This window comes from Phyllostomus hastatus, unplaced genomic scaffold, assembly GCF_019186645.2.
Source record: "Phyllostomus hastatus isolate PE091 unplaced genomic scaffold, TTU_PhHast_1.1 phas_scaffold_1674, whole genome shotgun sequence".
Lineage (NCBI taxonomy): Eukaryota > Metazoa > Chordata > Mammalia > Chiroptera > Phyllostomidae > Phyllostomus > Phyllostomus hastatus.
In genome coordinates, this window is record NW_025334011.1 from 9,309,679 (window position 1) to 9,453,857 (window position 144,179).

Below are 144,179 nucleotides of genomic sequence, written 5' to 3' on the forward strand. Positions count from 1 at the left end.
GAGTGGGACCAGCCAGTTCCATGTTTCTGCCTCTCCTACCAGTCTCAATGTGGTTTCTTCTTTAATTCTACAGCCATAGAACTTTCATTCAGGCCAATTTGTGATGGTTCTGAATGATGATTGTTCTATAGTTTAGTTGTGATTTCGAAGTGGTTGTGCTAGGAGGTGAGCCATGTTTACCTATGCCACCATCTTGACTGGAAGCCTTCAGAGGGCTTTTTGAAATAAATTCACAAGTGGTTCTAAATTTAGTATCCTAAATGCAAAGAAGCTAAAATAGAAAAAAAAAGTAGAAAAGAAGAAAAAGGTTAGACAACTTAACCTAATTTTGAGAACTAACATAAAGCTTCAATAATCAAGGCAAGGAGGTATTGGAATTAGTATAGACAAACAGATCAATGAACACAAATGAAATCACATATGAATTGTCAATTGATGCTTTGATAGAGCTGCCAAGTTAATTCAAATTAATTATTGAAAGGATAGTCTTTTCACTCATGATGCTGAAACAAATGGATAACTTTTATGGAATGAAATGAACCTCTATCCATACTTTCAAACAAACACAGGTCAATGGATCACAGACCTCAACATAAAGCTTAAACTATTAGATGTGAAAAGAAAACACAGATGCCTATTTTTGTAATTTTTACATTGGCAAACATTTCTTAAGAGACAACACAGAAAGCACTAACCTAAAAAGAAAAATGATAAATTAGATGTCAACACTTCAATTTATTAAATATCAACATTTAGAAAATGCATAGAAAATCCTCTGCCGGGGAGGATAAATAATACATTGCACTATCACGTAATCATATAGAAACTACAATGAAAATAATATTTCATTTATACTTTAACATGTAAAATACTTGAACTGCAAGAATAAATTTCTAAAGATGAAACAAAAGGAAAAAACTGGAAAGTTACACTTTAAACTTAATTATATAGACCATAGTAAAGATAATGATATTTTATAATTTAGTAAAGATATTTTAATCTAAGACTAAATAATTTTTCTCAGGATTATTAAAATAACATTTAAAAGGGGGATTTTGAAGTCAAAAAACATGTCTTTGTTTTCAGTTTACTTTTTTTTTACTTTTTTAAAATTACATTTTAGTTTCAATATTTTGTATTGATGTCAGGTGTACAGCATAGTCATTAGATAACCATGTACCTTATAAAATGTTCCATTTTTTTCAGTACATTTTATGTGTTGATCCATACAAAAACACTAGTGTCAAACAAATCTTTACAACTGACCTGGAGTCCTCTCTGCAGTCTGGTAATGTCTTTGACCCTCATAACAGACTGCTTCAAAAAATGTCACATTCTTCTCTTCAGATTTCACTACAGAGAGTCTTTATTGGTCTCACAGGTCACCCTGAGGAATACTGAGGAGACAAATAGAGTACAAATGATATTTTTCTGGTAGGGTTACTGTAGGAGGCAAATGCTTGGTGATCATTGTTGAAACCATTCACACATGCCAAAACCATTTGGTCTAGTTCAGCTGGATATGACTGAAAGACTATTATTGTTGTTGTTCATTTTATTCATTGTTCTTTTACTAATAAAGATGCCTGTCCCTCAGCAGGAACCCCAGCACTCCCCAGAGCTGTATGGGTACATTTTAGCAGCAAGTAATACTGAAGGTCCGCTCAGTTTCTCCGTTGCTAATTTCAAACAATTTATTGTCAAATTACTCAACGGACAAAGAACAAAATGGCATTTAATGGCCCCTGAAGAATAATTGTCTAAATTAATATGTATGCATTAATCTTATAGAATATGGCTGACAAACCTTCAGATTTTGCTGGTTCATCTTTTATAATGGTGGTTTCTGTTGCTTTTCATTTTGGTTAGCTCTTTCAATCATTAAGAAATGCAGTAGCAACCTGGTGATTTCTGGGTTAGCTGGTTTTGCAGGAGCTGTTGTTGTGGGCCTGTGCCTGCTCCTGTCTGCTTCACCCACAATACCAGGTAGAGGTCAATTGGAATTACTGGGTCAAGTACTATGGCAAAGGGAGTTTCTGTATACACTCACAAAATTATGCCAATTTCTATGGAGTATGGAGCCGGCATATTTTTTTGCCTTCCTAAAACATGGAATAAAGATGAAAAGACAGGAGTTGCTTATAGAGAAAGTAGGAGGCACAGGAAAATAAGTATTTAGATTTTAAGTTTGTAAGATCTTAAAGGATATGGAACATGCGTGGAGCACAAGAGGCTTTATAATGAGAAAGATGATAAGATTATTTACATAAAGTAAGATGATTAGTTATAATAGTAGAGAATAGATGTGGGTAGAAAAGGCAAAAAGCAGAATATTAAAAGGAAACAAAAAGATGAGATGTCCCCCTTAGCAAACAACTGAAAACAATTGGCTACTGGTATTTGAGAAAAAAAGTTACATTATATGTTCTTATTTTTTTAGCAATTATCTTACCCTCCAAGAAAACCAGCCACTGTATTGTTTACATTTTATTGTCCTTGACTCTTTTTCTAATCTTCATCATACCATTCTTTAATATTACATCTTTCTGGAGTAATCTTCGTTATCCAGTTTGCCTTTCCTAAGAACCTACGAAAAATATCAACTTCTATTATAAAATTATAGCTTAAATAAATTCTTCATTCTGTCAAATAACTATACACATATAAAAACAATAATCACTTACAAATTATAATGAAAAAATGTACTATCACAATAGAAAAATGAAAAATCCCCAGATATAAAAACATCAAAAAGTGGGAGGATTTACACAAGGAAAAGTCTGACAAAAGGTAATTAAGGACATAAAATAAGAGTTAAACAAATTGAGAGACGTGGTATGTATTTGGATTCACTGATTCAAGAGATTGCTTTTCAGCTAAAATTAATTCTCTACCTAATTAGAATAAAAATCTCACTAAGATTCATCTCAAATAATTTTGAGATAAACATTGCCAGGAGAATACTTTACAGAATAAGGAGGGGAAACTGGATTTATAATGGATATTAAAATATACCTCATAAAGAAGTTAAAATACTGGAGTACTTTTGCAAGAAGTAGACCATTCAATGGAATGGAACACAAAACCCCAAAACAGGAAAAAAAAATACAGAGAATTTAATGCAGAATAAAAGTTGTATTTTAGACTAGGTGAAAAAATTTGTTTTGCCACATGAGAATAGCCAATTTTAAAAAAGTTCTTAAATGTTACACCATGCTCCAAAACAAAGCTTAGATTAATTAAATATTTAATTGGGGCAAATAAAAGTAAAGAAAACGTAAATGTAAGGCTAGACCAAGGAGGAGAATTAAGAGGCATGTGGAAATGAGCTTTCATTTCATCTGGAGAAGGTCCATTTGTTTCTCACAAAATTGCACTTGCATACACATATTGACATAACCTCTGAAACCATGAAAACATCTTCCTGTTGTTGCATCCGCCAAATTCCTTGGAGATTGGCTGGGGCACATAGGGATGTGTAAGAGGAATAAAGTGAGGGACACAAAGACAGATTTTTTTAGAGGAGCTTTCTGGGCTGGAGGCCTTCACCACCCTCAGGTTCCACACCACTATAGCTCCATAGACGTAGGCAAAGACAGCTTTTCCACTGGCGCGAGTACAACTTTCGTATATTTACTTATTCGTGTATCAAATGTCGCTGCCAACTCCCAGCGACATGAGAACGGAACCCACACTACCCACAAACAACCGCAGAGATTTTACACCGTCTACACGTTAGACATGCGCTCTGGGTATTTTTGGCCGCAGGGATTTTTGTGCGCACGCTCAGTGACGTGAGCTCTGAGAGGCGCACGCGCAGTTGAGTTTGCCGGCGGTTTGGGGCGGGGCGGGGGGGGGGGAGTTGCTTAGTTACAGTAATTCCGGATTGCAGGATTCTAAACCGCCTGCCTGCCGCTCAGCTCGAGTGCTGGAGTAAGCGACAGTTGGCTCATCAAGAGCGATAATGGGCTCAGGAGGCGATGGAAAGCTGAGGGGAAGGTGAGGCTTCTCTGAAGCCCTTAGGCTATCTAAGATGAAGAAGATTTTTGGTTTTGGGGGTAGGAAGGGCGTGTCACCCTTGGGCTTTTCCAACAGCCCGGGGAGCAGCAGCATGAGAGATTGGCGTAAGAGTAGTAACCGAGTTTCCTCGCCGCACGGGTACCACATCCAAGACAAAGATCTGGGGAAGATCCACAAAGCTGCCACAGTGGGCAACGTAACAAAAGTGAAGCAGATTCTATTGCTCCGGATAAATAGCGTGGATGACACAGACAAGATGAACAGGTAATAGGGACTGTGAGGCCAGCGGCAAGGGCCGGGGGTCAACCTAGAGGAAGTGGGGTAGACCTGGGAGCAGCGTCTCACCTGCCTGGGCTCAGCCAGGTGGAGCTCAGACCTCCTGTCAACGAGGGCGCTGGGCAGTGGGGTCTAGCGCTCAGGCCGCCTTTAGGAGCAGCAAAAACAAAAACTTAAGGACCAACTCATAATTCCTCTTAAAAGAACACTTTCAGTATATACAGCGCTCTATATTTGATGTTCACATTTTTATACCATAGTAATGCTGTATATTATAGAAAATTGCCTAGTATATATAATTTCCATAATAGATAACTTCTGGGCTAAAAATTCTTTAGATAAAATCAATATCCATTTTATATCAGTGTTCACCGATGTTTATTGAGGAACCGCAGAAGGGAATTTTGAAGTTGAAAGATGGCTGAGGTCTTAAGTAGGGAAAATCGTTTTCTCAAAATTGTGCTTTTCTTGTAATTATCAATTTTACATAAACTAGATAAAAATATGGTCTAAAATTTTTGTGTTACACATGCTGTCTTTGGTTGTGATGAAATTTAAAAAATTATTGTGTAGTAGATGAAGATTTGCCCTTCTAGATATCAACACGTGCTATCAATTTTCACAAATTATTTTCTTACTAATAGCTGGAAAGACAGAAAGAATTGGAACAGAATAGAAATGTCCAAATAGATGTAAGACTTTAGGACTTGGTACTGGTGACATTTTACGTTCTTAGAAAAAGATGAATTATTCACAAATGGAGAAATAACTGTTAAGTATTGGAGAAAACGGGCTAGATGTTAATCTCACAAAAAATAAGTTCCAGATGGAATGTAGATTAAAAATTTCAAATTACAAAATGCAAAAATTATTAGCAGAAACACAAAAGCCTATTTATATATGTTTTAAGTTGACAAAGACTTCAAAAGCAAGATTTTTGGAGGTTGGTTGAGCAATATAAAAAATTAAAGCTCTGTCTTTCAGAAAGTAATATTAACAAAATAAAGGAAAATACTTGCAAAATATTTACAGCATGTGCATATCAGAGAAAAAATATAACTTTGTTTTACATGGAAGACTTTGAAATCAACAAGAAAAACAGCTCTAATTTGAAATTGGGTAAAATACTTTTAACATATCTACAAGTGACCAATGGACATAAGAAAAAATATTTAGTGTTGCTAGTAAGAAGAGGAATTTACATTAAAAGAGTAGGGAAATACCATTTTCCATCCACAGTTTGTGAAGATGACCATCAATGGTCCTTAATACTGCTGCTTAAAGTTTAAGTTGCTTTGGAGTTTTCAAATAGGCAATTTGTTTATAAGTACCACATTTAAATATATATTACTTTTTACCCATTAATTCTATTTATACTAAAATATCTTTAATGAGATAATTAGATAAATTACATACAATTTGTTTTTCTCAGCACTGCTTAAAATAAGAACTCATATAAATGGATTTTGTTAAAATATTGCAATGCATTGATAGGATGGAATAACATGCCACCATTGAAGGTGGTATAGGTAATAGAAGTACTTTGACCTGCAAAGATGTACTTTGGCAGATCAGAAAGGGAGACAAAAATCAGTTTGATTATACAGACACACAGACTATGCCCTTATGTTAGCAAAAATTATGTGCAAAATATAAAATTTCTGAGCACTTGTATTATAAGTGAAAATTTCTCTTTTTAAAAAATCTGACGTACAATGAATATGTATAGACATTCTAGTAAAACTTATTAGGAATGAAATAATCTCGGGGAAGAATAGGAATATGAATCTTGCACAGGTAACAAAAATTTCTCTTTCTATTTTTTTTTAATGTTTTTGAGGATTGGTATATTTTAACAACTTTTACCATCTTCCCAAATAAAGGGAATCTTTTTATCTGTCCCTGTAGAATGTATGTATGTGTTTAATTATACACATATTGTTTTTATTTAGTATAGCTCTATTATGTATAATATGTAAATGATTATAGATTAATCATTTTAGTTGTGTTCTTATAAAAATAAAAAATAGCAAATGTAAGTAATTATTACTATTGCAAAAGTTTTGCTTTACTTTATAAAAGTTTTTTTTTTAAATTTTGAACTCTCAATTATATTGACCCATTCTTTCAATGTATTTATTCATGAAATAGAACCTGAATACCTATGTGGCAGATATATTCTCCTCAGGACTCTTTCAGTCCATCCTCAGGCACTTTTTTTCTTAAGAACTTCATGTTACACTGTATTAGCAAAATGAGAACTTTAAAATTGAAGTATTAGGACTACAGTTGAAGCTTTTTCTCTGTCCTTTCAAACAAAAGTATTTCTGAAGGTAGGAAATTGTAAAAGATAACCTTTAATTCCTTCCTAAAAGATAACCTTTAGTTATCGAAATGGGTAACAGTGTTAAATACTAATGATGATCACTGGGAATATCTAATTTTCGTGCAATCTGTATTGAGTAAAATGAGCCATCTTATCCACTTGAATCCTGAGTTTCCTTTGGCTTAAAGTTTCTTGAAAATCAAAGTAAAAGTTACTTTTAAAAAAACATTATTTTCTTGTTTAGTCTTTCTCTCATGCTTTTAAGAACTAAAAGTGATTTACATGCCAACCATATGACTAGAACTGCAAAATACCTGTTGTGCTTACCATTATTTCACTTAATGTAAGGCACAATGCATGGTATGATGCCTAATATTTTATGTACCAATAGGAATTTTCTAAAATCCTACCATTATAGTTGTAAGACATCCTGATTTATAAATTATATTTATAAAATTTATAAAAAATGATTTATAAAATGTGAGAAAATAAGTGTCTTAGAATCATTGAAATATAGTGTACCTTTTAATTTTTAAAACATACCTGCAAAGTAGGTATAATGCTATCATTTTACTTAGTTGAATGTCTTTGTAAAGTTGTAGTAATAGTAATAATTTAATCTAACAATAATTGAGATTTGTTTGGTGCTAGGTACTGTAGCAAACACTGCATAGCTTTTAATTTCAGCAAACAGTGGTGTTCTGTGAGATGACTTTTTATCCCCATTTTGTTGATGAGGAAATTGAGGCACAGAAAGGTTAAGTGATAGCTAATGCATGGCAAACTTAAAATAAGAGAAGACTGAAGTTGAGCTGAGTTCCCAGGTCTCTATTCACATAGACTGCTCCTTCATTGATGCTGACAAGATTTAATAAATATTGTACTGTCTCCAGAAGAAAACTATTTGTTTTGGAGGCATAGGGATAACTTTTAATGTTTACAATTACATGAATAATTGTATGTTTTGAGGTAGTACACTCTAGGTTCCTAAAAATTTTTCTCACTTTTATAGGACTGCCCTACATTTGGCCTGTGCCAATGGTCATGCGGGAGTGGTCACTCTGCTAGCTGATAGAAAATGCCTATTGAACCTTGGTGACAGTGAAAACAGGACAGCTCTGATTAAGGTATGTAGTAGCCAACTATGTCAACATGACATGGATTTGATTTCCTTACTAGATAAAAATAAATTTATCTCATTTAACTATAAGTTTTTGGTGAAACTTGTGGAATGTTTACTTTGAATTCCCAGAATTTATAATCTCTTTCTCCGCATAATACTGACAGGCTGTACAGTGTCAGCAAGAGGAATGTGCAACAATTCTGCTAGACCATGGTGCCGACCCCAATATAATGGACATCGATGGCAACACTGCTCTCCACCATGCTGTCCTGGGTCAAAATACATCTATAGTAGCAAAGCTGCTTGCACACAAGGCAAATATTGAAGCAAGAAACAAGGTATACATTGACCAACTTTATTTACAAAGTATTTGAAATACATGTTTTTATTTTAGCCATAAGCATTTTTTTTCTCACATATGTATACTGAATACAATATAGCAGGCCCTGTTACTATGGAAACAACTCCAAAGCCAAATCAAAGAGGCCTGGAGAAATGCGGTGTCCACAGAAGGGGCAAAACTCTGTCTCCAGCTACCCTTCAGCCCAGAAGGAAAAGCTTCCTGTTGGTGCCTAGGAGTGGGTGATAGGCTCAGAGCCCACAAGGGGCTGAAAGCCTGGGGAGAGTGAAGTGAGGGTGGGGGCTGGCTACTGTGCAGGCAGGGGCTTAGGAAACTGGTGCTGCTGGGAGTGAGTGAGAGGAGGAGGCCTAGTACCCAGCAGGGGGAGCTGGGTGAGTGGGAGTGGGAAGGGAGAGCAGAAGTCCACAGGCCCAGAACACTTCAGGACCCTAAAGTGCTGACTGTGGCAAGAGAATCAGCTCGTGTCTTGACATTAGCAAAGTCATCCACTTGAGCTCATAGCCACTCTGCCAGCCACGTACCTCCTTGGGGTTTTCCACATCAGAGTGTAGCTTCTGCTCAGCCTCATGTAGCTCCTCAGAGGGGTGGTTGTTGTACATAGGACACAGGTGATGGCAAAGCAGTTCACTCGCTTTTTCTCCTGGGTGTATATCACCTCTTGCCCTGTAACCCTGATAGGAACATCCTTAGTTGACACAGGCAGGGTCTATATTACATATTGGGTTGGCCAAAAAGTTCCTTAAGTTTTTTCTGTATGATGGCTCTAGTAGTGCTTAGTTGTCTTAACTTCATGGGACACAATTTTGTTAGACTGTATTGTGAGAGCTGTCATATGAGTATGCATTTAAAAAAACTTACCAAAACTGGTGAATTTTTTTGTAGCTATTTTAATATTGAAGATAGAAGAAAATAAGTGACATTTTTGGCATATTATGCTTTATTTCAAGAAAGGTAAAAATGCAGCTGGTATGCCAAAAGGGATTTGTGCAGTATATGGAGAAGGTGCTGTGACTGATGGAAAGTGTCAAAAGTGGTTTGCAAAGTTTCTGGGTACTGTTAACATTTTGGCCAAATAATTCTTTGTTATGGGGCTGTCTTATGCACTGGAAGATGTTCAGCAGCACCCCTGGACTCTACCCACTAGAAGCCAATATCGGGAGCAACACATCCAAATCAATGAAGTTAATGGTGAAAATGAAAAATGTTTCTTTTAATTTATGGAAAAAACTACATGGACTTTTTGGTCAACTCAATATTAGGAAGCTCAAACATGCCCTAAGAGGGAAAAAGGAACTGGAAAGGGAAAGAGCAATTAGAAATGGAGGCCAACTTGAAAATGTGGCAATTGAGGGGAAATAACCAGAAGAGTTTCCTTTAGTTTTTTGTTTGTTTGTTTTTGGTTTCTGCTCTCCTTTCAGTTTATATGTTTAGGTAAGGTGCTCTTCAGGTTTTGGAGACAGTAATTTTTAGTTTGGGAGAGAGTGTCAGAGAGTTGTAAACTTGCCTCCAGATCAATCTTAGCAGGCTCTGAGGCAGCTGGACTAGCAGTGAACAGTTGTCATCAAGTGGGAAACAAGAGGAAAGGACAGGGAATTAACTGAGATATTATCCTGTTCTGGCAGCAACAGCCACTTAGATAAGAGTCTGAACTCTGCTTTCAAATCTAGAAGGTCTGGATGGGATGTAAGGTGTTTATAAGTAACAAAATCAAGTGGTGTTTGATTTTGTTACTTATAAACTCAGTAAGTTTGAAATCAGTACACTCAATATGGAGTTTATTAGTCCCTTTCCACCCCTACACAGGAAATTACATGCCATTTTGGTAAGTTACTCCTATCTCTTACACTTGGCCCAGTCCTCAAATGGCAGAAGGATTTGGCCGTGCAGGGGAGAGAGGAGACTAAAGTGAGGGTGTATTGCACTAGTTCTCAGCTTCAAGTGTGCAGGTGAACAACAGTCACCTGAGGAACTGTTAAAAAGTTCACAAGCTTGGACTCTTCTTAAAAATTTTGATTGAGTAAACCTAATAATGCCTGGACACGTGAATTTAGAAATATTTCCTTGAGATTCTGATACAACACTTGGTTAAGAACTACTGAGTGGATAAGTGTAATGTATAAATTCACAGATCGCACAAACTTCAGAAATCTCTAGAAGAGCTGAAATTTGATAGGTGACAATACTTCCTTGAACCCTTTCCATTCCAGCAGCATTGGCCTGACTCTCAACTCTTTCTACCTCTTCGTTTGGGAATTATGCAGGGAACATTATTGGCAATATCTACTGGCTCAAAAACACCTTTTTTCTTTCAATCATCAGACATTCGCTGGCACTCAGAGTCTTTAGAAACTTGCTTATGGGTCGTTTGTTATTTAGTAGAATCTGACCCTTTAGGAATTTTGCATTATTTGTTATTCTTCAGGTCCTTAGATCACTAAATGTTTGCTACAAGCAGGATTTTCCATCAAGAATATTGTCTTGAGCCTTCCTTTTAGTTGAAGCTGTGTGGTAGACTCTCTCAGTGTGTCTGTTAAATTCATGGAACCCTGGCCTAATCAGGATGGCAGTTTTAAACATCAACACATCAAAAACCATGAATTTAGCAACAATGAAGGTGAGAATTGTTTTAATAATTTAGTTTCAGCAGTCCTATGAAATAATTATCTATTTAATTAACAATCTGGGAGAAATAAATATAAATTATAGTTTTAATAAGTATTGGAAAATTTTTGTAGTGGGTATTATTAGTTTAAATAATGATTTTTATACATATTGGGGCCCAAAATATTGGTGAGACATAGGATACTAATGAAGGAATGGTTGTAAACACAAAAATGTGCTTTATACACACCCATTTAAAAACACAGCAAATATAAAACCACAAGTGTGGTCTAGCCTGAATGCAGGCCCTGGATATATTTAGTTTGCAGCCATAAATCGACTCATCCTTTAAAATTAGGAGTCTCATGTGGAAATCAGGATTTCAAGCTTCTCTTCAAGAAGCAAATCTGGCACCCCTTAAGCCCCTCCTGCTGTTTGCTCTGCTGTGCAGAGGCTGCCCCCTCATAGGACACGTGGGTTCTCCAGTTTGCTGCCATCCCCACCTAGATTCTGCACTTGCTTGGGTCACCTACTTTGTCCCCGTAAGCACTTAGGTTCACAATTTCTGTTTTATAGTATATTTTATTAAAGACTTCAAGATCTTAAAGACCACCTACACTCATTTATAATAAATATTTTATGCTAATCTTCTAAGAATGGAACTGAATTTTTCAAGTTAGAGTATATGTTGCTGTTTAAAAAAAAAAACCCTTTTCCTTTATATGTCCTATAAAAATCCTATTCTTGTTACCGGAGTGGGTCTGCCTTAGGCTGGTCTGTTCTGTGTGGTTCTTGACTTCATGTAGGAAAGATTTTACACCATGATTTTGAGAGTATGTTTATTAAAGCTTGAACAGTGAAACAAAGGAAGGATTTAGGGTAGAAGAAGCAACAAGAGAGAGCCCAGGTGGTGCTCTGCCTCTCCAGAGCCAAAGCAATTAGAGAAAAAGGGGGTCTTGAAGACGGGATCAGGGTAGTTCAGCTGCCACTGCCCACTGCTCCCCTGGCTGCAAGTCCCATTCAAACCCTTAGAGTTTAGGAGGAAGTAAAATGTTCCTGCCCAGGAAGGGGCATGGGTGTGTCCTACAGTGAGCCCCCACTGAGTCTGTCCTGAGGGCTTTTTATCTTTTTTTTATGCCAGCAAGAATCTTAGGGGAAGATTTCAGTAGGATATTCATCAGCTTTCCAGATGTATTTTTAAAATGCTGATGAAGTCAAAATGAACTTATGGAGGGGTTTGGGAATGTTCTTTAGTCTGGTACACTATTTACTTTTATCTTGAGTCTGTCTGGCTTTTAATGAGATTTTGTTATTTGTTCCCCTGACTTCATCTGTCCTTGGGTTTAGCTGGCACAAATGGCATTAACTGGGTCTCAGTTCTCTGTTTCCCAGTCCAGGGTGATTTCAGATACATATTCTCTGGTTAGGGAGGTGAGGAATAAACCGTTTGCTCTCGAATATCCTTGGTTAGGGGTGATAAGATTTTGTGATTCACCAACTTGCTGTAACCTGCTCAGACTGTTTGACCTTGTGTATTTTCTTGTCTCAGTTTCTCCATTCCACTTGCCCGGGAATTTTCCCTAGTATCTTACTTTCCTGTAACATTCTCATTGGAATGTCTAAGTCTTAGAGGTTAATCATGGTTAGAGTTGAATAAGGTGTGCCTACTCCAGATAACATTATATCCTTTTCCTCAGCATTGTTACTCAGAAATGCAAGTGATTTAGTAGCTTTCATTGTACTGAAAATAATTTGTATAGATCAGTGTTAAAATTTTTATTAAGTATCTTTTTTTACTTTTTGATGTATCTTTTGCCACAAATGGAAAATAATTTTAAGGGCAATTGAAATGGAATCAGAATAAAAACAATTTTTTTAAAAAGTACATATTTATTAGCGTTCCAGTATTGTCAACATGATCGAGAATGTATAGTTTCACATTGAGCTTTCTAACAGCTAGGATGAAAGCTTTCACCTCATACTAGAAGAAAACCCATGGACCATTTAGTAGTAAGCAATGAGAGTTCATCTGAAGCCTATCTCTTTTGATTTAGAGTCCATTGATTTCGAAACCCTGTTGAAGCAGGTATGACCGATGTTGACATCTGGGGTCCTGATAGCTTCGGTAGAGGAGAGTCAAGCAAGTGTGTATAACCTGCAGAAAATCTTCATCTCTGTTGAAAAGCTCTCAAAACTGTATCCCTGAAACTCTGTAATTTATAAATGTTAATATTTGCATGGAAAAGTATTGACAAATCAGGATTAAGCAAAGTTAAACATTTCTTTGGTACTGGGCATACAATGTACAGTTTTGTATATTTCTTAAACCACAGGTCATCTTCTTGGGTCCTTTTTCTTTCGGGGCATAAACTTCAAGTAAAGTATATATTCTTCAAAATATAATTTAAGAAATACTATAGAGTTAATCATTTAGGTTATTAATTCAATAAAAATACTAAAAGCATTTACTATTAGGTTTTATGGTTTGAAGATACAGAGATCAAAAAATTAGCTTCAGCCCTCAAAAAACTGTTGGTTTAGATGGGGAGAATTAAAATAACAAGAGTATACCACTACAGATACTGTGACAGGAACAAAGATTCTTGGAACCATTACTGTAAATGTTTGAAGTGAGTCCTGGAGAATGGTGTTACAATTAATCCACTGAAGAGGGAGAGGAGGGCATTTTAAAGAGAAGGAGCAGCCAGTGACAGCACAGGGTGTGAAAAGGAAGGAGCTGCTTTTTTTTCTTTTAAAATATTTTATTTGTTTTTAGAGAGGGGGGAAGAGAGGGAAGGAAACATTGACATGAGAAACATCAATCTGTTTCTTCTCATATGCACCCTGACTGGGGACCGAACTCACAACCCAGGCATGTGCTCTGACCAGGAATCAAACCAGCGACCTTTCTCTTTGTGGGATGACACCCAATCAACTGAGTCACACTGGTCAGGGTGGAAGGGGCTACTTCCATTTACTTTCTATATTATATGTTTAAGTTCAGAGGATCTTTTGTACATTTTAAAATTTAGTTTGGGTATATTGATACATTGTTTTATAAATGATAATTTTTTTTTGTTGCTTTACAGGATGACCTCACACCATTGTTGCTTGCTATAAGTGAAACCAAAGAGAAAATGGTGGAATTTTTAGTAAACAGAGGTGCAAAAGTCGATCAGTTGGAAAGGTACAGTTGCTTGTTTTTTAAAAATCTTAGTATTGTTTTTGAGTGGAACACTCAAGACAGAAAGATTAAATTAATAAGATGATTAACTTATATAGAAAAAATAGCAAAGCATAATCAATTAGGTAGAAAAGTAATTATTCTGACTGGGCAACTGGAAGAACAGTATACCACAGGTTTCATATTCATTTATAATATTGACTCATTTCATTTGCAATCTGCTTATTTCAGTCATATGATCTTATATTTGTAGAGGGGTTTCATATTAATTTTATTAGTTTTATATTGTATGGATTCCATTAGTTTAATTTTATGATTAATATTGGACTTAATCTCCCTTATAGTTTTTTAAAATGTATTTTATTGATTATGCTATTACAGTTATGCCATTTTTCCCCTTCATTCCCCTCTGCCCTGTACTCCGCTTCCTACCATCATTCCCCCCCTTAGTGCATGTCCATGGGTCATACATATAATTTCTTTGGCTTCTCCATTTCCCATACAATTCTTAACCTCCCCCTGTCTATTTTGTACCTACCATTTATGCTTCTTATTCCCTGCACCTTTTCCCCCATTCCTCCCCCTCCCTGCTGATAACCCTTTATGTGATCTCCATTTCTGTGATTCTGTTCCTGTTCTAGTTGTTTGCCTAGTTTGTTTTTGTCTTTTTAGGTTCGGTTGTTGATAGTTGTGAGTTTATTGTCATTTTACTGTTCATAATTTTTATCATCATCTTTTTCTTAGATAAGTCCCTTTAACATTTCATAAAATAAGAGTTTGGTGATGGTGAACTCCTTTAATTTGACCTTATCTGGGAAGTACTTTATCTGCCCCTCCATTCTAAATGATGGCTTTGCTATCACTTAGAGCAATCTTGGGTATAGGTCCTTACCTTTCATGACTTTTAGTACCTTCTTCCAGCCCCTTCTTGCCTGCAAAGTTTCCTTTAAGAAATCAGCTGATAGTCTTACGGGAATTCCTTTGTAGGTAACTGTCTCCTTTTCTCTTGCCGCTTTTAAGATTCTCTTCTTATCCTTAACCTTGGGTAATTTAATTATGATGTACCATGGTGTGTGCTTCCTTGAGTCCAACTTCTTCGGGACTCTGAGCTTCCTGGACTTCCTGGAAGTCTATTTCCTTTGCCAGATTAGGGAAGTTTTCCTTCATTATTTGTTCAAATAAATTTTCAATTTCTTGCTCTTGTTCTTCTCCTTCTGGAACCCCTGTGATTCGGATGTTGGAATGTTTAAAGTTGTCCCTGGGGTTCCTAAGGTTCTCCTCATTTTTTTTGAATTATTATTTCTTCATTCTGTTCTGGTTGAATGTTTATTTCTTCCTTCTGTTCCATATCATTGATTTGAGTCCCAGTTTCCTTCCCGACAGTGTTGGTTCTCTGTACATTTTCCTTTATTTCACTTTTCATAGCCTTCACTTCACTTTTCCCTCCATTTTGCAACCATATTCAGCCAGTTCTGTGAGGATCCTGCTTACCAGTGTTTTGAACTGTGCATCTGATAGGTTGGCTATCTCTTCATCACTTAGTTGTATTTTTTTCTGGAGCTTTGATTAGTTTTTGTGGGGGGCCATATTTGTTTGTCTTGGTGTGCCTGTTACGATGCAAAGGGCAGAGCCTTAGGTATTTGCCAGGGTGGGGCAACCCATGTCACTGCATTGTGGTGCTGTACATGGGGGAAGGGTCTGAGAGGGCAGAGTGCCACTTGCTCAGCTCTCTGCTGGCTTTCAATCACTTCTTCTGCTACCAGCAAGGAAAATTTGCCCTTTTGGTGCTGATTCCTGGGTGGGTGGTTTTGTGTACACTCTAGGACCCTGTGGGTCTCTCCAACAAGCTCTCCTGTGAAGCTGGGAGTTTCTCCTGCTGCTGCAACCCCCACAGGTTTTTTCAGTCAAGAATTTTGAGGCTTTATTTCCCCGCATTGGGACCCTGGATTGCATGGTCTGTGCTGCTCCCCAGTTGTTCCTCCCAGTTTATACACATGGAAACGTGGGACTCCCTGCTCCTCCAGCTACTGCCTTGCTGTGAGTCTTTCCCACCCAGCTGCCTGTCTCTGCCCCTCCTACTGGTCTGTATGAATGTTTCTTCTTTGATTCCTTTGTTGATAGACTTCCATGCAGTTTGATTTTTTGGCAGTTCTGGTTGTTTTTTGTTTTTAAATTTGTTGTCCTTCTTTGGTTGTGTGAGGATGCACAGTGTACCTACCTACACCTCCATCTTCAAAACCCCAAATGCCCCTTATAGTTTTTCTTGACCTTTACTTTGTATATAGCTTTTGTTAAGTTATATATTAAAAGTAAGTAGGAGTTGATTTTGCCTTTTGGATGACTCTTTGCTTAGAATTTCTTTCTTTGATGAATACTGGTATTGTTAGGTTATCCCTAAGTGACTATGAATTACTGCTGCCAGAAACTATGTATTCCTCAGGTTTTATCCTTGCTTATTTCTAGTATATCTTGATGTTTTTATTTCTAATTGGTATGGGTAGAAGAAAGAATAATAACTTTAATTGAATAAACTTCTCCTTTAATGAAGACGAGGCATAGGTCGGTGATAAAGGAAAAAAGATAAACTTTCAGGTCACAAGAAATTGGGTTTAATGCCTAACTTTCTTACATGCTAAGTGTGTGACCTTGGCAACATTACTTGTCATCCCCAAGTATGTCCCTGATATGAAAAAGATAATACTAATGTATCCTTCAAGGGTGGTTCTGTGTAAGATTATCTAGCATTTAATTTAGTGCCTAGCTCATGCTTATCAGCATCAATAGCACTGTGATTATTATTATCATAATTGTTATTCATATTATTCATATTGTTCTTAAGCCTGCCAAATAGCTTTTACTTACCTGACTTCTAGCTGACTTTAAAGTACAATATATCAGACTAAGGATGAAACAGGAAATTCTTGATTTAAATCTTCACCTACTTCAGATCAGTGACCTTGGCATAGTTTCTTATCTGTTTGAGGACTTTACATTAGCAAATTCTACTATGTAATACCCAAGTGGGACTAGAGGCTTTCTTTTTGTCCCTTCATTTTAGCCTTGGAGGTAATTTACAAAGGTGAACACTTCAGCATGTAAATGTCAATTCTACACAGATAAAACCAGGGTATTAACTTGGTAACATATGTTAATTAGCTGTTTAAAAAACTTAATTGAAGTTCCTGAGGGTAAAGTTTATCTCTATATTCTAATAGAACAGCCCTCATGTTTGCTGTAAATGACAAGTTCACAAATATAGTCAGACTTTTTCTTCAGCAAGGCATTGGTGTCTTTTCTGAAGATAACTATGGATGGACTATGGAAGAATATGCTTTTGTTAGTGGTTTTAGTTTGTGTTTACATTAAAATGATAGTTATCACTAAACTGAGGTTTAAAATAATTTAACCGTTACTTCTTATGTAACAGATGAGATTTCATAGTTTGGTTCAGGCAGTTTGGGAATGGCAGTGAATTAGTCTGTGCCAGCAGCCAGAAATTAAGCAAAAGACTAGACTAGTGAGCAGTAGCAATGGGCCAAATTCTTCACCTCAGAACTTTTAAGATCTGTATCATTGGGGAGTCCTAACATTACCCATTTATTTCTATATAGAACCCCCATGCATGGGGTACAAATAATGTCATATCTGTGATTTTTCTAAGTAGTTATATGGGGATCTCAAAATGTTCAGTTTAGCAGAAAATTGTGTATTTTCTGGGGGTATCTCTTGTACTCTTCTCCTTGAATTTTTCAAGAACCTAAAGAGTTCTTTAGTTCAAGGGATATAATTCTCTTTCACAAGTCACATGAAAAAGTAAGAAAAGAGATTAATTAGTTTGTTGTTTCCATTGATTCTATTTCTGCAAAGATGCTGTTGAAACTGGCCTTATAGTCATGGTTGATCTTTGCTCCTAGGTTGCCCTTGCTGATCTGGATTCCCAAGTCTTTATGTTGATCTGCACTGGGACTTAAAAATTACAGCTTTTTTTCTGTTTTTTTTTTGTTTAGTTTACATACATATACTTGTATGCTCATCCCTGATTCTAATTACTAGCACCTTCTTCTGACAGCTGGGCCCCCTAGCTTTAGCTACCCATAGCCTTCCCCACATACTTAAAAACCTATGTGGAACTCACGACTTAGTCCAGACCTTTGCACACTAGTTATCCTTTGAGCATTTTTTTTTCTAGCAGGTGTTATTTGGAATCATTCTAAGCTGTCAGAGGTTCAAGTAATGCTGCAGGACAAGATCGGACTTTCCTTTCTTTGTTGCCAGATTTGTACCCCAAGGCCACTTTCTATCCTCTAGAGCGTATTTGTTTAAGTTAAGGGAGGCCTACAATTTCCCAGAATAGTAGGCACCAACTTTCCTGAGATTCCGTAGTTAAGGTTGGCCCCTCAAGTGATCTGTTTTCCATAGTGATGAAAACTTTTCCAATGACTTTAGTGACTTAAAATTGAAGATTTCAAAACATTTAAAAGTATGCCTCACATGGAAGTCAGTCAACAGAAAGCTCTGAATCAAAAGTAGGTTATTGGCATTAGACTTACTAAGTCCCCATCCATGACTCATCGGTATCCATGTGTGACAAGTAGGATTATATCTTCCAAGTCAGTTGCAGGTGGACAGAGAGATTAAGCATCATTCTCATAAAGACCTGCTGGTTCAGAGTTTGAGCAGGTAGAGAGGGGGTGGTAGTAGTAGTCCAGGCCAGGTCCTGACTTCTCTTAGTTCTCTGCCCTTGGTATGATTAGCTATATTAATAGGGGGAATATTATGTTATCTAATTTAATAAGTAATATATTTCTAAATAAATTTTGTTGTAAGTTATATAATACTGAGATGCCCTGAATTACAAACCACAAAGGAGCAGCTAATAACTAAGCTAATTATATTTTCTGAAAACTGTGACATTTGGTCGTTAGAAGCAATGAAAAACCCACATTGGGGTTTATTTGGGATTCCATAATAGGTTCAACAAATAAACAGATTTTTCTTTGCTATCCTGTTTCTCTGAGCACCTCTTTTTGGTGTATTATCTCATTTAGTCAGTCATCCTTAACAACCTTGTAAAGTAAGACACTAAGATTCTTGTTTTGTAGAGGAGGACTTTGAGTCAAAGAGAAGTGCTTGTTTGAGAAAAAATAGCTCTTTGTTATAGAGCTGGGACTTCTGAGTTCAAGACATTTGCCATTTTGTCAAGCTAACTAATTAATTTACAAGACTATACTACCCTCAAATCATGACTGTTTTACATTACTTTTTTTATCTTAAAAAGTTTGTAGAGTTTACACATTTGGAGTGTATTGTATAAAGTTTTAATATTAGCTCAGATATTATCTGAAATAACTAAGAATTTAATGTATTTGAAAAATATTTTTGATATCAGTATTAAGATAGTAATATTATTTATCACCATTTTTTATACACAGCAGTCGTCAACTAACTTGTGAATACAAAGGAGAAAGAAGACCTAAAATATGTTCTGAAAGTAGCAAAAGTCTTGGTAAGACATCTAATAGTATATTACTCTTGGTAGTCCTACCGTTGATAAGTAAGAGTAAGGAAGTTTTGACAATGAAAGAGCAGTGAAGGAAAAGTGTAAATTGCATGTACAGTTTTTCTTTCTTAATTTCTTTCTTAATAGAATAGTATTCATATTATTTAAAAAGTTAACTGTAAGTAATTTAAAATCTGGGGCAATGTCGTTTGAAAAGAAGTTCATTTATTTAGTCATGACCCCTAAAATTTCATATGATATCTTTAAGGAAAAGAGAAAAAGATTTTTAAGTTACGATGTTATATGTTTCCCCTGTAATCACATAATAACAAATTAAACTTGTTATAAAAATGGTTCTTTAGTTTTTAGAACAAATGGATTACATTTAGTAAATAAATACTGGTTATTATATCCTTATTTGTCTCACTAAAAAAGGAACTAAAACTAGGAACTCAGCAATACTTTTTTAGTACCATAAACAAATGGCAAACAATAAGACCTATAAAACTTAGCCGTGTGCAACATTCCCAATGAGAATATTTTTAGAGCTATCTACTGATAGTACAGAAGTCAGAAAGGCAATGCCTTGTTGAGAAGCATAGGTTATTGTACTTACTGGTATATCAACAGGGTCTTATTGTTATCAACTTAATTTCTCATGGGTCAAAACAGAATGAGATATGTTGACTTCAATAGAAAAAGATGTTTCCTTCTGTTAGATCATTATCATGACACTATAATTTCTTTAGAGTACGATTCTCTGTTACTATTGGTCAAAAGATAATCGTAATAAATATTCAAATAGCCCAAGTAGGGACTCAACACATTATAATAAAAGTATAAAAATATTCCACAATAACAAAAATGCTGGTGTGCTGCCTGAATGTGGCACATTGTGCAGTGTGAATGGTATGAGGACACCTTTGACTTAGTAGACCTTTATCAAAGTACTTGTCTAGGTTGGTTTTGCAAATAATAAGAACATAAAGATGAAATCTTTTTGAGTTTTGATCTTTAAGGTGCTCATAATTATAGAGCTGTCCCTGGTTTATTTCTGTGGTTTTTTTAAACAGAATTTTCAAAGAAAATTTCAAAATTCATTTATTCATTTGTGTGCTAAATGGTTTGCTATTTAACTGTTAAGTGTCTTAGGTACTATTATTCAGATGTTGCAAAATACAAGTATTTTAAAAACACAGTCTCTGCCTTTCAGGAGGTTGTTGTTATTGTCATTTTTAGTACTTACTATATTTTATTCAGTGCTTACTAGGTGCCAGAGCCCACTAGGAGCTTATAATTATCATTGTTTTTTCTTCTTTTATTGGTGCATAATATGTGCTATACACTTTAAGTGTACAATGGGGAATTAGGTTTTTTTAAAAGTGGGTAGAATTTGTCTTGAACTAATATCAATTCATTATGAAGTTTTCACCTGTTTATGCTGAAATAAAAAGTGTATGGTAAGCTTAATTCATTCAATTTAAAATGTGGTCTGTTTCTAGGCCTACATGTTTTTTATCTTGCTTACAAAATCTTGTTCATTTAAGAAACAGCAATAATAGTTGGTAGTGTTTATTTTCTCTGTGAAAGCCATCTGTTAAGAGTCCATGATTGACTAGGTCAGGGGCAGTGAAAAAATAAAGCAGAGACAGAAAAGAGATCTAGTTAATATGATTTAATGATGATTGAATTTAAAAAGTTAGCAAAGAGAGAAAAATCTAAGATGATTCATAGGTTTGCAGGTTGTTCATTAGCATTAAATTGGACACGAAGAATAGGACTTTATCAGATGAACAGGAAGGGGCAAGAGGTCAACAGGGAAGACCAGGTTACTTTTCCATACATGTTGAGTTTGATGGATAATTTATGTACATTTTGTACACAATTTCTTTGACTTTTTGGCTTTTCTTATCAACGAATGCCTTTAATAGGTGAGTTATATTTTCAGTTTAATAAGAAATTAAGAAAAATATTAGGAACAAATAAAAAGAATTCTTATAATCCCTGGTACAGTATTATACTACATATAATAATTATAAGTTAGTTTTTCTGTAGTTATCACAAGTGATTGATTCACATTTATTATAAAAGGAAATTAAACACTGCTTAGTTAGAGAAAATTAACAGTAGTGTTTTTATTTTCTTTATAGGAAGTTTCATACCATAGAACATATTGTCAGTCATTAGAATTATTTTTATTTGATTAAAATAGGATTGTTGCTGGTTTCATATATTTTCTGACATTGTTTCATTTATCCCTTTTATTACTTTATTCAAGTGGATATAGATCTACAGGAGTCTCCAAAACAAGTGTCAAGAAAAACAAATTCAATGACAGGTATAGCACATCAACCCAAATAATGGCTCATTATCACCCAAAGTTCATGGTTCACATTAACCATGTTGTATATTCTTGGTGTTGTACATTCTTTGGGTTTTGACAAATGTATGATGACATGTGTCCACCATTACAGAATCATACAGAATCATTTCACTGCCTTACTCTACTTATTCATCCCTCCCTTCCCTCTAACCCTTGGAAACTACTGACCTTTTTACTGAATGTTGTATAGTTGGAATCATACAGTAGGTATTTTTTTTGAATATTTAAAAAATTAAAATTCTAAGGTAATTGAATGTAATCATCCAAGATGTTTTTTGTCCTTTATGGGTTGTTGTTGTTGTTGTTATTGTTGTTGATAAGCATAGGGTGTGATGACCTGTGCCTTACAAGCTGAAGAAAAAGCATGCTTTCTATAGACATTTGCCACATACTGGGGAGGGTTGAGAAAAATGACAGCATGTACCACTGCCCAGCACTAACTGTTGGACATCCTGCTCTGAGGTGGGTCCAGATAGGCTCTGGCAATGGAAAGAGCCTGTCTCCAGGGCCCCTACTTTGTAAAACTGGAATCACGAAGTCTGTCATTCTTACCCTGCAATTGGAAATAGGACCAGAAAGAGTCTGTTCCCTATGTTTTGCCATGCGCAAAGTGCAGTGCCTGTAGACCAAGCTCCCTTGTGATAGGGTGGGTAGTTTTCACTGAAGAGCTCAAGAAATTGTATTGTGTTCCAGCAAAATAAATATACTCTCTTCTAACTGCTCTTAATGGTAGGAGTCCAGAAAAATTATTCTATTTTGGTTTGAATGAATGATGTTGTTAGTTTATGGTACTGATTCCACTAATGATGCCCTTTTCTGTCAGTCTGGTGGGGTTTGGTTAGGATTATGATCACTGTAAATAGCAGTTCACTTGGAGATACCAAATTAAGATAGATCTCATTCTTTTTTTTCTTGCATTTATTATATATAAAGGAGGAAAAGTAAATGTTCTTAATGTATTAATTGCCTACTAATAGTGTCATCCATATTCACTGTAGGATTGTCTTCAAGTGTGGTCCCAAAGTAATATTTTCTAATGAAGCATCAGTCTGGTACTTTTAAACTTCTATATTTTTCCATTGTTGATTTACAATGTATTTTACTTTTTTTTTAAATAGTGGTTGAGAAGTCTGAAGAAGACTCTTTAAGCAGGTAGGAATTTATGGATTTCTAAAAATTGTATGTTAACTAAGGGAATGAAGAGAAAAGAAACAAATGTTTCTGAGTGTTCTGCCCTGGACTGGACACTGTGTTATGTAATTAACACATGTTGTATTGTTTCTGCAGTAGCTTTGCAAAGTAGCTGTGCTCTGATAGCCTACTTTTCATTAATTAGGCAGCTGTGGTACAGGTACACTGATTAATTGTCCCCTGATTCCATAATTAACAAGTGGCTGACCCATGGTTTGAGTGTCATCCTGCTTGGCTCCCCAATTAATTCTGTTGTCCTTCAACATACACTGGTAAGATTCTGTGTAGCACAGGCATCAAGATAAACACAGATCAGTTCACCTCAGAAAGTCAAGTCTAGTTGTTTGTTAACTCTGAATTAGAGTTTTCCTAAGAAACCCAGTTAGTCCAAGCATTACTTGACAATTGCAGTGGTATCTAGTACCTTGTTTTTCCCAAAACTATTTTAGGGCACATCTCAGTTAACTATGGCCACAGATAGGCTTTACCTAAGGACGACCTAATCAGGCAAGTGTTTTTAAGTATAATGATTTCTGTTCTTCATATGAATTACTCTTTTGTAAGTGAAGAATATCTGTGCATAGACCATGTTATGTTGATTCAATTCAGCATCTATTTAGAGGATATTCCGAACTGATTTCTTGACTCATTGACTTCCCAGTCTGGTTTTCTCTTCATGCCAGTAACTTTGCCTAGCTGTATGAGACTTTTTTTTTCTTTTTTATCTAGAGTCCTTTTTTCTTCCATGACTTTTTTTGATTTCTAACTTTCTTCTCTGCCTTTTTTGGAGTTTCTCTCATCATCTTAGTTTTTTCCACTTCTGCCAGCTACATGTTCTCCATTTTTCTATAGATAGAATCAAGAGCACATTAAGGAATCTTAGCAATTAATCAAAACACCCTCTAGAACTTCAGCTTGTGTTTAACATCCTGGCAAACTGGTTGCTAACATGTAGAATTTGCAACTCAAAGAAATTAAAGTGACTTCTTTGGATATGGTCAGTGGTGGAAGTGAGATGTAAATTCAGGTTTCTAAGCCTAGTAGGGACTAGGTGTAGTGAATGCAGTGCAAGAAGATAGAATAATTAGCAATGAAATTCAAAAGGAACAACACTGGGTTGTGATAGGAATAAGGGTTTTAGAAAAGAGATGAAAGAACAGGTAGGGAGAAGAGATCAAAATATTGGGGCTTATGACAAGTTAAAGATAAGTTAAAAGAAGGAAGGCCACAGGATGCTGGGAGTTGTCTAGAAAGGCAGATTAAAATAAAGATTTCAAGAGAGTCCTGAAGAGGTTACTCCTCTTTTGTTTGTTTGCTTAATTGGAAAAACTAGCAAAATTCAGGGTTTCTGTTGAAAGGTATTAAGATAATTTGGAAAGATTGTCCTTATTGCAAACAAGACTCTGGTATCATCTCTCTGAACTCCAACTTACAGAGTGGGCCTTAGATCCCCTTGAGTTGTAAGGAACTGGAGATTGCTGAACTGTGTAGATCTATGGCCCACTGCAGGTGTCTCCTCACCTCTGCCTCTTTCCCAATTAGCTGATGTCCTTCCCATGTAGGAATGGGGTAGGGACGGCTATCAAATTGGTAATGTAGTTGGGTAGTTGATAACATGCCTATATTAGGAGTGGATGGCAGACTCCATTTCGCTTATTTTCCAGGAGCAGAGAAATAGAGAACTCTACTCTTGGTCATTTGAGCCCATCCTTGTTCAAGAGTCTGTGTCTTCATAGGCTGAATATTTAAAGGTTGGAGATGGTCTTGGAGCATGCAGAAGCTTGATCTGGGAGTGGGAAGGCTAACGTCATAACATTTGTTATTTGACATTTGGACATTTAACATTTAAACATGTCAAGGAACTCCCTATACTGTTTTTGGGCAGAAGGAAGAAATAGAGTCACCTTAATAAGTTCCTTCCTAAAGAAACTAGACTGCTATTTTTGACAGACATAGATTAGTCTTTGAACCAAGGACAGACAATGGAGAAGAAACAGTGTGTCTTTCTACCTTGATTAAGGTCATCAGATCATCAGATCTTTTCCAGTTCAGGAATCAAAAGTCGTGTCAGCCGTTTATTGGATTTTTAATTCTGCGTTTAGGAATTTGTGTGAAAACAAATTAACTTCAGGCTTTGCTATTATATTGGCTGTCACCCTTCGTGGGAACTTAGCGTCTTCATTGAATAGTTCATAGGTTGGGGGACATGGAGGCAGCTTTTTTAAAACAGGCCAAATATTAATTATAGAAGAAACTTCATTTAATATACAGATAACTGACCTTTCACTCAACTTTTTGGTTGTTTTTTTAAAGGAATGAGCTAATTTTTATTGGCTATTTTTATTCTAAAGGCTGTCCAGCAAACCTGACATTGATGATTCATGGCCTACATCAGAAGATGAAGACTTCAATTTTGATACCAAGGTAAAGTGCTCTATCATGGAATTAATTTTCCTGCTCTGAATTTACTTTTGTGTAGCACTTACTCTTAAAATGTAGTATTGGTCTACCTATCATTATTTTATGTTTATAATGAAAAATTGGTCAGAGCAAATCATTTGGGTAGAAACATGATGTATTGCATATTTTTTTTAACTTTAAGTACTCAAGGTGGGGGCTGAAAAAGAGAAAGGCCTGGAAAATACACCCTTTAGAAAAGGGTGTAGAAAAATTACAGTGAGAAAAACTTTCTCACTAAAGACAAGATGGGAAATTTGGTCAAGGATAAGCATTTTTAATGTGACTTTTAAATCATACCAGCATGATTTTTATAATATTCATGCCTAAGTGATTCTTTAGTGGATCCAGTTACTTACTGTAATAATCAGGAAATCTTGGTATCTCTCAGTTCTAAAACTATATATCATATAATATATAGGTTTCTTTGATCTTGGGCTGCTTTTATTTTGGTATCATATAATTGTTAGGAGAGAGTTTTATTTTGTCTAACTTAGGTTCCACATTTGAACTGAAATAATATTATAAAATGTGTAAGCTTAGAAATTTAAGTTGTCTTTCTCAGAAACTGTGTTGCAAAAGGATCCCACTGTTATTTTAAGTCATTCCATTGAGAGTCAATTTAAAACTATGTATTTAAGTGAAGAATACATGTTTTGCTTAAAATAACTAGATCTAGAAGCAGAAATTCTTAATAACCAAATAGTAAAACATCAAATTTCAGAAAACTCATTGTTGCTTTTGAACTTCTTATTTCAATTACAGTTGACTTTCAATATTATATTAGTTTCAGGTGTACAGCATAGTAGTAAGAGATTCATATAAATCACAAAGTGATCTCCCCAATAAAGCCAGTATTCCCCTGATGCCATACATAGTTATTACAGTATTACTGACTGTATTCCTTATGCTGCATTTTGTATCCCCATGACTATTTTGTAACTACCAATTTGTGTTTCTTAATCCCTTCACCATTTTGCTACCTGCCCTCCATCCCCACCACCACCATTTGTTCTCTGCATCTATTCATTTCTTTTTTGTTTGTTCATTAGATTCTATATGTAGGTAAAATCATATGGTATTTGTCTTTCACTTTTTGACTTTTGTCACTTAGTATAATACTTTCTAGGTCCATCCATGCCAGTGATTTTTAACTGGTATGCAGCTAGAATTTTTAAAACATGCAATACCTGGCTATTCAGTCAGGGGCACTGACCTCTTTTCCCTTAGATTATCAAATTTTAAAAATGACAACCAACACAACAATAGCCATCTGCAGTGAAAGAAGACTTTCATCTTACATCTGAATGATTACATTTTTGTGTAATCTCACATAGGAATGGTGTGTATTATTGTTGCTTTCAAATTTGTTATTTAAAGATCTAATTTTTTTTCTAGAATGTCATGAAGCCAAGCTTGACAAAGCTAATGACCGCTATTCAACAATCCCACGAAAACAGTAAGCTACTTGAAGGCTGGCTGTACTTCTGTTATTCATTGATTTGAAGTTATAAATATTTTCATGTATTCTTTACTTTGTTTTAATGTAGCAGAAGCAAAATATGCCATTGTGGGACCAGAAAATAGGACCTTATGTGAAGACAATACTTTTCATAGTGAAAATGAAGATGTGATTGGAACTTTCCCCAAGACATCTGAAAAAGTCCAGGGCTTTTCTCAACCTACCTTTTCATCACTTGAACCTCTTCTAAAAGCTTCTCACATGTCTTTAGAACGCATTGGTTTTCCAAAGGTAAGTTTTATTATTTTAACTGTTTTTCCCCATGATTTTTCACATACCATACCCCTGATCATTCTATAGTAATGACCAGGACCCTAGAAAGAAATGGAAGTCCTTAAGATCATAATAGAAAACAAGAATAGGAAGAAGAGCAATATACGTACAAGATTTGGATTTATACAGGTTAGTGGGCATGTATAAACAGTTCTTACACATGCCCTAATGGAAGGAATACATTGGAAAGCTACTGGAAAGAACAAGTAGATGAATGTGAAGATATAAAAAGTATAAAGGGGGACAATCCATGTAAGAAGAGTAAGATGAAAATAAAGATTTAATATGAGAGTCAAGATGAAGAGATTATAAAAACACAACAGAAATAGAAGGCATAAGTGAAGGCAGGAACTCATTATATTATGAAATATGATAGAATAATTTTTAATGCAAATTAAGCAAAGAAGCCTAGGTAATGAAAAAATTGCTCAGACTCTTTTGAATTACTTACAGCTGATTTTTATGAAGGACTAAAGGAAAATTTAATTGTAACCTTTCTCTGGTTATTAAAGTTTTAATTTGAAATTGTTTTTTTAAAATCTTCACCTTTAAGTTTAATAAATTGATATTTTATATTTTATATAATAAAACCTGAGTTCATAAATAATGCAAATTGAAATATGTTTTAGGTTTATCAGATTTATTATGAATTATGAATTTTTGCCATTTTCTTGTTGCTTCTGACATCTTACTGTTTGGTATATACTCAGCTTTTTAAATTGACTCATCTTACACTTTGGTATAATCTGGGTAGTTGTTTTAGATATTTTTCTTTCTTTTTCTTTTTTTGCCTGTAAAGAGAAAATAAATAACCATGTTATATCATTTTTTTCATTAATTAAAATAAAAAATTATGATTATGAGGGACTTTTCATCTATACAGACATGACTTGCTTCCTTGCACAACCATATCAAAATTACAACTAAAATACAGAATAATCATCACTCAGAACCATCAGAAATTGAGGTGAATGGAAGTCTTGACAACTACAGAACTAAAGAAGCCACATCCATCTAGACTAATAGGAGGGAAACCAGCACAGAATGGGCTGGTCCCACACCCATGTGTGGTATATAAAAATTCGGAAGGGATATCTTAGGAGTGAGGAGTCCGAGCCTCATACCAGGCCCCCCAGCCCAAGCTCCCAAGTGCCTAGAAGATAAGTACCCATAACTTCTGGCTATAAAAATCAGTAGGATTGAGTTGGTGGAAAAACTTTCGAGTCCCAAGCAGTTTCTCTTAAAGAATCTACACACAGACTCACCTACTCAGACTCATTCCCTCTGTGTTCCAGCACTGGGGTAACAGCTTAAAAGGCACCAGTGGCATACAGGGAGAAACAGAAGTGCCTGGCATAGAGGCAAGCAGAGGCCATTGTGTCTTTTCTGAACCCTCCCCCACAGAGCCAGCAAGCTGGTGCCATATCTGAGACTCCATCAACCTGGCTAACACTGTTTGACCTGCCCTGGAGATCCCTGGAGACTCTACCCCACCCAACTTACATGTCTGCCCACACTGTTTTTCCATTTGAATGGCTGGTTTTGGCTCATGCTTCACAACTTCCTAAATCCTCTCAAACAACAGCTAACCTCAGTAAGTTCCAGGCCTAGCACTAGCAGCAGCAGCCTAGGTTCACAGTTTGGCTTCACCTGGGAATCTCCAAGCCCAGCACAAGTAGCAGCCATTTCAGATTGCTTTACAGCTCAAGCAGGGTGGCCCAGGGCAAAACACAGGTGGGGGCTGACCTTGGCCTGCACTACCTGGGAAACCCCAGGGCCTGCACATCTAGTGGGCAGCTACAGACTGCCCCTACCACCCTGCCTCTGGACAGCTGATCCTCTATGGAGGGCAGAGGTTGGTGGGCAGTGGTCACAGCCAATCCTTGCAGTTGACTGGCCTGGGTAAATTTCTCCCATTGGTCTGCCAACTGTAGAGCTTAACTGTAAGAGGGGCCTGTACTTACCCCATATGAAAGATGCACTGAGAGTACCCAGCTTGGGTGATAGGGAAGGCTGTGCCACTGGATCCTACAGGGCACCTGCTACTTTAGGCCACACTACCAAGATATGGAGTCAGAGCAGTTCTACCTGATACATAGAAACAAACACAGGGAGGCTGCCAAAATGAGGAGACAAAGAAACATGGCCCAAATGAAATAATAGATCAAAACTCCAGAAAAAGTGAAACAAAATGGAGATAAGGAATCTTTCAGATGTAGAGTTCAAAACATTGGTTCTCAGGTTGCTCAAGGAGCTTAGTGAGGACCTCAGCAGCATCAAAAAGATCCGGTCAGAAATGAAGGATACACTAATTGAAATAAAGAACAATTTACAGAGAAACAACCAGTAGAATGGATGCAGCCAAGAGTCAAATCAATGATTTGGAACATAAGGAAGCAAAAAAACAATAAATCAGGACAAGAACGAAAAAGAATCTCAAAAAGTGAGGATAGTATAAGCAACTTCTGGGACAATTTCAAGAGGTCCAATATTCACATAATAGGGTTACCAGAAGGAGAAGAGAAAGAGCAATAAATTGGAAATCTATTTGAAAAAAAATAAAAGAAAACTTCCCTAATTTGATAAAGGAAATAGACATGCAAGTCCAGGAAGCACGGAGAGTCCCAAACAAGGTGGACCCAAAGGGAACCATACCAAGACACGTCCTAATTAAAATTCCAAAGCTTAAAGATAAAGAGAGAATCTTAAAAGCAGTAAGAGCAAAGAAGTTAGTTACCTACAGGGGAGTTTGTATAAGACTGTCAACTGACTTTTCAAAAGAAACTTTTCAGGCAAGAAGGGATTGGCAAAAAATTCTCAAAGTCATAAAAACCAGAGACCTACAGTCAAGATTGCTCTACCCAGCAAAACTATCATTTAGAATCAAAGGGCAGGTAAAAAGCTTCTCAGACAAAAAAGACTAAGGGAATTCATCATCATCAAACCATTATTATATGAAATGTTAAAGTACTTATTTAAGAAATAGAAGGTCAGAAGTATGAACAATAAAATGACAATAAATACATACCTATCAACAATTGAATCTAAAAACAAACTAAGCTAACACAAAGAACAGAGACAGAGTCATGTTTACAGAGAGCATTTTGATGGTTGCCAAATGGACGGGGGGTGTACGGGAATAGGTAAAGAGGTGAAAGGGTTAAGGAGTACAAATAGGTAGTCACATAGTATCCATGGGATTTAAAGTACAGTATAGTAAATGGAGTAGCCAAAGAACCTATACACATTACCCATGGACATGAACAATATGGGGTGGATTTCCTGAGTGAGTGGGGGGTGAGGGGTGAAGGAAGGCCATGGGGGAAAATAGGGACAACTGTAATAGCATAATCAATAAAATATAATTTAAAGAAATAAAAATGAAATTTATGATTATATAAGAGGTTCTTAATCTCTGTTCATTAAATTTTAAGATGAAATGCTCCTAAGTAAAATAAAAGTTATTTTTTATGTAGAGATTCATTTTTTACATTATTTATAATTGTATGATTCGTTTTATATGAAATATCCAGAATAAGTTAATCCATACAGAAAGTAAGTTAGTCCTTGCCTGGGACTGGGGATGGGGGGAATTGGGAATATCGGTTGAATGGGAATGGAGTTTCCTTTTATGGTGAGGAAGATGTTTTGAAACTAGAAGTGATGGTTGCACAATGTTGGGAATGTACTAAATGCTACTGAATTTTTCACTTTAAAAGGGTTCGTTTTATGTTTTGTGAGCTTTACCTCACTAAATAAAGAATACTGTCATAAGTCAATTAAATTAAGATAGTTACATTGTATTTTATTTATTTTTAGTTTTAAATTACAGTTGACATACAGTGTTATTTAGTATTTATTTCAAGTGTACAGCGTGGTGGTTTGAGAATTATATAATTTATAAAGTGATCTCACTGATAATACTAGTACCTACCTGGCACCATAAATAGTTATTACAATATTATTGACTATATTCCTTATTCTGTACTTTACATCCCTGTGATAGTTTTGTAACTTTCTATTCCCTTCACCTCTTTCACTTACCCCCTGACTCCTCTCCCATCTAGTGTCCCTTCAATTTGTTCACTGTATGTATGAATGTGTTTCTTCTGTTTTCTTTGTTTCTTTATTTTGTTCTTTAGATTCCACATATTAATGAAGTCAGATGGTATTTGTCTTTCTTTGTCTGACTTATTTCACTTAGCATAATTCCCTGTAAGTCCATCCATGTTACAAATGGTAAGATTCTATTCTTTTTACGGCAGAGTAATATTCCATTGTAAATATTTACTGCGTCTGTATCCATTTATCTGTTGACGGGCACTTGGGTTGCTTTCATATCTTAGCTATTATAAATAATGCTGCAGTGAACATAGGGTTGCATATATCTCTTTGAATTAGTGTTTTGGATTTCTCACATATATTCCTAGGAGTGGAATTACTGTATCATACGGTAATTCTATTTTTAATTTTTTGAGGAAACTCCATGGTGTTTTCCATAGTGGCTGCACCAGTCCACATTCCCACCAAAACTGCACAAGGGTTCCCTGTTCTCCACATCCTCACCAACACTTGTTTGGTGATGTATTGATGATAGCCATTATGACAGGTGTGAGGTAATTTCTCTTTGTTTTTGTTGACAATGAAATACTTTTCATATATCTGTTTGCCATCTGTATGTCCCCTGTGGAGAAATGTCTATTCAGGCTTTTGCCCATTTTAGATTGGATTGTTTGTTTTTAGGAGTTGTATGCGTTATTTATAAATTTTAGATATTAACCCTTTAATAGAAGTATCATTGGTTAATATGTTCTCACTTTCAGTCAATTGTCTTTTTGTTTTGTTGATGGTTTTCTTTGCTGTGAAAAACATTTTAGTTTGTAGTGTCATTTGTTCATTTTTCTTTTGTTTCCCTTGCCCGAGGAGATAACATTAAAAAATATTACTGAGTCATTACTGTCAGAGATTACTACCCATGATTTTTTCCAAAAGTTTTCATGGTTTCAGGTCTCACATTTAAGTCTTTAATCTATTTTGAGTTTATTCTTATATATGGTATAAGAAGGTAGTTTAGTTGTTTTTTGTTTTGTTTTGTTTTGTTTTTTGCATGAATCTGTCTTTTCATATATGAATTGACATTATAGGCATGGTTTTATTTCTGGGCTCTATATTCTGTTTCATTGGGCTATGTGTATGTTTTTATGAAGGTACCATGCTGCTTTGATTACTATAGTTTGATGTCCAGTACTGTGATACTTCCAAATTCATTTTTCTTCCTTAAGAATGCTGTGGTATATAAGGTCTTTTGTTCTAGTTCATTAAAAAATGCTATTGATATTTTGATAGCTACTACATTGACTCTGTAGATTGTTTTGGGTAGTCTGGACATTTTAATGATGTTATTTCATTCTATCCATTCTACCCATGAACATGATATATGCTTGCATTTATTTGTATCTTTTTTTTTCTTCAATGTCTTATAATTTTCTAGGTACAAGTCTTTTACATCCTTGGTTAAATTTATTACTAGGTATTTTATTTCTTAAAAAATAGTTTATTTATTTATTTTAGACAGAGGGGAAGGGAAAGAGAAAGAAAGGGAGAGAAACATCAATGTGTGGTTGCCTCTCACACATTTTCTACTGGGCACCTGACCTGGCCCACAACCTAGGCATGTGCCATGACTGGGAATTGAACCACAGCCCCTTGGCTTGCAGGCTGGTGCTCAATCCACTGAGCCACACCAGCCAGGGCAGTATTTTATTTCTTTTTAATGCAATTATAAATCGAATTGTTTTCTTAATTTCTCTTTCTGGTAGATTATTATTGGCATATAAAAATGTAACCAATTTCTGACTTAATTTTGTATCCTGCTACTTTACTGAATTCATTAATAAGTTCTAGTAGGGTTTTGGTGGAATTGTTTGGGTTTATTTTATTTTACTTTAATTTTTTTAATCCTTACTTAAGGACATGCTCCTTGATCCTAGAGAGTGGGAAAAGGAGGGTGAAAGAGAGGAAGAGAAGCATCAATTTGAGAGAGAAACAACAATTGATTGAATTTTATACACACCCCAACCAGGAACCAAACCCACAAACTGGGTATGTGCCTTGACCAAGACTTGAACCTGCAACCTTTCAGTTTGTGGGATGATGCTCCAACCAACTGAGTCACGCTGGCCAGGGCTGTTGGGGTTTTTTATGTATTGTATCATGTCATCTTCAAAGAATGACAGTAATACTTCTTCCTTTCCAATTTGGATATCTTTTATTTCTTTTTCTTGTAATACTGCTATAGCTAGGACTTCCAATAGTATGTTGAATGAAAGTTGTGAAATGGACTTAAAAATACTATAATATGAGATAAAGAAGGACAGTATATTATAATAAAAGGATCACTGCCACAAGAGGATATAATCCTTCTGAATATGTGTGCATTCTACATAGGGGCACCTAAATACTTTATTTTTTCTTTTTAGTATTTTTAATTGATTATGCTGTTACAGTTTTCACAACTCTCCCCCTTTACTCCCCCCTCTACCCTGCCCTCCAACCCTCCAGCATTCTGCCCATTTAGTTCAAGTCCATGGGTTGTACATATAAGTTCTTTGAGTCCTCTGTTTCCTATACCATTTTTTATCTCTCCACATCTATTTTATGCCTACTAATTATGTTGCTTCTTCCTTGTACCTTCCCCCCCATTCCTCCCTTCCCACTGAAATCCCTCTGTGTGATGTCCATTTCTCTGATTCTGTTCCTGTTCTAGTTGTTTGCTTAGTTTTTGTTTTCATTATTTTTCTTTTCTTTTAGGTTCATTTGTTGATAGTTGTGAGTTTGTTGTCATTTTACTGTTCATATTTTTGACCTTCTTTTTCTTAAAAGAATCCCTTTAACATCTCATATAATAATGGCTTGGTGATGATCAACTCCTTTAACTTAACCTTATCTGGGAAGCACTTTATCTGCCCTTCCATTCTAAATGAAAACTTTACTGGATAGAGTAATCTTGGATGTAGGTCTTTGCTTTTCCTGACCTTGAATACTTCTTTCCAGCCCCTTCTTGCCTGCAAGGTTTCTTTCAAGAAATCAGCTGACAGTCTTATGGGCACTCCTTTGTAGGTAACTATCTCCTTTTCTCTTGCTGCTTTTAGGATTTTTCTCTGTATCTTTAATCTTGGTTAACTTAATGATGATGTGCCTTGGTGTGTTCCTCCTTGGGTCCAACTTCTTTGGGACTCTCTAGGCTTCCTGGACTTCCTGGAAGTCTATATTCTTCGCTAGATTGGGGAAGTTCTCCTTCATTATTTGTTCAAATAAGTTTTCATTTTCTTGCTCTTGTTCTTCGCCTTCTGGCACCTCTGTATTTCAGATATTGGAACGTTTCAGGTTGTCTTAGAAGTTTGTAAGACTCTTCACTTTTTGGAATTCTTGTTTCTTCATTCTGTTCTGGTTGGATGTTTATTTTTTTTGTTTTTGTTCCAAATTGTTGCTTTGAGTCTTGATTTTCCTTCCTGTCACTGTTGGTTCCCTGAATATTTTGCTTTATTTTCTTTTGGGTATCTTTCATTTCTTTTTTCATTTTTCAACCAAGCTCCATCAGATCTGTGAGCATTTTGATTACCAGGGCTTTAAATTATCCATCAGATAGTTTGGTTATCTCCTCATTGTTTACTTCTCTTTCTGCTGTTTTGCTGTGTTCTTTTGTTTGGGCCATATTTCTTTGTCTTGGCATACCTGATAAGTTGTAAGGGGGCGGGGACTTAGGTATTCACCCAGGCAGGGCAACCCTCTTTGGTACAGTGCTGCACTGCCTATGGGGGTGGGGCCAGAGAGGGAACAATGCACCTCCCCTGCTCCCCTAGCATACTTTCCAACGGACTCTCATGTGAGACTTGGAGTTTCTCCCACCACAGGAAACGCTATAGTCCACTGTCAACTTTGAGTCTCAGTTTCCCCTTAAGTCAGCCCTGCCTGCACAGCCTGCTGCCTCGCTGTAGCCAGTCCTGCCCCTGAGATCCGAAGCCTTACCTTTCTCATTGTTTTGATTGATTTTTTTTTAATTCCTCAATTGTTGGAATTCCATGCAGTTTGATTTTCTGGCACTTCTGGTTGTTTATTGATTTTAGATTGGTTGTTATCCTCCTTTTGGTTGTACAAGGAAGCAGAGGTTTTCTACCTATGCCTCTGTCTTGGTCGGAACTTTCAGGAGCACCTAAATATATAAAGCAAATCATGATAGGCATAAAGGGAGAGATCAACAGTAATACAGTCAGAGTAGGGGACTTTAATACCCCATTGACATCAATGGATAGATCTTTCAGACAGAAAATCTACTAGGTAGTAACAGCCTTAAATGACACATTACACCAGATGAATTTAATTGGTGTTTTTAGAGCATCCCCCCTGACAAAAAAGTAGAATATATATTTTTTAAAGTATACATGGAACATTTTATAAGATAGACTGTACTTTAAGCCATGAAACAAATCTTAGTAAATTTAAAAAATTAAAATTATGTCAAGCATATTTATCGACCACAAATTACAAAAAGAAAACTAAAAAATACACAAACACCTGGAGGCTAAATAATATATTATTAAACAAGGAATGAATTAACAGTGAGATCAAGAAAGAAATAAAAGTTTCCTTGAAACAAATGAAAATTAATAGCAATGCAGGCCTACCTGAAGAAATAAGAAAAATCTCAAACAATTTAACCTTACACCCAAAGGAACTAGAGAAAGAACAATTAAGCAAAGCTAAAAGTGAGTAGAAGAAATGAAAGAAATAATAAGGATCAGAGTGGAAATAAATAAAGTATGGTCTAAAAAATGCAAAATATCAATGAAACCAACGGCTGGTTCTTTGGAAGGATAACCAAGGTTGATAAACCTTTTATCAGTCTCATAGAGAAAAAGAGAGGACCCAAAGAAATGGAATCACCAATGAAAGAGAAGTGGCAACTGACACCACAGAAATACAAAGGGTTGTAAGAAAACACTAAAAATACATGTCAACAAATTGGACAATCTGGAAGAAATGGATAAATTCCTAGAAACATAGAATCTCACAAAACTGAATCAAGAAATAGAAAATCTGAACAGATAGATTACTACCAACGAAATTGAATCAGTAATAAAAAATTTCTCAACAAACAAAAGTCCTGGGCTAGATGGCCTTACTAGTTAATTTTACCAAATATTCAATAAAGAACTTACATCTAAAACTATTCCAGAAAATTCAAGAGGAGTGAAGACTTCAAGCTCTTTTTACAATGCCAGCATTATCTTGACTCCAAAACCAGACAAAGATATTCCAAATAAAGGAAATTATAGGCCAATATTCCTGATGAACATAGATGCAAAAATCCTCAATAAAATATTAGCAAATGAAATTCAGCAATACATTAAAAAGATTATACACCATGATCAAGTGGGATTTATTCCTGGGCTGCACAGTTTGTTCAATATCCACAAATCAATTAATACCAAATACTAAATAAAAGGAAGCTATACCAAATAAAATGAAGGATATAAATCATGATTATATCAATAGATAACCATGAAAGCATTTGATAAAATACAGCATCCAGTTATGATTTTAAAAACAAAACTCTCAGCAAAGTGGGAGTAGAGGAAATATACTTCAATGTAATAAAAACCATGTATAACAAACCAACAGCTAATGTCCTACTTAATAGGAAAAGCTGAAAACATTTTCCTTAAGATGAGATCATGTTTTACATTTTAAAATCATCAAATGGGCTCACTTAAAACATGTCTGTTAACATTGTTCTCTAAGCAGCTATTTTGGTGCAGTTGCTGCAAAGACTAATATGTGAAAACCACATGAGTTACTTATTCAGTTGCCTATGTATAGATAGCCAGTTAGTTGTTTTGCCACTGTAAATAATAATACATTGAACATCTCTGAGCTTTAGTCTACAGCCTGCTCCGGGGCAGGATCTGACAGAGCAGGACTGGGAGGGCGCATATGGACTCCCTCCCTTTCTGTGTTCTCTGAGTGTCTATCACAGTGCTTCACTCTAAGGGATTGTTCAGGAATGGGAGACTAAAGGAAGAAAGGAAGCATAGGAAGGCATGGAATGGGAGTGGAGATGAAGCAGGACTGCAGAGCCAAATGTGGTTTCAGCTGGAAACATATGCAAATATCAAATGAATGAAATCACAAAATTTCTGATTTTTTTTTCTGATATAAAATGCTTGCTATTGATATCAAGGAAAGAGTACCAACAATACCGAAAATTACCTCTGAAAGATGAGTTTTTACTTTTGAAAATATTTTTAAAAATGGGTACATTATATATTATTCTTAAGAAACTATTAACTCTGGCATTCATAGTTGTTAAACCTATCATGAAAATCCTTATCTAAATCTCAGACATGCTAGTGACTTGATTTTTTAGTCCCTTTTTCATTTGCTCCTCCTTGATAATCATAGATATATTTGAAGACTTTTAAATCTTCAACTTGGATAATTATAGTTTTATTAGTTTTTATACTAGATTTTTTAATACATCTTTAAATATCATCCTATATGGCAGGGGTGTCAAACTCATTTTCACTGGGGGCCACATCAGCCTTACAGTTGCCTTCAAAGGGCTGAATGTAATTTGAGGACTGTATAAATGTAACCACTCCTTAACTAGGGGCAAGGAGCTCAGTGCTGCCACCTGATAGAAACAACGTGCCAGGACGGATAAACAAGGTAGAGAGCCAGATTCTGCCCACGGGCCTTATGTTTGCCACCTGTGCTATATGGAGTAGACAGGTAATTAGAGCCATTCGTGTGCTGTTGACAGGGAAGTAAGAAAACCAGGTGAATTTTAAAACAGGGTTTTATATTCCTTTAATACATCATAGTGGTACTAAAATACCTCATAATTTTGTAATCACATAAGCATTTATCTTCAACAATTTAAACCTTGCCTTTTGAAATTAATATTTAAAAAGGAGTCTTCTAAAATTGTGAATTGATATTTTATTATTCAAATTTTTATTAAACTTAAAATGTTTATACTGAAATATTTGCATATTTCTGTAAAAGGGTATATTATATTGTTAAAACAAATTTTAAAATGTACAATTGAAAAGTTGAGTCCCATGTTGTTTTAGAACCCTCCCCTTATTTTATTTTCAAAATTTTAAAAATTCTCTGTAGGTCTCTTCAGTATATTTTACAAATATCTATCTTCTTAACATCATATACTTTTCCTGAATAAGGTCATCTATTTTTACTTCAAGTGTATTTACCTAGATCTTTCTTCTAAGTCCCCTGGGTGCCTCAAATTTGATATGTCCCAAACTGAAGACAGTGGCCCTGACCCTTTCCTCTCTCCTGACTCAGTAGTCTACTCTGTCACCTGTTTTCCCATCCTCATAAAGAGCAGCACTGGAACATGGAAGCACGAAAAATCCCGGATGCCAGTCCTCCCTGAGATCAGCACATCCAGTCACTCACCAAGTTTAATACTTTCTACCTGCTGCCATTTTTTATATCAGTACTTTAATACCTACAGTAATTTACTTTCTCACTTTCAATTTTGAAATACTCTTTTCTAGTTTTGCTCAACTTAAATTCATCTTTACTTTGCTGCCAGAGTGACTGCTTTAAAATATATCTGTGATGATGCAACTCCTCTGCTTATTTAATGGCTCTCCATTACATTTGCGCAAAATTCATATGCTAGCATGACACTTGCCTACTTTGGTTAGGCCCTGATTCTCCAGTTTTATCTCTCCATCCCGTTTTCACCATTCCATTTTTACCACATTCCTTTTGTACCCTCACTTACCTCATGCTTTTGCTCATGCTGCCCTTTCTAGGATGCCCTTCACTCTCTTCCTCTGCACTTAGTACATCTTTCATGGTGTATCATTTCCTGAGCTTCCCAGGTACAACAGACTGTTGTCTTCTTTGTGCCCTTACTGTAGTTTATTCACTTCAGTTGTAGACCTAGCAAATGATATTTTTTTATTTTCCTATATCTCTATCCCTACTAGAATATTGGGCAAAATCTTTTACTTATATTTCTAGCTTCTCCCAGGTTAGTGCCTATGATTTCATAGATACAGTAAATCTTTGTTGGCCTGCTGACTGAGTGACTGAGTGACCAAAAAAGTGCATGAACATGACTTTTTCTAAAGTTGGGTTTTTATTTTGTTTTGCTTTGTTCTTATAGGAAGAAGCAACAAAGCCAGCAATTAAAATAAAAGGAAATAGTATTGATATTACTAAAAGTGCTCCACAAAACCAAACAAATAATAACAATTTGACTTATGTTGATGGAGAATATAAAAACAGTAGTAGTGGTAAGTTAGTGACTATCTACGAATGTTTTCCTTTGTTTAAATGCTGGGATAAACAAATCTAATTTCTATAGAACCAAATATCCATTTTCAAAGGGTTTTTTTGTTTTTATTCAAAAGTATCCCAACTGCTACCATTTTTTTCTTCCTGCAAATGCTTCAAACCTCTGAAAATCTTTTCTGTTACTTTTATTTTATTGAAATATTCATAAATGGGGATAGACCTGTATATGTATTTAAAAATCATAGTAAAAATTTTCACATTAATTATCTGTGACTATATTTTATAGATAAAATGGCAACATTAGGATTAGGAGAAGATGAAGATAGAGAATCACTTTGGGACTCTGAGGTACAGTTTTTATTATTACTATTATTATTATTATTATTATTATTATTTTAGATGAAAGGTATGCTTTGACCTTATGTTCTCATCTCTGTATTTGCCCATTAAAATTATTTTTTTATATTTTAACCTATAATTCATAAAATAACTATGTGCTGAATACAGGGTGGGGTAAAAGTAGGTTCACAGTTGTTCGTATGGAAAATAATACAATAATAACTTATATTACAAGAATTAAACTCTGTTTCACCTACTCACAACTATAAACCTACTTTTACCCCACTTCTTATAATAATATTGCATAGTACAATTCCACTAATTTCAAGATTCACTTAATAAAATCAGTGTTGTGTATTATAAATAACTAAGACTTTGAAGCCATAAATAATCAGTTTGGGTTCTGAAGTTAAGTTTACCTAAAATCTAAAGAATTATTCCAGGTCAACCTATGGCCAATGTATGTTACTTTGGTTTATATGGGTGTGTAAAACTCCTAATGAAATTCAGAGAGAAACAGTTTGGATTGTAGTTTTTATAACTTGGCACTTGAAAAGATAATGCCTGGGACTTCAAAGTATTGTTCAATTTGAATTGTCAAGTAGATGTGCAAGGAACATTTCCAGAGAAAGAAAAGCATGGTGAATAGTAATAAATATGTAGGATTATAACAATTTGGCATAGTAGTGTTTTGAGAAGTAGCGACTGTTTTCAATAATTAAAACAGCATGCATTGAGGACTTTATGGAAAACATTCTTGTGATAACTTATGTACAATGACCTGATGAGCTGATCTAAAGGAACAGCTGTGGGAAGAGATACAAAGAGCCTGATCTCTTGGATATAGACAACTGCTGCCTAACAGTACAAACACAGTATTTGAAGTCTAAGATCATGTCACTTCGTAGCTATGGGATCTTGGGAAAACTTGTTTTAACATGTTGAAATATCAGTAACCTCATTCATAACAATGATACTAATACCTACATTTCACGTATGCGTGATGAACAAATGTGGTAACAAATGCAAAAAACACTTTGTAAGCTATAAAGGGTGCTATGGAAATGTAAGACTGCAGTGATCCCAGTGGTGTTCAGTGACTTACTAAATATTGAGGACACTTTATAAACCTGAAGGGCAATAAAATGGCAGTAGTGTTGAGAAAAAAATGGCAAAGTTAGAAAGGGAATGTAAATTTCTAATATGGGGGGTATTAAGTTTTGTAGACTATTAACGGAGCTATCCTATAGGTATGTAGTGCTTTAGTACTTGAGGCCTTCTTGATGAGGTCATACATATTTTGACCTTAATTAAATTTCTGTTATTAAATACCAACTATGTGCTGGACAGTCAGATGCTGAATGTGCAAGTTGAGGAGTTAGGCTGTAGTGAGTGGGAGGGGTAGAAAAACAAGTAAACAACAACCCATTATGAGTCACTATAAGTGCTTCATATAAAGAAAATGGAGAATATTAGGTTAGAGAATATTGGGGGAGTTTTACTTAGAATGGGCATGGGAATGGAATCTAGGTGGTCAGAAAAGAACTTTCTGAGTGTGACACAAACTTCCAAGTGAAGGAGCCAGTCACGTGAAGGTCTAGGAGAAGGACTTGTTGGACAGAGAGAACAATGGGTCACATCTGTTCATCATTTTACTCTAACGTCTAGGAATGACCTAGAAGCAGGAGGCAGGGTAACCATCATACCATTTTCATTATTGTGGTTGTGTGTTGAAATGAATCAAAGTGTGCCTAATAAGTACCTGGCACATTTTAGATGGTTAATAAATAAATGTTTTTACTCTTCCCTTATTAAATCTTGCTATAAGGTTTTGAAGGATTACATAAGAATATGTGCAATGTGTTGCAATTATTTAAACATAATTTAAAGAAAAAATTTTCTTATGTTTTGCCATTTTATTCAGCCATTTTCCCTATCAAAAATTTTATCAAATAATAGCTTTGTCAAAGCCTTAGAGTGCACAACTAAAAGCAGGTTTTACAGTGTTTTATTTATACTAACACAACACATTCCAAAGTTTCTTATTACGTCAAGTATCTTTTTTCACACTAAAAAAAATTCTGTCAGAAATATTTAAATTTTTAGCAAGTATACTTACTACATAATGTGTTTTAAAAGTTTTTTTTCCACTAAAATGTCCTCTTATTTTGGTGGAGAATGCAAAGTAGAAGTAGGTATTTCAAAGTCAGTTCCTTGTTGAAATGTACATATACATCAGTATTTTGACTGGGATAGTGTTTTCTCTGGCTTTTCAAGCTCAATATACAACCATTAGCCAAATTAAGATGGAAAAAAAGCTTGATCTAGAGAGCATATGTGAAGTTGTCTATTTAAATGTTTTATTCAACACTTACTTCTCTAAAAGTTTTAAGTCCAAATGCTTTTGAAGTAGGAAATTGAGATATTTTCTTAGAAAGGTGTTAGGAAATCTTTGTGTAACTCATTATTGATATAAATTTTAGGACAGTTTCTCTGCAAGTCTTCCACAGAAGTATGTCGATCATTTATCTGAAGCTGTAGGTTCAGGTAAGAGATCTGAAATTACACTAAATGGACAAGTAGAATGTAAGAGCTGTATTTTATAAAAATGTTCTTTGACAAAATGTTTGCCTGCATGTTTTTTTATTGTTGTTCAATAAAACATGAACACTAATATATTATAATAGTAAAAAAATAACCTGTTAAATGCAGAGTAAGTAAAAAGAGAAGTGAGAATAAGTTGTAAATCTTATTAGGTGTCAGCAAAGAGACTAAATTGAGAGTGCCACTGCAGGAGCTAAATTATTTGTTCCATTTCAAGCTGCTCTGAGACCTGAGGAAAGTGAGATTATAAGGTAGAGGCAAATAAAATAAGGGGTGAAGAATGAGAAAGGCAAATATATACGGGGTAAATGAAGGAAAAAGAAGCAGCTATATAGGGTGAGGCAAAAGCAGGTTTATTTACAGTTATGGGTAATGAAACAGAAAGTTTATTCTTCTATTATTATTTTTAATTATTGTATTACTTTTCATATAAATGACTGTAAACCTATTTTCGCCCCTCCCTGCACAGTGGGAGATGATAAAATAAAAAATTCTTTAAAAAAAAGGAGGGACATTACCTGGTGTGGCTCAGTGGACTGAGTGCCAGCCTGGGAGCCGAAGGGTCACCAGTTCAATTTCTAGTCATGGCACATGCCTGGCTTGCCACCCCTGTCCCCAGTGGGGGCGCTCAAGAGGCAACTGCACACTGATATTTCTCTCCTTCCCTTTCTCCCTGCCCCCCCTAAAAATAAATAAAATTATTATTTATAAATAAATAAATAGAAGAGCAGAGTGTTTGAAATATAAGAAGAATATAGAGAGAGCTTCTGGCACCAAAACTTGTTAGAGAAGTACAACAAAATTTCCCTACTCTTATTCTTTTCCTCACCATTGGAAGGCATTATGGATCATATAGAGCTGTATTTTATCTACCATAGATGAGCATAAGCATACATGGTCAGCTCTAAATGTCTATACTCTGAAGTCATATAAAATGTTGCTAATTCATTGGATAGTTGGTATTCTGTAGTCCAGAATGAGAGCACTGGAAACAAGGAGAGAGAAGGGTCAGTTATGGGGAGATCAAAGAAATTATAACCTGATGAAAAGTCCAGTAAAAAGATTATGACTTCTTTTTTTAAAGTATATTTTATTGATTATGCTATTACAGTTGTCCCATTTTTTTCTCCCCTATATCCTCCTCTACCTTCTACCCTCTTTCCCTCCAGCATTCCCACCCCTTAGTTCATGTCCATGGGTCATACATGTAAGTCCTTTGGTTTTTCCATTTCCTATACTTTCTTAATCTCCTGCTGTCTATTTTGTACCTACCAATTCTGCTTTTTATTCTCTGTACCTTTTCCCCCATTCTCCCCACTCCCCCTCCCCACTGATAATGTTCCCTATGATCTCCATTTCTGTGGTTCTGTTTTTGTTCTAATTGTTTCTTTAGTTTGTTTTTGTTTTTGTTTTAGGTTCAGTTGTTGATAGTTGTGAGTTTGTTGTCATTTTACTGTTCATAATTTTGATCACTTTTTCTTAGAAAAATCCTTTTAATATTTCACATAATAAGGGCTTGGTGATGACGAAGTCCTGTAACTTGACCTTGTCTGAGAAGCACTTTATCTGCCCTTCCATTCTAAATGATAGCTTTGCTGAATAGAGTAATCTTGGATGTAGGTCCTTGCCTTTCATGACTTGGAATACTTCTTTCCAGCCTCTTCTTGCCTGCAAAGTTTCCTTTGAGAAATCAGCTGATAGTCTTATGGGAACCGTTTTGTAGGTAACTGTCTTCTTTTCTCTTGCTGCTTTTAAGATTCTCTCCTAATCTTTAATCTTGGGTAATGTAATTATGATGTGCCGTGATGTGCACTTCCTTGGGTTCAACAACTTTGGGATTCTCTGGTCTTCCTGGATTTCCTGGAAGTCTTATTTTCTTTGCCAGATTAGGGAAATTTTCCTTCATTATTTGTTCAAATAAGTTTTCAATTTCTTGCTCTTTTTCTTTGCCTTCTGGCACCCCATGATTTGGATGTTGGAACATTTTAAGTTGTCCCAGAGGTTCCTAAGCCTCTCCTCATTTTTTTTTGAATTCTTGCTTCTTTATTCTGTTCTGGTTGAATGTTTATTTCTTTCTTCTGTTCCAAATCATTGATTTGAGTCCTGGTTTCCTTCCCTTTGTGGTAGGTTCCCTGTATATTTTTCTTTATTTCACTTTGCATAGCCTTCACTTCTTCCTTTATTTTGCATCTATACTCAGTCATTTCTGTGAGCATCCTGATTACCAGTGTTTTGAACTCTGCCTCTGATAGGTTGGCTATCTCTTCATCACTTAGTTCTTTTTCTGGAGTTTTGATCTGTTCTTTCATTTGGGCCATATTTCTTTGTCTTGTGTGTGCCTGTTATGATGTAAAGGGCAGAGCCTTAGGTATTTGCTAGGGCGGGGCAACCCATTTTGCTGAACTGTGGTGCTATATGTGAGGGAGGGGTCTGAGAGGGAACAGTGCTGCTTGCTCAGTTCTCTGCAGCTTTCAGTCACTTCCCCTGCTACCCACAAATGAATTGTGCCTTCCTGGTGCTGATTCCTGGGTGGGTGGGATCATGTACATTTTAGGATCTGTGGTCCCCTCCAACAGACTCTCCTGTGAGACTGGCAGTTTCTCCCACTGCCACAACCTCTAGGTTTTTAGAGCCAGAAGTTTTGAAGCTTTCTTTCCCAGCACTGGAACTGTGGGTTGCACGATCTGTCTCACTCCCCAGTTGTTTTTCCTGGTTTATTCACTCAGAAATGTGTGACTGCCCTGTCCGCCTGCTACCACCTTGCCTTGTGTCCTCTCTGTCCCTCCTACCAGTCTGGATGAATGTTTCTTCTTTAACTCCTTGGTTGTCAGACTACCATACAGTATGATTTTCTTGCAGTTCTGGTTGGTTTTTGTTTTTAAATTGGTTATTATCCTTTTGGTTGTGGAGGAAGCGAAGCGTATCTTTCTATGCCTCCATCTTGTCTAGAAGCTAAAAGTTTATGACTTCTAATGCAGTTTCAAGTCTAAGGAAATTACAGCATAAGGCCTGGTAGTCTGCATTCTCATGAGCTCTGAGGTGATGCCAGGGCTGCTGGTCCTCAGACCCTGCATACTCTGAGGAGAAAGGGTATAGACTTCTCTTCAGAGAAATCTGGAAGAAGAGCCATTGGGTAGTTTAAGACATGAAAAGATTAATGAAAGCATTGTTTTGTTTTTTCTTCTGAGCACATCTATGGCCAAGAGAAACAAAGAGATGAGGAAATATAAGTTACAGATGTAAGATATTACTGCTAAACATAGGAAAGAAGAAGTGGTGCAGATAATCCACAGAAAGAATGAGAAAAGGGGAAGAATTAAGACCAAAGTTATAAAAATTGCTTTTGAAGAGGAAAGGGGGAGAGTGAAAAGGAGAGAGGAAAGAAAGGCTAGGTAGTTTTTGAGTTGATGAGGAAACTGGAGAGAACTTTAGGATATTGGCAGTGAAACAGAAGATTAAATCATTGCTGCTCCTGAGAATACTGAAGCAGGAGAGAGTGCTAGTACTGGGGTAAACTCTGGCCCCTCCTTTATCCTCCTCATGATTATCAGGCATCAGAGATATATGTTTCACTGGTGTTCATTATTGCCGTGAAAGTAATTTCAATATGGAAGCACTGGCTGTGTTTTTATGGTAGCTCAGGTTTTGATAAGATAGTTGTTTTATAAAATTCCTTTAAACACTAGTATAGTATACCAAACTGATTTTGGACAGAGAAGAAATTAGAGTTTATTCTCTAAGAGCTACAACTGTTATTTCCAGTATATATTACACTGATTTAGAAGTAAAAATATTTTTAATATCTACTATTTCTGTGGCAATTAAATTCATTCTCTTCTTTAGTAATCACACTTCAATATTGAAAGCTCATTATATATTATTTCTTAGATGTGTTTTATGTACCTTCTTGCATGAGTGGATCAAGAAACTTTACGATGGCTAAAGTAGAGGATACAGGAAATGGAGGCATACCAGTAGCCCATATTGGTATGGAAAAAAAAGTTTTATTAATTATTATTCTGTAAGTGTATATCCAAGCTGACCAAGTCTTAACACTTTCTCTGTTTATAAATGCTTATGGATTAAACTGACCTGTCCTCACAATTGTGTACTTCCCAAATTACAGAACACACTGATGAACATTTAAATACTTGTTGCATAAGGTATAAATGATTCTAATGTTATCTTGAAGGAGGTGCTGTTGCATTCTGTTTCACCTTTATTCTGTTTGGGTCATGACTTGTTTCTCTGATTCAAGATCACTTTTATCTCATCAAGTATTATGTTCACTTTGGTGTATGCACACTTTTCTATTTCAGTTACAATCTTTGAAACATAATTTTACTTTTGAAATCTCAACTGCATGTTTTATTAAACTTATATTCTTTTTTATTCAATATTTATACTATATTCATATTTCTTTTTAGTTGGTGTCCTTATCCACTCAGCCCTTGAAAAGAAAAAACAAAACACTAACACCTAATGTAATAATTTCCAAAGCTAAGCATGAGGATTCAGTTGTATACTAACTTTACGTGGATATATAGTTGGCTTTCATATTTTCATATAATTGAGTATATGTCTCTTTGCTCTTTAGATTCTCCTGGAAAATATTCTCACTTAAAGGTAATAACTATTATATTTTTATATTGAGGTACTAACTACAGATTATATGAAATGTACATTTTTTATTAATCATCTTGTTCAAAACTTATTCAGCCTACTGTTGAAGTGAAAGATCCTATTCCTGAAAATGCAGCAGGAATGAATTTTGTACAAACATCCAGATCAGGTAAATTTTGTACTACAAATTTAACTCTGGAAAGGAATACATGAGAATATTTGACATGCTCATAGTCTTCTCATCCCTAATTCCTTTTTTTTCTTTTTTTGCAAGTTTAATTGTAGGTTTTGACATAAGTAATGTAGATGTCACTTTTAGAATTCATGTTTGATGTTTATAGAAAAATAAACCAAGATTTCTAAAATGTAAACTTTAAATAAGATGTTTTTACTTTTGTTTTGATAGCCTAAAGTTCCCAGTTTGGAACCACTATAGTTATTAGGGATTCCCAGAGGTTAATTTTTAGACTCTTAAGATTTTTCCACTATTGTCAAATGCTTATTTGCCCATGCTGGTGTTGCTTAGTGGATTGAGTGCCGGCTTGTGAACCGAAAGGTATCTGGTTCAATTCCTGGTCAGGGCACATGCCTGGGTTGTGAACCAGACCCCAGTTGGCAGAGTGTCAGAGGCAACTAATCATTGTTTCTCCCACACATCGATGTTTCTCTCCCTCTCTTTCTCCCTCCTGTGTCCCCTCTTTTGCAAATAAATGATGTTTTTAAAAAGAAAATAAAAAGGAAGCAATGCTTTTAAAGTAAATAAATAAAGTAAAATAAAATGCTTATTTGAATTCTTACCTTTATCTAGAGTTAAATTTCAATTGCTAACATGTCAGTAGTGGTTTAACTTAAGTATTTCATCTTATTGTTGTTACACTGATGATCTTAAGCCAACCAGATGTTCTGATTAGAAGATTCTGTGTGTGTGTGTGTGTGTGTGTGTGTGTGTGTGTGGTGTCTTTGAGTATTAAAAATGGGGGAGGAAATCAATCATAGGGAATATTTGGTAAACACAACCTCTTAAAACAGTAATTTTGAAACTTTTAGGCCTTAGGGTCCCCTTATACTGTTAAAAATTATTGAGAATTCCAAAGAATTTTTAAGTGGGTTATTCCTATTGATGTTTACAATATTAGAAAATCAAACTAAAAAATTCAAAATACAAGCACTACAATCATATATCCTATTAACTGTTAGAACTATGACCCATTAACCAGTAGAGCTATGATGTTATCACGTATCATGTCTGTGGAAAACTCTACCTGTATACTTACAAGGGAATAAGAGTGAAATGGCAAATGACATTTAGTATTACTGTGAAAATAGTCTTGACCTCTTAGACCCCCGACCCAGTGTGTCTTGGGATTCCAGGGATTCTCTGTTGATACTTGAGTACCACTATTTTAAATTGTGTATGAAGTTCATGGATGTCAAACGGTAAAGAGCCCCTTGTGATTCAACAGGCTGTAAAAGCTTCATTCATCCATTTGTTGCTTTTTGCTTTTACTCATCTTAAAAAGTTTAAATCTGACAATTTTGTTTAAATAAGAGGAAAACATTTTTGTTTTATTCATTCCCTGTGCCATATCACTTTGTACTCACTAGATTTAGTATGGACCTAGACTGATCCTGTTTTTACCTGGAAACAATAAAGTCACCTAAGGTTATCATTTCTCATATGAATTTGTATTTATCTAAGGGTTAAAGATGAATTTTGAAGATACTTGGGTGTTTTAAAAGGACCACTTTATTGTAATTATGTAATTTCTTATTTGAAGTAGTACCACTCATTAAAAGATTTTCTAACCTATGTTTTCTCATGTATATTTAAACTTAAAATAAGGGGTTAGACATAAATTTTGATAACAAAAAAGTCATACCCTGAAGAATCTTAATTATTAATAAACAAAGCTTTTATAGAAAACAGAATATGTATAGAAATTGCTAAGCAAATAAAAATAAGCAGTATGAGTAAATAAAGAAGAACAAAAGTGAGAGACAATAGTTAATTAAACTTCTCTATGTGAATGTCAAGGACAAGACACATAAAGTAATATGCATAATGAAGGAGTCATGTTTAGGAGAAGAGGAAGACGTGGGACTACTTCTCTGAAGAAAGAATTTTTATAAGTCTGTCAAATTTGTATTATCATTTACATTGTAATAAATGAAAAGTTTATTTTATGTTCTTCACATTGTGGTTCTACTACTAGTTTGACCCTCAATCATAAGAATTGTCAAAGATCTGGGATTTCATTTTTTATATATCTTTATTTAATTATGTTTTTAAATCCTCCCCTGAGGATTTGTTTATTGATTTTAGAGAGAGAGGAGCAAAGAGAGAAAGAGAGAAATATGCATGAGAGAGAGAGAAATATTCATGTGAAAGAGAAATATCAATTAGTTATCTCTTATATGTGCCCCAACCACAACCTAAGTATGTGCTCTGATCGGGAATCAAACCAGCAACCTTTTCTTATGAATGGGACAATGCTCCAAACCAACTGAGCCACCCAGCCAATGCAAAGATTTGGGAATTCTAAAGTTCATGAAAAATGTCCATTAGTATCACAATCGATTACCAAAAGTCAGTCAGCATTTGCAGACTAGACAGACTACCTTAACAGATACAGAAAAAGATTAATGTTGGAGTTATTTCTGTTATGGAATTTTAGGCTGCATGACCTGTGTGGTCACAGTTACCAGCACAGAGAGGGAGGAAGGGCAATAATAAAGAAAGAATTCATCCCTGGACCACCTCTATGGCCGCACCATAGTTTTGACCTTTCGAAAATCATTTTGTGGCAAAATCTAGTTTATATTTATTCCTTTTATGCAACCTACAGCCAAACAGAATATCTTTTAGCAAGACATTTCCATTCTTCCTGTAACCAAAGTAATGTATAGTTAAATATAAAGAGACTTAGGAGAAAGAATGAACTCCTTCACATTAGTATTTGGCATGCACTTGGGAGTGGGTAGCAGAATTATATTTAGAGCTCTGGGACTAGATGGGAAAACTAGGTAGAGATCTAAATATTGCCTACTCAAACAAAATGTGGTTTCTTAGCTTTATTTTTATAACTCTGAATTCACAAGTATTATAACTATATTCAGTGTAACTGAAAAATCACCTTACAAAACCAAGTATTAAAGTTTTTTCTTGTATTTTCTATGGCTTTATCCATTTTAGAATTGCTTTTCCAGCAGTAATGGGAATCACTGAGAATTTGCTACACAGTACCTACTTCTGAGCTGTGTCCACATAGTTGTTACCTCGCTTTATTTTTTGTAATGAATACATGATTCACAAGGAATATGGGTTTTAAGGGGTGCTGTGTAATTTAAAATTAGTATATCAAAAGCAGTTTTAATTCTAAGAGGATACTCATTCTGTTGGCTCTCCACATCTAGTGTGTGTTCCACTTTGTGTATTACCTTAATGTCTTTTATCAGTTACATGATCAGGTGTGTAGGAATGAATCGAACACATATATTTTTATTTCTATAATTTTATCTTCTTTCCTTACCTTTAGTACTAACATTGCATTTACAAAAGACTTTCATTTATCTCCTAGAGTAGTGACTTAAAGCTATAAATCCAGCAATTTACCTATCTATACAAATATCTTATTTCTTCATGAGATTGGTGGACCCAAGAAACAGGACTTTCAAAACAAGATCCCTTGTCACAGAAACATGTGAAAGAGAAAAACTACAAAATAAATTCAAGCAACTTAATACAGTTCAGGTAGTTCATTTAATGAGCAGAATCTAGCTGACCCAGGATTTGAACATTTATTCACCGAATAAAGGTTTATTCTATGCTGGGCCCTGAAAATTTTATATCTTAAATAGTTGTGGAAACATCTCCTCAGTTCAGGCCTGCATCCTCTATTTTGCATTATTGCCTTCCAATTCATCCTCCTCCATTTATTCGTATGCCACTCAAATTCCTCACTACAACAGCATTTAGAGTGATGTATCTATCTCAAATGCTAATGTGATCATGAACCATTCTTTAAAATATATTAATGTCTAAGTCTCTTAAAATTACATATAAGGCACTTGTAATTTGACTTCTGCCTAACTCTCCATCTTTAGCCCACTCTACTGTCCTTTCTTTTCTCTGGCATTACAAAACTGCTGGTGATGCCCTCCACACCAATCCCTGCATTTTAGACATAATGGCTCCCATTATATGCTTCTCTCCCTGTCTTGATATTGCCTTGCATGCTCTCTCCCTGTCCTGCCCTCTTCCCCTTTGATTCTGACTAACCTCACTGTTTAAGCCTCAGCTCAGCCATTATCTCTAGAAAAGCCATTCCTGACACCTCTTATTTATGTTCTTTAAACGACAACGCTGAGTCCTAAAAGATGCAATTTGTCAAAATCGTAGAGGAAAACATTTCCAATATAATGAAGGTAAACACTGATAAAGGCATAAAAAGTGACAGTGATTTTGGAAATCGTGAATAATGTTGCAGCTGAAGCTTAAAGAGATGTTAAAAAGGTTTCATTATGAGGTAGAAAATATGATATGAGTTTATGTGTTTGTATGCACGGTATTTCTAAATTTTGTTTCTGATTGTTTTGTTCATTGATGTTAGGTGAATGAATTTTTGAGGTTTCTGTGCCTTGAACTTTCTAATATCTAATATTTCCTAAGTGGCTTTGTTGAAGGTTTCAATAATTAGAAGTATTTCTTAAAGACGTAAATATTCAGCTAAAGATTAAGCTTAATTTAAGCTTAAACTCTCAATTGATAAAATGTATTTTCTATTTTCATAAAGATTATAGCTTTAACTGTTTTAAGTAGTTCATTTTAGCTAATTTATATATTTGTCAGCAGAATTAGACTTAAAAGTGGCATCAGAGGAAGAGCAAGAAAGGCTTAATGGAAGTGAAAATAACCACCCACAGGTATGTAAAATTTAAATTTAAATTCCTGGTATAATATTGTTATCTTTGTTTTAATAATGTAATGTACTCCAAATGAAATTACCTTTCAAGCTAGTCTCTTAGAGTCAATAGATCATAATTGAATATTTAATTTTAACTAGTTATGAGACTTATTGTTAGAATCTATAGTAATTTACAGCTAAATTTGCTTTGTAATAGAGACAAAAATTCTCAAATATTGTTCACTGCTTGCATTTTATAACTTCTTTACATGATAAACAAGCTAGCATCAAATACCAAATCATATCATTAAACAGGTGAAATAATGAACAATGTGACAATGGTGGCCACTGAGTTGAAGTCACATGAAAAGAGTAATCACGGTCATGGTTCAAAATTTGCGGTGTCGTATCAATACTCACTAATGCCAAGGTTAAAGTTTAATGCTGCCTTGTGATCTATGTAATTGAATTCAGGGTCTACAAAGAGGGAGATAATGGGGTCATAAAATCATCTCAACTGCCAGTTAAGAGTATCACATCTTCCCAAATTGAACCTTTTGCTGTTAGGGTACAAATGATAACTTTCTAATTTATTTTATTTCAGTGTAGAAAATCAGTAAGTATTATTACGTTTTTATCCACTCTCATTATTAGGTCATATTAGAATTGAATGCATAACTGTGTCAATGCATACATTATCATATTATTAGAGTTAAAATTTAGGAATTTGCTTTTATTTTTGATTGATGTCAGTGATTTCAACTCCTAATAATTTAAAGCTTGCCTCTTCTCCAGTTATTCTTTTAGAAAAATTCTTTGCTTTTTAATTTTATTTTTTAATTACAGTTTACATTCATTATTATTTTGTATTAGTTTCATGTGTACAGCATAGTGCTTAGATAATTATATACTTTACAAAGTATTTTCTCCAATATTTCCAGTACCACCTGGTACCATGCATAGTTATTGCAATGTTATTAACTATATTCTTTATGCTATACTTTACGTCCCTGTGACTATTTTGTAACAACTAATTTGTACTTCTTAATTTCTTCACCTTTTTCACCTAGTCCCTCAAATCCCTGCCCTCTGACAATCGTCAGTCTGTTCTCTGTATCTATGACTGTTTTTCTTTTGTTTGTTTGTTTGTTTATTTTGTTTTTTAAATTCCACATGTAAGTGAAGTAATATGGTATTTGTCTTTTCTCTGGCTGACTTATTTCACTTAACATAATACCCTATAGGTCTATCAGTACTATCACAAATGGTTAGATTTCACTGTTTTTTACGGCTGAATAGTATTCTGTTGTAAATACATACCACCACTTTTTTATGTACTTGTCTATTGATAGGCAATTGGGTTGCTTCCATAGCTTGGCTATTGTAACTAAGGTGGCAGTGAATAGAGGGACACATATATTCTTTTGAATTAGTGTTTTGGGTTTCTTTGGATATAAACCCATAAGTGGAATTGCTGGGTCATGAGGCAGATCCATTTTTAATTATATGAGGACACTCCATACTGTTTTTCATAGTGGCTTCACCAATTTGCATTGCCACCAACAGTGCACATGGGTTCCTTTTTATCACATTCTCGCCAACACTTGTTATTTGTGGATTTATTGATGATAGCCATTCTGACAGGTATAAGATGAAATCTGATTATGGTCTTAATTTGCATTACTCTGACAATTAGTGACATTAATTGTTTTTATATACCCATTGGCCATCTGTATGTCTTCTTTGGAGAAGTGTCTGTTCAGATCCTATGCCCCTTTTTTAATTGGATTGTTTGTTTTTTGGGTGTCGAGCAGGATGACTTATTTATAAACTTTGGATATTAACTCCTTCGCAGATGTATCATAAGCAAATATGTTCTCATTCAGTATGTTGTCCTTTCATTTTGTTGAGGGTTTTCATTGCTTTTCAAAACCCTTTTAGCTTGTTGTAGTTCTATTTGTTTATTTTTTATGTTTTTTTCCCTTGCACATGGAGATATATCAGAGGAAACATTGCTCAGAGAAATCTCAGAGATTTTGTTGCCTATGATTTCTTCTAGCAGTTTAATGGTTTCAAGTCTTACCTTTAAATCTGTAATCCATTTTGAGTTCATTCTTGTATATGGTATAAGAAGGTATCTAGTTTCTTTCTTTCTTTCTTTTTTTTTTTTGCATGTATCTGCCCAGTTTTCCCATTACCATTCATTGAATAGACTGCCTTTTAACCCACTGTAATTTGTAGCTCCCTTTGTCAGTGCTTCTCTATTCTGTACTATTGATCTCTGTGTCTGTTCTTAAGGTCAATATCATGCTGTTCTTGTCACCATGGCCTTGTATTATAGTTTGATATTAGGCAGTGTGACACCTTCAACTTCATAATTTTCAAGATTGCTGAGACTATTTGAAGGTTTTTGTGGTTCCATATGAATTTCTTGGATTATTTGTTCTAGTTCTGTGAAATACAGCTTTGGCATTTTGATAGCAGTTGTGTTGACTCTAGATTATTTTTCATAGTATGAACATTTTAATGATGTTAATTTCTTCTATCTAGTAACACAGTATATGCTCCACTTATTCGTAACTTCTTTCATTTATTTTCAGGATCTTCTGTTTTCTGAGTACAGATCTTTTACCTCCTTGGTTAAATTTTTCTTAGGTATTTTTTTATGTAATTCTAAACGAGATTGTTTTCTTAGTTTCTTTTTCTGATAGTTTATTGCTGGTGTATAAAAATGCAAATGATTTCTTAATATTAATTTTGTATCCTGCTACTTTACTGAATTCATTTATGTTTTAGTAATTTTTTGGTGGAATCTTTAGGATTCCCTATGTATAGTATCATGTTATTCACAAATAATGATAGTTTTACTTCTTCCTTTCCAATTTGGCTGCCTTTTATTTCTTTTCTTGTCTGATTGCTGTGGCTAGCACTTCTAGAACTGTGTTGAGTAAGAGTAGTGAAATTGGACATCCCTGTCTTGTTCCTGATTTTAAAGGCAATGTTTTAGTTTTTCTTTTCAGTAACTCTTCAGTTGATTATTTAGGTTGATTTTTCTGTGATTCATCTGTAATTCAAGTTTGGTCCTGGGAGGAGGGGAATGCAACCTTCACCTACTCTGTGACATTTTGGATCACCCACCCCCCCAAAAAAATTCTTAAATGCACTGTAGGGACTCATTATTTATGATATGGTGAGGTGAAATATTTTCTTGGAGATTTTATTTATTTATCTTTAGAGAGAGGGGAAGGAAGAAAGGTAGAAAGGGAGAGAAATATCAATGTGGGAGAGAAACATCGATCACTTACCTCTTGTACTCACCCAGTCTGGGGACTAAACCAGTAACCCAGGTATGTGCCCCAAATGGAAATTGCACCCATGACCTTTCAGCTTGTGGGAGAATGCCCAAACAACTGAGCTACACTGGTCAGGGCAGTGAGGTGAAATATTTTAAGTGAGGAAGCATTTGTAGCATTAAAATTCACCTATTAACTTATTTTGGGTAGATTTAACATCTAATGAATTCATTAGTTCCAATAGTGACAAAATTAAGAACTTTGGCTCATTTTTGTTTAAATTTAGACCAAGGCAAGTTATTTTTCACTTCTTAGTAACAATCCAGTGATTTGGGAGTAGGTAAATGTAGATTAAGAAGTTTAACAGTTAAATTTTAATTATAGTGATGGCAAGGATGTAGAGAAAAGGGATCCCTAATGTACTGTTAATGGGAATGCCAACTGGTGCAGCCACTGTGGAAAACAGTATGGAATTTCCTCAGAAAATTAAAAATGGAACTGCTTTTTGACCCAGCAGTCCTACTTCTGGGAATATATTTTAAGAATCCCGGAACACCAATTTGAAAGAATATATGTACCCCTATGTTCATAGCAGCATTATTTATAAGAGCCAAGATCTGGAAACAGCTCAAGTGTCCATCAGTAGATAAATGGATAAAAAAGTTGTGCTACATTTGCACAATGGAATTTTATGTGGCTATAAAAAAGAGAATGAACTCCTACCTTTTGCGACAGCATGGACAGACTTGGAGGTTATTATGCTAAGTGAGAAAAGCCAGTCGGTGAAAGACAATTACCATATGATCTCATTTATATGTGGAATCTAATAAACAAAATAAACTGCTTAATAAAATAGAAACACAGGCATATATAAATAGAACAGATTGACAGCTGTCAGAGGGGAGAGGCGAGCAAGGTACTAGATGAAAGAATGTAAAAGGAGTAGCCAAAGAATATCTATGCATAACCCATAGACACAGACAACAGTGTGGTGGTGGTCAGAGGATAGAGGGGGACAAGGGTGAAGGGAGTGGTTGCACAAAGTAGGGGAAAATTTGGGACATCTGTAATAGTGTAAGCAATAAAACAAAAATTTAATTTTAATTTTTCTTTATTCCTACTTGGTTAATTAAGAATAAAGTTATTTTATAGACATGTACCCTGACAGAAAAGACATCTGAAAATCAAACTAAGAAAATTAATCTTCCACTTTTACACCAGAAAAAAATGTCTCAAGAACCAGAAATAAATAGAGAAGGTGACAGGGGTAATATATCTGCATACTTAGGGCATCCTCTGCAAAAGTGTGAGGAATGTGTGTCAAACAAGGCAAATTAGAATGGAGGAATAATTTACAACTCAACACAAGCGAGTTAAAGCAAAAGTTTGAAGAAATTTGAGAAAAATACAAAATTACTGCTTGTCCTGAGGAAGAACCACTATATGACCATTCTAAAGAAGGATCAAGATTAAGACAAATGCCTTCTAATATGATAGATGATACACTTGATTGTGAGGACGATGATGCATTTGGAGTGTCTGTCTCTTCAGTGTTCCAAACCTTTGCTGAACAAAGAGAACCCACTCTCGAAAATGTCTTTCTACCTTATTCATACCCAGGGCCCTTGGAGTACGCTTGCAGGTAATCTTCTTCCAAGCTTTATTTAAATGAATACAAATACACTATAAAAATGATAACAAACCAGACTTTGAATTGTTTTTAACAAAAATTAGAAGTGTTTTTATAAGGTTATAAAAATAAAAAGTAAAATACCCAGTGGTTAAGTTTGAAATGGAAAAAAGACAATGAGTTTGATGTACAGATGGCAGAAATATGAACGGAAATATTACTAATTGGAAATTAGGCATCAGACATACACCTCAGTCTTTTGATCCAAAAAGCGTTGTTGATTTGTGGTTTGCCTGATGCAATGAAATGAAACACGTGCATCAAATAAGACAGGATATTTCTGCAGTTACAAATAGTTATATGGAAACAAAACCAAAATCAAGATTTGTCCCAGATGCCATTATATGAAGATATTTGCTAATAACTGTATAGAACATGAATTAGAAAATGTGAATTTTTGCCCTGGCTTGTGTGGCTTAGTGGATTGAGTGTCACCTGTGAACCAAAAGGTCATCAGCTCAATTCTGGGTCAGGACAGGTCCCCAGTTGGGGGTTTGTGAGAGGCAAACAATTGATGTGTCTCTTTGCACATTGATGTTTCTCTCTCTCTTTCTCCCTCTCTTCCCATCTCTCTAAAATAAATAAATAAAATCTTGAAAAAAAATTTTTTTAATATGAGTTTTTGTTGAGATCTGCCCTGCCTGGTTTCAGGAGCTGTAACCCCTCATGGCTAAAGCTGAGTGACCAGCCTTCGGTCTTGAAGTCTGTGCTAATTCTCTCAAGGACTGAAGTGTAACTAGACCTGTTACTGTTATCGTTTCCTTGCATTTGCAACATTTTTCATGGATTGAATTTACAAGTTTGAGTCTAGCAACCCTTGGGTGCCCCTTGTCTTAATCCTTATTTGTACTTTATGATATATATAGGCTATTTTCTTAAGATCGTGTTCAGAAGCAGCAAATAGTAGGTTTCACAGGCTTAACAACTGTGATTGAATTCAAAAACAAAAAAGGGGGAGATGTTGGGAGCCGCCCTGCCTGGTTTCAGAACCTGTAACCCCCTCATGGCTAGGGCTAATTGAGCAACCTTTGGACCATTAACCACTAAGGAGACAAAGCTTATTTCCCTGGCAGAAGCGCTGCTGCTGCTCCTTTTTTCATAACTGGCCGCCAATGCTTGATCAGTTAGCCAATGACAGGTAAAATTCCCCAAGCGTGGAACGACGTAAGCAGGCATGATCATGTGGAGGCCCCAGGGAAGAACTTGGGGGCTACAGCAAAAGGGGGTGATGGACCCTCGACTTTGACAAAGCCTGAGTCCTCATTCTGTCTGCAAGAAGTCTGCTAATCTCTGGGCTGTCTTGCCTCCTCTGCCGGACTTAATCCTGAAACAACGACAGAGGGTGGCCCTGTGCTGGAAAGGGCGGTTCCCTGGGTGATCAGGCCTAAGAAAGAACACATAAACTCCTGTGAAACCTGCTCTGTTAAGAATGCTCTTAATTAAATGATAAAGGCCCGAGCAGGAAATGAGTTTGTTTCCCAAAGTTTTGTAGCCCTTTAGCTAACAGACCCTGACTCAGAATAAGCCATCGTAGTTCTTTGTATGCTGTATATTGTTTGATCCTTACTGCCTGACAATGATTAATGAGCTTTACTTGTATTCCTCTGCAAATTAAACCCAATAAAAAAGCTTTGAAGGCAAGGATTGGGGTGCTGTCCTCTAGAGAGAGTGCCCAGGCTGCTCAGAGGCACCCACCCCTTGAGAGGGTAGCTGTGCCGTCCCTTTTCCTCCACAGGACTCAGTAGTCTGTGTGAATATCTCATTTCAACCATAACGCCGCATGTCTGCGTCAAGTTTTTCTCTACCATATAATGACAGAACATCTGAAAGTTATCTAATGAAGAATCACAGCAAGATATACAAAGTTTTAAGAATGAGGTAGAGATGTTAAAATTAAGTTTTCTGGCTTTGGAAAAAGAAAGGTAAATTTGAAAAAGAGGTAGCAGTTAACTTACTGCTACTTTTTAGTTTTTCTCTTACCAGTTATCTGACCCATTCTGTTTTTCACTTAAGACAAAAAGTTTGTGTGTAAAATGAGTTTGTGTAAATTTGTAATTGCATCTAGAAATTATTTCAGCCATCCAAATAATAGGAGTTCAGGAAAACCTTCTTAAAATTTATGTTCCTTAATCAACTTAAGTCTCTCTCTCAGTCTTCCATGTCAACTGGGACACTAATTTAGCTATGTACCACGTGACCTGAATCAGAAAAAGCATAAAGAAAATTGCTTTAAAAATGTAGTAGTAAGCAGTAGGGGTTTTTTTTGTTGTTTGTTTGTTTTAGTTTATTGGCTTCAATATAAATTGCATTCCATAAGCAATAAAATGGGAAGGAAGCCATGACTGAGGGAAGCAACATAAACAAATATTCCCAGCTGAACTCATCTATTACCATGCATCAGTGTGTGCAATCTCAAATGCTTTACTCAAAGCCCTGGAACTTAGAATTCTGAAGTGACCACTTTGAGATATTTTTAATAACAAACACATTTACTTCCGCATATATTTAGTTTATCATTACTCTCAGATGTTTTTGTACATTCAAACTTTATATAATGTTGTTTAATAAAGTATGGAAAATTTTGACATGCATGGCATGAGCATATAGGTAGCAAAACACCTGTACAAAAAAATTTAGTATTTAAAGGAGAAAACTGAGTTTTGAGGCACACTGACTTTAAAAAATAGATAAAAGTTGAGATACTCTCCTTTAAAGGCAAGAGGTGGATAAGCCCTTCCCCCAAACTAAAGCATTAAATTAATTTGCAAAAGTCACACTTTTAATTTATCTGATTAATTTGATAAATTTTTCTGTTCTTTTATCTGATTCAGCATTATCAAAGTATATCATCTCTTTTGGTGGCATAAAATGCTAGGCATTGCATCTTTAGGAGCTTTGGACAGATCATTTAACCTTGGTTTTATTCCCATTATCAGCAAATACGGGGGTAAAGTAGATAATTACTTCTATACCATATCCTCTAGCCATAAAATTTTATGGTTATTGAATGTAAAATTTGGGGAGCCTTACTCATTTTCCAGGATTGTACATTACCTAACAATTCATCACTTTTACTTTGTTCCTGTGTTGTAGTAAAATTTGGTTCGTGTATTTTATGAATGCTATCACTTTTTTGATAACTCCGTGTTCTGAAAGGAAAAATCATTGTAAAAGTCAGCAAAAAATATAGCTTATTGTAGAAAGAGGAAAGCCTCCTGTTAGTTACTGAAGCACTGTGTCACATCCTCTAAACCTGGCTGTGTAATGCAGAATCCAGATGGGAAAGAGATGGTGACAAATTTTATGTCTTCGTCTTTTTATTTCTATGTTTCTGCTGGACAAATGGAAGGGGGGTAAAAGGGAGAGTGGATGTGAATAGAGCACAAAATTAAGAAAGCTCTTTTTGAAATCTTAGAAAATTCTGCTTTTTGAAACAGAAATAAAGCATAATTTAGAATTTCAAAGACCTGTAATGATAAAATTAAAGTAAGCACAAAAATATTTTTACTGATTGAAGTCATGACAATTAAACTAAGAGCCGAAATGATAAAATTAATGAAAACACAAAAGGTCTTCCTTTTTTTTTTCTTTTTTTTTTTAAAACTAGAGTTACCTCTTTTTTTAAGATTTTATTTTATTTATTTTTAGAGAGGGGAAGGGAGGGAGGAAGAGAGAGAGAGAAACATCAATGTGTGGTTGCCTCTTGGTGTGGCCCCCACTGTGGACCTGGCCTGCAACCTAGGCATGTGACCTGACTGGGAATCGAACCTGCTACACTTTGGTTCACAGCCTGCGCTCAAATCCACTGAGCTATGCCAGCCAGGGCTACAAAAGTTCTTTTTAATAAATAAAGTAATAACAATTATCCTTAATCTCAAACTGTCATTAAAGGTTGAAGAAGAAAAAAAGATGCACAACAGTAGTGAAGTGAATGTAACAGAAAATGTGCATAATGCTGATGACAGTGATGGGTTAATTCAACAAAGGAAGAGTGAACAAACTGACAAGCAGCCATTCCCTGTTACAGGGAATGAATATTCTGATAGGTAAGCTTCCAGCAATATTTAATAGTAGGTAATTGTTATTTTCCTACAAAACAAATTCTAATTTTGAGCTAATATTCATGATAAGCCAATTTTATATTTTTATTAGTGATGTTCAGCCTTGTCTGGTAATCAGAAAAATATCAGTTAACAAGCAATGAGATACCATTTTCTGAAGTCATGATGATAAATATTTAAAAATAACCATTTTTTCTTGGCAAATGAAAGAAAAAATGGCATTTTCATACACTATTGCTAGATAAAATTGATTAATCTTTTTTGAATGGTAATTATTAATAGCATGTTTCATAATTTCAAATGTGTAATTTTTTAATCTCAACAGCTATACTTCTGGAACTAGACCCTGTAGGAAAGCATTCTAGGGACATTTATTATATATTACTATGTATATAAAACATACAATAGGTCATTATATATAATATATGTAGTAGGACATAATGTTAAGGATATATAATATATATATATGCCTCAAGGACATTTTTATAAATATGTTACATGCAGGGCAGGGCAAAAGTAGGTTTGCAGTTGTTCATATGGAAAATAATACAGTAATTAATAACTAATAATACAATAATAGATTCTTTTGTATACTCACAACTATAAACCTACCTTTTGCCCTCCCTGTAAATACATATGTATGTTAAGGATATTTTTTATAGCATTGTATATCAAAAAGTTGGAGGTAACCTAAATACCTATCTATAAGGAAATAAATTCTTAAACCCATAAAATAATATGGTATGTAACCACTGGAAAAAATGAGGTTAGGTCTATAGCATACTGATCATTTCATAACTAAAGTAGATTTAAAGCATTTTGTTTGATGTCATATCTGAAACCATTTTTTTAGAATATTTTTAATATCTGCTGTGCTTCAAAAGGAAGTTATATGCTACACTGGCACTCTGTTACCATCCAAATTGCTAGTTATTAGATTTTTCTGTTTTGTTCTTAATATGTGAGTGCTCAAATATTGGACCCCCAAGTTAATCTGAAAGCAAAGAGTTTCACATGACAGTTTGTTCCATGTTTTGTATAAAAATTTTAGTTTATCGAGTAAAACATTAAAACACACCAATGGATCAATCTGTTAAAGTGGCAGGCACAGACCTTCTCTGTAAAGAGCCAGATGGTCAATATTTTAGACTTTGTGGACTATCAGGTCTCTTTCACTGTAGTCTGAAATCTTCCATAGACAATAGGTAAATGAACATGTGTAGCCGTGTGCCAATAAAAGAGTTTACAAGCAGGCAATGGGCTGGACTTGGCCTGAAGGCAGTTATTTGCTGACCCCTGCACTATAAAGCAAGGTGCTACTAATGTAGTAAATCTTCTTTTTAAAGTTTCCCTGCATACATGCCTTTATCCTTTCTTTTTTAAAGAGAATATATTTCAGTATGCACCACACCAAATTTTTCAACAGTGACTTCATATTACACAATTTTTTAAAATTCAGTTTATAAAGAAAATTCTATGCTTCCCCCTTTATTTCTGTTACAGAATTTTAATATGACTAATTACTTCGTATGTTTTAGTAATAGAAAATATTCTAGAGTTGATTTTCATCAAGCAAAAAATCCTTGTTACCTTTTTTAACTATAAGAAAAATGATAATCAGTTTATGTAATATCATTACACAGGGTGGGGCAAAGTAGGTTTACAGTTTGTATGGAAAATAATACAATGATTAATAAATCATAGTACAAGAATGAACTCTCTTTATTGTACTGAGAACTGTAAACCTACTTTTGCCCCATCCTGTATATCTAAAAAAATTTCATGGGGTCTTTTATTTGTATAATTTTGTATATTTATTATTTAATAAGTGGTCTGGCATATTTTCAATTGAAAAACTTTTCTGTGTTGCAAAAATACCACATAATCACTATGAAAGGATTGAAAAACTATAGCTAAACAAGAAAATTAGATCATCCACGATCATGCCATCTAGGTACAAAGTTCTTAAAAGTTGTCTCCCTGATTCTCATCTCCCTTCCATGCACTCTTGAACCCACTCTAGTAAGTTTTAGTCCCTTCTCTCTTCCATAATTGTTTTTCTGAAGGTTACCACTGGTTTTTCACTCTAATACAACTAGCTATAATTTTTTAGATCTTGTTTTACATAATCTGTCAACAATATTTGACCCAATGGGAAACTCTTCAAAATACTTTCTTCATTTGGCTTTCAGGACTTAGTTTTCAGGGTGGGAAGCGCACTTTCCTGGTTCCCTGCTTCCTGTCTAGTCCATGCATCTCTGTCTGTTTTACTTGTTTCTCCCCATGCCCCACCTTTTATACTTAAAGTGTTTCAGGATTCAGTCCTTGGTTTATTTTTCCCATGACTTTTACTACCTTGTATATGCTAATCCCCAAATTTGTATTCCCAGCCCAGATATCATATCTCTCCTTAATTCCAGCCCTATATATCAGACTGTCTACTTGAGATCTCTTTTTGGAAAGCTCTTGGGTATTTTAGACTTAAGATGTTCAAAATTGAACTGCTGATACTGTTTTTTCACACCTGCCCTTCACACAGTCTTTCTGTTTGAGTTAATGACAGCTCTTCAATTGCTTTGCCAAAAACTTGATGTCAACTTCTCTTATACCTCACATCTAATCTGTCAGCAAAACTTTCAGGTTACCTTCAACATTTATCCAGAAGCATTTTCCAGACCCAAGCCACTATCATCTGCTGTTTAGATTAGTATAATAGACAACTAATTGGTTTCCTTCCTTCCTTCCTTCCTTCCTTCCTCTCTTCTCTTCTTCCCTCCCTCCCTTTCTCCCCCCCTTTTTACTCTTTTCTCAATTCTAAACACAGTGGTCCTTTTAAAAGATGAGTCAGATAATGCCATTCCTCTACTCAAAACCTTCTAATTGCCTCCCATTTCATTCAGAGTACATGCCAAAGTTCCTCATAATACCTATAAGGCCTTACATAATCTCGTCATCTTAGATCTCTGTTTCTGACTTGAACTTCTATTTTCTATCCTTTTTGTTTTGGTCCAACCAGACTGAATTTCTCACTATTCCTAAATGCTGCAGGCATATGTCTGTACTTGTTGTTGATTCAATCTGGAATGCGTTTCCGTCAGATATACAGATGGCATGCTTTTTCCATTCTTTTAGTTCTTTACTTAAGAGTCTCTTTCTTAGCAAGACCTATCTTGGCCAGCCTAATATTTTACTGACCTTCTCCCCACACAACACATTAAAATTTCATTTATCTCCTCTAACATGCTGTATATTTTTCCTATCTAGTTTATTATTGTGTGTTTACTTCACTCTCATGACTAGGGTTTTTGTGTATTTACTGCCATAGCCTCAGTGCCTAGAAAAGGGCCTAACATGCAATACTACTCAAATATTGACTGAATGAATGGAATTTCACTTATGTGTGTCGCCTTAAACATTATGCAGCGCACATGGAAATAAGAAATAAGTTTGATGTGGAACCATTCTGACAATTTTATCTGCCAGTTATGTGCATTTTAAATATTCTTTTTGGCTCTTTCTAATAAGCTCTATTTTCTCCATGAATACTTTTCCATTTAGGGAGACAAGCCCAATATTGTGCATACTCACCATTTTTATTATTCATATTCATAGTAGTATTAATTATGGTAAAGTGGATGAAAGGAATAGCAAACTTCATTTATATTTTATTATGAAGCAGAAAATATAGTGGTGGTAAGTTATTCTAGGACTTTAAAAAATTTTTGCCAAAAGTTAATGAACTCTCAATATCTGAAATAAAAAGATAAAGTTGGTATTTGTTGCTCATTATACTGAGAGAGCTATGCTGGTCAGGCAGTCTTTTCTGACATAGTGGACTGCTCCTGCTTTACATGGTTTCTGGACAAGTGGGGTATAAGGATTAGTGGACTTTCAGAGGCTTAAGTGGGTTGACATCATATGAGGCAGCATGGTTATTCTGGTGAGATGGGTGTTGATTGGTTGGCACTCTGAGGCTTGTTTATTCAAATAAGGTTGTCTCTGAATGGCTTTCCTTCAGAAGGAAGCGGTCTACGGTGATTGGTGAGTGAGGCCTGTGGTCACTGACTGATTAAACACAATAAAAACTGATTCCAGTGGCTTCTTGTTACCATGGTTATTAGTCTTTTCCTAAGTTTGAAGAACTTTAACTGAAATGTTTTCTGTGTAAAAGTTGCCTTCCATCAACCATGTACATAATGAAGATTATCTCATATTCTATAACTATAGACTTATTTTTGAAGTTTGGGCCAAGAGGAATTATTTAATAATTGCTCTCATAAAGATCCCTCCTTTTTTAGATGCTTCGTGTTAACCAGAAGAGTTATTTGCAGAACTATATTTTTTAAAAATATTATTAGTTTTGTTTTTGTATAGCTTTTTTGTTTGTTGTATAACTTGTGTACAACTTAGTTTGTATATTGTACAACTTTTGTTTTTATTTGCTTAGATTCAATTATTGATAGATATGTATTTTGCTATTTTATTGTTCATAGTTTGATCTTCTTTTTCTTAACTGAGTCCATTTAACATTTCATATAATAATGGTTTGGTTATGATGAACTTTTATAGTTTTTTCTTGTCTGGGAAGCTCTTTGCCCTTCAATTCTAAATGATAGATTTGTTGGGTAGAGCAATTTTGGATTAGGTCCCTGCTTTTCATGATTTCAAATATTTCTTGCCAGTCCCTTCTAGCCTGCAAAATTTCTTTTGAAAAATCACCTGACGGCCTTATGGGAACTCCCCTGTAGGTAACTGACTTATTTTCTGTTGATTCTTTTAAGATTCTTTCTTTATCGTTAAGCTTTGGCATTGTAATTACATGTCTTGGGGGGTGGGCCTCTTCGCATTCATCTTTTTTGAGATTCTATGCTTCCTGGACTTGCATGTCTATTTTCTTTACCAAATTAGGGAAGTTTTCTTTCATTTTTCAAATAGATTTTTAATTTCTTGCTCTTTCTCTTCTCCTTCTGCCAGCCCATGATGCAAATGTTGGACCTCTTAAGTTGTCGCAGAGGGACAGCTCTCCTCATCTTTTCTCTTGTTCTCATTGGTGGTTTTTTACTTCCTTATGTTCCAAATCATTGATTTGACTCTCAGTTTCATCCATTCTACTGTTGTTTCTCTGTAAATTGTTCTTTATTTCAATTAGTGTATCCTTCATTTCTGACTGGATCTTTTTGATGCTGCTGAGGTCCTCACTAAGTTCCTTGAGCATCCTGATAACCAATGTTTTGAACTCTGCATCTGAAAGATTTCTTATTTCCATTTTGTTTAGCTTTTTCTGGAGTTTTGATCTGTTTTTTCATTTGGACCATATTTCTTTGTCTCCTTATTTTGGCAGCCTCCTTGTATTTGTTTCTATGTATTAGGTAGAGCTGCTTTGACTCCATGTCTTGGTAGTATGGCCTAATGTAGTAGGTGTCCTGTAGGATCCAGTGGGACATCCTCACCTGTCACCCAAGCTGGGTACTCAAGATGCGTGCTTCATATGGGCTGAGTACACCCTCCTCTTGTACTTGAGTCTTAGTTGCTGTTGGCAGATCAATTGAAGGGATTTACACAGGCCAGTCAGCTGCAAGGATTGGCTATGACCACTTACCACAAATCTCCACATTTTGTGGAAGATTGGCTGTATAGGGGCAAGGTGGTTGTTCTCCCGTGTGGTCTGTAGCTGTCCAACTGGGTGTGCTGGCCCTGGAGTTCCCCAGGTGGCGCAGCACACCCAGGGACAGCCCTCACCTGTATTTTGCCCAAGGGAAGCCCTGCCTGAGCTCTAAAGCAATTTGAGATGGCTGCTACTTGTGCTAAACTTAGAGATTCCCAGGCAGAGCCAAGCTGTGAATCTAGACTGGCTACGGGTTCTTAGTGCAGGCCTTGGGGCTCACTGAGGCCATCTCATCTGTTGTTTGTTTGAGAGGATTTAGGAAGTTGTGCGTCATGAGCCAAGACCAGCCATTCATATGGAAAAGCAGCTTAGGTGGACCCATAAGTTGGATGGGGCAGAGTCTCTTGGAATCTCCAGGGTGGGTCAAACAGCAATGGGAAACATTGCTAGCCAATAATAAATGGGTTAATTTATGTAACAAGAAAAAATACAAGTTGATGGAGTCTCAGATATGGTACCAGCTTTCTGGCTCTGTGGCTCTGTGCTAGGGAGGATTAGAAAAGACACAATGGCCTCTACTCACCTTGATGCTAGACACTTCAGTTTGTCCCAATATGTCACTGGTACCTTTCAAGGTGCTACCTTGGTGCTGGAGCTTAGAAGGAGTGAGTTTGAGTAGGCAAGTCCATGTGTGAGTTCTTTAAGAAGAATTGCTTGGGACTCTAGCATTTTTCTACCATTGACTTAATCCCCACTGGTTTTTGTAGGCAGGAGTTTTGGGGACTTATCGTCCTGGCACTAGAACCCTGTGGTGGGGTGTCCTGGTGTGGGTCTGGGACTCCTCCATCCTGAGATATCCCTCCCAAATTTTTATCCACCACATGTGGGTAAAGGACCAGCCTGTTCTGCATCTGCACCCCTCCTACGAGAGTGGATGGATGCAATTTCTTTAATTCTGTGGTTGTCAGACTTCCATTCACCTTGATTTCTAGTGGTTCTGAGTGACAGTTGTTCTATAGTTTAGTTGTCATTTTGATGTGGTTGTGTGAAGAAGCAAGCCATGTCTGCCTATGCCACCATCTTCCCCATTCTCAAAACACATGTTTTGAAGTCAGATTTCCTGGGTTTGAATTCAGGGTCTGCTGTTGACCACCTGTTATAGACTCTGGCAAGTTACTTAGCTTTTCTATGCCCCATTTTCTTTCTTTGTAAAATACCTAATATATTGCCTACCTCCAAGATTTCTTTCAAGGATTAAAATGCTCCTGAGACATGTAAAATGCTTGCAATAATGCTTACTTGTTGCATAGTAAGTCCTCGAAAAGCTAGTATCATGACTATTATAAGAGGGATTCCTTCATGTAAGGGCTTAAGTAATACTTTCCAACTAGGTCTTAGTGCCTGTAGAAACTCATGTTTATTGAAAATGACAATGAAAAACCATGGTATATTATTTCTTCCTATCCATAGTGCAAGTAACAAACATTATGTTTTTCTTTTTGCTTTGGCTATCAGCTTGATCTAAATTTAATACTTCATGTTAATATGAGCAGGATATTTTCTTTATCCTTTAATGTTAGTTATTCTGTTTATTGTTTAATCCCCTCAAGGAAAATTAATTACAAATGTAGACATAAGACTATAAACCTTCATTTACATAAGAAACAATAGGTTTAGATATTCTTTGTATCTTAAGTATCTTAAATATTTACCTGAGAAAAACTGTTTTCTTTTTAGATCTACAGAGAAAACATCTTATGAAGAGAAAACATTTAGTGAAGAGAACAAGGTATTGTAAAAAATAAGCTATCAAAAATATTATTTGTGGTAAAAAATTATAATAGATATAGTGAAACAACAGAAAATCTTCCTTTATTATAGGGACATGTACTTTGTGAAGGTAATTTAGAAATATTATTGATAAAGGTATGTTTTTTATAAAAATCAATTCTTTTAAGAATACTTATGTTTTTGTTTTTATAAAAAGGTGGATATTTATCACCTCTATATACTTAATATATTTTATTAACATTTTGAAAACCAGTATTATTTATTTGTAGGTCAAAGAGAAATTTAATTCCATGGATGACCTTGATGACTTAACTCAGTCATCTGAAACATTTTCAGAACACTGCGAATGGCCTTATTCCAACTGTAAGAATTTCATGTTGCTAATTGAACAACTTAGCATGGATTGTAAAGGTAGGACCATTGCATAAATATAAAGCATTTTATGTATACTGTAGTAATATATGTACAACTTGTGTAGTACTGAACCATAGAGCACTGACGTGTTGTATCACTGTTTATCTAAGAAATATGTTTGATATTACTATAAAGTGAGAGTGATTGTATGCTCTCAGCCAAAGAGCTATGATACTTTCCACTGTACTTGTCTCAGTGTGAACGGCGATACCTAGTGTGCCTCTTTACTCTGTTTTTCTCCAATGCCTTCACCCAAGGTCAGGTTATGAAGATTCCCTCCCAGAATACTGAAATAACCTCATAACTGTTCTCCCTGCCATTTTACCTCCTGGAACTTTGGTCTACAACTGTAATTATTATATATTTTTAAAAATTGAGATCTCATTGTGTTTAATTTTTTAAGTATATTTTATTGATTATGTTATTACAGTTGTCCCATTTTTTCTCCCCTTTATTCCTTTCCACTCTGCTCCCCCTTTCCACCAACATTCTCCCACACTTAGTTCATGTCAGTGGGTCATACATGTAAGTTCTTTGGTTTTTCCATTTCCTATACTATTCTTAACCTACACCTGTCTATTTTGTACCAACCATTTATGCTTCTTATTCCCTGTACCTTTCCCCCCAGTCTCTACCCCCACACCCACTGATAACCCTCCATGTGTCCTCCATTTCTGTGATTCTGTTCCTGTTTTAGTTGTTTGCTTAGTTCACTTTTGTTTTTGTTTTTAGGTTTAGTTGTTGGTCTTTGTGACTTTGTTGTCATTTTACTGGTCATAATTTTGATCACTTTTTCTTAGAAAAATCCTTTTAATATTTCACATAATAAGGGTTTGGTGATGATAAAGTCCTTTAACTTGACCTTATCTGGGAAGCACTTTATCTGCCCTTCCATTCTAAATGATAGCTTTGCTGGATAGAGCAATCTTGGATGTAGGTCCTTGCCTTTCATGACTTGGAATACTTCTTTCCAGCCTCTTTTTCCCTGCAAGGTCTCCTTTGAGAAATCAGCTGACAGTCTTACAGGCACTCCTTTGTAGGTAACTGTCTCCTTATCTCCTGCTGCTTCTAGGATTCTCTCCATTTTAATGTAATGTAATGTAATTATGATATGCCTTGGTGTGTTCCTCCTTGGGTCCAACTTCTTAGGGACTCTCTGGGCTTCCTAGACTTCCTGGAAGTCTCATTTTCTTTGCCAGATTGGGGAAGTTCTTCATTATTTGTTCAAGTAAGTTTTCAATTTCTTGCTCTTGTTCTTCTCCTTCTGGCACCCCTGTGATTCAGATGTTGTAATGTTTAAAGTTGTCCCTGAGGTTCCTAAGCCTCTCCTCACTTTTTTTAATTCTTGTTTCAGTTGAATGTTTTGCCTAAATATTGTAGGCAATATATTAGGCAAAACATTAGGCATTTTGTTCCAGTTGAATGTTTATTTATTCCTTCTCATTGATTTGAGTCCTGGTTTCCTTCCCTTTAATGATGGTTCCCTGTATGTTTTTCATTATTTCACTTTGCATAGCCTTCACTTTTTTCCTCTATTTTGCAATCATACTCAACCATTTCTGTGAGCATCCTAATTAGCAGTGTTTTGAACTGTGCATCTGTTAGGTTGGCTATCTCTTCATTGCTTAGTTCTGTTTTTGGAGCTTTGATCAGTTCTTTGATTTGGCCCCTATATCTTTGTCTCAGTACATCCATTAGGATGTAAGGGGCAGAGCCTCAGGTATTCTCCAGGGTGGGGCAACCACATGGCTGCATTGTGGCACTGTAGATGGGGGAGGGATCAGAGAATAATGTTGCTTGATTGGCTCTTGGCTGGCTTTGAGTCACTTACCCCTGTACTCCAAGCAAATTGGGCCATTCTGGTGCTGATTCCCAGGTGGGTGGGTTTGTGTATGTTCTAGGACCCTGTGGGTTTCTCCAATGAACCCTCCTGTGAGGCTGGGAGTTTCTCCCATCACCACAACTCCCACAGGTTTTTACAACCAGAGGTTTTGAGGCTTTCTTTTCCTGCACTGGAACCCCATGTTCTGTGGTCTGTCTCACTCCCCAGTTGTTCCTCCTAGTTTACCCACATGCAAATGTGGGACCACCAGCTGCTGCCTCACCCACCCTGTCCTCCAGCCACTGCCTTGCCTCGAGTCCTCTCTGCCCCAGCTGCCTGTCTCTGCTCCTCCTACCAGTCTGGATAAATATGTCCTTTTTAATTCCTTGGTTGTCAGACTTCCATACATTTTGATTTTCTGGCAGTTCTGGTTGTTTTTGTTTTTTAATTGTTTTTGTCATTCTTTTGGTTGTGTGAGGAGGCAAAGTATACCTACGTATGCCTCCATCTTGGCCAGCAGTCCTAGATCTCATTGTGCTTAAAACCAAGCCTTTACTTCTCATTGCTCTAAGGTTAAAGGCCACAGTATCCTCTAGCTTCATTTTCTATCATTTTATATCCTCTTTCTATCTATGTTACAGCCACTGTCTTATATTTTTTTTCCTGTAATAGTGCTTTATTTCCAACAGCTTGGTTAGGTAAACTACACACATAGTAGTGTATAGCTTGATAGTTTTGCATATGTGTGTACACATATGAACTCATCCCCACAATCCAGATAGTTAGCATATCCATCACCCCTAAAAGTTTTCTCATGCCTTTTTATATCCCTTCTTAAGAGACTACTGAGTTGGGTTTTTTTGGGCCATTTTCCATTCCCACCAGCAGTGCATGAGAATTCCATTTCCTCCATATTTTCACTAACATTTAGTATTGTCAGTTTTTTAAATCTTAGCCATTCTGATGGGGATGTGTATACCCACTGTGCAACCAACTGAGCCATGACACCGGCCAGCGCCCTTTTTCTTTTTGATGAAATCCAGTTTATCCATTTGTTCTTTTATGGATTTTTCTTTTGTTGTTCATGTCTAGGAATACTTTGCCTAACACAAGGTCACAAAATTTTCTTTTCAGTTTTCCTTTAGAAGTTTTATAGTTTTAGGCCTTGCATTTAGATATGGGTCATTTTGTGTTGTCTTTTACTTGTGAAGCAAGATATGGATTCAAGTTCATTTCTTTGCATATGGATATCCAGTTGTTCCAGCACCATTTGTTGAAAATGCTATATTTTCTCTACTTTTTGGTACTGTGCCTTTGTCAAAATTAGTTGACCATATGTGTATAGGTTTATTTCTGGACTCTGTTCTGTCCCATTGATAGACCTGGCCATCCTTACACCAGTAACTGCAGGTGTTTTAATTACTGTAGGTTTATAAAAGTTCTTGAAATCAGATAATGTCAATCTTCCATGATTTCTTGATTTCTTTTCATGATTATTTTGCTATTATAGATTACTTTGTATTTCCACATGAATGTTAAATCAGCTTATCAATTTTTTAAAAATTCTGCTAGCATTCTCAAAATTAGTTTTGAATCATATTTAATATACAGATTAATTTGTGAAAAATTGATTTCTTTATCAATATCATATTTTCAACCCCGATCAAAGTTTGTGTCTACATTTATACAGGACATCTTTAATTTTTCTTAGTAATATTTTAATGTATAGGTCTTTCTGTCTTTTATGAGGTTACCCATAAGTATTTCTTATTTTTTTAATTGTAAATAATATATTTTGAGTTTTAATCTCTGGCTGTTCACTGCTAACATACAGAAATACAGTTGATTTTTGTATGTTGATTCTGTGTCCTTCAACTTTGCTAAGTTCATTTATTAGTTCTAGTAGCTTTTTGGCAGAGTCTGTCAGATTTTCTACATAACCAAATGTTGTCAAACTTTCTTTCTTAAACTACTATTTTAGTAAAGACAGTAAATGTTTAAAACTTGTGACCAATAACATTCTCCATCACAACTAATCAGCTCTGCCACTGTAAATGAGAGTAGCCATAGACAATACATAAATTAATGGACATAACTGTATTTCAGTAACTTTTTATTTACTGAAACAAGCAACCTGGCCCACAGGATGGAGTTTGCTTGCTCCTGTTGTATGATCATGTTGTCTACTAATAGAGACAAGTTTACTTCTTCCTTTCCTATGTGGATGCCTTTTGTTTCTTTATCTTGCCTAATAACACTAGCTGGAAATTCCAGTATAGTGCTGAGTAGATGGAGAAAAGTGGTCATTTCTGTCTTGTTCCTGATTCTTTAGGGCAAGAATTCACCTTTTAACGAATACCTATGATGTTAAATGTAGAGTTCTCATAGATCTTTTCTTTAATCATATTAAAGAAATTTCCTTGTACTCCTAGTTTGCTAAAAGTGTTTTTTTATTTTGTTCAATTATAGTTGTCTCACATTTTTCCTCATTGCTCTCTCCTGCCCTACCCATGTCCCACCCTACCCTCTCCTTTTTTAAGCTTGAATAGATGTTGAATTTTGTCCAGTGCCTTTTTTTCCCTAGTGACATGATTATAGTATATGGTTTATTAATATGGTAAGTAACAGTTGATTCTTTTACTTTTAAAAATACAGATTTATTGAGATATAATTTATATACCATACAGTTCATCAATTTAGAGTGGAATTCAGTCGTTTTTAAGCGTTTTCACAGAATTGTACAACATCACCAAAGTTGATATAAAAATATTTTCATCACCTGCTAAAGAAACCCTATACCTATTTATAAGTACTTTTAAAGATAAATTTAGGACTCTACAGCTCAGAAGAAAAATATTTTTTTCTCACTTGGTAGAAAGCTGGATTAAGTCCTGCAGTTCTAGTTTGAAAAAGTCTTTTTTTAAACAAAAACAAACTTCATTTACTGTAGTCTTTGACTGGATATTTAGCTAAATTTGACTTAGCCAGTGGTAATTGGTCACACTGGAATTCACAAATAAATCCATCTAGTTGTACTCTCAGTGAAATGATCAACAAAATTAGTAGACTTTTACAATGGAATGGGAGTGATGTTACAAACATATCAGGTAGCTAAAGATTCATGCCACAACTCCTACTAGAAAAATTTTCCGTATTGTGAGTATGGAGTTTGTATTTGTCTTTTAATAAAAGCAGTGTTTTTGGAGTTGATGTGGAAAGATCTTTTTTCATTAAATTTATTGAGGTAATATTGTTAGTAACATATAAAGTTCAGGTGTACAATGTTATAATGACATCTGTGTACTGTATTGTGTGCTCACCACTCAAAGTCTATTCTCCTTCCCTCAGTATGTATTTGTCTCCCTTTACCCTAACTGATTTTTGAATGTTAAACATACCCTGCATTCCCCATCTGCTTATGACAGTTGTCTTTTTGATATATTGTTGGATTGGATTTACCAATGTTTTGTTGAGAATTTTTACCTCCCATGCTCATGACATAGCTTTCTTTCTTTGTCTGGTTTTGGTTTCAGGGTAATAGAGAATGAGTTGGGGCACATTTCTGCTCTTCATTGTTTGAGAGAATTTGTGTAGAATTGGTATTATTTTTTTCTAAAATGTTTTGTAGAATTCACTGGTATAGCCATGTAGACCTGGAATTTTCTCTTTTTGGAAAGGTCTTTAACTAGGACTTTAGATTCTTTTATAGATATAGGACTGTTTAGCTTATTATCTGTTCTTTCTTGATTGATTAAGTTTTGGTAATTTGTACCAAGGAATTGACCCACTTCATCTGAATTGTCAAATTTATTTACATAAGTTTTATAGTATTACTCTGTTGTTTTCTATAAAATCTGCAGAAATGTCTCATTAGTTACTTCTAATTTTGGTAGTTTGTGCATTCTCTCTTTTTTCTTATTGGCCTGACTAGAGGTTTATTACTTTTATTGATTCTCAGAAAGCACTTGTTTCATTGGTTTTTCTCTATTCTTTTTTTTTATTTTCACTCTGATTGATTTTGTCTTTGATATTTATTATTTCTTCTCTTTTGATTACTTTAGGTTTAATTTGTTCTTCTGTTTCTAGTTTCTTAATGTGGAAGCTAAAGTCATTGATTTGAGACCTTTCTTATTTTCTAATATAGATATTCGGTGCTGTAAATTTCACTATTAAGTACTACTGTAGCAGCATTCCACAAAGCCTATTGTATTTATTTTCATTTGCATTCAGTCTAAAATACTTTTCTGATTTCTTTTTCCATTACCTCTTTGACCTAGGGGTTATTTATATGTATGCTACTTAGTTTCCAAATGCTTGAATATTTTCTAGAGATATTTTGGTTTTCATTGTCAGTATGATATTTTTGTAGATAGCATACATACTTTATATGACTTAAATCTTTTTCACTGACTCTTTTTATTAAGATGTATTTAATGACCCAGAATACAGTCTTTTTTGGTAAGTGTTTCATAGGTACTTGAAAAGAGGAGTTGTGTTCAAGTCTGCTATATCCTGGATGATTTTCTGCCCACTGTTCTATCTTTATTAAGTGACTGGTATTAAAATCTCAGACTGTAATTGTAAATTTGTCCATTTTTCTTTTCAGTTCTATCAATTTTTGTTTCATGTATTTTGAAACTGTTAAGTACATGATCATTTAGGATTATTGTGTTCCTTATTAATTTATCATTATTCATTGATCTAATTCCTGATATTATTTTATGATCTGAAATCTACTTTGGTGTTAAGATAGCCACTTACTTCAACCTTCTTTTGTCTGGTGTTAGTGTCTTATATCTTATTTCTGTGCTTTTAAAAAAACTGTGTCTTCATGTTTAAAGTACATTTCTTACAGGTGGAATGTAGTTGGGTCTTGGTTTTTTATCCAGTTGGACAATCTGTCTTTTAATTGAAGTTTTTGGACAGTTTTCATTTAATGTGATTATGAATATAGTAGGTTTGAATCTGTCATTCATGCTGTTTGATTTCTTTTGGTCCCATCTGTTCTTTGTTCCTGTTTTCATTTGTTTCTGTCTTCTTTTAGATTATTTGAATAATTTTATAATTTAGTTGTATTTCTTTTTTTTGGCTTATTTGCATAACTCTTGATAACTTAGTGGTTGGTTTAGGGTTGCCTTGTGATAAATGACTTTAAATTATCACAGTCTACCTTAAAGTAATATTATAGCATATCACATATAATATAAGAAAATTACAATAATTTACTTCCATTTCTTCTCTATTAGCCAGGTCTGTCCTAGATCTGTGGGATTATATTTTTCATTGATTTTAAAAAGTATGTGGTCATTGTTTCTTCAAATATTTTCATCCGTTCCTCCTCCTTTTGGGAATTATACATTAGCCATTTAAGTTTTTTCACAATTCACTGATTAGAATTTACCAATCATGTATTTTGTGATGTCTAATATGCATTTATTCCCATCCAGTGTATTTTTCATGTCTGACATTGTAATTTGCATCTTTAAGTGCAATTCATTTTTTTAAAAAAAATAGCTTTCATGCCTCTACTTATCTTTTTGAGCTTTATTTGTGATTTAGTTAAGTTCCTTATAAACAGTTTGATCCTTTCTATTCTTGCTCTTATGATATTAGATGAAACCAGAGCAGTGCTTTGCCAAGGGCTAATTACTCTCCACTACTGAGGCAAGACCTTTCTGTCTGCTCTGTTCATTAGCCTGTGACTTAACGGGTTTTCCCAGCCTGGCTAGTGGGAATAGATACCATTGTGCTGTGTGAGCACCAGGTACTGCTCCCTCTACTCTTTTCAAATGTTTGTTTTCCCTGGTCTGAGGTGATTTCCCCCCAGGTCTGCACTGTTCATTACTCAGCTGAGTACCCTCTGCAGACCTCCAGGGTTCTTTTTTGTTCTGCTCCCTCTGCTCAAGAGTTCCAACCTGTGATCTCTACCTGCCTTAGTTTCTCCACACCCTCAGTTTCATCACCTAACTCAAGGAGTCTGGTAGACTCTACCTCAGTTCCTCCTCCCTGTGTTGTGGCCTGGAAGTTCTCTAAAGGCAGTAAGCTGGAACATTCATTAGGCTCACTTCATTTGTATCAGGAATCATTGTCCTTCACTATTTGAAGTTTGCTGTCTTGAAAATAATTTTTTTAAGATTTTTTATTTATTTCTTTTTAGAGAAGGAAGGGAGGGAGAAAGAGAGAGAGAGAGAAACATCAATGTGCGGTTGCTGGGGGTCATGGCCTTCAACCCAGGCATGTGCCCTGACTGGGAATCAAACCTGCAACACTTTGGTTCGCAGCCCACGCTCAATCCACTGAGCTATGCCAGCCAGGGCTGAAAATAATTTTTAAATGTATTTTGTCTTTCGTTTTTGCTTGTTTCAGGTAGGAAGTTAGATCAGTACCTACTCCTCCATCTTGTTAGAAGCAGATTGCATAGAACTTGAGCACATGCTGTAGAGAATCTACAATGCACTCCTTCTTCCTGCTCATCATGCATTTGTCACTGTAGCCATCTCTTCTTCAGGGATATCTTCCTTGGGCCCAGTCTAGACTGAGTTCTGTTATATGATCATAGAACTCTGTTTACTTAGAGTATCTACCTGAATTTGTAATTATCATTTAACTTGTCTTTTTCCTCTAATAGACTTGAAACTAAACAAGAGCCAGGGATCTTGTCTGTTTTATTTGCAGAGCTTAGTATAATGTCTTCCACATTGTAGGTACTCAATATATATTTTTTCAATGTATGAGTGAGTGTGAAAATGTACAGTCTTTAGACACAAAAAGTACTAATATTTTTCTATTTTTGTTTTCTTTCTGATGCAGATTCTGTTAGCTTACTGAAAATCCAGGACTCACTTCTTTCCTATGAAAGATTAATAGAACTTAAGAAAAATCACTGTGAAATACTTACAGGAAAAATTAAAAAAACAGAAAATAGGATTAGCGAACTACAAAAGGAGCTATCAGAAACTAAAGAAATGAAATCACAGTTAGAGCATCAAAAAGTGGAATGGGAGCAAGAACTCTGCAACTTGAGGTATTGAGTAATTTGTTTTTAAAGAAATATTTAAATACATCTATTTTTACATACTCTGTATATGTAAGAAAAAAATTTAATTGCATTATTACCATCTAAGATGGTAATAACCATATTCCAGGGAAGAATATTTCTTTACTATTATGGAGTATGACATTTTGGGAATAATATAACAGTTTTTAACAGTGCATACTTCTAATAATAAGTTAATGTATATTTTTCAAATCATCATTTGAATGACTATATAGAAGTCCACCAAATGGAAACCTCATTGTTTATTTAACAAATTGAATTTTGGTAGTTTTTCATTACTGTGTGTTATAATTAATCCTGCCAGGAAATGTCTATTATATAAGTCAATTTCTATATTTTGATTATGTACTCTGAATGAATTCTTTAATAGAGTATATTTGGTTAAATGTAATAACTTTAAAAAAGGATGTTTGGTTCATATTCCTAAATTATTCACAAGATAGTTCATATCAATTAACATTCCCACTAACAGTATGAAATGGTCATTTTTCTCAAGATAGAAAAAAATTTTTAAAGAACTAATACAATTTTTTTAGTTTTAATATATATATGAAATGGAAAGTGATAGCTGATTAGTTTATTCAGCATCTTTCTTACACATAGATAAAACTAACTAAAAGGTCTATACTGAAAGCACATGTTACTCTCTATTGTTGATTTTATTAATATTCTGTCTTATTTCAAAGGGATTTTAAAGTGATTTATAAAATAGATAGTAATGAAAAAATATGTTTAAAAGGTTGCAAAAGAGGAAACCATAAGAAGTGCAGAGCAGCAGATACGAGACTCCCTAGGCTGGTCTTGGATCACAGTGGCCAGCAGATAAGTCTTGTGTGAAACGTTTCTGCAGATGCTGTCCTACATGCAAATCATTTTTAGGGGTACCTGTAATAGTTTGTGAAGCTGAAATTTTATTTTAGTGAATTTATAAACCTGTTTATAAACAACTACTTCTCTTTCTAATTAGTAACGAAATGATGTCATGTCCTAATGGAGAAGTAATTATGATTGTGCAAAGGAGGATAATTTCAAGTCTGCCTTTACTGAATAATTTCAGAATTTCTTTTCTACAGTATTTACCACAGTTACTATTGACTAAAGCGTACTAAGTTACAAAGTTTTTTCATTGCTGCCCCTCAGTTATGTATATAAAAATATATATATAAAGATGTATATATATATATGAAGAGATTAAATTGAAAAAAACATGAAACCTAGCAAAGAAAAAATTCAAAAACATAAGAATTTCATTAGGATAATAAACCAGCATATGTGGAACCAGATATAAAATGAACATTTTATTTTCTAATGAAATGAATTTTAAGATAAGTATATTTAACTGCAGGTTTACATTAAAAGAAGAAAAAGAGAAGAGAAAAAATATGGATGTGTTACATGACAAAATAAGGGAGCAGTTAAGAAAAAAAGAAGAGCAGTATATAAAAGTAGTTGAAATGAACCAACAACTTGAAACCACTCTTAGAACACTAGAAATGGAATTGAAGATTGTAAAAAATAATTTAAATCAGGTAAACTTATCCTTTGTAAAAATGTCTTATTTCTCTTTCTGTGTGTGTGTGTGTGTGTGTGTGTGTGTGTGTAAGCATGTAAGCAATGGCTGAGCTTCCCTTTGGGGAGACAGAGCTTTGCGTTTTTAAAAAAAATTTCCATTATGGTTTAAATTCAGTATTATTTTGTATTAATTTCAGGTATAGAGCATAGTGGTTAGACAATCATATACTTTACAAACTGTTCCTCTAGTATTTCAAGTACCCATCTGGCACTGTACATAGGTATATAATATTTTTTACTATATTCCCTATGCTATACTTTATATCACCATGACATTTTGTGACTAATTTGTACTTTTTTTCATTCTTTTTTCCCTTATTTTTATTGTTGACACTATTACAGGTGTCACATTTACCCACACTTTGCCCATGTTAACCCAGCCCTCATCCCCCCCTTTGCTCAGGCTATCACCACACTGTGTCTGTGGGTCGTGTATATATGTTAGTTGGCTAATCCCTTTACCTTCTTTCATCTAGTCTCTCCTGTCTTTCCTCAGATCTGACAGCTGTCAGTCTGTTCCATGTATCCAAGCCTCTGTTTTCGTTTTGTTCATCAGTTTATTTTGTTCATTAGATTCCACATGTAACTGAAATAATATGGTACTTGTCTCTCTCTGACTGGCTTTTTTCACTTAGCATAATAATCTCCAGGTCTTTCCATGCTGTCGCAAAGGTAAGATTTTCTTCTTTTTTATGGCCAAATAGTATTCCATTGTGTAAATGTACCACTCATCAATTAATGTGCACTTGAGCTGTTGCCAAATCTTGGCTATTGTAAATAATGCTGCAATGAACATGGAGGTGCATATGCTCTTTCAAATTAGTGTTTCAGGGGTTTTTTGGATATATTCTCAGAAGTGGGATTGCTGGGTCAAAAGATAATGCCATTTTTAAATTTTTTATGGAAACTCAGTACTGTTTTCCACAATGGCTGCACCAATCTGCATTCCCACCAAAGTGCATGAGGGTTCCCTTTTCTCCAGATCCTCACAGCACTTGTTTGTTGATTTATTGATGATAGTCATTCTGACAGGTGTGAGATGATACCTCATTGTGGTTTTAATTTGTGTTTTTCTGGTGATTAGTGATGTTGAGCATTTTTTCATATGTCAATTGGCTGTATGTATGTCCTCTTTGGAGAAGTTTCTATTCAGGTCCTTTGCCCATTTTTTAATTGGATTGTTTATTTTCCTGGTGGTAAGTTGTGGAAGTTCTTTATGTATTTTAGATATTAACCCCTTATCAGATGTATCATCAGCAAACTAGTTTCCCTTGTCATTTTGTTAATGATTTCTTTTGCTGTGCAGAAGCTTCTTAGTTTGACATAGTCCCATTTGTTTGTTTTTTTCCTTAGTTTCCATTGCCTTAGAAGATATAGCACCAAAAATGTTGCTTATGAGACATGTCTGAAATTTTACTGCCTGTGTTAAGACTTTTATGGTTACATGACTTACATTTAAGTCTTTTATTCATTTTGAGTTCATTCTTGTGTACAGTGTAAATTAGTAATCTAGTATCATTTTTTTGCATACACCTGTCCAATTTTCTCAACACCATTTATTGAAAAGACTGTCAATACTGCATTGTATGTTTTTGCCACCATTGTCAAATATTCTATCATCATAACAGCATAGGTTTATTTCTGGGCTGTCTGTTCTGTTCCATTGATCTATATGCCTATTCTCATGCCAGTACTAGACTGTTTTGGATACAGTAGCCTTGTGGTATAGTGTGATATCATGTATTGTGATACCTACAACTTTGTTTTACTTTCTCTAGATTGCTGAAGCTATTCAAGGTCTTTTTAGGTTCCATATAAATTTTTGGAATATTAGTTCTAGTTCTGTAAAATATGCCATGGTGTTTTAATAGAAATTGCATTGAAGTTATAGATTGCTTTGGGTTTGCACATTGGACATTAAAATGTGCAACACCCAAGTAATGGACATTTTAATGATGTTAATTCTTCTAGCCCGTAGACAAGACATATGCTTCCACTTATTTGTATCTTCCTCAGTTTCTTTCTTCAATGTCCTATAGTTTTCTGACTACAGGTCTTTTCCCTCCTTGGTTAAATTTATTCCTGGTGCCTTATTTTTTTGTCATTGTTGCAATAGTAAATGGAATTAATTTCTTAGTTTCTCTTTCTGATAGTTCATTGTTGGTATATAAAAGTGCCACAGACTTCTGAATTTTAATTTTGTTTCCTGCTACTTTGCAAAATTTATTTATTAGATCTAATAATTTTTTGGTTGAGTCTTTGGAGTTTTCTATGTATGATATCATGTCATCTGAGAATAAATACAGTTTTGCTTCCTCCTTTCCAATTTGAATGCCTTTAATTTCTTCTTCTTGTCCAATTACTGTGGCTAGGACTGCCAGTTCTATGTTTATTTAGAGTGGCGAAGTCAGACATCCCTGTCTTATTCCTGTTCATAAGGGAAGTGCTTTTAATTTTTGTCCATTGAGGATGATGTTAGCTGTGGGTTTATATCAAATACTTTTTCTGCATCTGTTGATATGATCATGTGATTTTTGTCTTTCATTTATGTGATGTATCACATATATTGATTTGTGAATATTGTATCAATGTTGTATCCCTGGGACAAATACCACTTGATAATGGTGTATGATTTCTCTAATGTGTTACTGGATTTGGTTTGCTAATACTTTGCTGAGAATTTTAGCATCTATGTTCATCAGGCATATTGGCCTATAATTTTCTTTCTTTGTAGTGCCTTGATTTGGTTTTGGAATAAGGATAATGCTGGCCTCATAAAACAAACGTGGGTATCTTCCCTTGTCTTGAATTTTTTGGAGTAGTTTGAGGAGAAGTGTTAGTTCTTCTTGGAATGTTTGGTAAAATTTACCTTTGAAGCCATCCAGCCCAGGATATTTTTTTACTGGGAATTTCTTGATTACCCTTTCAATTTCAGTAGGTATAATCTATCTTTTCAGATTCTCTGACTCTCCCTGATATAGTTTTATAAGATTGTATGTTTCTAGAAATTTATCTATTATAACCAGGTTGTCCAATTCTGTGGCATATAGTAGTTTATAATATTTTTTTACAATCTTTTGTATTTCTTTGGTGTCAGTTGTTATTTCTCCTCTTTCATTTATGATTTATTTATTTGGGTCCTCACTCTTCTTTTCTTGATGAGTCTGACTAAAGGTTTGTTAATCTTGTTTATCTTTTCAAAGACCCAGTTCTTGAATTCATTGATATTTTGTATTTTTTATCTCATAATTTATTTAGACTCTGATCTTTATTTTTTCCTTCCTTCAACTTCCTCTGGGCTTTGTTTGTTATTCTTTTTCTATTTCTTTAGGTGTAGGGTTAGATTGCTTGAGATTTTTCATGCTTTTTGAGGTAGGCCCGTAATGCTATGAACTTTTCTTTCAGTACTTACACTGTGTCCCATAGATTTGGGGTTATTGTGTGTTCAGTTTTATTTGTTTCCAGGCAGTTTTTGGTTTCTTTGATCTCATTGTTAATCCATTCATTGTTTAACGTGTGTTTGAATGTTTTTAGTTTTGTTATTGTAGTTGATTTCTAGTTTCATGCCATTGTGATCCAAGAAGATGATTGGTATGATTTCAGTCTTCTTGAATCTGTTAAGACATGTAGTCTGTCTTTGAGAATATTCCATGTGCACTTGAGAAGAATGCATATTCTGCTGCTTTGGGATGAAGTGTTCTGTAACTGTCAATTAAATCCATCAAGTCTAGTGTGATATTTAAGGTTGCTGTTTACTTGTTGATTTTTTGTCTGGTAGGTCTAGCCATTGATGACAGTAGGGTGTTAATATCCCCAACTATGACTATATTGATGGTGAATTCTTTCTTAAAGTCCACCAAGATTTTTTATATATTTAGGTACTTCTGTGGTGGGTGTATAAATTTTTACAAGGGTTATACCTTTGTTGGATTTATCACTTTAGTATTATGTAGTGACCTTCTTTGTTTCTTGTTATGGGCTTTATTTTGAAGTCTGTTTTGTCAGATACAATTATTGCTACACCAACCTTCTTTTTTGTTTTGTTTACATTTGCATGGAACATATTTTTTTATTTCTTCACTTTAAGGCTGTGTATATCTTTTGTTCTGAGGTGGGTCTTATTTATGTTCCTCTATCTCTCTATTGCTGCTTCTTCTTCTAAAGAAGCTGCTCTTCTTCTAAAGAGACTGCTTCTTCTAAAGCAGTCTCTTTAACATTTCTTGTGATACTGGTTTAGTGGTAATGAACTCCTGTAGCCATTTTTTGTCTTGGAAGCTCTTTATTTTACCTTCAATTTTATTTATTTTTGATTTTAGAGAAAGGGGGAGGGAGGATAAGGAGAGGATAGAAATACTGATGTGAGAAACATTGACTGGCTGCCTTCTGTATGTACCCTGGCTGGGGGCCGAACCCACAACCCAGGGATGTGCTCTGACTGGGGATCAGAACAGGGATCTTTTAATTTTTGGTATAGTGCTCAGCCAACTGAGCCACATTGACTGGGGCATGCCTTCAATTTTAAATGAGAGCCTTGCTGAGTAGAGTTATCTTAGTTGCAGATTGTTGCTTTTTCTCTCTTTGAATACTTCTGGCCTGCAGTGTTTCTGTTGAGAAATCAGCTGACAGCCTTATGGGAACTCCCTCATGGGTTACTGTCTCTCGCTGCCTTTAAGATTCTCTGTTTTTAACATTTGCCATTTTAATTATATGTGTCTTTTTATGGGTCTGTTTGGGTTCATCTTGATCTCTGTGCTTCCTGAAATGTGTGACTCTTTGCTTTACCGGGTTAGGGATGTTTTCTCCCATTATTTCTTCAAACAGGTTCTCTTGCTTATACTCTCTTCTTCTTCTCGTATTCCTATGATGTGGATGTTGTTATGCTTGGGGTTGTCACAGAGATTTCTTAGACTTTCCTCATTTCTCTTATTTCTGTCTTGTTTTTCATGTTCTGCTCAGTTACTTATTGTGCTCTTGTCCTCTCATTTGCTGATTAAATCTGTGGAGTTAACCTCTGAGGCTGGGTGACTCTAAGGGTAAACCTCAATTACTGTGTATGAGGTGCTGTTCAGGGGCTGTCCCCTGAGGCAGAGTTGTTCCTGGCAGAATCTGGTGCCTGCTGGAAGCCCCCTTTGGGTGTGCTGCTTGTGTGGCTAGTTGTGTCGAGCTCTGGTGTGGTCTAAAGCCCATCACTGGTTGTGTTGGTTCTGGATCCATTTGGATGGAATTCAGGTACAGGTCACTGTCAGACATTGTGTGTAACTGGTTTGGAGCTACCTGTCTGTATAACACAGGGTTCACTGTTTATGCCTCCATCTGCTGGACCTGAGTGTGCATGGGAGGGACCAATCTGTGCAAAAGGGTTGACTTCCTCCAGCTTAGGGTTGGGGGCAGATCTAAAAGGACTGAGGCTCCCTGAGCTCTGCCTCCGCCTGTTAGCTACTCTGCCTTCCCTGTGGTTGGCAGGGTCTAGCTCCAGAGCTTTCCAAAGAAAGACTGTAGGATGAACTCAGGCTAGTTACAATCCACAGCCCCTTTCTCAGGTCAAGAGCTTGGTAGGGCAGATCAATTAGGGAGGGGAGGACAGGGCTAGTGGATCTTCTTCTTGAAGGTCACATAGTCAGGCACTCAATGAGGGGAAATTGACGGGTACTTCAAAGCCACACCGCTCAGTCTCTGTTAGAGTCTCTAACTCTAGTTCCCTGTAGGGGAACTCACTGCAGGCTCACTGTAGGCTCACTGCAGGGCAGCCAGCTGTTCCCTCTGCAGGAGTAAGCTCAGCCACACTGGGCTCGGGGGGATAGATCAAAAGAGTCTGCTGTTAGGGATGATGCCAGCCCAGCCTGCCGGAGGGAGCTAAACACTTTGTCCTGTTTCAGTCAATAACCTCCGAGGGTCACACACTTTGAATGTCCCCACTTTGAGCCGCTCTCCCTTCCCTCAATTGACCTGGAACCAGCAGGGTTATCCAGGAATTGGCAGGGCTGATCCAAACAGTCTCCTATTGGGAGTGGTACCAACAAGCCTGTAGGAGGGAGGTGGGCACTTCTTTGTTCAGGGTAGCATGAGCTGAACTCTCAGGGGAGTTTGTATTTGCCTCCCTGCAATGTAGCCACATAGTTCAGCACTTGTACCTCTGGTTCCCAGACAGAAGCCTCCCCAAGGGACACAGTCTAAAAATCCTAGTTCTGAATGGCTCCCTGGTCCCCTGTGCCCCAAACCAATCAGGACGCGACTGATGGTCAGCCTTCCCAGCACTCCAGTCTCTCCAAGTGGCAGGTCTCAGCAGGGCAGGGCTGAAAGTCCCAGCTCCACAAGGCTCCTCAGTACTGCCAAACCCAGCAGGACAGGGACCAAAGCTCCCAGCTCTGCATGGCTCCCATGCACTGCAAAACTCAGCAGGATTGGGAAGGCTGAGTGCCTCAAAAGCTCAGGGGAGGGGTACCAGCTGTGCACTGGAGGTGGAGGAGACTGACCCTCTTTCTCAAGACACACAGTTTAGTCACTGTCTGGGTCTTCAGCAAAAGCCTCCCCAGAAAAAAGGAGGTTCCCTTAAAGTTGCCGCTGGCTGTAGCCAGCAGACCCCTCCACAGTCCCCCATCTATGGCCTCACCAACAGTTGTAATCTAGACCACAACTCCCTAGGCTGGTGCTGTAATAATAGGAGTGCTCTTCCCTGGGAGAGTGCCGTCTGACTCCCCCAGGCTGACTGAATCCCCACTGATTTTCACTGCCAGGTGCTACGTGGGCTCCTCTTCCCATCTCTGTTGCTCTGGGTCAGGGATTCCTGTGTGGGGTTGAGGCCCCTTGCTCCAAGGGGGAGGGAGTTTTGCAGCTGCAGTATCCCTGCAGCTTCTCAACCACCTCCAACCCTGAGTGTAAGGAGGTGAGGGGCAGGGCACACTTTGCCTTACCCCTCTTTGCCCTTCTTAGCAGTTGCTGTGTGACTTCTATAAATCCTTGGTTATATTTCAGGTCAGCTACCCTTCAGTTGGTTGTTCAGGTTGATGGCTCCATAATTTAGCTGTAAATCTGGTTTGGGCCAGAAGCAGGTGGGTGCAGCTTCTACCTACTCTGCAGCCATCTTGGAATTCCAGAAATTTTTCATTGGTTACAATGTTTCATATTTATATTTATAACATCCCTTTGATTTAATGTTATCTCGTTCAAAATGTGAACTGTAATATATATAATTAAAATTATTAATTTATTGCAATTCTTGGCATCTAGTAAATGCTATGAAGAAATAGAAGGTAAATTCATCTTATCATTAATATAAATATTAATTTTCACTTTTTGAAATGTTAACATACAGTGATTTGCCTTGAGACCATTGTGGAAGTAGTCAAATGTCTTTCATAAAAAATTTATTTCGCATACTGTATTTTTGCTGTTTGATAGATTTAGCTGTGATTTAAATTAAGATTTGAGTTTTTCATGAAAGATAGGATCCTTGTGTTTAAAAAGGCTACCCCCTTTTAACAGTGTTTTTAAGGTTCTGCTAATAAGATTATGACTTCTTTTTTTTTAATGCTATGAGACCAAAAACATAATGAAATGTTTCTCTAGGTTATAGAAGAGCGAAATGACATTCAAAGGCAACTTTCTCAAGAGCAGAATGCCAGAACATTGCAAGATGGAATCTTGAACAATCACCTTTGCAAACAAAAGGAGATACAGATAGCTCATGACAAAATAAATTCTGAGGTATTTTGCTTAGTCAATTGCAAATACTCTTGTGTATGTATTTAAAAAACCAATACTGTACATATGGAAAATAGAGAGGATTTTAAAAGTATGTGTGTGTGTGGAGAGACAATTTTAAAAATATCTGTGTATATATATACACACACACACACACACACACACAGAACCCATATATATATATACACACACACACAGAATCCTGAATTTATGTTTTTAACCTCTTTATTCCACATTGTAGTAACTCAGTGAGTTCATTGATGTATATAGGAGTTCTTAGTACAATGCCTAGATGACCATTTATTAATACATGTAATTTTTATAACTGACTGTGAAAGTATTAGAAAAATTGAATATTTAAGAAATGTTCTAGGAAAACAATTATAGGATATTTAATCCACCCAAATGTATGCAGAGTGAAAACTCGTACTGTGGGGTTCTGTATATTCAGACTGTAAGTGCAATTTTTAAATAGGGTGGCATTTTTGGCCTGCTGGTTAAAATTATATTCTTAATTCAAGTCCATTTGTTTCCCATACTGAAGTAGTGACATTCACTATGGCCTCATGCAAAGAGATGCTTCTGATATTTTCCATAAGATTGATGAGCTTTCCATGATCTCAAAAATATTGCTATTAACAACAGATATTCCAATTTTTAGAAGTGGTTTCATTCCCTTGATATAGTAAAAGAGAGGTTAATTTTCACTTCCACTGATAGTAAGGAGGAAAAGTATAGCCAATTCAGAGACCATGTTTTAGATGTCATTCTCCTACTTTTGAGAAAAGTAACGGTTTTCTCCAAGTAGTATCCCATTTTAATACAAGGAGCTTTTGAAAACAATGATATGCCATAATGTACCATGAGAAATAAAAAAAAAAAATTATCTTCTGAAGGAGGGGCCCCTTGCAGTACAGGCTTCCCTGCTAGGTGAGTGTTCTAGGAACCCATTCATATCAGTGTACCAGCAGGTGTTGTTGTGAGAGGCTGTGTTCCGCTTCAGTGAATTTATTTTTAAGACTCTTTTAACATATTTTCCCATTTCATGATGGGTGATTTACGAGTACACCTGCCTACACCACGCTGTTTTCAGCAGTTTTTGACCAAAAAGGCATGACCCCTGTGCCCCACCCTTCCTATTCACCTGATCTCAGAGTAACTCCTTTTTTGTTTCCCCGGATGAAAAAAAAGCCCTCAGAGGGAAATGTTTTACTGTTGTAGAAGAGGTGAAACAAAAAATGGCAGAAACACTAAAAGACATCAAAATTGACAAGTTCAAAAACTGTTCTGAGTAGTGGAAAAAGTGTCCCAATAGGTGTATTGCATCAGATGAAGAGTACTTTGAAGGTGACTGAAATTTAAACATGTGAGCATAAACACGCAATTTTTTATAAATAAATTTCATTTTGGGGTCCCCCCATACACTTAGTGATAATTTATTGATAAATATTTTATCCCTAGTAAAGTAATTCAGCATATTTTTCTCCCATTTCATAGTTATTACTACTTTAAACATTATGAAGAGGAAATAAAAGTTATTGCAGCAGCAAATAATCTCATGATTTTCAAAGTATAGCTCTACAAATTTTGCCTTATATTATGCCTTTAGTGTTTTGAAATATAAGGCTTCTTTTGTTTAACCTCTCCATTCCAGATTGTGATAACCAAATGAGTTCATGTATAGAGATATGGTTAGAACAATGCCTAGATTATCAGTTTTTAGTAAATTTAGTGTTTATAACTATAAAATTACAAGTAGAATATCTATGGAATATTCACAGGAAAAAATAATTAGGAAATCTAATCCATCCAAATATATGTAGTGTTAATACTCTTACTCTGGGGTAGCTGTGTGTTCAGACTGTACATTCAGTTTTTAAGTGTAGTCAAATTTATTAATCTTTTATGCCTTCTGGGTTTGTTGTAATTCAGAGATTCTTAATATTTCTCTCAGGATTCCTTTTTTAATTTCATGGATTTATCATTTTATATTAAATTTCTGAACTTTGGGGAATTTATACTTATACAAATTCGGAGGTTTGGCTTCAACTCTGTTTTTTCCAGTGGGATATACACTTATTGCAACCTTTTATTATGTAAACACATATGTTACTCTTTAATATCAGAAGATATCATGATATGTCATTTCAGTGAGTGTTAACTACACGTCTCCTTTATTTTTCTTAGGTTTCTAATAATTATGAAAAAGAAAAAAATCTGTTGCATGAAAACCATATGTTACAGGATGAAATTGCTACACTAAGACTGGAAATAGACACAGTAAAAAATCAGAACCAGGAAATGGAAAAAAAATACTTTGAGGACATTGCAGTTGTCAAAGAAAATAATGACCTTCTTCAAAAGACAATAAAAGTGAATGAGGAAACATTTACAAAAACAGTATCCCAATGTAATGGGCAGCTTCATGTTCTGACAGCTGAGAATACAATACTAAAGTCTAAACTGGAGACTGAAAAACAAAACAAAGAAATACTGGAAACAGAAATTGAATCATACCGGTCGAGACTGGCTACTGCTGTACAGGATCATGAGCAAAGTGAGACATCAAAAAGAGACCTGCAACGTGATTTCCAGAGAGCAAGAGATGAATGGTTTCGTTTACGGGACAAAATGAATTGTGATATGTCTGACCTGGAAGATAGAAATGAGATGCTTTCTCAGCAACTTTCTAAAGCTGAAAGTAAATTCAATAGCCTAGAAATTGAGCTTCATCACACAAGAGATGCTCTCAGAGAAAAGACTTTGGTTTTAGAAGGTGTACAGAGAGATCTAAGCCAAACACAGTGTCAAAAGAAGGAAATTGAACACATGTATCAAAAGGAACAGGGTAAAGTGAATAAATACATTGGAAAACAGGGCTCCTTAGAGGAGAGGCTATCTCAACTACAGAGTGAAAATGTGTTGCTTCGACAGCAGCTAGATGATGCTCACAATAAAGCTGACAGTAAAGATAAGACAGTAATTAACATTCAAGATCAGTTTCAGGATATCATAAAAATATTTCAAGCTGAAAGTGAAAAACAAGCTCTTATGTTGAATGAAAGAAATAAGGAGTTAATCAATGAATGCAATCATTTAAAAGAAAGAATGAATCAGCATGAAAATGATAAAGCAGAAAGAGACGTAAGTATCCAAAATGATAAGCATTTTTCAGATTTCTTTAAAAAATTCAAATATTGTATTAGATGATGGCTAAATGTTCCGTCTATAGTTGAACATTAAAAATATAGAGATTATAACTGTGTTTGCTCTATCAACTCAAAAGCAGATGTTGTATCCTACAAAGGAAAATTAGACCTGAGAGGTGTTTTATTTTGAGTAAAGACATTGTTTTACCTATGAAATGTTAAGAGGGTAAATCATAGATTGTTAATAGATATAGATTGATATTAATTATTTAGTCTTATACTGATATGATATTAATTTTAATCTGTCACCACATTTTAATACCATTATAAAGCAGATAAGTAGAAATGCTCATACCTAAAAATGAGTATTTTGAAATTAAGTTTCAACTAAATGGATTATCTTGACAGTTAATTTCAGATTTCCCAGATAAACCAAAGTGTAGACTCTGTATCTCATAGTACCTTTCTTTCAGTGACTTCTTATACATTTTAGTTGGTTAATGTTATTCATGTCAATTTGAATTAAACTTGGACATATTTCAGTCTTGAGTAATGTAATCTTATAACCTCTCAACTCTTTAAAAACATGTACTTTTCATTAAATCATAATTTGAGACAAATGTGATGAGTTTTAGCAACTGCCCTTGATTTAATCTTTCTACTTTTACATTTTCTTTGAATATTTTTACAAATAATTTGCTCATATTTCTCATTTCAAGACCCAATTACTATCATATGGAGATAAGTTTGCATGGTACAGAGAGAATGGTAGTTCTCTGTGATTTATTAATTTGGCATTGACTCTCCAATTCAGACTAGTGAGGGGTGGCAGGGTTTATGCGTAGCAGGGAGGGAGGTCAAGGCCAGATGACCTAGTAAATAGGAATGTGTCCATATGAAGAAAATAAGGTGAAATGATATATGTGGTGATATTTTTCCTGTTATATATTATGTTATAATATATGATTCTAAAAAAGCACAAACAAGGTGGGGCAAAAGTTAGGTTTACAGTTGTTTATATGGAAAATGATATAATAATAAATACTAACACAAGAATAAACTCTTTGTTTTTTGTACTTACAACTATAAACCTTCTTTTGCCCTATTCTGTATGTGAAGTTATATATTATTAACATAATTAACTAATAGTGTGATTTATAAACTCAATAACAGAAATATCTTACTAGGCAATGGTGAGACAACTTCAACAAGAACTGGCTGACACCCTAAAAAAACAATCTATGTCAGAGGCTTCACTGGAGGTTACATCACGTTATCGTATGGATTTAGAAGAAGAAACACAGGATTTAAAGAAGAAATTAGATCAAATCAAAAGTCAAGTATGTATAAAATTGAACTTGTCATCAGTTAATCTATAGCTTATTAAATAACATAAAATGTTTTAAATAATACTAATTTGCATGGGCAGCTTTCTTTCTAGTTTTATTATAATTAATTTATTATAAATTTATTTTCTTTGTAATACACTTATTTCTTTTTTAAGGTATATTTTATTCATTATACTATTACAGTTGTCCCAATTTTTGCCCCTTTATCCCCCTCCCTCCAGTACCTCCCTTTCCTCCAACAGTCCCCCCCTTAGTTTATGTCCATGGGTCATGCATATAAGTTCTTTAGCTTCTCTGTTTCCTATACTAAACATCCCCCTGTCCATTTTATACCTACCAATTATGCTTCTTAATCCCTACACCTTTTCCCCCTTTCCGCGATAACCCTTCACTTGATCTTCATATTTATGATTCTGTACCTGTTCTAGTTGTCTGCTTAGTTTGTTTTTGTTTTTGTTTTTTTTAGATTCACTTGTTGATAGTTGTGAGTTTGTTGTCATTTTATGTTCATAGTTTTGATCATCCTTTTTTAAATAAGTCTCTTTAATAGTTCATATAATAAGGGCTTGGTGATGATGAACTCCTTTAGTTTTACCTTGTCTGGGAAGCACTATCTGCCCTTCCATTCTAATGAAAGCTTTGCTGGATAGAGTAATCTTGGTTGTAGGTTTGCTTTTCATCACTTTGAATACTTCTTACCATTCCCTTGCCTGCAAAGATTCTTTTGAGAATTCAGCTGATAGTCTTATGGGAACTCCTTTGTAGGTAACTCTATGCTTTACTTTTGCTAATTTTAAGATTTTACCTTTAACTTTTGGCATTTTAATTATGATGTGTCTTGGTATGGTCTTCTTTGTGTTCATCTTGTTTGTGACTCTCTTTGCTTCCTAGACTTGTATGTCTATGTCCTTCACCAAATTAGGGAAGTTTTCTGTTATTATTTTTTCAAATAAGTTTTCAATTTCTTCTTCTTCTTCTTCTCATTCTGGTATCCCTGTGATTTGGGTATTGGCACTTCTGGAGATGTCCCAGAATCTTCTTATTCTCTTCTTGTTTTTTTTTTTTAAATTCTTGTTTCTTCATTCTGTTCTGCTTGATTGTTTATTTCTTCATTATGTTCCAAATCATTGATTTGAACCCCAGCTTCCTTCCTTTCACTGTTGGTTCCGTGTGGATTTTTCTTTATTTCACTTAGTGTATCCTTCACTTCTTCCCTTATGCTTTTGACATACTCAGTGAGTTCTCTGAGCATCCTGATCACACCAGTGTTTTAAACTCTGCATATGATAGGTTGACTATCTCCATTTTGCTTAGTTCTTTTTCTGGGGTTTTGTTCTGTTCTTTCATTTGGGCCACAGTTCTTTGTCTCCTCAATTTGGCAGCCTCCCTGTGTTTGTTTCTGTCAAGGTAGAGCTACTTTGACTACCTGTCTTAGCGCACCTGTTAAATTGTATGAGGCGGAGCCTTAGGTATTCACCAGGGCGGGGTAACCCACTTCCCTGCTTTGTGGCTCTGTATGAGGGGAAGGGGACAATGCCAGTGCCTGGCTGCTGGAGGCTTTGCTTGGCAGTCGCCTCATTCCCAGTTACTTTACCCCCTTTCTGTGTGCTACTGGTGCCCCTCTACCTGCTGCCCCTGTGGTGGTGGTTCCCAGAGGGGGTGGGTTTGCTTGCATTCTAGGACCATGCGGGCTCTTTAAACAGATTCTCCTGAGAGACTGGCAGTTTCTCCCACACCCCCAACCCCCACTGATTTTTATAACCAGAAATTATAAGGCTTTATTTTCCCAGCACTGGAACCCTGGGCTGCACTGTCTGGCCTGGGACTGGGATCACTCATTCCGAAGGTATCCCTCCTGATTTTTATCCACCACATGTGAACGTGGGACTGCCCATTCTTCCAGCTGCCACCGCTACTGCCTTGCTGCCACCACACTGCGTCCTCTCTGCCTCAGCTCTCTGTCTCTGCTCTTCCTACCCATCTGGATGAATATAACTTCTTTAAATCCTTGGTTGTCAGGCTTCCATATAGTTTGGTTACCTGTTACCTCAATCAATTATAGAACACTTTCATTGCTCCAAAAACAAACTCCACATCCTGTAGCTGTCACTCCCAGCTTTGCATCTCCCCTGCCACCAGGCACAACCAGTGCACTTTCTGTCTCTATAGATTTGCCTGTTCTGGATAGTTCACACACATAGAACCACACAACATGCAGTATTTGTGACTGGCTTCTTCCCCTTAATGTCACATTTTCAAGATTCAAGCATATTATGGTACATCAATATTTTATTTATTTCTTTGTATTGTGGAACAATACTTCATTGTGTGGCTAAGCCAATTATCCATTCATCAGGCAATGAAACCTTGTGTTGTTTTCACTTCCTGGCTGTTCTGTGAACATGAATACAGAGGTTGTTGTGTGAACCTATGTTTTCATCTCCCTGCCATTGGATTTAATTGGGCTGATTTCAGCATCTCCTGAAATGCTGTCTATTCTGTCTTTTCAGTTTCTATTCCTCTTGCCTAATCTGACATCCCTTTGGACCTGGCTCCCAACCTCCCTTCTCCATGAAGTGTTCTCTGACTGCTCTAACTCTCGTTGACCTCACTCTTTCCAGCACTTGTCATCTTTTCTGTGCAGAACGATTTAGCCCCAAATTTTACATTGATTTATTTTTTTTCCATGAGACATAATCTTGTGTTTCTAAGTATAAATTTGTCTGTGGGGTATATTATTTGATATGATGGCCTTATCTTTGTATATGAGTAAATTGAAAATATTTTAGCTTAGCTATTGGTAGGATAAAATTACTCTATACCACACCAATACTGTCTTCTTGGAGACTGATATAATTAAACTTTTATTCTTGATGTATTTTAAGCAATTAAGTATAAATATAATAGATAATTGGAATTAAATATAATCAGAAGCTCATTTTTTTACCCTCATGTAAGGGAAAAAAATAGCAATCAGCCTTCCTTCACTGTGCAGCCAGAACTGGGATTTAGAGATTTATAGCACTTTACCAACTGTAAATCTCTGGGAAGGGCTTTTCTGATACGCCATTCCACATCACTTTAATCTGCTCATCAGAGTACTTGTCTAAGCAGCCCGACATAACCAGTGGCTAGGGATGAGTGGGTCTGGGAACTTTGATTTAGCATGGAGCCCCTTATCTTCGTGTCAATGGCTTTACCCTGCCTGTCAGGTCATGTGCATGATGCACTCAACCCCGGAGGTGCTATTTGCATTGCTCGTGATTATCACCCGCTGAGTAGTACAGAGAGGAAGTAAGTTATAAATTGTTATAAGCAGAAAGGTACTGTTGACGAGTGGCCTTGGTGAAAGCTTTCTGAAGCACTGGGGATATAGCCTGGGCCTCATGCTCCCCATTGGCTTCCCTTGTCAGTGGTATGAAGAATGATTTCATTGTAACTTGTACAAGAGGCCACCTCCATTGCCATCTGCCTGAAGTATAAAATTTTATTAGAACTTAATATACAGCAACAATAATAGTGTAGACCCTTAGAGTTTATTATGGGCCATGTACTCTTCTAATTACTTTACATATATTCCGTAATTTAATCTTCCCAAAATCACAGTGAGGTAGATGGCATTATTATCTCTATTATACAGATGAAGAAACTGAGACACAGAAAGTTTAAGTGATTTGCTCAAGGAGACACAGCTAATAACTGGAGGTTGTGGGAATCAAACCCAGGCATTCTGGCTCCCATGTAGGTACTACCTCTGAGGCTATTCAGTGGAGCATCTCGTTGTCACTGAAAGTAGCATGTTAACTTTGATAATCACTGGAATAGCCATGCTCATTCACATTTGTGAATGTTTAAACTTGTACTTGAGGTGGTGCTTGGAATACAAAGAATGAATGTTTATCATAATTTTCTATTTTTCCCATTTGACCAGTTTATAAATTTGTATATTTATCTGATAAAATATAAGTTAAGAACATGAGTAATGATTTAGTTTGAGTACTAAAGAAGTGGTTGGTGATCTTTCCTGTAAAGGACCAGGTCGTAAATATTTTAGGCTGTTTGGTCCATGAAGTCTCTGTTGTCACATCTCAGCTCTGCTGTTTTGGCACCAGGTAGCCATAAAGAAAATGTAGATGAAAGTGTGTGCTTGTTGCCCAATAAAAGTTAAATTACAAAAACAATTAGATTTGTACTAGATTATCAATAGTTAAAAGTATTTTTTTTCTTTATTTTAGTTACAAGAAGCAGAGGATCAATGTGCAGCGGCCGAAAGATATGCTGAGGAGACACAAGATCACATGCAAAAGTATAAAGCAGCACAGAAAATAACATGAGTGTTTATAAAGCACATGAGGAGTGTAGTATGAGAACTAGATCAGTTACCATAAGAAATACATCAGTGTCAAGCTGAATAAATATTTCAGTTTTGAAATATTTTAAAATGCATAATTTGTGTACATTACTTCTAAATTTTGCAGATTTACACAAAATACAACTAGAAAAATAGCACAATTGCCAATTCATCTACTTTTCAAATTTTAAGACTATGTAATTGCACCTTTAGATGTTTATTCAGAAATTATCTGATATCTTTTGAGTTGATATGTGAAAATAATTATTTTAAAATGTACATTGTAGGTTTGAAATTGAAAATGCCAACTTAAAAGCTACAATCAAAGAGCAATCGCTGAAAATTGAACAGCTTCAGACAGTCCTGGTAGGTGAAAATTTGGTAAGTCAGTCTCTTAATTTCCACCATATAAAAAGGAATTTTTATTTCTCTAGTAGTAGTATATAAAATATTTGGGGCAATATGAAAAGTCATTGTTAAAAATATTTGTTATATTCATATAATACTTGTTACTAGTAATGTAATTCCTGTTTATAAAGGAATTGAATTCATAAAATTATAATTATTTTTCTAGTAAGATTTTAATTAAAAAGATTGTGGTAGTCTAGAGGCAATATTTGACATATACCACATTTTGTTTATGCATTCATTTGTTCAACATTTAGGCCTTTTGGCTATTGTTGATAATGCTGCTGCTATAGACATTGGAATACAAATGTTTGTTAGAGTCCAGAAATTTGAGTAATGATTTAATGTAGAATTCTGAATTTCTCTTGTAATCTAAATCCTTCAGAGATTTTGAGAATGAATTGCTTTTAATGTTGTAATATGTTCTCTTCATCAAGAATGAGTACTAAGTCATCATGTGTTTTGTGAAAGGAGTGCATTTTTTCCCTTTGCTGGATTTTGAAAAAGAAAAGAGATGCCAGTGAAAAATAGAAATGGCTGCTCAATCAGGGCCTTACATAGCAACATAGTGCTCCTAGCATTGCAAGCTTAGAGACTATTCACTTGTGTTAATCAGCCTTTCAAAGACTGACAATCCCGTCTCAGAAAAGATGGCTGTGTAACCCAGGACTCCAATTAACTGGTGAATGGTGAAAACTACACAGCTATTTACTAATTATAACAGGATTCTTCTGCCATTCATACTTTCCTCTGTAGGAGAGGCTACCTATTATTTAAGATCAGAAGACTGCATTGTGAACCCGAAGTTGGAGGTTGATACACCTACCAGCTAGTTTCTTTCTGTCACAACAGCTCAGTCCATGCAGTTTCAATATACAAACATACCTATCAGGGGAACTAGAACATTGTGTTGACTGGTTCTTCTTGCGGATGAAGAACCATTGAAAATTATTTTTTAGACTTTATATGAGTAAGTCATGTTGTACTAGCGTACTTTTCATACAAATGAAATGATAATGTATTGATAAGGAGTCTTCTGTGAATTAGAGTGCCAGGTGGTGTCACCTTACAGTGTCATACAGAAATCTATAAGGTATCAAAAACTGAAAAACATGTAAGAATTCCCAAAATTGATGAGCTTATGCAAAAATAATAGGGGATTTTTTTGTAGATACCTATAGAAATGAATTAGATTTATGACATGGAATCATTAGCCACCATAAGGTCTACTCTGTGAGTCAAAAATTTAATAAGACAACTTCCCACCAATTTTGGTCAATAGCCCTAACTTCTCTAGAAGGTTCTCACGTCATGACTCCCCAGACCTGAGACTACGTGGGCTGAGATAGTTGATCAGCACAATGCCAAGGTGGAGAATCTGAACTGGCAAGAAGATGATAGCTCTGGCTTTGTCAAGCTTTCAAACAATGTAGTTGAGTGTGCATATGAAAACAACTTCAGAAGGGTTCCATAGATCAGGTATCTATGGAATAGGAAAATATTTTTTTAATAAAGGCAAATAATTAATAATCTGATGCTTGTAAAATGTTTTGTATTATAAGAGAAAAACAACACAGTATTCTGGTCAACATTCTGAGGGGGAGGGTGCTCCTAAGATCAGAAAGTACTACCACACTCAAAGTAACACCAATGAGAATCAACATAAATTGTACAAGATTAGCTATCCACAAAGGAAATCCCTACAAAGTCATGGTTTATGAGTGTATGGTTGAGGATACTGTCTATGAGAAACTAGAAGGGAGAAAGAACAGGACAGATAACCTCAGGAAAGGGGTCATTGCTGGAAATGTTGATTAGGGAATCTGGTTTGAAGTGTTGAGATTTAAGGAACTCTGACTTTAAAAAAAAAAAGAATAGAAAGAGTCCAGGACTCGTTCATTAGGGTCACTGTTTAGAAATGAATTGGGGTTAGAGGAGCAGAGGGAGGGTCACCATTACCAGTTGCTGCTGAGAAGTAAAGCAGGATAAGGACTGAAAAAAAGGTGACCCTCAGAAATTTGTTAGTGCAATTATAGAATTGGAAGTCAGGTTCTTGTGTAAAAGAAGAGAGGAAGGGTGGAAGTATGAGTATGTGGATGAGACCTTGTATTAAAGGATATTAAAGTTGAAGAGATGGGAAAAACTGCAAGAATGAAGTAAAAGTGATGTTTTTGTAAAATGTAGAGAGACAAACTTTATTTAAAGAGAAAAGGAAACACCTTGCTCTTCAAATAAAGAGAAGCCGAACCCTGGAACAATGCTCCCAGAGAGCGGGAGTCTCTGTCTCATGCTGACGTCAGGCTGTCATCCGAAGGTGATGGGGTTGCATGGGAGTTTCCAAAGATTATTTTAGTAAGATGTGCTTTAACAGAATCTGGCCTATCTTGAAATATTGGTGAAAATATTTCTTGGGCATCTTTAGAAATTAAAATGTCTGTGTAGCCACTCTCTTAAAAATATTTAATACTTTGTATTTTACATGTAAAAACCTCCATTTTAACAAATTTTGGCAATTTGAGTTCCAGAGAGAAAATGATGAAAATGTAAAGTCAATTTAAGCTGCAGTAAGGAGTCATTAGTTTTGAAATCTGTTCATATTGGCATCATGTTTAAAAACTCCATTTTATAAACCTGTCTACACATATTATTCATGAACTCATGATACATAATAAGAAAGATGAGTGAATGTCTAGATTTTTGAAAATAATTTTATTTAAAATGTTTTTCAAAGTCTCAGGATGAAAGGGAACAATTAAAGAAATATATTAAATTAAAACAATCTCTGGAATATAACTTGGATCAAGAAATGAAGAAAAATAGTGAATTAGAAAAAGAGATAACCGGGTAAGACTTTAATATTTCAGATCATTTCTACATTAAGATTTAACTGTCATTTTACTTTATTAATACTGAAGTACAAATTTACTCTCTATCTGTGATTTTCATAATTATATTTTCCTATTTAAAAATTTACTTCACCATCTCACAGCACAATCTGAAACTTTTTTAATGCCAAAAGATTCTGCTTACTCTTTAATGATTCCTAAAACAATAATGAGAACACTTTTTGCATACCCTGTAAACTGCACTTTTCACATCTACCTTGAATTTTTATTTCTGCAAGATATTTTTGCTGTCTTAGGTAATCTTTCCTCTTTTAGTGGTATGCTTTTCTTCAGCATTCAGATAGTTTAATACCTGGAAACTCATCTGTGTCATTGTTTAACAGTCTTAAAAGTGATCTTCATTTGGTTCATTTTCTTCTTTTTAGTTATAAAATATATGACACATACAAAAATGTACATACAACTTAAAGAAGCTGAGTAATCCTGTTTTTACCACTCATATAAAAAAGTAATGGCATCTTTCCCAATGTCTGGGAAGCCCCCACAGCCTTCCTTTCTGTTTATTCACCGAGTGTTCCAGTTTGTTCTCTGTTTCTCATCAGTGTTTTTCTTCTCATTTAAGTGTCTTTCTCTACATTGCTTTGTTTCCCGTTCACTCTGTTAACATTGTGCTAGCAAATGTCGCCTCTTAAAACAGTCTTCTGCAACCCTGCCCCTTTCCCAATTTCCCTTCAACTAAAACTTCAAAGATTTTTCTTTCCTGCTTCTCTTTCTGTTTTGAATGATCTCCTTCATGTTTTCCACTGGTACTTTTCTTCTTTTAAACTGTCATCATTAGGTAACAAAATATATTTTTGTGTCTTTCAAAACATTGGCATATAATTATGCTTTTCTTCTCCACTTTGGATTCTGATCTCTGGTTTCTAGTTGATATTTAATAATAGGTTAATGTTTTATATTAACATATGAAAATGAATATTAATAACGTAAGAACTCTGTGGTTACAATATTAACACTATATCATATGTAATGAATTTTTTCATTTTATTTACATAAGATAATAATTTAGATAATGTGCTTTCAAACTATTAAATTGGAACAAATGAAAAGATTATAATTTATAGATTTGTTTATTTTATATGACAGGACATAATATCTGTTAAAATAATTATTAAGTATTTACCTTAAAGAATTTGACTTATTTTGTGCATTTCTGCAGATTTAAGAAACTCTTAAAAATTACAAAAAGGAAGCTAAGTGAATATGAAAATGGAGAGCTTAGTTTCCCTGGAGATTTAAAACCAAATCAAATTGAAGTGGATATTCAGATTAATATGTTAAAACATAAGGTAATTTTTAATTAGTTTTGGGACCCTAAAATCACCTAATTTGGGGAATTATATATCATTCAGTGCTTTGAACAGTGAAATACATATTTTTCTACTAGTTTTTAGACGCAATGTCAGTGAAAGAGCTTTTTTGTTATTTTACTGTATAAAAGGATTACTGCTAACTCTCCTGTGCCCCAGCAAGGACCATACCATGATAGGAGCCCAAGCACTGGCATGAGATCCAAACAATTTTTGGTTAGCAGCTTTATTGAAATATAATGAGTATACTCCACAGTTCACTCATTGACAGTGTGTACTTCGGTGGCTTTTTGTATATTCAGAGTTACATAGTCATCATCATAATCAATCTGAGAACATCTTCATCTCCCTAAAGAGTAACCCTGTGCCCTTCAGCAAACACCCTGTGCCAGTTTCCACGTCCACACTCTCTCTAGCCTTCAGGAGCCACTGCTATACTCTCTGTCTCCACAGGTTTGTCTCTTCTGGGCCTTTCATATCAGTGGAATCACATAATATGCCGTCCTTCGTGACTGCCTTTTTAATTTAGCATAATGTTTTTAAGGTATCATTAGTACTTAATTTCTGTTTATTGATGAATAACATTTCATCATATGTAGTAACCACAATATTTTATCTATTCATCATTTGATGGACCTGTGGATTGTTTTCACTCATTGACATTGTTAATAATGCTGCTGTGAACACTCACAGCCAAATTCTTAAGTGAACCTATGTTTCTGTTCTCTTGGGAATATATTTATAAATAGAATAGCTGGTCATATCTTTAAACTGTTGAGGTACAGCCAGACTGTTTGCTAAAGCGGCTGTACCATTTTCATTTTTATTTGCAGTGTAAGGTTTCCAATTTGTCCACATTCTTGCCAACACTTGTCATTACCTATCTTTTGATTATAGCCATCCTAGAGAGAGTGAAATAGCATCTTATTGTGGTTTTGATATGCAATTTTCTAGTGACTAATGGTGTTGACTGTCTTTTCACATGCTTATTATCCATTTGTATATCTTATTTGAAAAAGTGTCCATTCAATTATTTTGCCTGTTTGAAATGATTTTTTATTATTGAATTGTAAGATTTTTTTATATATCCTAGATACAAACCTGTTATTAGATACAAGATTTTTAAATATTTCTCCCACTCATTAGATTACCTTATCACTTTCTTGATAGTATCCTTTAAAGCACAGAAGTTTTTGATTATGATGAAGTCTAGGTAATCTACAGTATTTTTGTCTTTTGGTTTCACATCTAAGAAAAATATCCAAATCCAGTCATGAAGATATACACCTGTATTTTCTTCTAAGAGTTTTATAGTTTTAGGTTTTACATTTTGAGGTAATTTTAATCTATGGTATGAAGTAGAGGTCTAATTTTATTCTTTTGCATGCAAATATCCAGTTGTCCCAATGCCATTTGTTAAAAAGACTATTCATGTCTGATTTAATTGTTTGATACCCTTCTTGAAAAGCACTTAGCCATAAATGTGAGGGTTAATTTTTGTATTCTCCTGTCTAACTCATTGATCTGTATGTCTGTCCTTATTCCAGTACTGAATCAAAGTTTATGAGAACTCTTTCCTGGTCATCTTGCATATTACCAGTTTTATGTAATATTAAAGTCAGTGTAGTGGAATGTCCTTAACTCTACTTTTGTGAAGATCTTTTGCCTCTTAATGCTAGTTCTGATGTGATGGGCAAGTAATCTTACAGAGATAATATTCATTCCTCTTTTTCTCCATTTAAACCTTTAGTCTCTAACCCAGTGCCTCTAACTTCATTCCTATTCCATTAAATCCTGGTAACAGGGTCTGCTGACTTAGCCATTTATTTCATTGTGTTTAACTCATAATTCATAGACTCATTGACAGATTTCACTGCCCCTCTTCAGTAAATGGTATTGGCAAAACCAGACAGATACATACAAAAAAAAATGAAACTAGACCACCAAATACACCATACACAAGAGTAAACTCAAAATGGATTAAAGACTTAAATGTAAGTCATGAAACCATAAAAATCCTAGAAAAAACATAGGCAGTAATATTTCAGATGTTTCTCTTAGCAGTATTTTTGCTGATATATCTCCTGGACAGGGAAAACAAAGGAAAAAATAAACATATGGGACTACATCAAAATAAAAAGCTTTTGCACAGCAAAAGAAGTCAACAAAATGAAAAGAAAACCCACTGAATAGAAGAACACATTTACCAATGATCCATCTGATAAGGGGTTAATATCCAAAATATATAAAGAACTAATACAACTCAACATAAAGGAGACAAACGATCGATCCAATTAAAAAATGGGCAGAGGACCTGAATTAACACTTCTCCAACAAGGACATACAGATGGCCAGCAGACATATGAAAAAATGCTCAACATCACTAATCATCAGAAAGATGCAAATTAAAACAACAATGAGATATCCCCCTCACACCAGTCAGAATGGCCATCGTCAATAAAACAACAAACAACAAGTGCTGTTGAGGATGTGGGGGAAAGGGAACCCTAGTGCACTGTTGGTGGGAATGCAAACTGATGCAACCACTATGGAAAGCAGTATGAAGATACCTCAAAAAATTAAAAATGGAACTGCCTTTGACCCAGCAATCCTACTTCTGGGAATATATCTGAAAAAACCCAAAACACACACTCTGATGTTTTTAGCAGCAATATTTACAATAGCCAAGAGCTAGAAACAGTCCAAGTGTCCATCAGTAGATGAGTGGGTAAAAAAATCTAGTACATGCACATGATGGAATACTACTTGACCATTGAAAAGAAGGAAATTTTACCTTTTGCGACAGCATGGATACACCTGGAGATTATGCTAAGTGAAATGAGCCATTTGGTGAAAGACAAATGCCATGTGATCTCACTTATATGTGGAATCTAATGAACAAAATAAAGTGATAAAATAGAAACAGAAGTATAGATACAGAGAACAGACTGTCAGAAGGGAGTGGGGTTGGGGGGCTAGATGAAAAGATGAAGGGATTAAGAAAAAATTGTATGTATAAACACATAGACCCTGATAACAGTGTGGTGATAGCCAGCGGGAAAGGGGGGTGGCAGGTGGGTGGAGGTGGGTAAGGAAAGGGAAAATGGTGCAGAAGAGAAACTTTGGGGCAATGGGCACACAGTGCAGTGTGTAGATGATGTTTTATTGAATTGTACACTTGAAACCTGTATGGTTTATCAACTGATGTCACCCCAATACTCAGTTTTTTAAAAAGCTTGAAAACAGGTGAAAGTATCACCATCATGGATTTTTTTTTTGCAGGTTTTGCTCTACTCAATGGTGCTGCTCTCAAGGAGAGTAAGTTAGTCACCTCCCAAAAAATAAAACCTGGACTATCTCCTTTTGAATTTCAAAATTTTAAAGTCAATTTGTGTGCTGTGGAGAAACATTGTGGTGTAACGTAAAGATGAGATGGTTTTACCTTTTGGTACAAACAAGCTTGAAATAAGGCAGATGAGAAATTGTGTCTAATAGTGACAATGGACACAATATTTGTTTTACTAGTGAGATTTTAAATGATTTCATAATGTTCTCTATTTCCTCACTGAGAGGGGAAAGGAAAACTCAGTCCTGCCCATGGACTGCTTCTCCACAGCGCTCGGCTGCTCCCTCTGAGCTTGCTGTTCATCCTTTTCATCAGCAATGGCCGGTTCTTGCAGCTCTTTTCTCTGCCTGCTTCCTCCCTGTAAAACTTCTGTGATACATAGGCCTCTTTTTATTGTGTCCTGTCTTGCTCTCCTTTAGAACAAGCTAGCAAGCAGGGTTTCTGCTTCTACAACTCTCTTAGAAGCTTTGAGTTTCCTGTGAATTTTATTGGGGTTCATGGCATTAGAAAACCACTCTTACAAATTGATTTGGGATAAGATCTTCATCTCAAGCTTCCTATTGGAAGACAGTGTTAAAGATCCCACGATCCTTAAAGGAATTTGAGAATCACCTGAAATCTTCCTGAGATGTTAAGAGTTTTCCATTCTTGGCTTCATCCTTAGACCGTGTTTTCCTGGAACCACCTGGATTTGATCTTAGCCCAGAAGCCTGTTCTTTATTTTAGCATTACTTGACAGTCAGACATGTGGGAGAAGCTATCAACCAGAAATGGCTATTTGAAAACAATAAGTCCTGGTTCTTTTATACTTGTTTTTAAAAGATTTTATTTATTTACTTTTAGAGAGAGGGAATGGAGGGAAAAAGAGAGGGAGAGAAACATCAGTGTATGAGAGATACATCTCTCAGTTGCCTCTCACACGCCCCCAACTGGGGACCTGGCCCACAATCCAGGCATGTGCCCTGACTGGGAATCAAACCTGCAAGCTTTCAGTTCACAGGCTGGCACTCAATCCACTGGGCCATATCAACCAGGGCTAATAGTCTTTCTTTAGCATAACTTCTGTTATCGATTTTACTTTCAGCAGCTTCATGACAAGAGTCCCCTTCCATCCAGGTTTCAAGGGACTTTCGCTCACTGGCCTGGCAGCCCTTGCTGTCAGCCTCTTCAGGGGCCATCAGGCTTCCACTAACCATCTGTAGGAAACCCTTTTGGTTTTTATTTTCATGCTTCTGCACATTATTTCAGGTTGTACCTGCCTCTTGTTTCAAGGTACTCCTACATGTGCATGGTGTTTTGTTTTTGTGTTGTAGGTTTTTGTTTTTGTTTTTTAGTGGAAGCATTCTTTTTAATATCAGTATCTGTGCCAGTTACTTATTGCTGCTTAATAAACCACCTCCAAACCTACTGGCTCAAAACAGCATTTATCTTGTTCACAAATCTGCAGGTAGGGCAGGCTCAGTGAGGCCAGCTCATTTCTTTACCACTTGCCATCAGCTGGGATGACTTGAACCTGGGAACTAGACTCATCTTGTTCATTCACACGTTTGTCAGTTGCAGCAGGCTCTTGATTGGGATGGTAGCTGGGGCAGTCCCAGCTGGAACACCCGTACGAGGACTGACTGTGTGTGGCCTGGGCTGCTGCATGCCTGACAGCATGGCTGGGTTCTCAGGGTGAGCTTTCCCGGAGAGAGAAAGTCAGATGGAAGCTGTATCACCCAAACACGGACGTCACCCAGCAGTTCCACCATATTCCATTCTCCAGGAACTGGTTACTTACTAAGGCCAGCACCTGTTTGATGGGAGGTGTGCCAAAGAATCTGTAGACATGTTTTAAAAACTCCTATCACTCACCTTTTCTTATCAAATAAAGGAAAGTAGTATAGGGTTAGCCAAAAAGTTTATTTGGTTTTTTTCCATAAGATGGCTCTAGTAGTGCTTAGTTGTCTTAACTTCATTCGAAACAACTTTGTTAGATTTAATTGTGACAGCTGCCATATAAGCAGGCATTTTTTAAAAAACTTATCAAAATTGGTGAATTTTTGTGTAGCCATTTTAATATTGAAGATGGAAGAAACAACATTTTCAGCATATTATGCTCTATTATTTCAAGAAGGGTGAAAATGCAACAAATGCAAAAAAAAAAAAAAGACTTAATGTGAAAAGTGGTTTGCAAACTTTGATGCTGGAGATTCCTCTCTGGATGATGTTCCATGGTCAGATAGACCAGCTGAAGTTGATAGCAGTCAAATCGAGACATTGGGAACAATCAATGTTATATACCACATGGCAGATATCCAACTTACTCAATATTCCAAATCAATAAAGTTATTGGTGAAAATGAAAACTACTCATATGTCTTTTATTTTATATGAAAAAATAAATGAACTTTCCAACCAACCCAATATTTTTCAAGTCAGTATGATGGAATTTCCAGCAAGTTTTTGTTTAGCACATTCTCTTATTTTGTGGGAAGTAACAAAGAATTATGAGATAGTACTACTGAATTAAGCCTGTTGTTGTTATTGTTTTAAAAAATGTATAGCTCATCTCACTAAACTTTTATAGTGGAAGATATGATTTCTCCTTAACCCTAGAAGTCATTTCTTCTTGGAATGCAATTCAAATTAGCATTAAACATTTATAGTTCATTACAGGTGTATGGCATTAGAATCTATATAACATGCATTAATTAGACTATTATTTTTGAAGTTTTATCTTGGGAGGCATTTATTGACTTAGGCCTAAATAAAATAACTCAATATGATATCCCTAAAACTCCTTTAAAAGTTATGTTGGGAAAGAGGTAAGAAACTTTCTGCTTGGAGGTGACTTGTCATTTTGTGGCGGAAGACATGAAAACAGTCATAGAAAAAAGTAAAAATCAAGTGCAGACGTTGTATGGCAAAGATGATGACATTAAATATATTTTTTGTGATTCCTGGTCTTTTTAACTTTGTTCTGATTATGAGAAATTAAAAATTTCACATTATAAATCTCTGCTACAGTGCCTATAACATTTTATTGCAACTGAATTTGTTTCAAAATCTGATACTTGTGTTGAGTTAGACTGTCCTCAGTCTGCACCTTCATAACCAAACTGTATTATTTTATTTATACAGAATGATGATCTTACAGCAAAACTGGAAGCTGCGTCTTCAAAATGTCAACATCTGGATGAAAAAAATAAATGTCTTCAACAGGAGTTACTATCTATGAAAGCATTACAAAAGAAATGTGAAAAACTAAAGAATGAAAAGAAGAAGTGGAAACAAGAAGGAATAAACCTCAAAACACATATGGAAATGAATATGGTAGAATTCCGTGAATTAGAACAGTATAAGCGGAAGGTTGAAGAAAGAGCAAGACAGGATATAGAAGAAAAATTAGAAGAAGTCAATCTATTTTTACAGGTTAATGTATTGATCTTTAATTCATTTCACTGCAGGTTACATTTTGGAAATATACATTGTATATCTTTCCTCTACTTAATAGCAGTTAGTTTTGTAAATTTAAGGAAGGAAGGTAGAATGTTTCTGTCTTTCAGTATTTCCAATTTCCATCACTGTTATCACTGAAATGATCTTTCAGAATATTCTTACTAGAGGATCATTTTATTTTAAAGACCAGTTCATATAAAACAAGAATATTAGGAATAAAAATAAATTAATTACAATTTTAAAATTATATAATTATTAATTTATATTCAATTTTTTAAAATTTTAAATTGATTTTGCTATTCTTTGAATTATCAGAATCCATGAGCACTAATAAAGATGTAAGTTTATTTTTATAATTTATAATTCAGTTGACATTGCTAATAAACATTTTAAATTTTTTTGTATTTAAAGTTGCTTTCTGAATCATTGATTCATAACTAAGGAAAACAAATGTAATTGTTCAGATTATACTTATTTTAAAAATGTATCCTTCTTATTTGCTTTAGACACAAGCAGCGTCTCAAGAAAACCTGGAGCAGTTAAGAGAGAATCACAACGCTGCAATGAGAAGTCAGCTGGAACTTAGAATTAAAGATCTGGAGTCTGAACTCACTAAAATAAAAATTTCTCAAAATTCTAAAGAAATAAATTTGGAAAAATATAAGCAACTCTATCTGGAAGAAATAGAAAGTAGAAAGTCATTAGCAAATATACTAAACAAGTAAGTCAAAACACAGAATCAGAGAAAACAAATTTACCACATTAATTCATTTCAAAAGAATAATTTTTATGCAACCAGGTTCATGAGATGAGTAGAAAGTGGATGCTAACTAAGTAGTGTCATGTGGGAAATGATAATAGTGAATGAACTTATCTTTCAAGTGTTCGCCCAGGACAGTTTGCATCTCCCCCGGTTTTGGTTTTACGTGACTGTTTTCTTCCCCATTTTCATATAGTCAACCTGATCTACTAGTCTTTAAGCTGCTTTTGAAGCTTTATAATTTAGACAGTGGTTTAATTATAAAAGTTCTTGTTTCAATCCCCTAAAATAGAAATATTAATGAGTTTAATTATTTTTTGGAAGATATCAACTTAGACCCAAAGGGTTGAGTACTGGGCACATTCTGGCACTTGGTAAATTTACTTTCTTGATTGTGATCTTTGTTATCATCATCAGAGGGCACCTTGAGACAAACTATCTTCTCTGCATGAAGACATGGGAGTTCCATAGGGAAAGGTTAACATAGGGGTGAAGGGCAGTAAAATTGACAAAATGGCTAAAAATAATCAGGTGGTCTGTGGAGGGGGTGTGTGGCAGATGGAAGGGGCAGATCCCACCTCCAGTGCCTTGGTAACGAGGTTGTAATTGCCTCTGGTGCTGTTTCAGTTCACTTTGATCACCAACTAGGAATCTTGTTCCCTTAGAGATTGTTGCTCTAAATTAAGCCTGGTTCCAAGTAGTTAAAATATCCAAGGTAATGAGTGTATTGTACAAGAGTGGTGAAAGCAAATGCATGACAGTGTCTATGAAGGATTTTTTTAAATCTCTAAACTGGTTTACTAAATATGTCCAGGGGCATCCTCAAGAATCTTGTAAGTACAGCCCTTCCAGAAGGCAGCAAGCATCACCTCATAAGAGCATCACTGAGAGCCAGTCCTCTCCCCTCCCTGCTGTGAATTACTCCATCATCACCAGGAACCTCCCCACCCCAGAATCACATGGACTTCTTTAGAACAGTTTAGAACCTCTACTTGTATCTGTAGGCCTGCTTTGACACATTATCAGTGTTACAATGCTGTTCAGTGGGAAATTCCATTTACTGTTGAGGCAACGTTAAAAAATGCGTGTCACTGAGGGAAAAATGCAATACTAAGCATTTTTTTTTCCAATCTTCACAGGACTAACGAGAGGCTAGCAGAGCTCAACACTGAACTTCTCCTGCAGAAACAGCAGAACAGATCTTTACTCAGCACTCTTCATCCAAAGCCAGGCCTGGAGATGCCTTGTGTTGGAAATCTTAACAGTAGTTTGGTGCTCTATGGAAACTTTACTCCAAGGGAAAACTTGGTGGTTCCTACCTCAAGGCCACAGACTTCAAGTAGGAGCATGGAGACTTACTTGATCAAGGTGAGTTATATTATCTTTTTTCTCTTGGGCTTCAGATCTCTGATATAATTTTAGTGTTTAATTTGTTGAAATTCCAAGTTGTTTCATTGGCTAATGCACACTAATAAAAGCTTAATATTTGTGCTAATATAGAAAAGACACACATTTTACAATCTTTTTTAAGTGCCCAGATCTCTCATTTTAAAGAGATGCCTGTTATTAACTTTACCCAACAAATGTAACAAAACTGATGCATTTTAAATTTTTTGACAAGTTACATATAATCTCAATTTTGGAAATTCAATATTATTACCTAATAACCAGTGATGTTCTTGGAGATGCTCTGGCTTACTTTCTAATGGATTTTAGATTGGTGATGGTTCGTAACAATTTTAAAGTTTTGCTGTGCCCTGATTTCCCACCCCTAAGCATAAGGGAGTGATTGACATCCAAGCAGCTAACCATATGTGCATTTTTGTTATTTAAATGAAACTGAGATAAATCCTTTTTATGAATCAAATAATCTTGTAATGCGAAAATAATTAATTTCTGTAAGTGAAAATTTTTGTCATTTTGTTACGTGAAAGAACATTCTTAATTGCTATTTTACTAACAGCATTTTAATTCCAGTATTTATACAATGTCTTGCTGAGGAATTATCCATTTTCTAAATTGTTAAATTAGGCAAATATTCAAATTTTTAATATTTTAAATTTATTTTTTTACTATTTGAGTTTTTTAAGTGAAGTTCACTTATGTCTGTATATCTTGCCAGCACTTGAATTACTGATGACTAAGATGGCAATGGTAGGGAGTCTTGAAATAGCAACTAGTTTTCATTGTGTATCATTGTTATTAAAATATCCATTCTTTATCTTATTTATTCAGTTCTTCAGCCCCAGAATTTGTCTATTTATAGTTTTCATCTCTTTGGTAAATTACTCCTGTTCACTAATTTTATTTCTGAGTTCACTGACCTGCCTTTTTCAGTTTTCTTGTATCTTGTTGAGTTTCTTCAATGACTGCTATTTTGATTTCTCCATGATTTACATCACAAGTTTTTGCTACTTTGAGTTTCTTTCTGGAGAATTGTCCTTTTCTCTCTGTGTTACTCTTCCTTCCCCTGGTGGTCCAGGCTGCTTGACAAGTCAACCCTCTGCTGGCTTGTTTGAAGTAGCGCACACTTTTCTTACCAAGAACATTTTGCTTTTCACAATTCAGCACGTTGATGACTGGAGTTCTTTCTTTTGTTTTCCAGTAGATGGTGCTATAGTGCAGTTTTTGTTTTTTCCTACTGCTGCTACTTAAGCCTCGGCAGGAGTTGGAGGGCTGCCTGGCCTAGGGGGAGGGGATGTGGTGCGTGGTGGCGCGTCCAGGTGTGGAAGGGAGGCCTGGCTGGCCTTGGACATTTGCACATCATTTGCACATCGGAGTGGTGGCCTGGGTGGTGGTGCTGTATCCCATCATCTGGGTCTCTGGGCACCACCACCATGGCAGAGGGATGTGGCCAGTTGAGAGGAACCAGTCTGTGAGCCCACTGAGGTGCTACCTGGATCCCTGTGGTCACTGGCCGTGCTATGCTGTGGCCCGGCAGCTGGGCCTTGTCTCTGCTGCTGCTCCTGGTCTGTGGTGGTGGGAGCATGGCTGCACCTGGGGAGGGATCTGGATTGGGGGGAGGAGGCAGTGGTACTGGGCTGTGGTTTGGGGGCTGCACCCCGACTCCTCCACCGCTATGCTGTTCCTGGGGCTGCAGGATCAGCCTTGTCCTTGGAGAACTGTTCTTAATTGTGTTGTTTTACTCTCTTATACTCCAAATTGCTGATTTGATTCTTAGCTTAATCTACTATCCTGTTGAATCTGTGCAAATTATTCTTCATTTCACTTGGTGTGTCCTTCATCTCTGTCTGGTTCTTTTTTATGGTTTCCATATGCTTTTTTTGCTGTTGTAGTTCTAAGTTCACTGAGCATCCTTATAACCAGTGATTGAGCCCTGCATCTAGTAGGTTGCTTGTCTCATTTGTTTAGTTATTTTTCTGGAGTTTTGTTCTGTCCTTTCATTTGGGCCATGTTTCTTTGTCTCCTTATTTTGGCAGCCTCCCTGTGTTTGTTTCTGTGTATTAGTAGAGCTACTGTATCTCCCAGGCTTGGTAGAGTGGCCTTGTGCAGTAGGTGTTCTGTAGGGTCCAGTGGCACAACCTCCCCACTCACACAAGCTTGGCTGGCACTCCAGGAGTGTCCCCTGTGTGGGCTGTGTACACCTCCATTTATAGTTGAGCATTGATTGTTGTTGGTACATCAAAGGGAGGGATTTACCCCCAGGTCATTTGGCTGCAAGGACTGGCTGTGACCATTGACCACTGTGGAGGGTCAGCTATGCAGGGGCCCACCCCACAGAGCAGGACCTACTTACCTGGGGTCTGGTGCCATCTGAGTCTGCCCCTCAAGTGTGTCACTTATGGAATGGTTGGATGTTGCTTCAGTGTGGTCTAGAGCTTTCCAATGGGTGTACTAGCTTTGGGGCCTCCTGGAAGTTGCAGGCCAAGGTCAGCTGCCCCCTGTGTTCTGCCCAGGGCCAACTAGCATGAGCTACAAATTGATCTGCAGATGGCTGCTACTTATGTTGGGCTTGGAGGTGCTTAGGTGAGGACAAAATGCAAACCAAGGCTAGCTGCCGCTAGTGCTAGGTTGGGGCCCCTTAGTGAGAGGTATAGGGCACACTAAGGCTGGATGCTACTTGTTTGCAATATTTTGGGAAAGTCAAAAGCATGAGCAAGACAGGCCATTTGCACAAAAAAGCCACTAGAGACAACTTAAGTGGGCCCACTGGTTGGGTGGGATGGGGTCTCAGGGAATCACCCGGGCAGAGCAAACACTGTGAGTCTGTCTGATTGGTAGAGACTCAGATATTGTGCCTACCTACCTGCTCTGTAGTGGGTCAGGGTCTCAGAAAGGGAGCAATGGCCTCTGCTAGCACTTCTGTCTGGCAGAAAACTGCCCTGGCCCCCAGCTGTTGTCCAGATGCCATACAACTCAGTTCCTCCCTGGATATCTCTTTTGCTTTTTGAGCTGCTGTCCCCATATTGGAGCTCAAAGGGAGTGAGTCCAAGAAAGCCTGTGTGTGGGCCCTTTAAGGGGAATGTGCAGGACTCCAAAAATCCTCTGTCTCACTCAGCCTCAATCCCCACCGCTTTTCACAGTCGGAAGCTGTGGGGACTTCTCTTCCTGGCACTGGAATCCTGGACTGGGGGACATGTTATGGGGCTGGAACCCCTCACTTCTCAGGATATCTGCAACCAAAATATCCCTCCTGATATCTACCCACCATACATGGGCGTGGAACCAGCCCATTCTGCGTCTCTGCCCCCCTTCCAGTCTCAGTGTGGCTTCTTTAAATCCCTCATTGTAGCACTTCCATTCAGCTAGATTTCAGGCAGTTCTGAGTGCTGGTTGTTCTGTGATTTAGTGGTAACTTTGATATGGTTGTGGATGTGAGTGATGCATTTACCTACATTGCCATCTTGACCAGAAGTCCCTGATTAAACTTTTATAAAGGGCAGTTTTACTAACAATTGCAAAGTAATGCATTCCATGTAAAATATGACTTGACTTGTTTAAACTTCTTTATACCAATAAGATCAGACATCACTTTTCTGAAGTCATGTTTATTCAATAGATCAATATCAATTGTACTTTTTATCAGATTAATCTAAGTGGCATTTATATGTCTATGTTCTCTATTATCTAAAAGTTAGTGGAAATTGATTTTATTTATGTGATTATTTATTTATTTATTTCCACAATTCCCAAGTTAGGTCTAGTCTCTAAAATTGTTACACAGTCCTGAGCAGTGTGGCTAAGTTGGTTGAGTGTCCTCCAACAAACTGAAAAAGTTCACTGGTTCAATTTCCAGTCGGGGCACATGCCTGGCTTGTGGGTTCCATCCCTGGTCAGGGCACGTGCAAGAGGCAACCAAGTGATGTTTCTCTCTCATATTTTCTCTCCTTCCCTTTCTCTCTCCTTTCTCCCATGTCTAAAAATAAATAAATGAAATCTCATAAAAATAAATAAAAGTTGAATAAAATTATTAAAGGATATATTTCATAAGCTATATGTTATTCCTATGATAATGTCTCTTATTTAACTTCAATACTATATATAATATTTGACTTATTTCAGATGCGGCAGGAGTTTGAAAAAACTCTAACTAGAGAACTAAAAGAAGGTATGTTGCCATGTTTTATTAATTACATTTTGATATCATTGATTTTTGAAACAATCTGAATAGTAAACAGCATCCATTTCCATGTTTGAGTAATAGATACTGTATTAAATATTTTCTCACAGGGAATGAAAAATGTGAACACATAAATATTCATAGAGAAGAATATACTTATTTGCATTTATTCCTCATGCTCCATAGCTTTTTAAAAATCTCCTGTGTCCATGTATCTCCTTTCATTTCTGGCTTTCCCCTTCCTTTCCTCCACCATACCTGCAGATCTGTCAGCCTGCACGCTGAAATTCTAGTCAGAAAACTGGACTTCACCCACTTCTCATGTTTTTGCTAGTGAGGTCAGGCCAAGTAGCCTGGCTCACCTAGTAATACTCAGTCAAGCAGTTACAGTTTGTATAGTAGTCACTGAGGGGCAACATTTAAATCTCCAGTCATTGAATTTGTCATTGGTTTACCTTTGACCCTCTGAAAAAACTTCAGATCCCTTTGCTTGGAGTAAAGACGTTGAATTCATTTAGTTCTAGCCAAACAATTCAGCCTTATCTCTAGATGCCACCCACCCCACTCTGCCCCTTTGCTCTAGCATCTAGCCAAACTAGACTACTTCTAATTCCACAAGTGTTCTTCCTCACCTCTAGTCTGGGCATCTGCTTCATTGTCTATCTGGCATACTCTTTCCTTGTCCTTCAGGTACCAACTCACATATGTCTCACCTCCATCAAAGAGCTGACATTACTGACATAAAACTGGGATGTCCCTTCTGTGTGCTCCAATACTGCCCTGTTAATATTAGTCATTGTATCTATGACTCTGAGTGGAAACCGCCTGCTCATCTTTTATAGTGTACAATTGCCCAGGGGTGGCCAGTGTCATATTCACCCTGTAACTCCAGTGCTTGTCATGCTCCCTTAGCGCATGGTTGTTGAACAAATGAATGATGAACAAGAAAACCAGAAGCTCTGATACGCAGCCAGAGCAGCAGATAACTCAGTGTGCAGCCGTGGGCAGACTGTGTTCCATAGTCATCTCATGTGTGTGTGTTGTAGTCATGCATAGATGTTTTCATTCCTCACACTTACACCTATTTGTATTTTAGATAAAGAATATAATTCTACCTTTTTCTTTCCAGATGCTGCTGAATTTGAAGCTGAAACCTATACAGCTTGTCCTGTAGCATCAACTGATCAGGCAAATTCATGTCAGGATCTCCTTTTGAAAACATCACGAGAATATGCACAGATTTTGCAGAAAAATTATATGATCTGAAATATAAATAGTACTTTATGTACTTGACTATTTACATAATATTTTAGTTATTTTCCACTAAACCCCTTGATATGTGAAATCTTTATTATAGAAAAATATTTTGGGATCACATGTGTATGATGAAAATTTCTGAATTATTTTAAACTGTTACTTGGCATCTAAGTTTTAAACAGATTTTGTAAATAAAAGCCAGCACTGTTGAATTTTACATACTCAAACTGACTAAATACCAGCTATTTAAACAACACCCAAACAACCAGGTGGTTATTCATACTTTAGTGGTATTAATTGATAGCTTTTTGTATTTTTTAATTTTATCACTATATTAGGTTCTAAAGATTTAGACAGCATTTTGATATCTGCTGGTATGGCTACCATCAGTGTTTGGGTGTATTACAATTGTTGTAGTGCCATAAAACTTTTCATATATAGCATATGATACATAATACATCATATATAATATATTAACCATTTGTAAATTGCAGACATGATGTCTCTTTATTCCTAAGTACTTTAGTGTGTATTTCTTAAGAAAAAAGAACTGTGGTATAATTATCAAAATCAGGAAGTTAAAACTCGTTCAGTGTTACTGTTTAGCTTGGACATTATTTGACGCGTGCTCACCGACCTGCAGTGAGCACGGAACGCTGGGGATGGCTTGTTGAACCACGAGAAAAACATGCACAGAGACAACCAGGTCCTGTGGGGAAATAGGAAAGGAACAGCTACCCTCTCTAGTAGGGAGCTCCTCTTCTCCATTCCCAAGCAGATTTTTATTGAGAATACAGACTTAGTTTGTGGATTCCCAGTCTGGCAGAAAAGATCAAAAGAAGTAGGTGACTTACAAAGGTGCAGACAGAAGCCCTGCTGTGATTTTGGGCAGAGATTGGAGTTTTAACATTTGAAAGGAGTAACAGGGCTCAAAGGGCAGTTTTGGTTTCCTGTCTGTGCCTTCAAATTCTAATCTAATAACATCCTCCAGCAAACAGATCTCACAGGATCTTGCATATTCTATGTCCCAGGCCTGATTACCCCGGAGGTCCACTGTTTCTGGTCTGGGCTGCACCACCCCTGCTATTTCCACAGGCCTGAGTTAACAGAGAAGACAAAGGCAGCCAGGAAACTTGGATTACTCACTTCTAAGAACAAGAACTCAGGCTTTGACAAAGCCAAGGGGGCAGGGGTTGATGTCCATCACCCCTTCATTTCCACAGCCCCGAGTCTATTCCCAGAAGCCTCCATGTGATCATGCCTGTCTTAGGCGATTCCCTCCATGGGAAATCTTACCTGTCTTTGGCTAACTGATCAAGCTTAGGAGGTTTAGGCACAGAACAGGCAGCGTTCATGCCAGGGAAATAAGTTTTGTCTCCCTAGTGGCTCCTGGTCCAGAGGTGTCTCACTCAGCCTAAGTCACGGGGGATTACAGTTTCCTGAGACCAGGCAGGGCAGTCCCCAACACTTACATTTTTTCTGTTGTCTCAACAATATCCTTTATAGTCAGAAAATCTAAGATGACATGTTGTATCCAGTTGTGCTGTTTCCTGAGTATCCTTCAATCTGAGATAGTACTTTAGGCTTCCTGTGCTGTTCACAGTGAAACCAGAAAAGCTGGCATTCATGCTGCCTATCACTACCGGAACCAATAAGTAGAGACAAGGATCGAATCTTTATGGGTCCTTTATTCAGCTGCCAGCCATCTGAGAAGATGGCCTGTCATATACCCTAAAAACCATCTTAACATCTCATCTCAAGATGACCTTTTTATAAGGATAAGAAATGGGTAGGTAAGGGATTTGGAAAAAGGTTAATCAGATAATAGTGGCAGCATCTTCCTAGTATTTCTTTGTCTGCTGATGAACAATTCTTTGTCTGCATTATGGACATTCTCTCCCTGGAACAGAACAGCTCAGATACCATCCCCATCATCTGCAGAACCCCTGGGACACAAAAGTTGAATTGCTTATTCACCCAGAGTCGGGTAGGTCAAGCATTCCAGTTCCTGGAACAACAGTTTTCCACATGCACTAATCACTTAAGCTTATCATCTATAAGTCAAGCTAAAATCTTTTAACTCTTGAATTCCCCTCTCAATTGCATTTATGTTTTGAAGACTGGGCCAGTTATGCCATTTGGTCATGAATGCCACACAAGTGATGCTGAGTTCTTCCCAGGACAGCAAATCTGGAGGCACACGTTCAGTTCCATTACTGGCAATGTTGACTTTGGTCACGTGGTCAAGAAGTGTCTGCTAGGTTTGTCCACAGTAAAATTATATTTACCTTTTACATTGTACAAATATCTTGTGTAGAGGAACTTTTTGGCTAACCCAACGTTTGGTTACTCTTCAAAATTTCATCCACTACATTTAGCATCCATTGGTGATTGCTTGAATCAATTATTATGTTGGTTGTTAAATGATGATATTCTTACTCTGCCATTCCCTCTACATTAATAAATACATAAAGCCAAACCAAACAAACAAATGAAGGAGATGGAAAAACTTATTTTGGTGCTTAATTTCCCCCAGATTTGGCCAATGATAGCCATTGCAAGCTGGCTTCCTGTCTCTTTAACCCGCCCCCATTGCCCTTCCTTACTGTCTGGGCAACAAGATGTTCCAAGTTCATCCTGTAGTTCTCTGCCCCAGCTCTGGAATCAGCCATTTTTCATAAAAGCCCTGATTCCTTTGTGGGGAGGGTGCTGTTTAGAAACCAAGATGCGAAACTAGTTGTGGTGGGTGTGCCTATTGTGTTGGGGTTGTCATTGCTCATAGACTGTTAGAGTGAGCAGCACGGAGTCACATGTGTGTACACAGATACACATACATACATGCAAGCACTGATCTGTAGTTTTTGTGTCAAAATAGGTTGAAAAGCCAGAGTTCACACCAATACTTTCAATCCAATCCCACATGGTTCATTCTTGTGTTTTCCTTTCCATTTTTAACTCTTTCCTGACAGTAAGCTGGCTCCCATCATCAGTATCTCTGATTACTCATCCAATATTCTTGTTTGTAACCCGTTTCTGCCCCAACGCACATGTCCTCCTCACTTGCACTTGGATTGCAGCACCCCACATTGGTCCCCTCTGCTGTTTCTCCCAAGGGTCTGCCCTCTGTACCCCATCCTCTCCCACACACTGGTGCCAGGCTACCTTCTCTACAGATGACTTACACCCATGAGGTTCTGAAAACCCAAGCTGGGCTGTTCTCCTGCCCCTGTATGGAGGCCTCCTGACCTTGTTCAGTCTTTGATCTCTCATCCCATGTTGTCCACCTTTCAGGGATGCTCTGACGTGAGCTCCAACACTGTGCAGTGGGTCCCTTTCAGACATACACCTGCCTCGCTCCATCAGGCTCCAGCACCTCCCTGTGAGACACCACACACCTCCCTGTTTCTGTCCTCGTGCCTTTGAACTCAAATGTCTGGGAAGAGAAAGAAGAAAGTGGGAAAGGGCTTCATATAGCTTTTATAATCAACTTGTCAAGCTCTACAAATACACAGCAAGGATTTTGATTAGACCTGCACTCTCTAAAATAATTATGGAGAAAAGACATAATAATTGAGTTTTTGAAACTATTTAATAGTCTGTCTCTTTAACTCTCAGTGTTTAAAATATTTCCCATAGAGGTCTTGCATATATTTTTTAGATTTATTCTCAATTATTTGATACTTTTGATCCTATTATAACTTATTTTAAAAATCAATTTTGGCTGGGTAGCCCAGTTGATTGGAGCATTGCCCAAATGCACCAGGATTGTGGGTTCAATCCCCAATCAGAGCACTTAGAGGAATCAACCAATGAATGCATAAATAAGTGGTACAACAAAATTGATGTGTCTCTCACAGTTCTGGAGTGTGGGAAGTCCAAGATGAAGGCACAGGCAGGTTCAGTGTCTAGAGAGGGCCCACTTCCTTGTTTGTGGAGACCAGTCCTGCTGTGGCACATGGCAGGGGGTTAAGGGCTTGTTTTATAAGGGTATGAATCCCATTCATGACAGGTCCATCCTCATGATCCAGTCATCTCCCAAATGCCCCATTTCCAAATGCTATCACATTGAGCATTAGAATTTAACGAAAATTCGGGTAGGGAGAGGACATAAGCATTCAATGAATAGCAAGGTCATTCAAAGTTCTTGGCCATGTTGGCTTACTCCCTATTACTGCTTACTTTATAAGGCTGGTAAGAAGAATCTCTCACTTCAGGGAGGGCTCAGTCTTCTTTTAAGGGGATTCACCTGATTAGATCAGGCTCCCTCTTAGGTTCCCATCGTGTCTGGTAAACTGGAGACCAGTGATCCTTGCAGGCATGTGACTCAGACCTTACCTGAGTATATTAGGATAGGCTAAGGTATGCTGCATTAACAAGCCAAATCTCAGGAACTAAACACACCAAAAGCTTATTTCTAGCTCACGCTGTAACAGAGTGATGCGGGGCCGGGGGCTCTATTTATTGCCTTCATTCCATCACCCAAGCTGACAGAACAGCCATGATCTAGAAAATTGGTGGTCATTCTGGTGAAGGGAAAGAATGTGTGACAAATCTCTCACTGGCTTATAAAGCTTTCACCAGCAAGTAATGCATGTCACTCCTATGTCTTATTGACCAAAGCAAGTCACATGGCCATGCCTCATTGGGAGAGGACAGAGAAATGGTTAACACTCATGACTCCCATTCTGAGCAGGTAGTGACATTTTCACTCGGGCCGATACGGTTTTCATGGAAGAGGTAGTCACAACCACAGAGCCAGTTTGTGCCCAGGTGGCCAGACGGGAACAGGTGTTTTTTCTTCTTCCTTTTTTTTTTAAGTGAGAAAAGAAGGTCTATGAATGAGAAAGCTTTTTTTTTTATTGTGAAAGTCTTTAGAAAAACTTGAACCATTAAAAATACATTCTAAAGAATAGCTAAAGAAAACAAAGGATGCCAGATTTCTTGTACAAAAAACACATTCAACAACCATCTCAGGTCCTATAATTAACAGGAGGATTATGGGACCACTGAGCAGAACACAGCTGAATCAGGAATTCTCAGCTCTGTTGCTATATGGTTTCTGGAGTATTTAAGGCATTTGAAGAGAAAGACTCCTCATATAGTAACATTTAAGCCATGTAGAAGCAAGGATGGATATTTTCCAAAGAAGCTGAGAGCATTTGTCACCAGAAGATCTCCTCTGCAGAAAATATTCAAGGAGGTTATTCTGAAACAAAGAACAAAATGTCCCAAAACTATGAGTAAGATCACCAACAAACTTACAGTGTAAACAGGGATAATTTGTGACAACAAAAACATAAAAGGGGGTGTAAAGTCATGAATTTGCCAAAAAAGATGGAGATCAAATGCAGTCAAAAGAAAAAGGACAACTGTATATATAAAACTTTCTTTTTCATAAACCTAATGGTAACCACACACACACAAAAAAAACTGAGACACATAACTTAAAAAAAGAGGAAACAGAGGAAGAAAGTATGGAATACCACCAAACAAAAGCACCAGCCAAACACAGATGAAAAGAACCAGTGGATGCACAGAGCTACCAGAAAACAAAATGTAAGAAGGCAGTAGGAAATCCTCATACATTAATAATTACCTTAAATGTAAATGGACTGAATTTATCAATTCCCCTCCATATGCTGCTTCCATGTTCAGAAGACACATCTAAGCTACAAAGACTCAGAGTGAAAGGGTAGAAAATGATTCTCTAAGCAAATAGCATCCACAGAAAAGCAGATATAGCCATACTTATATCTGAGAAAATAGATCTCAAGGTAACAAGGGTAATGAGACAAAGATGGACATTTTATAATAAAGGGGATACTAAATCAAGAAGATGTAACACAGATATATATATATATATTCCCAATCAGGGAGAAAAGACTCATATCAACAAAAACCAGAAATAAAAGAGATGTTACTACAGACATCACAGATATACAAAGGATCATGCTACAATAGTATGAAAGACTACACGCCACCAAATTCAATAACCTCGAAAGAATGTATAAGTTTCTAGAAATATATTACCTTCCTAGAGTGAATCATGAGTTGAAAAATCTAAAAAGACATAAACAGATATAGTCCTAAGTGGTGTGGCTCAGTGGATTGGGTATCATCCTACAAAGCAAAAGGTCATAGGTTTGATTACCAGTCAGGGCGCATGCCTGGGTTGCAGGCCAGATCCCTGGTTGGGGGTGGGTGAGAGGCAACTGATCAATGTTTCTCTCACACACCCATATTTTTCTCCCTTTCTCCCTTCCTTCCCCTGTCTCTAAAAATAAACAAATAAAATCTTTAAAACAAACAAAGGCTATACAACAAGATACAAAGAAGGACCCAGCAGTTTTACTTCTTGGTATTTATTTGAAGAAACCCAAAACACTAAATCAAAGACAAATGTATCCATATGTTTGTTGCAGCACTGTTTTCAATAGCCAACACAAGATGGAAGCAACTTCAGCATCCATCAATAGATGAACAAAGAAGTCCCACGTGCATACGATGGAACATGACTCAGCCATAACACAGAATGCAGTCTTTCCATCTGCTACAACACGGATGGACCAGGAGGGTATTGTGCTGAGGGAAACACTTAAAAAAAATATTATATGATTTCACTAATATGTGGAATCTAAAAAACAAAAACAAGCAGAACAGAAGTGGACTCATAGACACAAAGAACATTTTGATGTTTGCCAGATGAAAGGGTGGTTGGAGGGGTGGGTGAAAAAGGCAAAGGGATTAAAAAGTACAAATTGGCTTTTGACCCAGCAATTCCACTGCTGGGATTATATCCTAAGAACCCTGAAACACCAGTCCAAAAGAACCTATGCACCCCAATGTTCATAGCAGCACAATTTACAATAGCCAAGTGCTGGAAGCAACCTAGGTGCCCATCAGTAAATAAATGGATCAAAAAACTGTGGTACATTTACACAATGGAATTCTATGCAGCAGAAAAAGAAGGCGCTCCTACACTTTACAACAGCATGGATGGAACTGGAAAGCATTATGCTAAGCAAAATAAGCCAGGCAGTGAGGGACAAATACCATATGATCTCACCTTTAACAAGAACCTAATCAACAACACAAACAAACAAGCAAAATATAACCAAAGACACTGAAATAGAGAACAGGCTGACAGTGACCAGAGGGGAGGGAATTGCAGGAGAAAAGGGGAGGGATTTGCAGGAACAAGTATAAAGGACACATGGACAAAAAAACAAGGGGGGGGGGGTGGAAATGGGAGGGAGGTGAGGAGGGCTGGGAGTGTGGGCTGGGATGGAAGTAAAAAGCAGAAAACTGTACTTGAACAACAATTAAAATAAAAAATAATTTAAAAAATAAGTACAAATTGGTAGTCACAGAACAGTCACAGGGATGTAAAGGACAGCACAGGGAATATAGGCAATAATATTGTAATAAATATGTATGGTGTCAGATGGGTTCTAGTTTTATCAGGATGATCGCTTTGTATGTTATGTAAACATATCGTCACTGGGGTGTACACCTAAAACTAATTGTATGTCAACTGTAATTGAAAAAATATTTAAATCTAAATAAAAATATATATAATGGCACACCAAACAGATACAATAGATGTAAAGAACCTTAAGAATGCAGATAATAATAAAATGTAGGAAAATAGAGAGTAAATACTAATACTGTTAGTAATAATTTGGTCTCTGGTTCATTCCATCTCTCTACTCGTTGCATTTCAGCTGCATTTACTTTTTCAAAAGCTTCCAAACACAACACTTGGTCATGACTCACTGGCTTTGCATAATCCTCTCTCCTGCATGAAATGCTCTTCCTGTGCAGGCTGTCTGAGCACCTCAGCATCCTTGAGGAGTTAATGCAAATATCTCCACCCATGAGATGCCCCCTCAACTGCACCTCCCTCCAAGCACGCTCCCTCTGCAAGGTGTGTGGGTCCGTTAACATTTATCACTCTTTATCACATTCTTTATATTAACTCCAAGCTCCTCAATGACAGGGAATGCACATTCTTTCTTTTATGTTTGAGTACCCAAGTCCCAATATACATTCTCAGTAAATGAGGAGGTGAGTGAACAGGGAGATTCCAGAAGAGAAAGGGGCATATTTTGTGACAAGACTTAATGAAAATTATGATACATACTGTTGACAATTTTCTTTTCCTCTTCCTAAGGTGGTGACAGTGAGAACTTACTTAAGAGAAGGATGGGACTGCAGGTGCCAACAAAGACTTAATGGGCAACTCCTAGCTTTAAGAGAATACCTGTCATACAGGTTTGTTGGCACCTGCAGTACAAACAGCTGAGAGTCTGGGTGTGGCTTCCCTGTGAATACAAGGCTCAAATGCCAAAGGCTTTCCCACCCTCCACAAAGGCACATGGGGCAGACCAGTCCCAGCTTTCACCTTCCTGAGAAGTAGCCCTGGCAGGTGGTCACTAACTCCAGCTCTAAATTAGTAGTTCTCAACCAAAGCAGATTTTGTGTGTTTCCTTGAGAGAGATTTGGGAATGTCTGGAGGTATTTTTAACCATCAAAGCCAGTTTATGTAGGGTGCTACTGACATCTAGTGGGTAGAGGCCAGAGATGCTGCTAAACATCCTATGATACTCAAGACAGCTTCCACAACAAAGAATTATCTGAGCCAAAACATGAATAACACTGAGGCTCAGGGAGCTCGTTCTCAATAATGATGTCATGGAAGAGGTTACTTGTCCTCAGAAGCACCATGCCTGAAACTCTCGACTCTAAAGCACACCACTCTGCCCTGGCTCGTGTGGCTCAGTGGATTGAGCACCAGCCTGCCAACCAAAGGGACCTTGGTTCAATTCCCATTCAGGGCACATGCCTGGGTTGCTGGCCAGGTCCCGAGCAGGGGGTGCACATGAGAGGCAACCACACATTGAAGTTTCTCTCCCTTTCTTTCTCCCTCCCTTCCCCTCTCTATAAATAAATAAATAAAAATCTTAAAGCATTCCACCCAGTTACTGGGGATGGGCACACCCTGGCACCCTTCAGCAGAATCATCAGCAGATTCTGGGTCAGGTGACACCCACTCCAAATAGTCATAATGGCCATAACTGCCTGTTGCCCCATTCACTTCCATTTGGGGGCCTTGCCTTGGGCTCTGCTGAGGAATTACTGCTATTGAGCTGTTTTTTTCTCAGCTTTCTTCATCTTTTCCTCCCTGTTTGCCAGTAACAGCACTTGAGCTTGCCTGCCTATCCTCAGTCCCCATAACTCTGATCTCCACCTTGAACTAGAGTCCCTCCCCGCAAGTTCCACCAGTCATTCCCTCTGTGTGTGTCCAACCTCTGCAGAATCTTTGACTATGAGTATACATAAGACTCTGCATCCTGAAAAAGTTAAAATTCTCTTAATCCAACCCCTCTCAAGTTTTTACCTTATACTTTTCCATCCTTTACCACCTAATTGGTTTCATTTAGCTGAATACACAATCTCACTGCAAAAAAAGTTTTTCCCAAAATTAAATAAAACTCAAGTCTGCCTATGATCATGCCCACACCAGTCAGCAAAGTACCCACCAGTAATCAGTTTGATGCTTCCTTCTAGACCTCTCCTCTGCCTGTGCACTTACTCAGCTATGTAACGGATTTACCTTGTGAAGGTTTTGCTCTCCCATAAGCAGCATTATTTTTCTCTTGTTTTCTCACCACCATCTCTGCCCATTCCCACACTCTTCCCTGCATCTCAGGGCCTGGAACTCTGGAGAGTACGCTTCCCAGGCTCACCAGTGTGTTTCCAGTTCAAGGTGAGAGAGAGGCAGAGGCCATTGCTGCTTTGGAAACAGGCAGATTCTCGGTTTTTGAGGGTGGTAACCGTGGTTGTTAGACGGGATGGGTTTTCTGGGCCTGCTGTTGGGGGCTGCAGGTCCTGGGATCCTCACCAGCACTTTCCTGTGGTTCCTGACCTTCTGATTTCCCAAGTGCAGAGCTGCCTTTCCTGACCAGCTATGGGAGTCCTTCCAGCACTTGTGTGAGCCCCAAGTCTGTGAGTGAAATGTTCTCCCGTTTAAGTGACCCAAGTGCTGTCTGTTTCCTGACTGGACCCTGACTGCTAGAGGCTTTTGTCCAAAAAGTGTTTTAGGGAACAGACACAGAGGTGTGGCTCTAGGATTAGGTGGTACCTGACCTGGTTAGATTCAAAGGTGTGAAAAATGAAATACTGAGGTCTTGGAGTAACAAAAACTTCTAAATTTATCACCTGGTGGCCCTGGCCATGTAGTTCAGTTGGTTAGAGAGTTGTCCCCATATGCCAAGGACGGGCACATAAAGAAATCAACCAATGAGTGCATAAATAAATGAAACAACAAATTGATGTGTGTGTCTCTCTCTAAAAAAAAATTCAATACATAAAAATGATCACCTGCAGTGGTTTGGCATGAGGAGCGTATTAAAAGGAAGACCTTGGGAGACAGGTGGCCACTGCGGTGCCATAGGCTGGCAGAAACTAAGCCTGAGAGCACGGAGAGTGGGCTGGTGCCTCTGACTGCCCTGCAGAGTAAAGCAAGGGAAACCGCCAGCTCAGCACGTGGGGTTGTCCACTGATACCCTGGTCAGGGGACCAAACAGTGTCTGTGGCTGCTGCAACAGGGCCTCTGGTCTCTTAGTTGCCAGGCCAGTGAATGTGAAAACCAGGCCAGTGTTTGAGTCTAGGGATTACGAAATTACAATCTCTGCTTAACACAGCTCCTCTGGCTCTTTTTAATGATAAAGTTGGGGAACTAATATGGGAAGAGCGGGTTGTTTGTGACTGCACAGAATCTGTCTTAATCTGGACAGGATGTCCTGGTTCACTCTAACCCCTGAACACCCCAAACTCACAGGTCCATGAATCTCCATAAAGATTACCTCCTACCCTGTGGAACACGTGTCTTACCAAGGCCCCCTGCCTCTGGCACCTCGTGCTCATCCTGTCCAGTCAGAAGGCACCATCAGTGCAATAGATCCGTGTTACGTTCTCCACTATGTCCAGGTGACCAGATCACTTCTGATTATATGATGACAACCAGTGGGTGAGTTAAATCAGCCTAGGGAAAAACTGTAACTGTATATTGCCTAGTCCATGTAATTGCAAACTGTTTCGGACCCTCTGTTCTTATTGGGATAGAAAATAGGCATTTGCTGAATCAGTGACTGCATAACATGTACCTGAAACCATATTAATCTTCTCTAGCAAAGATACTATGTCCAGCCTAGCAGCCGCAGTGGGGGCTATTGGGTTGAGCTTGGCACAGTCCACACTCATTCTCCTGGATTCATCTGGTGCTGTGGGGCCAGCCTCGTAATTTAACTACAGATGTGAGACGAGCAGGCACAGCTAGATGCTCAAGGTCCTTAAGGGGCACTAACCTCTGCATCTTCCGTAGAATGCTATGTTGTATTTGTTTTCTAATCTTGACCAGGGGTTTAGGATTCATTTCAAAGACTTCCCTGTGACCTTCCCCATTATGGCAGTTATTACTCCACAGGCCAAGAATGCCAGGTGAGGCTTACCCAAACTGCTGAGTGTGTCAGTCCCTATTACACAGTTGAACACCAGGAAAATAATACTGCGTGGATTTGCCATTTATTCCCTGGTCTCTCTCTGCCCCCACCCTAACAAGGGACCGTGATGAGGCTCTGAGCCCAGGCACCTAATGTTGACTCAGGCCCTGTGTTCAGTAGCCCATGAAATAGCCGGGTATGCCCCTTTGCCCAGGGCATAGTCACCCAGGTAAACGGCCACGGTTGCTTTAGGGAAGAACCGGAACATCACTTAGTGTAGTATGTACTTGCATGACATAGTAGGGTCCTTCTATCCAGGGACCTGGATAACTCTTCAGTCAACAGATTCTGAGTCTGAAAACTGGCTTTGGTCCAGGAACTGGGCAAGGGACCACGATCCCTATTGGGGAAGCCACTTTCAACCTCATGCTCATCCTTTCTTGCCCATCATTTTGTCTATAGGGAAAAGGTGGTATTTACTTTCTCCACTTTTCTACCTGTAGGCCAAAGGAGAGGTACATTTCCAGCCCTACTACTGTTGCCATATTATGTTCCAGTGTATTGTATTAGTTTATTCCTCTTACTAATGTATATGTGTGAAGGCTCCACATTCTTGCCTGTGCTTGATATTAGCAGATACTGAAGTCAGACAGCCTATTAGGTGTGAACTGATATCTTGTAAGTTTTGCATTTCTGTTTAGGGCGAGGAAACATCTTTTCAAATATTTGCTGGCCATTTTTGCTCCCTTTTCTCTGGAATGGCTGTTTATTTTTCTGTTGGGTTTTTCTTTTTGATTTATATTCAAATGTTCTGAATACTGGTACATTGTATTTTCTTTGTAGATCTCATCATACCTGATATTATTAAATTCCAAATTGTTGTCAATATAAGGAGGTAAAAATTAGGTCTCCTTTTGTTTTCTTTGCATTTCCTGATTATAAGGGTAATTATGTTTTTACATGGTTATTGCCTCTTGTACTTCCTTTCCTGTGAATCACACACACACATCCATTGTCCATTCCTAGTTGGGCAGTATTCTTTTTTCTTATTAATTCTGTAGTATTAATGAAAATTATAGATCAATATAAATATTAAAATTATAATTAAAGTATTAATATGTAGTTATATTAGCTAATATTGAGTCTGTCAATAACATATTGATATAATATATTATAATGAATTAGTAATGTAACACATAAGTAATCTATTCTATTAATTATATTAATATTCACATAAACATACATTGATACTTAATATAATTATATTATTTTCTATAACTCATAATAACACAGTAATGTGTTATTTAAACTATTTTAAATAGAATTGTAAATATAATTTGTTTTAAATAGAATTACATGGATATATTGTTAATGTATTAATATTATGAATATGAATTGATTTTCTGTTATGTATATTGCTAAACTTCTTTCAGTAGAAGTTGATGTTCATTGATTTTATTTACCTATCATCTCAATATTTAAATTAACCCCTTATGATCTGGCTTCTAACTCTAGTACCCTACTGAAATGCCTCTCACCAAAGTCTTAAATGACCTTCCAAGGTGAAATCCAAAGGTTTTTTTTTTTCATTTTTCTCTGAAATATATGCAGCATCTTGCACGTCCTGACTTTCTTCTAGGCTCCCAACACAGGGCTCCCAGTTCTCCTCCTACAACTCGGACAGTTACTCGTCCATCCCTTACTCAGCTCGGCCTCCTCTGGCTCCCCCTAAATGTCTGCCTTCTTCCAGGTTCTTTGTTTCTGTCCTTTCTTGTTGTTCCTCACACTCTTCCTTGGAGATCTCAGCAACCTCGGGTTTCAAAAACCACATCCACATTGTTGCAAACCAGATCTAGTTTTGCATCCCAGACACATCCCTCAGCTATAGTTTTTTATATCTGACTCTTTCTGGACATCTCCGCTTCAGTACCACACAGACATATCCAGCTCAGCACTGCAGGTCCAGAACGGAAATCTCACCCCTTCACAGCCAACCTTCCTGAGTTGCCAACTTTCACTGGCTTCACGTCTCACCTCCCAGTCACTCTTCAACCCATGCCACTCTGGCATCTGCCCCCAACATCCTGTATATATGCTCTTGGTAGAGTCACTAATGATCACCTTGTTACCAAATCCAGTGGGTCCTTCCAGCATTTTTCTTACTGGTTTCCTGCAGTGATTTTCCTCCTTCCTGTAGCCCTGCTTTCTTGCCTTTTCAATACCACACTACTGCCCTGTCTTCCTGCCCTGGGTAACGGGTGGGATCCCTGCATTTCTCCCTGACCCATGCAGGAAGGGCAGTCATGGTAGGAAGAAGGGTCAGCTGACAGCCCACTGAGCTCTTCCCCACCTCCTAAAATTGTAAACAAAAAGCAATAACAGCAGGTCCCTGAAGAAATGCAGGAATTGATGCCACCTTCACATTTTGAAAGATGAAGAAGTGTAATTTGTTCCGTCCCCATTGAATTCGGCTGTGGAGCCTTTGCCAGAGAGAGAGAGGGGTCTTGGAAGACGGCCGTGGATTATCCTAGGCCCAGCCAGTCAGAGACTCTCATTAGAGCTGCTCTCCCGATATGATGTCTTTACCACAGCAAGTCAGCACGGCCCAGGTGCCTGGTATGCTGCTGTCCATCTGGAAAAGGCTTCTTTCCCCCTTTGACTCAATAGGCAGAAAAAACTACAAACAGCCATGTTCCCACCTGGCAGAGACAGCGGGGCATTTTCACTCTCTAACGTCAAATCGTCCCTGCCTTATTCAAGGGGGACGTCTGGGAACTTGATGTTCTCATTATCTATACAACATCCGACTTGTCCACTACCTTGATGACATTTATATAGGATTATAAGAATTATACAGGAGAGAATAGGACCTGTTGAACTAGAATTAACTGGTCCCTTGGATGCTCAACTAAGATACATGCCTGCTAAAGTGTGGGAGACAAATCCCATAAAAATATGGATCCCCCACCATGAAAAAAGAGGCATGACATTTGATTTGTGAATTTTAGAGGTTACTGCCTTAGTCAGTTTGGGCTGCTGTAACAAATAGAGACTGGGTATCTTATAAACAACAGAAATGTTTCTCCAATTCTTCGAGGCTGGGAAGTCCAGGATTAAGAAAGATTGAGGCACCAGCACGGTGACACTCCGGTGAGCACCCTCTTCCTGTTCACAGCCAGCCCCTTCCCGCCCTGTCCTCACATTGCGGAGGGAACAATGAGCTCTCTGGGGCCTCTTTTGTAAAGATGACCATCTCATTCATGAGACCTCTGCCCTCATGACCTAAGCACTTCACAAAGGCCCCACGTCCTGATGCCATCACCTAGGATTTCAGCATGAAAATCTGGGAAGCGCACAGACCTCAGACCACAGCAGCTGTGTGTATCGCATTTGGGTGTCTTTCTGCAGCACGTACACAGTGTGAACAGCGTACTTCAGTAAAGCCCAGAACAAGAGAAGTCTTTGTGGATCCTGAAGGTGACCATGACTGGAGGCTAGGTTAGAGCCCAGTTATGCTGTGTTATGTTAGTAACAATTTTCTGTTTTGGAAAAACAGTTCTTGGCTTGCTCTTGAACCCTGATAAAAACTCAACACCTTGACCATGGGTCAGGGGGTGATCATGAGACTGAGTTACCTGTGACAAAGTGGCAGTGTTCTAATTCACTTCTCCATGTACCTGAGGTGCCAGGAGCACTCTGTCATCAGGTGGAAGTAGCAGACACCCAGCCCACACCACACAGGTCCTGCAGACATGCATGAATTGCGTGGACAGGGGACTTACATTCCCAGCAGACCCGCCACTCCTGCCCACAGCTGCTTCAGTCTCCAAACATGTACAGCCTTGTGGGGCATTTATTGTAGCCAGTTGGCTGATGGTAAAGTTTTTAACTGGGATTACAGATGGTCTGCAGAGTGTGTCCGCACCTGATGGATGAGGACTGATGCAATGTTACAGCAACAGGACTTTGGTAAAGACTTGGAACCAACAATCAGTGTATAGTATTGGTTTCCATACACTGCATGTTTGTATTCCTCAAGATTCATTTATTGAACTTAATCCTCAGTGTGACAACATTTGGAGGTGGGGCCTTTGGGAGGTGATTAGGCCGTGATGGCAGAGCCCTCATGAATGGGATAAGTACTCTTACAACAGAGACCTCCGAGAGCTCTCTTGACCCTTCTGCCTTGTGAGGACACAGCAAAAAGAGGTGGTCTATGAATGAAGAAACCAACCTCAACACCTCTCCCCGCCCCACCCCCCGCACCTGCTGGCACCCTGACCTTGGTCTCCCCAGCCTCCGGAACTGTGAAAACGTTTTTTTTTTAATGTTGGAAACTGCCCTGCTTGGTTTCAGAAGCTGTAATCCCCCATGACTAAGGCTGAGTAAAGGACCTTGGGAACGTAAGCCACTTCAGTGGCAAAGCTTATCTTCCTTGTAGGGGCACCACCTCTGCCCACTTTCTCTTTACTCTGTTTGGCCCTAGGCAGATGACTGGTTAGCCAATGATGGGTAAGATTCCTCAAAAGAGGGACAACCTAAGACAGGCACAGTCATGAAGGGGCCCTCAGGGAAGGACTTGGGAAGCTATAGAAAAGGGGGGTAATGGACCCTTGCCCCTCGGCTTTGACATAGCCTGAGTCCTCATTCTGTCTGCAAGAAGTCTCCTAATCTTTTGGCTGTCTTACTTCCCCTGCTAGACTTAAGCCTGAAACAATGCTGGAGGTGGGCACGGCCCTGTGCTGGAAAGGGCAGGTTCCCTAGGGTGATTGGGCCTAAGAAAGAATGCATAAAATCCTATGAAATCTACCTTGCTAATACCCTCAATTTAAATGATAAGAGTACAAGCAGGAAATGGGTTTGTTCCCCAAAGTGTTATAGCCTTTTAACTATCTGACCCTGACTCAGAATAAGCGGTCAAAGTTCTTTGAATGTTATCTATTGTTTAATCATTTCTGCCTGACAATGATTGATGAGCTTTATGTATACACTCTGTATTCCTGTGCAAATTGAATCCCATAAAAGCTTGCCAAGGCAAGGGTCAAGGCATTCTCCTCTTGAGAGGGTGGCCAAGGCACTCTGAAGCTTTTTCTCCTCTTGAGAGAGAAGCTGCACCATGCCTGTTCCTCCACAGGACTTGGTAGTCCATGTGAATTTGTCTCATCTCATCCATAACACCACAGACCTTAGAAGCCAGGATCCGCATCAGTTTAAGTCACCCAGTCTATGGTGTTTTGTTACAGCAGCCCAAACAGAATAAATCACTGATCTTCCCAAGCTAGAAGCTATTCCACCCTCAGCATTTGTGGATTTTGTACTTGCATACTCACCAAAGTTTATCAGCAGCCACACTTGACACTGACGGGAGTTTGCAGTCATCTGAGGATGTGCACACAGCAGTGACGCTGTGAGTAGCCCTGCGGACATGTTGCCAGCTGAAGTGAAGTGTCACTCTGCCCTCTGTTTCAGTTCTTGTACTGAACAGTGTCCTTTGTCAGGGCCTATTTAGTGCCACGTATTTCATATTTCTGTGCTTTTTGTTGGTGATTTCACCATTTAAAATAGCCCCCAGGCATGGCGCTGAAGTGCTAGCTGCTGTTCCTAAATGCAAGAAACCTGTGCCTTATGTTACAGAGAAGGCATGTGTGTTAAATGAGCCTCATTCAGGCATGAGTTGCAGTGCTCTGCCTGTGTGTCCCTGCCAGGGAATCAACAATACAGCATGTCCACGAAAAGGAAGAAAGAATTCACTGATCTGTACTTCAGGCCACTCTGGAAAGTGCTAACAAAGCATCCATAGAGTGTGACAAGCCTATGGATAGGAGCAGAATCTGTGGGTTCAGAGATGAAAACTGATTAAAATGAAAAAAAATCACAGTGGACACCATTGTTGTGAGGCTGAAAGAGAAAGAAATTTATGGTCATGCTACCCAGGGTCAGGAAAACATTAAACTCTTCTAGGCTAGTGCTGGCTCCCACATTTCAACAGGCAATCAGCATGAAGAATGGGCAAGTTGTAGGTGATCAAGAGACATGGAAGGATTTTAAATACACCTGCTAGGCGCTGTATCGGAGAAGGATTGTGTGGAGGAGCCGGTTGTCTATGCTGATGAGAATGACTTGTTTTCCAAGTGTGTGGTGTTTTTGTTGATAAAAATGCTGTCACCAGAAGCTCATGAGAAACTAATTAGCTGATTTAGCATTAGTGGTGACTTTATAGAACATAACTACCCTGGAAAATGTGTACTATGAATAATCAACTTATATGGATTGGAGAATTAAGAGGTGAAAGAGTATATACTAAGTATATACTAAGAGGTGAAAGATAGAGTATATGTGTGTGTGTGTATGTATGTATGTATATATATATATATATACCCTCAATACTGTGATTCTGAGTTCCTATGGTTTAGGAGTCAATACCCAAGTAATGAATTTTTGTAGGAAACACAATGATGGTCTCTCAAGTATTTGTTAAATGCTTTATCAGACACGGCTTTGTGTGTGTACTGGGTTGTGTTTGTGTGTGTGTGAGGGTCAGGGGTGGGGGTAGGGAGCTCCCCGTGAGCTGACAATGTTATCTACACTGGTGGTCACCACCATTCCTTTGCAACCTGCTCTGAACTAGTTTTCATGCCCATTATTCTACGAAAGTGCTCACCAACTTCACCAGTGCCCTCTGTATTGCTGGCCCAATGACTGCGTCTCTGATCTCAAATTTCTCTGATCCTCAGGGCTTCTGACTGAGTTGAACACTATCCTGTTTTAAGACTCTTCTCTCCAACTCTGTGATACTTTATTCTCATTCTACTGTTTCTCCTACATTACTAAACCTCTCCTTTTAAAGTCTCCTTTGCTAAGTTCTTCTCTACCGAATCGTTAAAATTTGATCCTCCTCAAAACTTGGTTCCTGGGCCTTCTTCTCTTCAGCGTCTCTGTCTCAGTGGTGATATTTTCATCCACTTCAGTGACTTCACGTCCAGTTTGTGTGGCACAACTCCCACACTAACGCTGACGGCTCAGGTCTCCCCCAGCTCCATGGTCACACATCCCACTGCACACGTAACCTCTCCACTCGGCTCCTCCACAGACGTCTCTACACCCTTGTGTCCAAACAGAACTCCTGCCGTCCCCTCAGAGTTCTGCTTTCATCTCCAAGCCCATTCCTCATTTTCTCCCTGCATCCACAATGGCAACACATTCAAGCAGGAACCAAAATTAGAAATCTAGAAATTAATCTTGACTCTTCCCTTTTGCCAATCTCTTGCCTCCACTTGAATGCTCTATCAGATTCTACTTCCAAATATATTTCAGCTCCATCTGCTTCTCTCCACGTCTGCTATCCCAGTGCTCTCAAACAAATTGTTCTCATTATAATGCCCCCGAGCTTTGAGGATTTCCTGGAGTAGGTCATGCATAGAACCTGGAAGTAAGACAGAGACTTCTAAAACCCTGAAAACCTTCTACATTTTGTTGCATTAATGGGTCTGGTAATAAGCAGAAGGTGCCTATTTCTCTGGTGTTTTACTTTATTTTATTTTTCAGTCTTTCAGGATGATTTCAGATCTCGGTTCCCAGATTGGCAGTGTTCCAGGATATATATATTCATGTACATTCAACTCTTTAAATTTATGATGTAACTACATTTATAGCCTGAGAAAATGCATACTTGAAGAACTAAACAGCAAGACCTATATAAAAAGAGGTCAAATGGTTTCCTCCCACCCCCATACCTTATCTCCAAACACAGTAATTCAAATTAATCTAATTAAAATTTACATGGGTTCTTTTAACATTTTTATAATTAGGGAGTTCAACTGGAATTTTGATTTTTCAAACAAAAATAAACAAGAAAAACCTCCCAGGGTCAAAGAGAGTAGTAGTTCTAATAATTCATGTTCTTCTTCTGAAAAACCAGCAGAGGGCAAACAAGAGAGCAAATAAAATAACTGGCATCTGAATTTGTCCAAGTTCACACAGGACCTGAGTGGCAACAATGATTCCTAACTCAGGAACTTAGAAAGGGGCAAACATGGCTTGAACACTCATTTGAATTATCCCTGACATTTCAAGTAATTTCCACAAAAGTTTAGTTTGTGATAGAGGTTATATCTTTTGTGTCTGGGACCCACTCGTCTCACAAGCCCCTAGAGACCAGTTTTAGAAAGGCAGGCACTCAGAAAATACTGAGGAAGGCAGAGAGTACCAACATGCTTCCTATTCTATTCTAACAGCAGGGCTTTGATTCCTTGTAGCAACTAGAAGGTAACTTCGCCTGAACATTTAATTGAAAAGAAAGGAAATCAGGAGAAGTAAAATTTATTCTCATATACGCTAGGTTCAAAATGAAGGCACATAGAAGCATTATTGTAAAAAAGGTAAAATTTTTATAAATCTCATGTTACATAAAGGTGATAATGTTATATTAAAATTTAAAAATGTGTAAAGTATGTGTGATCTCTGCCCAGTGTGGTTGCCTCGTGGGTCTTTGGGGAAAGCCCTCTTTACACTGTAATTCAGTGTGTCAAAGACCAGTTATGTTCTCCTGTTAGAAGAAAATGTTTTTAGTTACAAAATACAGTTTTATATGGGGAAAGGTCTGGGGAAAGGAACCGTCGCGTGTACTGTTGGCTGGAGTGTAAGCTGCTGAGACTTCTGGGGACCAGCTGGGCCGGTCATGACTCTGTGAGCATCCTACGTGACCCCTCGTTCTCACTTCCCCTGTCCTGCAAAAACAATAGCAAGAGTGTCTGAAAATATGTGTATGAGAATGATAATCACAGTCACACTTGAATGAATCAGTTTGTTGAGTAATATGTGTTTAAAAAGTATAATTGCTTATAAACTGTTAATATGTAATATGTCACATGGTTAGAAGTGGTTTCTTCTGGGAAGAGAGACTGGTGGAGGAAAGGGGAGGATAAGTACCTCACCTTTCACTGTATGCAAGTAGGTACTTTCTACACACACAAGCGCAAATTCCAATGTAAAGATTTTTAAGCACCAAGTTGAACACCAGTATAGCAGCTCCACCCAGGGACACCTAAGCTAGAGCCCCCCTAGGGAGCTAGAGAGTCACTCAGAGCCGCAGGTCTGGAAGATCAAAGGATGCAAGAGCTAGTTTTCCATGGAACTGCAGTGGATCACCTAAAAATTTTGACTTAGTGACTCTTGAGATCTGAATTTGAGTCAGCAATATAGAGTTAATTATTGACCTAATAATCTCTAGAATCGATCAACTTTATATCTAAATGCTGATTCTCAACCAGATCGTTGGGGGCGTATCAACATGTAATTGCTAACAAATGCAAATGATGTGATCCCAATCTGGCTGAGTAAACTATGCAGCCAATGTGTTTTGATTTCTAAATGACATTGGAACTCCTTAATTAACACACACACATTTTAAAGAAATATTCTACAGTAGTTTTTCTTTTTCCCAGTAATAGGGCTATTGTGTCATTAATTGGCTATTGTGATGATGACAATTGCCATTTTGAAAAATTCTGTTTGCTACAGCATGAAAGATGGTGGCTTTAGTAAGTCAACCAGTCATGGCCCATACTTGGACCATTATGGGGTCATTTTTAGAGTGAGGTGGCTCTGTCAAGGTAAAGGTCTGTTCTGCCCTTTTGTGAAGCAGCCTTCTCAATAGCACTTTTCCCTGCTTATCTGGAGAAAGAGAGAGACAGAAACATCGATGTGAGAGAGAAATATTTATTGGTTGCTTCCCATACATGTCCCAACTGGGGGTTGAACCCACAGCTTTTTGGTGTACAGGACAATGCTCCAACCAGCTGAGCCACCTGTCCAGGGCCTATGTGTTATGCTTTGCAGTAAAATTGTTTCTCTTTGACATTCTATATATTCACCTCTTTTTAGCCTTATCCTGGTTTTCCACCCAGCATGTTCCTCCAATCTCATTTTATTTTGTCTTAGCCTCTCCCCGTATCTAATCTGACAAGAACCCATGGAAGTGGGACAAAGAGAGCCAACATCAATGGGTGTGTACTAGGCACTGTGTGTGGTGCATTTCATACACCTGTCGCTCGATTCCCCTAACACTGCAGGAGAGGGTCTATGACTCTCACTATCCCAGTGAAAGAACAAGTTCAGAGAAGCCAGAAGCTGGCCTCGTGTCATGCCACTTGTACATGACAGAGTCTGTTGGGCTCCAAAGGCTAAACACTTTCCAATGAGCCACACTTCATGCAATAATGTATCTTTCTCATGTTTATATCACTTGCTATCTAGATCTTTCCATGGGAAGTGTTGTGAAGGAAAGGGAAGATGACAGAGGATTCCTAGGATTTTGGCAGTGCCATTTAGTGCAGTGAATATTTCTGGGGAGGAGCCAGGTACCAGGTGGCGAGTTGATTACATTAGACCTATTTCCTCAGGGAAGGGGCCGAAATGTTTCCCTTTGGAACGGGCACTTGTTCCGGATTTGGTTGTGTTTCCCTCACTGTTGTGCTGCCAGCAGCACTCTCAGCGCTCTCTCGGTGGACTGGCAGGATGTCTTGTACTCTGTCCCGGCCCCCCACACAATGTTACTTCTGACCAAGGAACTCACTTTGTAGGAAATAACTACGCCAACAGACAGATGCCCGTGAGACCCCCTAATCCTGTTGTGTGTCCCAGCACCAGAAGCAGGTAGCTCAGTGGAACAGAACGGGCTGCTGGCAGCCAGCTCCCCTGCCAGCTGGAGAGGCTCCTCTCAGAGACGCAGCACGTGACCTCCCCAGCACTGTGCCCCTCCCCAACCAGGACACACTCAGCCAGGAACCAAAGGTGTGAAAGTGTGACAGGGTGCAGCCAAGAGGGGGTCCCAAGAAAGGGATTTGGAATGGGGTCCAGAACTCAAGGTGTCCAGGAAATATTAGGATGTCCTCACCCCTTCTCCCCCACAGGTGCAGGCTGGGGGAAGAGACACATGGAGCAGGGCCATTGAGAGCTGTTTTGCATAGGAACAGCTTTGCAACTAACCTCTGGTGTGGTCATTTAACATATCTATAACCTTTAACTGGTTAAATAGATATGTTAAATAGCTATGGCCATGCTCTGAGCCAGGGGAATGGAAGTAACTTCCCCACCAAGATGAAACTGGGAGCAGGTCCCCCCAGTTACAGCACCTGTGTGGGAGCTTGGAGAAGACTGCCTCCATGACATGGGGCCACGCCTGCCCAGACTCACAATGGCAGCCCAGTAAAGTTAGAAGGTTATGAGAGTGCCGGCAAGTGCAGCCAATTGTGGGAGGAGTAGGAAATAGGGCTGCAGAGGAAGATTGGTGTGGGGATTTAAACCCAGATGCGGCAGCCATTAAGGAGGGAGGACCACAGCCAGTGCAGAGAGGGAGAACCACTAGGCTTTGCCAGAGTGGGGACTCCCGTGGCCATTGTGCAGAGAGGACCACTCGGCTGTGGCAATAGAAAGGAGAACCACGTGGCTTTGCCAGAGTGGGGACTCCTGCAACTTTAGTAGGGGGAACCACCACCCAGCTTTAGCAGAGATCCTGGCAACACAGCCGATGGGAACCGAGATGAACCGAGGGAGGCCTACCAGCCAAGACAGATTACTGGGAAAAACCAGGGGCTGCCTGAGCCATGGACTTCTGTTTCTTTTCCTGAGATACCCTAGACTGGACAAAGGGGGAAGGAAGGACTGTGTGTGTTTGTAGGTGTTTTAACGGACTTTGGGATTTTGATGAAGACATTAGGTCACTACTTTAAGCTTGTATAGCATTAAGTAAGCATTTTCCTTTCCTTTTCATGAATCTCTGGCATTGAGAGATGTCTTTCGTATAAGGCAGCAGACATAACAAACCTGGCAGGTTCCTTTCAGTGACAGTATATTGCTTTTGCGCCCTCCCCCCTTGTGTTCTGTAACAGAAGCAACAGTGGAGAGCACTTCTCAAAATCATATAGACCAACCTACCCCAAATCATCTGCCTTTTTTACTCAAGATTCTATTTGGAGGATTTGGGTACTTGGAGGAGAAGTGCTTTTACCTGGAGACAAAACCTTCAAAACATGACTGGCAAGTATAATCTTGTAATCAAGCCAATGAACATTAAGTCATACTTGATTGCAGATAGAAAAGCAAAGAAAATGGATGTTCTTACAGCTGAATATCATGCTGTCTTCACATCCATTTTATGTAACTCACATTTCTGGTCCTCAGTGCCTTCCATGTGTACCAAGTCCTCAAACCTTATCTTTCGTAACCTCCATGGCCAAGTCCCTGCTTCTGAGTTCTCCCTTCCCAGCTCCTCACCCCAGCTGGACATCTACTGCCCACGAGGCTGCCCGAAGGAGGCTGTCCGCTGTCCTTGCACGAGACCACCAGCATCTCTGCCAACACTTTACCCGGGGGCTCTCACAAAGTCTTTCTCAAAAGCAGACACTTCTGCCTTGTCTGCCTCAAACAACAGTCCACCTGCAGACAAGAACCAACATGCTATCAACACCTCTTTACCACAGGAGCTAGCATTATCTTCATTCATAGAGAGCCAAGATTCTCCCAGCCCTCACAGCCCAAATCAAGGGAAATGCAGCTTGCTTGAATACACAAGGCATGTTAGGCACATTACCAAATGAGAACACTTCTCATCCACCTTCCAGCTCAGGGTCTTCCAGTTCCTTCTAGAAAACAGGTGCTCCTTTCATGGTAAAAATGGGCCTAGTCTAAGAAGCTTCCGCAAATATACAGAGTGTACACCAATTACTCAGGCCTTAAACTCAAGTGTACAAGAAAGGTAATTTATTTTGTTTTCCATAACAATGCCTTTTTGTCTCAGTGTAATGGGGTACAGAGCATGCATCCCCTGAAAGAAGGGGAACAACCCTCACAATCCAGCCTACAGGAAGGACTGGGGCAGGGAAGGACACCCACAGAGCAGAAGTACATTTAAGCACATATTACATAACAAAAGGCAGGTTAATAGTTGTGCATTCCTGAAGGGAAGAGGGCTGTTGCCCAGGGAGAATTGTGTACGTGACTCTGAGAACTTGCAGTGACTCCTGACATAGCCAGGGGGCAACTCACACAGCAGCTGCGTGAGAGGCAGGGGGCAGATACCACCCCTGATGCCTCTGTGTCACAGGGAACTCCTGCCCTGACTACAGGTGGCAGCCCAAAGAGGGTAAAAAACACTGGGAAACTGACAAAAATGGTGGACACTAACACCATAGGAAGGGCCAGATATGAGATCACAGAGGAAGTTCCATGGTGAGCATTTAAGTTAAGATGGGTCGAAGGTTAGGGAGAGAGAGCCAAGAGGTCTGCAGTGAGAGAGGAAGTCCGCTGGGAGGTCTGAAAGTCAGTGAGTCTGCCACTAGGATGTTGGCCTGGAAGTCTGCCTGGAGAAGGGGGTGGTCGAGGTGGCAGAGCTGTGGGGGACCTGCCTAGACACCCGGATTCATGAGAGATGCTTGGAGCTGAACAGTGGTGGGGAATGCTGAGCTGCAGACTTCTGATTTTCTGAAAGACAGGACCTCTGACTGGTGTATTCTGAAACTGATCTGATTTGGCAAAGGGAGGCAGGACTATGTGTTTTGGGTGTTTTAAAGGGAGCAGGACTTAATGGCAGAAATCTGCCATTATTCTAAATCTGAATAACCTTTATATAAACAACCTCTTTCCTTTTCCACCAAACTCTTGACTGGAGGTCACGCTTCTTGGTGGTAGGCAATCGAATCCCACAACTGTTCTAGAACAGCATTAGCAGGGTTTCCATAACAGCAGACCATCATCATTCATTCTGTGGGGGGAGGAGGGTGAGGGCTGAAATCCAATTAGATCATGATTTCATAACTGTTCAGGCTTTCCCCCTTCCTTTCTTGGGGTTGCCTCTCAACTCTGGCTCTTCTTTGAGAGCTGTGCTGCATGGGGTGCTCCATGGCTTCTCTCGGATCTCCTCACTTACCTGAGGGTTACTATTAGTGAGCTCGGAGTGTGCAGCTGAAAGGGTTTGCCTTTTCTCAAAGGGAGCATCGGAGGCCTCCTCGCCTCCTCATTTCCCACTGGGCCCAGGGAGGAAAGAGGCAGCCTGAGCCCCTCTGGCTCCATCCCTTGAGACTCTGGCAGTTTTCAGGATCCCTTCCAGTTTACAAAGTTCCCAAACCCTCTTTGATTCTCTGTGACAGTCCACTGTCAAATGTTTACACAGTGACAAAATCAGAAACAGAGAAGGCATTTGTTCTTCCAGAAACTTTTAGAGGTTGTCTCAAAAGCAAAACAAACAAAAATCTCATCCCCTTTGGGATGGGCAATGCTTTTCCCCTCCAGTACTGGAAACTGCAGTCTTCCTCCCATTCCCAGCTTGTCAGCAGTGGCTTCAGGAATTCCCAGCAGGTAGAGGGGATGCCAGTCCGCCTGCAGCCTGGGGTCTCTACCTGGGGCCTCTACCTGGGGCCAGGGCTGGGCTCCAGGATGTGGAGCTCTGAGCTACAAGCTACGAAACCTGTCTCTCCAGGACAAAGTTCAGGTCACTCCAGAATTCACAGAAGAGCTTTTCCATTCTCCTTTCCTTATCCCTAAAGTCCTTCCTTTGCTGGCTGTCCTGCACAGATTCAGAACCTGTTGTGTTTTTTTTTTCAAATGCAGTCTCACCTTGCTTGGCCCACTACTACTTCTAAATCACTGATTTCTGAGAAGTTTGCCTCATCTCTGCACACAGTTTTCTCATGTCCTGGAGTGACCGCCTCTAAATTCTACCACAGGATATCATCAGTCTACAGAGCTGGTGTGCACTCTGACCTGGGACAATTAACTAATCTCCTTGTGACCCAATTTTCTTTTGTAAAATGAGGCAATTTATAGTATCTACAGCATAACAACTTATAGCCCTTAGGACAGAGCTTGGTGCATAGTAAGCAGGCAAGAAATATGACAGTTGTCCCTCAGTATTCATGGGGGACTGATTCCAGGACCCCTTTGGGGTGCCAAATCCATGGATGCTCTAGTCCCTCATGTAAAATGGTGTAGTATTTGTGTATAATGTACACAACTCCCCCCAAATACTTTAAATCATCTTTAGATTACATATAAAGCCTAATACAATGTAAATGCTACATAAATAGCTGTTATACTGTACTGTCTAGAGAATAATGACAAACATTTCTGCACACATTCAGTGCAGACACAACCATCCTAGGCCTGACCACACAGTATACGTCAGCAACAATGGACCTTTGTTCCTGCACATTTTCAGTCCACTGCTGGTCGAGTCCCTGGATATAGAACCCATAGATACTGAGGGCAGCCTGGACCACCACCATCATCATCATGACTATCATTATTATTACTATTATGAATCCCACACGAATCCCTACATGCAGCAGGGCCAGTGGGTCTCAGGATACAGCTCAAATATGCAAAAACATGTAACTTTTTAATTTTTGCATAAGTCTACTCAGTTTCTATCCTGTGGGCCGACTCCACTGGGTTGGAGAAATGTCACTCCTGTTAATTCAGGGCACTCTCTCTGAATTCAGCACCTCCCTCTCCCCAGGGTGTGTTTAACTCCGGGGCCTCGGTGGGGTGCTGATGATCAGGACGGGAGTCTGGCCTCCGGTTGGTCAAAGTCATCCTAGATGGTCCTAGGCCAGCAGTCCACCTAATTCCCGGCAGTGGAACCGATCACCCTCCCCGCCCCAGAGAACCCAGTTTATATCCAGTTCTTAGCCCCTAGGACTGCGGTAGTAGAGAACACCTACCTCTACTGGGAAGTCAGCTTTCTTTGTGTAAAGTCAGGGGAATTTCAAGAGGGAGGGGGATGTGGTGGGGGTAAGTTTTTAGAATCCTATACCACGTGTTTTTCATTACTAGTAATTTATTTGTAGCCTATGGCCCTTTACCAAAGGAGACTGTGAGGCATCCATTGTACATTTCAGGGAGGGGTTATTACACCAGAGAGGCAGAGGAAATGCTTTTAGGATGTTCAAACATCTGGGCTTCTCAATGTCAAAAACCTGGCCTTGAAAGAGTCACAGCATTAATTTTATGCCATAAACACTAGATCTAAAAGAATATGTTGTGACAGTGAAGGTCAGGTTTTCCAAGCCGAAATGAGATGCAGATTCTCTAGGTCGGAATGGGGAAGAAAAGTGATGGAAAGGGAGCAGGTAAAGTAGATATTGTTTGGGAAGGACCATACAGCTTAATGTCCAAACCAGGACCCTTTCGAAAGTTGAAAGGGAAGCTCTGAGAAACTGCCCTGGGACCACTGTCACAAACTGGACTGTCCCCGGCAAACCAGAGAGCATGTACCTACCCCTACATGTGGGTCTCACTCCTCACTTCCCAGCCTAGCCCAGGACCAGGTAGAGGTGAGGGTTTCTAGAAACCACAGGTATGTTTGGGGAAACTGAGAGGAGAGTTGCTGTCCTTCTTTGCTTATGAGAAAGCTCCCAGGGCTCCCCAGCTCCCCAACTAAGTGCAGGAGCTTGATGACAGAGCACAGCTGGGGGTGGGGTAGCGCCTGATGAGATTTCCTACTCACTGACTTGGGGACCTGGTGAGGAAGCAGTCCAATGTGTTCTTGGCCAACCTCGAAGGAGCTGAGGACAAACCAGGCTGGCAGGAAGGTCATAGGGCGGGACGGGCACAGTCCTACAAGGGCCGGACAGGAGGGCAGGCACCCCTGTAGGGGCCTTGAGAATCAATAACAGCAAGAGAGAACCACACCACTCAGCCCCCTGCCACCAGCGCCCCTCTGTATTCCATCACAAACCGACAATCCAGGAGATTGAGGAATGCCTGCTAGTGGATATGGGGTTTCTTTTTGAAGGGGAGGATGAAAATATTCTACAATTAAATTGTGATGATGGTTGCACAGTTCTAAATATATTAAAACCCCCTGGATAATGCATTTTATTTATTTTTTAAATTACGAGAGAATGTTTATTTAGAAAGCCAGAGATGTAGAAAAGGTGAGCCAGCTGGGCTGCACGGTCTCAGGAAACAAGTTAACAGAGGCAAAAGAAGGGCCCTCAGAGCTCAGGAAGAAGAAGGGCAGAGAGAAAGTGCCCAGGGTGAGGGAGGAAGGGAGACACTGGCGTTCTCAAAAGAGAGAGGGTTGCTCACTTTACATTTGCTGGCATGTTAATTGTTTCTCCTGAAACCTATTAAAACAGCCTTCTGCAACTTACATACCACACAAACTTTTTTGAGTGGAGAGCATTTTAAAAATAAAAAGTACTGTAGTTTTAATTTTTTTGATGTTTTATAGAAGTGAGTCATATTTTTATTTCATCTAATGGTTTGTCTTTGCCTGAGATTCTAGTTTAACATTCTGCACTTACAAAGTTAAGATGGGTATGTGGCTCTCATAATAGACAAGTATAGAATTATTGGTTCCCTACCTGATTGACTTGCACGCTTTTGTTTCTGGAGGTTGTGTACTGTCTAGATGCACACATATATCTGTGTATACTGTTGTTCTGCCTTCTGGCTGTTGAAGCTTATGAAGACATTTTTACAAGAAACTATCTGATACTTATGTTCAAAAATTCTTCTAACCTCTGGTTGCATTGTCTTTGAATCCACTCCTTAGAGTGGTAGTCCTGGTTAACTGGACATAGACAACTTATTAATTTTCATTTGTTTTGTATTCTTCCTTTAGTGCCTTAATTCGTCCTGGTCGATTTGACATGCAGGTTACAGTTCCAAGGCCAGATGTAAAAGGTGGAACAGAAATTTTGAAATGGTATCTGAATAAAATAAAGTTTGATCAGTGTAAGTCTAATTCCATGATACAATCATTGTTATCTTCATAAAATGGTAATATGTCA

At 37.3% G+C, this 144,179-nt stretch overlaps 1 protein-coding gene across 7 annotated transcripts; it reads left to right on the forward strand.

Annotated features, from left to right (window-relative positions):
* The first annotated feature begins 3,887 nt into the window (after positions 1 to 3,887).
* Positions 3,888 to 115,376, forward strand: LOC123831249 (ankyrin repeat domain-containing protein 26-like). Of its 7 annotated transcripts, none has more exons than XM_045858059.1 (34): positions 3,888 to 4,284; positions 7,635 to 7,749; positions 7,910 to 8,083; positions 13,797 to 13,894; positions 19,324 to 19,397; positions 21,670 to 21,729; positions 22,893 to 22,926; positions 25,317 to 25,389; positions 26,821 to 26,881; positions 26,973 to 27,175; positions 39,420 to 39,549; positions 39,837 to 39,898; positions 42,373 to 42,436; positions 46,382 to 46,480; positions 47,091 to 47,119; positions 47,213 to 47,285; positions 51,969 to 52,039; positions 60,895 to 61,049; positions 68,407 to 68,458; positions 68,730 to 68,871; positions 77,507 to 77,720; positions 79,099 to 79,282; positions 86,892 to 87,029; positions 89,214 to 90,170; positions 91,363 to 91,515; positions 95,760 to 95,830; positions 96,163 to 96,256; positions 99,015 to 99,127; positions 100,349 to 100,478; positions 106,968 to 107,258; positions 107,792 to 108,006; positions 109,185 to 109,413; positions 113,569 to 113,614; positions 114,756 to 115,376. In XM_045858059.1, exons 1-34 carry the CDS (start codon positions 4,034 to 4,036, stop codon positions 114,890 to 114,892), a joined length of 4,992 nt encoding a protein of 1,663 aa, XP_045714015.1. In that variant the 5' UTR covers positions 3,888 to 4,033; the 3' UTR covers positions 114,893 to 115,376. The 7 variants fall into 7 exon arrangements, with proteins under 7 accessions (XP_045714015.1, XP_045714017.1, XP_045714016.1 ...); XM_045858061.1 differs by having other exon boundaries at positions 96,163 to 96,241; XM_045858060.1 differs by having other exon boundaries at positions 19,327 to 19,397.
* Positions 115,377 to 144,179: the final 28,803 nt, after the last annotated feature.

Excerpts from the sequence above, each read along its gene's own strand:
- LOC123831249 (XM_045858059.1), top strand. The coding sequence starts at position 4,034 with ATGAAGAAGATTTTTGGTTTTGGGGGTAGGAAGGGCGTGTCACCCTTG. Across the intron at positions 8,084-13,796 it reads ATATTGAAGCAAGAAACAAG|GATGACCTCACACCATTGTT; the intron begins GTATACATTGAC and ends GTTGCTTTACAG. Across the intron at positions 22,927-25,316 it reads GAAGAAGACTCTTTAAGCAG|GCTGTCCAGCAAACCTGACA; the intron begins GTAGGAATTTAT and ends TTTATTCTAAAG.